The sequence below is a fragment of the Oncorhynchus gorbuscha genome, linkage group LG09 (genome assembly GCF_021184085.1).
Source record: "Oncorhynchus gorbuscha isolate QuinsamMale2020 ecotype Even-year linkage group LG09, OgorEven_v1.0, whole genome shotgun sequence".
In the NCBI taxonomy this organism is placed as follows: domain Eukaryota; kingdom Metazoa; phylum Chordata; class Actinopteri; order Salmoniformes; family Salmonidae; genus Oncorhynchus; species Oncorhynchus gorbuscha.
The window spans coordinates 38244077-38386592 of NC_060181.1; the positions used below are offsets into that span (position 1 = coordinate 38244077).

The window sequence follows — 142516 nt, forward strand, 5'->3', positions numbered from 1 at the left end:
GCAAGTGTGTTGCCTAATGTGAAACTGTGTAATGTACGGTCATTTACAGTACTGTAGCATACCACATTTAAAAGGCCATTTTGGAACATGTATCTTATATTTTTTGCCATTGGATTAACTCGTTGTTAAAATAACTCAATTGCAAAGATATCGTTGTGTTTTGGTGATTAAACCAATGTACTCATTATACAATGAAAGGTTTATGTGAGACAAGTGTTACCAGTATGGAGTTTTGTACTATGAGTTTTCAAAATTCACCACATACTTGTGAAAATAGTACATAAGCAATTACAAAAGCAAAAAAAGAAAGGATATTTGTCAGTATCAGTATTCACTTTAGAATTGCAAACAACATAACAACAACAAGCACCAAAGGTCATTAGGGATGTTCAGGCACACAAGTGTGCACGTCAGGACAAGTCAATATAACAACGCCAAACTGTCAGAGTGCTCCTGTCACCTCATATGAAGTGGAAGTAAGGGGCTGAAAGTATCGAATGAACTGGAAGGACATACGCCCCGTTCAGAAGAGTATAGGGCACAGGAGGGCCACATGGGAAGATTGTGAATATCCTCTGGATGGTGTGGGCAGGAGACAGGTAATGACGATTCTAATCCAACCATTCATTTATACATTGTTGTGCTCCTGGCCTGAGAGGATGGAAGTTCAATATGTATGTCACACCCTGATCTGTTTCACCTGTCTTGTGATTGTCTCCACCCCCCTCCAGGTGTCGTTTATTATCCCTGGTGTATATATCCCTGGGTTTCCTGTCTCTCTGTGCCAGTTCGTGTCATGTTTTGTCTTAGATTGTCTTGTCATTTTGCTTTTCCCTCCGTTCATTTTCCCCCTGCTGGTCTTTTAGGTTCGTTCCCTTTTTTCTCTCTCCCTCCCTCTCTCTCTTCTCTCTATCGTTCCGTTCCTGCTCCCAGCTGTTCCTATTCCCCTATCAATCATCTAATCTTTTCACACCTGTTCCGTATCTTGCCCTCTGATTAGAGTCCCTATTTCTCCCCTTGTCTTCCGTTTCTGTCCTGTCGGATCCTTGTATATTGTTCACCGTGCTGTGTCTTTGTCTCGCCCTATCGTGTCGTGTTCCCTTAGATGCTGCGTGTGAGCAGGTGTCTGAGTCTGCTACGGTCGGTGCCTTCCCGAGGCAACCTACAGTTTATGGTCGAGTCTCCAGTCTGTCCTCGTCACCACGAGTGGAATTAGTTTTTTATGCTTTGTTTACCGCTCCGATTTGTCTAGGAGTATTTTATATTTCCTTTACTGGAATAAAGACTCTGTTTTCGCCAAGTCGCTTTTGGGTCCTCATTCACCTGCATAACAAGAACATTCAGATTTTTCTGCCTGACTGTGGTGCTCTTTACCTGAAATATTAGGATTTCCTGGTGATCATGACGAAACTACTTATTTGGATCAAATAGAGATGAAGTGGTGTTTCCATATATATATGTCTGGCCAGAATATAACATTACGTTTTGTGCTGTTTACTGCAATTTTCTGGATTATTTTGTGACCAGAACAAAATGTAAATGTTTTACTCAACTAGAGATTGTTTCTTTAAAAATATTGTCCTGGCTGACATGAAAAATACATTAATGGGAAAGAATCCACAGACACAGAGGATGATTATGTTTCTGCACATCTCTACGTGCAATGCTGGCTGCCATGGTTAACAAAAGGCTATTGAATGTTACCTGAATTGACTGAGAGAGGTAACATAAGTAGTCCTACAGAATCACAGCAATGAAACAGGTGTGTGTTAGTCTGATTATCCAGTGTCCACAGCAACACCATTGATTATTTTCTACCCCCAGTGCATGTGGTGTACTGTGGTCTTAGCCATTGCTCTCACTAACCCCTCATCTTTTCTCTTTGTCTCCCCTTCCGGAGGGTCTGAGGCTCTAGGACTGCAACTGAGGACACCCTGGCCTTACACCTGGACATGCCTGGCCCAATCCCACCTGGACCCCTCTAACTGCTACCTGCCTCTTGCTGCCTCCACTGATTCTGCCCCCCCCCCTCCCCCAGGACGTCTACCAGGACGTCTTCATGAAAAGCCATCTGACCACAGGGTCTTGAAGTGTTGATATTTTCTTGATATTGTCAGAGCCTGCTGGTTATTTATACTGGTATTGCTGTTACCTTGTTGATATGGTGAATAAAGGAAGACAATGCTTTCATTTTCAATTAAGACACAATGAAGAGAAGGTTAGAGAGCTAATGTATGATTTTATACAGTCTGTATCTCTGTATTATAGCAAGTTAAATAACGATTAGTGCAAAATGGAAGTGTGACTTCTTTCCCTAACGATGTCCTAAGGCTGAGGTATTTTGTCAGTTACTGATTCATTCCATATCAAGGCTGGATAAATCTGAATGGCATCAACACCATACATAACTGCAATGCAACTAATTCATCTCATTAGTTCATGACTGTTCAGTTTACTGAATAGTCCATCAATTAAAATATGGATTTCTTGGCTGAATGAAGGTTTTATTAAACATCAGGCCCAAATTCTCTTCTTTCTTTTTTTGCACCACGATATTAGCTTGTATATCGTTTTTGAGCTGATGAGAATTTAGCTGGCTCAAGCATCAGTAGCATAAAATCCAGGTGGAACCAACCAGCAGAGATAGATTTTTTATTACATTTTTTTATGACAAAAATCAAAGTATGTTGTATGAATGTCAGTCAACCATTAGGCCCAAAACAGTGCTCTCTTTGGGTATGGAGCAGGGGGTCTAGCTATTTTCACTAACTTTGAGGGCTTAGTTGCAACTCTTGATAGTTTATGTCTCCAGATAGTGCATGTAGGTTCAAAGATAGTGAGAAACTAAAGGCCTATAAATTACCAATATCAATCATGTTAATTATTATTTATGTCAATATCTATGTCATTACCTCGCATGCCCCTTGAACGTCTACATTAGAGTATGCTGATTCATTTTCATGGTCATCAGCACCAGAGATCGAGGCTGTTGTTCATCTCTGTTCTATTCCTCCTTCTGTTACACTGAGATCATGTATCTAAACAGAGCAGAGTCCCAACCAGCATCACCCCAGAACGGATATGAGTTTGAGGCTGTTGTTCATCTCTGTTCTATTCCTCCTTCTGTTACACTGAGATCATGTATCTAAACAGAGCAGAGTCCCAACCAGCATCACCCCAGAACGGATATGAGTTTGAGGCTGTTGTTCATCTCTGTTCTATTCCCCCTTCTGTTACACTGAGATCATGTATCTAAACAGAGCAGAGTCCCAACCAGCATCACCCCAGAACGGATATGAGTTTGGAGGTTTCAGTATCAATACACCCCAGAACGGATGAGTTTGAGGCTGTTGTTCATCTCTGTTCTATTCCTCCTTCTGTTACACTGAGATCATGTATCTAAACAGAGCAGAGTCCCAACCAGCATCACCCCAGAACGGATATGAGTTTGGAGGTTTCAGTCATGAAAACACAGCACATGTTGCAGGGACAAATGAGGACGGACAGACAGACAGAAGATTGAGACACACAGACAAGCAAACTAATTGAAAACTGTATTTGATCTGAAACAGAAGAAAATGGTCTGTAACAGTCATACTGTAATTATACCAAGTCTATGATAGACACATGGTCTTAAAACAGAAACATACAGTAAGAGACCACCACCTCACTGAGAGGTCCTTACACCCTATAGAAAGACCCTGTACTATAACCAGACTTGTGAATGAGAAGCCATATCTTCATTTTTGCTGAGTACGTGTAATTGCAGTTTCCCCATCACTGAAATTCACCACCAAGTGTTGAAAGGTCATTGTTTGGCATATACCAGATTTATTGGGATAACGGAAACAAGCCAGTTTAGATAACCTGCAAGTGTATTGTGGTAGACCTAAATAGGTCTTTATTTATTTATACTTAACCAGGCAAGTAATAAGAACAAATTCTTATTTACAATGACAGCCTACCCTGGCCATACCCAGACAATACTGGGCCAATTGTGTGCTGCCCTATGGGACTCCCAATCACAGCCAGATGTGATTCAGCCTGGATTTATGATATAATGATATATGCCATTTAGCAGACGCTTTTATCCAAAGCGACTTACAGTCATATGTGCATACATTCTACGTATGGGTGGTCCCGGGGATCAAACCCACAACCCTGGCGTTACAAGCGCCATGCTCTACCAACTGAGCTACAGAAGGACCACACATTGAACCAGGGACTGTAGTATCACCTCTTATACTGAGATGCAGAGCCTTAGACCGCTGCACCACTCGGGAACCAACTAGGTCTTGTAGGCCTAGTTCTTACAATGGCCTCAGATGAATGTCTCAGATGACAACCAAAATGACATCATATTCATTAAGTACCACCGCATATGTTCAATTGGTCGGATTACCAGAATATAGTTCATTTCCCACCACCTTCTGATGTTCACAGAATCTCTATGTTAACCAAGGGTTTTGCAAATGTAACATCAGTAGGGTAGAGAGAGGAAAAGGGGGGAGGAGGTATTTATGACTGTCATACACCTACCCCCCAGGCCAACGTCATGACAGTGTATTATCCTATTTTACCTCATTCTCTCCCTCCTCTTTCTCCCTCTATCTCTTCCAGAGCCTCCTTCCCTCTCCATCTTCCCCTCCCTGCTCCCTCTCTCCATGCCCGGCCAGGTGGTGACAGTGCGTCAGGATTCTACCCCCTCTCCCTGGAGTTCCGCTCGGTGTTAACAGGGCCGGACGGTAAGGTCAGGCCCCTGGGTCAGGGCAGCGTGACAGGCCACAGACAGGGTCCAGACAGCACCTTCAGCCAGACCAGCCGTGTGGAGTTGGACTCAGTCAAGCTGGACCTGGGCGGGGAGGTCACCTGTGTGGCCGTCCACAATGGGGGCACCCGGCGGGCCAGGGTCACCCTCAATATCGCTGGTGAGAGAATTTAATAGAGCTGCATTAAGTTTATGGATGTTACCCCTATCCACTGATTCAGAGCCAGATATTTATATCCCTGTAAAGCCAAAGGTTATGATTGGGATAAGGTCATCTGATCCTAGATCTGTGGTTATGGTCAGTGTCTCTTGGCATATTAGTATAATTACTGATATGCAATTATTTTTATCTGAAAAGTCAAATACATTTGATTTAATACAACACTCATGCATATGTCTTCAATGTACTCCCTAACTCTTCACCCCAATCAGGTGTCAGTGCTCCCTCCATTGAGGACTATATGGCGATGGTTGCTGTGGCCCTGGGGATCTATGGTTTGATCCAGGTCGTCTCCTGGACTTTTAGCTCTGGTAACTACAATCAGTTTGAACTAAGATACACAAAAACTACACTAATGTAACGTACGATGTTGAAGCCGTAAAGCGACTGTGTCCATCCAAAGAATGCATTTGGATCTTGTTTGTCAATCTAATGCTTGTCCTTTTCTTGTCTTTATAGGGTCCGATGTTGCTAACACACAAGAAAAGGTCATTACACTTTAATAAATGTTGTCAGACATATTTTGTAGTTACATGTAACTACTATATACAGTGCCTTTGGGAAAGTATTCAGACACCTTGTCTTTTTCCACATTTTGTTATGTTACAGCCTTATTCTAAAATGGATTCGATTGTGTTTTCCCCCTCATCAATCTACATACAATACCCCATAATGGCAAAGCAAAAAATGTTGCTAATGTATAAAATTAAAAAACGGATATTATTTTTACATACTGTAACTAATTCAGACCCTTTACTCAGTACTTTGTTGAAGCACCTTTGGCAGTGATTACAGCCTTGAGTCTTCTGGGATAGGATGCTACAAGTTTGGCACACCTGCATTTGGGGAGTTCATCCCATTCTTCTCTGAAGATCCTCTCAAGCTCTGTCAGGTTGGATGGGGAGTGTCACTGTCAGGTCTCTCCAGAGATGTTCGAAGCCACTCCTGCATTGTCTTGGCTGTGTGCTTAGGGTTGTTGTCCTGTTGGAAGGTGAACCTTCGTCCCAGTTTGAGGTCCTGAGCACTCTGGAACAGGTTTTCATCAAGGATCTCTCTAAACTTTGCTCCGTTCATCTTTCTCTCGATCCTGACAAGTCTCCCAGTCCCTGCCACTGAAAAACATCCCCACCTCATGATGCTGCCACCACCGTGCTTAACCGTAAGGATGGTGCCAGGACGTGACGTGACGCTTGGCATTCAGGCCAAAGAGTTCAATCTTGGTTTCATCAGAACAGAGAATCTTGTTTCTTGTGGTCTGAGTCTTTTAGGTGCCTTTTGGCAAACTCCAAATGGTATGTCATGTGCCTTTTTCTGAGGAGTGGTTTCCGTCTGGCCACTCTACCATAAAGGGCTGATTGGTGGAGTGCTGCAGAGATGGTTGTCCTTCTGGAAGGTTCTCCCATCTCCACAGAGGAACTCGGATGCTCTGTAGGAGTTACCATCCGGTTCTTGGTCACCTCCCTGACCAAGGCCCTTCTCCCCCGATTGCTCAGTTTGGCCAGGGGGTCAGCTCTAGGAAGAGTCTTGGTGGTTCCAAACTTCTTCCATTTAAGAATGATGGAGACCACTTATGTAAATAAGGTATTTCTGTTTTTTTATTACATTTCTAAAAACCTGTTTTCACTTTGTCATTATGGGGTATTTTGTGTAGATTTATGAGGACAATGTTTATTTAATAACTTTTAGGATAAGTCTGTAAAGTAACAAAATGTGGAAAAGGGGAAGAGTGTCACGGTCGTCATATGGAGGAGACCAAGGCGCAGCTTGGTAAGCGTACATACTTCTTTATTGAAGAAAGAAAACTGAACGAACAAACTATACAAAACGAACCGTGACACTAATATGGCTAGTGCAGACAGGCAACTAAACATAGAATAACAACCCACAAGATACCCAAGGAATATGGCTACCTAAATTTGGACCCCAATCAGAGACAACGATAAACAGCTGCCTCTGATTGAGAACCAATCTCGGCAACCATAGACTTATAAACACCTAGACCCCTAAACCTACAAAAATCCCTAGACATACTTAAAACCCTAGACAAATAGGTCTGAATACTTTCCAAATACACTGTATCTATGTATATTTCCCAGCTTACACTGTCTTGCCCAAAACTGTTTTTATCTCAAGCTCTGTCCCTCTAGTTAAAACTCCAGCCCCTGGATTACTATATAATATGACGACATTATCTTTTGTGTATTAGTGAATTTTGAATGAGATCTTTGGATTTCTCCCATTGTCTGTTTTGTTAGTTTACACAGATTGGGGTCATCCTCATCCTCTCTCAATTACAGAAAGTGAAGTAAATGTGATAACACCTGGGACTTCCAGGTGAGTGTGTAATGGAACAAAGCTGGAATTTCAGGAATAAAAGTGTAAAGTTTGTGGAAGGATGTGGAAGGTGGTACATGGAAATAAGATATTTAGTTTCTGACAGCAGTTGACAATGAATTTACCTGACAAGAATATTGTAAAAAATATTTTAGTTGTAAAACGTATTTTAATAGATGACTGATTTAAATATTGACAAATTAAACTACTGTTTTATAACAGTATGAAAATTAATCTCTCAAAGAAGGGGAAAGGGAAATGGGGACTAGTCAGTTGTACAACTGAATGCATTCAACTGAAATGTGTCTTCCGCATTTAACCCAACCCCTCTGAATCAGAGAGGTGCGGGGGGGCTGCCTTAAACGACATCCACGTCTTCGGAGCCCGGGGAACTGTGGGTTAACTGCCTTGCTCAGGGGCAGAATGACAGATTTTGACCTTGTCAGCTCAGGGATTCGATCCAGCAACCTTTCGGTTACTGGCCCAACCCTCTAATCACTAGGAGACTAAGAGACTTGTGCATATGAGCGTGTGTACATGTGGATGCAGATAATTTTATGTTGTGTTATTAGTGGTTCTAATTGGTTAATGGACCCTGTATTTGAAGATTGAACCCTGTCATTATTTGCTTTCTATGGATTCTGAAGGTAATCTTTTCAATTAGAATATAGATTTGTTTTCATCATGGAAGTGCGTTTATATATTGTTTACATGTAGTTTGTTTTGGGTAATATTTAATGATATCTTGCCTTGTGTAGACAGTATAGGCTACTGTGAATCGTTTTTTTCTTATTGATGTTCCTACCATCACATCAGAGTTGTTAGATTAATGTGTCGTCAGGAATGAGCAACAACTTTGAGTAAATGAAGACTATTTGTGATGGGATGTAATAAAGCCTTTGTTCATCTTCAGAACAGTTTCGCCGGTTTAATTTGCGTTATTGGTCATGTGATAAGTAGATAAGAAGTACTTATCATATGAAAATCCTAGAATCTTTTGACTAGGGTGCTTCTGCTTCCACACAACTTGACTCAAGGATGTGAATACTTACAGTGGGGCAAAAAAGTATTTAGTCAGCCACCAATTGTGCAAGTTCTCCCACTTAAAAAGATGACAGAGACCTGTAATTTTCATCATAGGTACACTTCAACTATGACAGACAAAATGAGGAAAGAAAATCCAGAAAATAACATTGTAGGATTTTTAATGAATTTATTTGCAAATTATGGTGGAAAAGAAGTATTTGGTCAATAACAAAAGTTTATCTCAATACTTTGTTATATACCCTTTGTTGGCAATGACAGAGGTCAAACGTTTTCTGTAAGTCTTCACAAGGTTTTCACACACTGTTGCTGGTATTTTGGCCCATTTCTCCATGCAGATCTCCTCTCGAGCAGTGATGTTTTGGGGCTATTGCTGGGCAACACGGACTTTCAACTCCCTCCAAAGATTTTCTATGGGGTTGAGATCTGGAGACTCGCAAGGCCACTCCAGGACCTTGAAATGCTTCTTACGAAGCCACTCCTTCGTTGCCCAGGCGGTGTGTTTGGGATCATTGTCATGCTGAAAGACCCAGCCACGTTTCATCTTCAATGCCCTTACTGATGGAAGGAGGTTTTCCCTCAAAATCTCATGATACATGGCCCCATTCATTCTTTCCTTTACACGGATGAGTCGTCCTGGAAAAACAGCCCCAAAGCATGATGTTTCCACCGCCATGCTTCATAGTAGGTATGGTGATCTTTGGATGCAACTCAGCATTCTTTGTCCTCCAAACACGGCGAGTTGAGTTTTTACCAAAAAGTTATATTTTGGTTTCATCTGAACATATGACATTCTCCCAATATTATTCTGGATCATCCAAATGCTCTCTAGCAAACTTCAGACGGGCCTGGACATGTACTGGCTTAAGCAGGGGGACACGTCTGGCATAGCAGGATTTGAGTCCCTGGCGGCGTAGTGTGTTACTGATGGTAGCCTTTGTTTACTTTGGTCCCAGCTCTCTGCAGGTCATTCACTAGGTCCCCCCGTGTGGTTGTAGGATTTTTGCTCACCGTTCTTGTGATCATTTTGACCCCACGGAGTGAGATCTTGCGTGGAGCCCCAGATCGAGGAAGATTATCAGTGGTCTTGTATGTCTTCCATTTCCTAATTTCCTAATAATTGCTCCCACAGTTGATTTCTTCAAACCAAGCTGCTTACCTATTGCAGATTCAGTCTTCCCAGCCTGGTGCAGATCTACAATTTTGTTTCTGGTGTCCTTTGACAGCTCTTTGGTCTTGGCCATAGTGGAGTTTGGAGTATGACTGTTTGAGGTTGTGGACAGGTGTCTTTTATACTGATAACAAGTTCAAACAGGTGCCATTAATACAGGTAACAAGTGGAGGACAGAGGAGCCTCTTAAAGAAGAAGTTACAGGTCTGTGAGAGCCAGAAATCTTGCTTGTTTGTAGGTGACCAATACTTATTTTCCACCTTCTTGGTAAAAGAGCCCTTACACCGCCAGGAGATGTGTTGGGTCATTGTCCTGTTGAAAAACAAATGATAGTCCCACTAAGCCCAAACCAGATGGAATGGCATATCGCTGCAGAATGCTGTGGTTGCCATGCTGGTTAAGTTTGCCTTGCATTCTAAATAAATCACATACAGTGTTACCAGCAAAGCATCCTCACACCATAACACCTCCTTCTCCATGCTTTATGGTGGAAAATATACATGCAGAGATAATCTGTTCACCCACACCGTGTTTCACAAAGACAGTTGAATCCAAAAATCTCCAATTTGGACTCCAGACCAAAGGATCAAATTTCCACCGGTCTAATGTCCATTGCTCGTGTTTATTGGCCCAAGCAAGTCTCTTCTTCTTATTGGTGTCCTTTAGAAGTGGTTTCATTGCAGCAATTTGACCATGAAGGCCTGATTCACATAGTCTCCTCTGAATAGTTGCTGTTGAGATTTGCCTGTTACTTGAACGCTGTGAAGCATTTATTTGGGCTGCAATTTCTAAGGCTGGTAACTCTAATGAACTTGTTCTCTGCAGCAGAGGTAACTCTGGGTCTTCCATTCCAATGGTGGCGGTCATCACGAGAGCCAGTTTCCTCATAGCGTTTGAACAGGGCTCCGGGCAGCCGAGCGGAAATGGAGGAAAACTCGCCTCCCTGCGGACCTGGCATCCTTTCACTCCCTCCTCTCTACATTTTCCTCCTCTGTCTCTGCTGCTAAAGCCATTTTCTACCACTCTAAATTCCAAGCATCTGCCTCTAACCCTAGGAAGCTCTTTGCCACCTTCTCCTCCCTCCTGAATCCCCCCCCCCTCCCTCTCTGCAGATGACTTCGTCAACCATTTTGAAAAGAAGGTCGACGACATCCGATCCTCGTTTGCGAAGTCAAACGGCACCGCTGGTTCTGCTCACACTGCCCTACCCTGTGCTCTGACCTCTTTCTCCCCTCTCTCTCCAGATGAAATCTCGCGTCTTGTGATGGCCGGCCGCCCAACAACCTGCCCGCTTGTCACTATCCCCTCCTCTCTTCTCCAGACCATTTCCGGAGACCTTCTCCCTTACCTCACCTCGCTCATCAACTCAACCCTGACCGCTGGCTATGTCCCTTCCGTCTTCAAGAGAGCGAGAGTTGCACCCCTTCTGAAAAAACCTACACTCGATCCCTCCGATGTCAACAACTACAGACCAGTATCCCTTCTTTCTTTTCTCTCCAAAACTCTTGAACGTGCCGTCCTTGGCCAGCTCTCCCGCTATCTCTCTCTGAATGACCTTCTTGATCCAAATCAGTCAGGTTTCAAGACTAGTCATTCAACTGAGACTGCTCTTCTCTGTATCACGGAGGCGCTCCGCACTGCTAAAGCTAACTCTCTCTCCTCTGCTCTCATCCTTCTAGACCTATCGGCTGCCTTCGATACTGTGAACCATCAGATCCTCCTCTCCACCCTCTCCAAGTTGGGCATCTCCGGCGCGGCCCACGCTTGGATTGCGTCCTACCTGACAGGTCGCTCCTACCAGGTGGCGTGGCGAGAATCTGTCTCCTCACCACGCGCTCTCACCACTGGTGTCCCCCAGGGCTCTGTTCTAGGCCCTCTCCTATTCTCGCTATACACCAAGTCACTTGGCTCTGTCATAACCTCACATGGTCTCTCCTATCATTGCTATGCAGACGACACACAATTAATCTTCTCCTTTCCCCCTTCTGATGAACAGGTGGTGAATCGCATCTCTGCATGTCTGGCAGACATATCAGTGTGGATGACGGATCACCACCTCAAGCTGAACCTCGGCAAGACGGAGCTGCTCTTCCTCCCGGGGAAGGACTGCCCGTTCCATGATCTCGCCATCACGGTTGACAACTCCATTGTGTCCTCCTCCCAGAGCGCTAAGAACCATGGCGTGATCCTGGACAACACCCTGTCGTTCTCAACTAACATCAAGGCGGTGGCCCGTTCCTATAGGTTCATGCTCTACAACATCCGCAGAGTACGACCCTGCCTCACACAGGAAGCGGCGCAGGTCCTAATCCAGGCACTTGTCATCTCCCGTCTGGATTACTGCAACTCGCTGTTGGCTGGGCTCCCTGCCTGTGCCATTAAACCCCTACAACTCATCCAGAACGCCGCAGCCCGTCTGGTGTTCAACCTTCCCAAGTTCTCTCACGTCACCCCGCTCCTCCGCTCTCTCCACTGGCTTCCAGTTGAAGCTCGCATCCGCTACAAGACCATGGTGCTTGCCTACGGAGCTGTGAGGGGAACGGCACCTCAGTACCTCCAGGCTCTGATCAGGCCCTACACCCAAACAAGGGCACTGCGTTCATCCACCTCTGGCCTGCTCGCCTCCCTACCACTGAGGAAGTACAGTTCCCGCTCAGCCCAGTCAAAACTGTTCGCTGCTCTGGCCCCCCAATGGTGGAACAAACTCCCTCACGACGCCAGGACAGCGGAGTCAATCACCACCTTCCGGAGACACCTGAAACCCCACCTCTTTAAGGAATACCTAGGATAGGATAAGTAATCCTTCTCACCCCCCCCTTTAAGATTTAGATGCACTATTGTAAAGTGACTGCTCTACTGGATGTCATAAGGTGAATGCACTAATTTGTAAGTCGCTCTGGATAAGAGCGTCTGCTAAATGACTTAAATGTAAATGTAATGGTTTTTGCATCTGCACTTTAAGAAACTTTCAAAGTTCTTGAAATGTTCTGTTTTGACTGACCTTCATGTCTTAAAGGGATGATTGACTGTAGTTTCTCTTTGCTTATTTGAGCTGTTCTTGCCATAATATGGACTTGGTCTTTTACCAATCAGGGCTATCTTCTGTATACCCCCCATACCTTGACACAGCACAACTGAATGGCACAAAAGCATTAAGAAGGAAATAAATTCCACAATTCACTTTTAAAAAGGCACACCGTTAATTGAAATGCATTCCAGGTTTTCCTGTTTTGGTTACTACATGATTCCATATGTGTTATTTCATAGTTTTGATGTCTTCACTATTATTCTACAATGTAGAAAATAGTAAAAATAAAGAAAAACCCTTGAATTAGTAGGTGTTCTAAAACTTTTGACCGGTAGTTTATATATAATATATAGGAATATATATATATATGTTATTATAATATTTTATGTTAATGCTATTAATATGTATCTTGTCAGTCTCAGAAACATAAAAACCTGACCGGCAAATGGAGACACTTTGGACAAAACACAAGTGAATAGCCAATGATCGACGACGTTACTGAATGACAACCAACCAATGGTAGGCATGAATGTTCTCGCGCTGGGAGAAATTTCGGTGTCGAGCGCGTAAGTTGACTATCATTGTTTTGTCCATAGCTAACCGTCTAACCACTGTCTGAAAACAGTAGCTGTATTATATACATCCGCATTTCATACATAAAGATAGTCAAAGTATTTGTTTACATGTTGTATTTGTCACACCGATACCATTTTACCCAGAGATGTTGGCGCTTTCCTGACCAGCCAGCTAAAGTTAGCTTGTTGCTAACTAACGTTAGCACGCTAGCTAGCTAGTCAACAGCACACACAACAATGGTTTTTGGAGTGTTGCTGCAGTTGAGGTTGATAGTAAACAATCTGGTAAATTTGGTATTTTCCTGATAGGTTTCAATCAGCGCCTTCTCGTTTAATCACATAATACATCTCCACTTTAGCTGTTAACGTTACGCGCTAAGTAATTAAGTTAACTAGCAAGACTTCCTTACGTTTAGCTAGCGAAGTTAGCTAGTTAACGTTACTGACTGTCTAAGCTGATGGTCCGTGTCCAGTCTATTTTCGTTGTAGATAACGTAAGCGTACAAACAATGTTTGTTATATTTGTTGTGATTCGGGCGTGTGAAAAAAAGACAGGGGTGGAGATTGCATTGTAATCTATAATAATGTGTAGCAAGCCCTGGCCTAGCCAGAGCTATCCAGGGGTGTTTGTGACTGCGCCTGATCCTGTGTCATTCTCATATTGTAAAAATGGTTGACCATAAATGTAACAAAACGTTGAAGGGCGTAGGCCTTGCATTAGATAGACTCACTAAACCAACACCTTGTTTGAACTACAGTGGGAATAACTGAACAGAGCAGGATATAGGCCTAGGTTTCAGATTGCATGACAGTGATAACAGTGCTATGTTACTTTTGAATTTGCCTGAGGCATCATTTTAACAACATTGTTTTTGCCTTCAGCAAAGAATAGTCCCTATCTGATGGCGGTTGCCTCAGCAGCAGTTATGGACAGTATTGTAATCCTTGATGATGATGAAGAGGAGGAGAGGCCTCAGCCTTCTTCCTCCACCAGATCCTCTAAACTCTCAGCCAATCAGCGTACTCCCCCCAAAATCCAGCAGCCCGCTCCTACTCACATCACCCAATCTCCGTTCGCCATGGTGAAGAAAGAGAGCCATGTTCTTCAAGCAGAGAACCAGAAGCTCTTTACTGAGGTAAGAGGGTACATTAATGGATGGATAGTGGGGATGATTGGTACGGTCACACTACAAATACATGAGTTGCGCTGCAACACTGGCAAGCAACACTGCTAATGTGACTGAGTCTTTGCTGGCTATTAGTTCATCACAATGTTGTCAGATCACTGAAATCATAACGTGATTGTGCGTTATACTCTCAAATTTGGAACTTCTTAATCAGTGTTTTTCGAATCCCATAGTGTGTGCAAGCTTCTTTTCCAGCCCAGCACTAACACACCTGATTTATAACTAATCCACTAAACTTAAGCCCTTGTATTGAGCTGGAACAGAAGTCTGCACCCACTCTGTGGGTCCACCCTGGAGCCCCCCCGCTCTGGCCCCGCACCCCTGTCCCAACCAGTGCAAAGATTGAAGAACACTCCTCTAAACCTCTCTCCCTCATTCACTCCCCTGCCTCCATTTGTTCAGTTTGTAGATTACTGCTCGGCCCAAACGCAGGACTGCCCCGAGGTCATGACCTTCCTGCACGCAAAGCACTCCAAGGCGTCACCGGACTTTCTGTCCTCGGTGGAGTTCCGCAACACGCTGGGCCGCTGCCTGACGCGTGCCCAGGCCAGCCGCACCAAGACCTTCGTCTACATCAACGAGCTGTGTACCGTCCTCAAACAGCACTCGGACAAGAGGAGGCAGAGTGTTGTGAAGGTGGGGCCTACTGCTGGGGAGAAGGAGGAGGAGATGGAAGAGGAGGCACCGACAGATGAGCTACCGTCTACCTCAGGGCAGCAGGAAGAGAAGGAGGAGGAGGACGAGAAGGAGAAGAAGACTAAGAAGGCTTCCCGGAGACAGGTCAGCAGTACCATAGATGGACAGTGTCCATGAGTTCTCTATAGCTTTATCCCCATTCCTTTTCTTTTGAAAGTGTGCACTTGGTCACCCTCAAGGGTTTGAAAGCATTGTATTGGTCTAGATGAAATATACCAGGCATACCTCCATCACTCTCGGTCTCTCAGATTGCGTACCTGGAGAACCTGCTGAAGATGTACAATGATGAGATCCGGCGGCTGCAGGAGAAGGAGCTGAGTGTCAACGAGCTGGAGGAGGAGGACTCCAGCTATATCCAGGAGCACAAGCTAAAACGAAAGGTCAGATCACCAAGGCCAATCGCTCAGTTGGTTGGAGTGTGGTGCTTGTAAAACCTGAGGTTTGTTTGATTCCTGCATGAGCCACATAGTAATACATGTGTTAACTGTACGTGGCTTTGATAGAAGTATCTGCGAAACGACTGTTTTTTGAGTCAGTGAAAATCTCTCTCGTATAGATGATGAAGATCTATGATAAGCTCTGTGAGCTGAAGGGCTGCAGCAGTCTGACAGGCCGAGTGATCGAGCAGAGGATCCAATACAAAGGGACACGCTACCCTGAGGTCAACAGAAAGGTAACCAACACGTGACATAATCAACCGACTCATTGTTTGACAACCCAATGCTTTTTGACCACTGTTCATTTAGTTAAATAGACTGCGGGTGAAAATGAGCTTTATAACCAAGTAGGAGAGAAATCAAGGAAATAAGTATAACTAGGAAATAAATGCATGAAAACATAACGATATACTCTGACCCTTTCCCACCTCCAGATTGAGCGTTTCATCAATAGTCCCGAGGCTCAGCTGAATCCCCCCGACTACACGGACATCCTGCAGCATGTCCGTCGGGCCAACGAGCGCCACGGCCTCAACCTCAGCAGAAAGCAACTGACCCAGATCTCCCAGGATGCCTTCCGCGAGACTGGAAACCGACTGCAGGAGAGACGCCACCTCGACATGGTCTACAACTTCGGCTCACACCTCACAGACCTCTACAAACCCGGTAAGAGAATGTAGTATACACACATCTCTACATTCCTGGTTGGGTGTGTGTGTGTCTTATTCTGTCTTTCTGTGTCAAAGAATAAAGAGAAATACACACTAGGGCTAGGAATTGCCAGGGACCTCACGATACGATGTCAAATCAAAGTTTATTTGTCACGTGCGCCGAATACCACAGTGAAACGCTTACTTACAGGCTCTAACCAATAGTGCAAAAAATGTATTTGGTGAACAATAGGTAAGTAAATAAATAAAAACAACAGTAAAAAGACAGTGAAAAATAACAGTAGCTATGCATATATGATGAACAGAGTAGCAGTACTGTAAAAGAGGGGTTGGTGGGTGGCGGGACACAATGCAGATAGCCCGGTTAGCCAATGTGCGGGAGCACTTGTTGGTCGGGCCAATTGAGGTAGTATGTGTAGTTAAAGTGACTGTGCATATATGATAAACAGAGAGTAGCAGCAGCGTAAAAGAGGGGTTGGGGGGGCACACAATTCAAATAGTCCGGGTAGCCATTTGATTACCTGTTCAGGGGTCTTATGGCTTGGGGGTAAAAACTGTTGAGAAGCCTTTTTGTCCTAGACTTGGCACTCCGGTACCACGTGCCGTGCGTTAGTAGAGAGAACCGTCTGTGTCTGGGGTCCTTGACAATTTTTAGGGCCTTCCTCTGACACCGCCTGTAGAGGTCCTGGATGGCAGGCAGCTTAGCCCCAGTGATGTACTAGGCCGTACGCACTACCCTCTGTAGTGCCTTGTGGTCAGAGGCCGAGCAATTGCCATACCAGGCAGTGATGCAACCAGATGCTCTCGATGTTGCAGCTGTAGAACATTTTGAGGATCTCAGGAACCATACCAAATCTTTTTAGTTTCCTGAGGGGGAATAGGCTTTGTCGTGCCCTCTTCATGACTGTCTTGGTGTATTTGGACGATTCTAGATTGTTGGTGATGTGGACACCAAGGAACTTGAAGCTCTCAACCTGCTCCACTACAGCCCCATCGATGAGAATGGGGACGTGCTCGATCCTCCTTTTCCTGTAGTCCACAATCATCTCCTAAGTCTTGGTTACGTTGAGGTATAGGTTGTTATTCTGGCACCACCCGGCCAGGTCTCTGACCTCCCTATAGGCTGTCTCATCGTTGTCGGTGATCAGGCCTACCACTGTTGTCGTCTGCATACGTAATGATAGTGTTGGACTCGTGCCTGGCCATACAATCGTGGGTGAACAGTGAGTACAGGAGGGGACTGAGTACGCACCCATGGGGGGCTCCAGTGTTGAGGATCAGCATGGCATATGTGTTGTTACCTACCATCAGCACCTGGGGGTGGCCCGTCAGGAAGTCCAGGATCCAGTTGCAGAGGGAGGTGTTTAGTCCCAGGATCCTTAGCTTAGTGATGATTTTTGATGGTGTTGAACGCTGAGCTGTAGTCAATGATTAGCATTCTCACATAAGTGTTAGTTTTGTCCAGGTGTGAAAGGGCAGTGTGGAGTGCAATAGAGATTGCATCATCTGTGGATCTGTTTGGGCCTTATGCAAATTGGAGCGGGTCTAGGGTTTCTGGGATAATGGTGTTGATGTGAGCCGTTACCTGCCTTTCAAAGCACTTCATGGCTACGGACGTGAGCGCTACGGGTCTGTGGTCATTTAGGCAGGTTGCCTTTGTTCTTGGGCACAGGGGCCATGGTGGTCTGCTTGAAACATGTTGGTATTACAGACTCAATCAGGGACATGTTGTTAATATCAGTGAAGACAACTGCCAGTTGGTCAGCACATGCCCAGAGCACACGTCCTGGTAATTCATCTGGCCCTGCAGCCTTGTGTATGTTGACCTGTTTAAAGGTCTTACTCACTTTGGCTACAGAGAGTGTGATTGCACAGTCGTCCGGAACAGCTGATGCTCTCATGCATGCCTCAGTGCAGCTTGCCCCAAAGCGAGTATAGAAGTGATTTAGCTTGTCTGGTAGGCTCGTGTCATTGTGCAGCTAGCGGCTGTGCTTCCCTTTGTAGTCTGTAATAGTTTGCAAGCCCTGCCACATAAGACAAGCGTCGGAGCCGGTGTAGTATGATTCAATCTTTGCCCTACATTGACGCTTTGCCTGTTTGATAGTTTGATAGTTTGATAGTTCGTCGCAGGGCATATCAGGATTTCTTGCAAGCTTCCGGGTTAGAGTCCCGCACCCTTTAGCTCAGTGCGAATGTTGCCTGTAATCCATGGCTTCTGGTTGGGGTATGTACGTACAGTCACCGTGGGGTTGACGTCCTTGATGCACTTATTGATAAAGCCAGTGACTGATGTAGTGTATTCCTCAATGCCATCGGAAGAATCCCGGTACATGTTCCAGTCTGTGATAGCAAAACAGTCCTGTAGTTTTTAGCATCTGCTTCATCTGACCACTTTTTTATAGACCGAGTCACTGGTGCTTTAATATTTTATTTTAAGCAGGAATCAGGAGAATAGAGTTGTGGTCGGATTTACCAAATGGAGGGCGAGGGGGAGCTTTGTACGCGTCTCTGTGTGTGGAGTAGAGGTTATCTAGATTTTTTTTCCCCCTCTGGTTGCACATTTAACATGTTGATAGAAAATTGGTAGAACTGATTTAAATTTCCCTGCAATAAAGTCTCCGGCCACTAGGAGCGCCGCCTCTGCGAGTGGTTTCCTGTTTGTTTATTTCATTACACAGCTGACTGAGTGCGGTCTTAGTGCCAGCATATGTCTGTGGTGGTAAACAGCCACGAAAAGTATAGCTGAAAACTCTCTAGGCAAGTAGTGTGGCCTGCAATTTATCACAATACACTCTGCTTTAGGCGAGCAAAATCTAGAGACTTCCTTAGATTTTGTGCACCAGCTGCTGTTTACAAATATGCACAGACCCCCCACCCTCGTCTTACTGTGCTGTCCTATCTTGCCGGTGCAGCATATATCCCGCTAGCTGAATATCCATGCCATCATTCAGCCACAATTCCGTGAAACATAGGATATTACAGTTTTTGATGTCCCGTTGGTAGGATATTCGTGATCGTACCTCATCTAATTTATTGTCCAATGATTGCACGTTAGCGAGTAATATTGACGGTAATAGCAGCTTTCCCACTCGCCTCCTGCGGGTCCTCACGAGGCATCCCGCTCTGTGTCCCTCTACCTGCGTCTCCTCCTCTTGCAAATAACGGGGATGTTGGCCCTGTCGGGTGTTTGGAGAAGGTCCTGTGCTTCCTGCTTGTTGAAGAGAAAATCTTTGTCTAATCCGAGGTGAGTGATCGCTGTCTTGATATCCAGAAGCTGTTTTTTCCGTAATATACGGTTGCAGAAACATTATGTACAAAATAAGTTACAAATAACGTGATAAACTCCCACATAATAGCACAATTGGTTGGGCATAAAACTGTTGCCATTTCTTCCGGTGCCATTTATGTATTGCAATTAGATACTGTGATTTTATTACAATCTGATTTGCCAAACATAATGTTCACCATCTGTCTGCAGCAGAGGGACAAGAGAGAGCCATGAGAGAGTTTTGATCAGTCATGGAAATAAGTGCTGAAAACCAATTGGCTATTTAAAAATAAGATGGAGAACAAGCTAGGATGGAAAAATACTTGGGGTTTTGGTGCAGGTACAGCCAACTAGTGCAAAAATAATATTGTGATATTGTCAAAACTATACGATATAACGTTTTAAAAAATCGGTAATATCCCATTATGTTGCTGTATCGATTTTATTATTTAAAAATAGCTGTAACACACTTCATTCACCAAGCTGTGAAAACCTGGTAGTTGATACAGTGACAGCAGTATGCACCAGTACGTTGTCTCAACCTTCTTGCCCTTTGTGCTGTTGACTGTGCCCAATCATGTTTCTACCATGTTTTGTGCTGCTAACAGGCTGTTGTCATGTGTTGCTGCCTTGCTATGGTGTTGTCTTTAGGTCTCTCTTTATGTAGTGTTGTGATGCGTGTTTTGTCCTACATTTATTTTAATACAAAATAAATAAAGATCCCAGGCCCCCGTCCCTGCAGGAGGCCTTTTGGTTGGCCATTATTGTAAATAAGAATTTGTTCTTAACTGACTTGCCTAGTTAAATAAAAGTTTAAAAAAACAAAATGCATTTCGGGTCGAACTTGGGAAAACTATTTAGGAAGATTTGACTACAAAGTTACTAACTCCCACCATTTTTTTGTCCCTCTTTAATTTTGCCCACTCTTACCAGCTACTGACCCTGCCCTGTTGGACCACACGTTGGCCCGTAAGCTGCGCTCTAACCGGGAGGTGGCTCTCTCCAGCCTGGAGCAGGTCATCTCCAAATACGCCCTGAAGCAGGACGACACGGAGGAGGAGGAGAGGAGTAAACGGATAGAGAGAGACAGGCAGAAGAAAGAGGTAAGAGACGTAGAAGGAGAAACGTGGTGGCAATTCTGTAATTGTCACCTGTTATTATCAGCCAAAGCTTTTCCACATCTGCTTTAAAAATGATTTTCCCAACAATTGATTACAGACACATTGAGTTATAAGTGAAATAATCTATCACAATTCCAGTGGGTCAGAAGTTTACATACACTAAGTTGACTGTGCCTTTAAACAGCTTTGAAAATTCCAGAAATGTATGTCATGGCTTTAGAAGATTCTGTGGATGTATTTCAAGGCCTACCTTCAAACCCAGTGTCTCTTTGCTTGACATCATGGGAAAATCAAAAGAAATCAGCCAAGACTTCAAAAAAACAATTGTAGACCTCCACAAGTCTGGTTCATACTTGGGAGCAATTTCCGAAAGCCTGAAGGTACCACGTTCATCTATACAAACAATAGTACGCAAGTATAAACACCATGGGACCACGCAGCCGTCATACCGCTCAGGAAGGAGACGCGTTTTGTCTCCTAGAAATGAACGTACTTTGGTGCGAAAAGTGCAAATCAATCCCAGAACAACAGCAAAGGACCTTGTGAAGATGCTGGAGCAAACAGGTACAAAAGCACTGGGGTGGCAGCATCATGTTGTGTGGGTGCTTTGCTGCAGGAGGGACTGGTGCACTTCACAAAATAGATGGCTTCATGAGGGGGGAAGCTGATGTGGATATATTGAAGCAACATCTCAAGGCATCAGTCAGGAAGTTGAAGCTTGGTCGCAAATGGGTCTTCCAAATGGGCAATAACCCCAAGCAAAGTTGTGGTAAAATGGCTTAAGGACAACAAAGTCAAGGTATTGGAGAGGCAATCACAAAGCCCTGACCTCAATCCTGTAGAAAATTTGTGGGCAGAACTGAAAAAGTGTGAGCAAGCAGGCCTACAAACCTGACTCCGTTACACCAGCTCTGTCAGGAGGAGTGGGCCAAAATTCACCCAACTTATTGTGGGAAGCTTGTGGAAGGCTACCCAAAATGTTTGACCCAAGTTAAACAATTTAAAGGCAATGCTACCAAATACTAATTGAGTGTATGTAAACTTCTGACCCACGAATGTGATGAAAGAAATAAAAGCTGAAATAAATCATTCTCTACTATTATTCTGACATTTCACATTCTTAAAATAAAGTGGTGACACTAACTGACCTAAGACAGGGAATTTGTACTCGGGTTAAATGGCAGGAATTGTGAAACGCTGAGTTTTAATGTATTTGGCAAAGGAGTATGTAAACTTCCGACTTCAACTGTATATGAATGACTTATGTCACCACTCGGCACCACTCACTGTCTGTTGTGTATATCAGTCATTGGCGCAGGAGGCCACCACAGCCGATGACAATCCCTTGGCGAAGGGAGAGGATGATTGTGAGGAACAAGCTGAGGAAGAGGATGATGAAGACGATGAGTCGTCTGATCCAGACATCGAGGAGGAGATCCAGGCCAGCAAAGCACAAGCAGGGCCAGGTGACGATGATCATTTGCATTTACATAGCACCTTTCTCAAATTGTGTTTTAACACTGGTTGGCCTGGGTTTTGGCGACAACGTAGATAAAATAAAAATCTAGTTTCAACTGACTTGAGTTTTATTTTTTTCAGAGGAGGAGGAGGACAACGAGGTAGAGGCAGCAATCGAGAGTGAAACCGAGGTGGATGGGGGGAGTGACGGAGACCAGGATGGAGGAGAGAAAGAAGAGAACGCTGAGGAGGACACAGACTCTGTGACGAGAGGAATCAGCCCCGTCTCCCGGGGTGACACTCCGCGGATCTCCTCCTTAGTCGACCAATCCCCCACAGACAGCCCCAGCCAATCGGAGGCGATAGAGGCCGACAAGGGGAACGAATCATCCGATACCAACTTCAGAAAGGAAGACGTGGTTTCCTCCAATCACATTTCGGCTGTCTCTGTAAGCACTAGTGTGGAAACTAAGGACTCCTCAGCCTCCCCCATGGCGGCGAATCAGGTCTCTTTGCCTCCGTCACCAGTGCTGATTTCGACCAATGAGGACTCCTGCACGGTCATCACTGAGACGAGGTCAGCAAATTGCAGCCCCAGGCCACCCAGTCCCAAAGACACCTCCAGAGGCAGGAAGAGAAGGAGGAAAGAAGAGGTGGAATCCCGGAAGTTTCACAACGGGGATCTAAGGCACCACAATGGGAGGTGAGTCTAGCACCCACATTTAATTATGTTTAAATAAAGTCCATGGACGATATTTATCCATCTTCAACTGTAGAGACTTGAATGAATGAATTATCTCTCTCCATCTGCAGTCAGAGTGACATCCCTCTGGACATGGGCGTGGTGACCAGTAGCCTCCTGCAGGCAGACTCCACCAGGGCAGACACTCCCACCCAGGAGATGGTCACCAGCTCCCAGTCCACCCCGCCACCGAAGAAAAACAAGGTGGGAGTAAATGATATCACTACACATTTTTCCCCATGTATGCTCAGCACATCGTACCCTTGCGCTGAAACACGTCTCGCCCCTCTAAAAAAACAAAAACATCTGTCACCTCTGTGTGTCATACACATGCTCCGCAGCCATGACATGTCACTAAAAACCTTTGTTTGTACAGTATGCAGACCTCTTACCAACGTCCATTTTGTGTCATTTTCAGGTCAACGTGGCCACCCAGTGTGACCCGGACGAAGTGATCGTCCTATCGGACTCGGAATAACCTCTGCCCCCCACCGTTCTGGGTGTTCACGCTTCCCATTACTAGTCTGAAACCAGGTCTGTTTATGCTGCACAAACAGATCTGAGACCAGGCTATCCCACTTGACTTCCAAACTAGTGCCTGCTAATGTGAACTCTTGAAAATGTACGCATTTTCAGACGGGAGAGGGTAAACCTTTCACTACAGATTTAAACTGGCGACGGACGTGGTAGTTTACCGCCAATGTTTACATTCATATTTATATGCCAATTTTATTTCCCAGTGTCTGGATTGAGCAGGGAGGGAGCAGCATCACGTCAGGTTATTTTTTTATTTTAGCTGTAAAAATGAGTTCAATTAGATATTATTTGACCTGTTTTCTTAGAAATCTTTTTGCCTCTTATTTTAGATGGGTGAATGAATTGGGTGTCTGGGGTTAGTGTGCTGGCAATAGAAGATGAACACAGGAGTACTGTAACTTAGATTTATACAAGGCCAATACAGGATCTACATCAACTTTGTCATGGATCATTTGGTGTTGCTGTGTCCACATAGTGACACCTAGTGGCCTGAACGCCGCTATTTCACCCAAGTAATATGCAATCGCAATATGTTGTCAGACTGGCCGTCAGTTTAATTGTGTTCAAGATGCCAAACGAATACAATTAAGCAGATGCGTTGACCTAAATGACCAGGTACAGCTTTGCATTAGCATGAACTGTAGAGCAGTGTCCTACTTAATGCAGACATAACCCCCACATTGACTTTTCAGAAATAGTTGTGTTCAGGGTGATGGACTACACCTCCAATGCCCATCTCAGCATGTAGTAAGGTGGTGTTTGGGTTGGTTTGCATCAAAGGAGCGTTCAGAATCCCTCTTGCTTGAGACTGCAAACAGTGGTAATGATTTTTCAAATCTCCCTAAGATGCTTTGGTTGGATTCCCTTGTTTTTACCAATTCAATAAGATTACGGGGGAAGACCGCTTAATTGTTATCCATTTTTCCTTTTAGTACACTGAGAAGCAAAGGGCATATTTCCTTTTAAATAAACTTTGATAACGCTCACCAGGTGCTTTGTGGGTAAAGGCATAAGGTAAAGTAACATGAATTGTACATTTGGAGAAGAGTGACATGCTAATACAGATTACAGAAATGAACTTTGAAGACAATGTTTTTATTGAACTTTTATTTAACAAGGCAAGTCAATTAAGAACACATTCTTATTTACAGTGGCGGCCTACCAAGAGCCAAAAGGCCCCCTTGTGAGGACGGGGATAAAAAATGTAGGACACATCACGACAAAAGTGACACTACATAAAGAGAGGCCTAACACAACATGGTAGCAGCACAAACATTGTTAGGCACAGACGACAGCACGAAGGACAAAAAGGTAGAGAACGCATCACGGGAAGCAGTCACAAGTGTCAGTAAGTGTCCATGATTTGAATCTAGCAATGGAGATAACTGTCCAGTTTGAGGTTTTTTTTTGCAGCTCGTTCCAGTCGCTAGCTGCAGCGAACTGAAAAGAGGAGCGACCCAGGGATGTGTATGCTTTGAGGATCTTTAACAGAATGTCACTGTTGGAATAAGCATCAACCAGCGGGGTCTTGTGATGGGTATATGGAGATGGCCAGTTTACGGAGTACAGAGTGCAGTGATGTGTCCTATAAGGAGCATTGGTGGCAAATCTGATGGCTGAATGGTAAAGAACATTGCGTCTCTGTAATCTAGCATGGGTAGGATGGTCATCTGAATCGGGGTTGGTTTGTCAGCGAGTAAACAAAGTCTAGATTTAGCAGCTTTTGGTATTTTATTAGGATCCCCATTAGAGGTTGCAAAAGCTGCAGCATGACATAATACAAAACATTAATAGACAAGAACAGATTGGATATGTGCTGAGGGGACAGTATAGCCATACTCCCAAGTACTTGTCAAGCTTTACACCCTCAGAGGTAGTCATCACACCAGTGGGGAGAGGAGCATTCTGACCAAACCACATTACCTTTTGTTTTGGAGGTGTTTAGAACAAGGTTAAGGGCAGCGAAAACTTGCTGGAGACTAAGAAAGCTTTGCTGTAGAGCGTTCAATGCGAAATCTGAGGGACCAGCTGAGTATGACTATCAAGACAACTGAAGGGCTTTAAGAGGAGTTGAGAAGTTTTTTCTGAAATAGATCACACAAGCACAGCTTGCTAAATTACACCAGTTTTATTTTTGCCTTTTTGATACAGATTAGTAAAGATAACATTGATGTACTTAGACATTGTTACCGTAGGCCAAGAAAGACAACTCCGGCTCTATAAGCATGTGCAACAACAATCATGTGTTCAATATCAAATGAAATGTAACCCAAAATATGCACTATTCCGAAGATGCAAAGAACAGTAGCGTTGTGTCAGACCTAGTGTGCAGCAGCTACAAGCTTTCTACATTTTTCCCTTGATGAAAAAAAGGTATTTGTCCTGCCATAAAGATGACAACTGAATAACTGCTGCTAAGCCTCAAACAATGGTACGAACTTTGAGATTGGATGAAAAGGTGCTACAGTACATGAAGTTGAATTCATTATTATGTGGTGTAAATGTTATGAAATGCAGCCAGGCAAGTTATTGAACAGTCAATGGAATTCCCTTTCAGTCCCACACAAATAGCAGCCAACTTGACTATTAAGAGGGAGTCAAGACTTCTTTATTTTGAGCCTGTGACTCACACCTGTCAATACAATACTCACTATTGACCAGAAGCACTTTCTCTATATACAGTGAAGTCTGAAATTAGACAACCTTGATAAAGATCCGCAAAAATGACAATTCAAATACTGAGCTATATTGTATGTAACAAAAAAGGGAAATTATTTTATACTAATACAATTGCTCAGAGAAATTGCGTTTTGTTTAATACTTTTCAATACCTCACCTTGTGGGGATAATGGCACTGAGCTGTTATCAAAAAAATGCTATGAGTTGGAGAACACATTGGGAGGGATCTTAGACCATTCCACCATACAGGATCCTTCCAGATCCTTTGTCTGCATTTATGGACTGCCCTCTTCAATACAAACCACAGGTTTTCAATGGTTTAAGTCTGGAGACAGATGGCTGTTGAAATTTAAATAATTAACCCTTTGTGGATTTTGACGTGTGCTTGGGGTTATTGTTTTGCTGGAAGATCCACTTGTGGACACGTTTTATATTCCTGGCAGAGGCAACCAGTGGTGGAAAATGTCCCCAATACTCATACTTTAGTCAAATTAAAAATACCTTAAATATGAAAATGACTGTAGTGAAAGTCACCCAGTAAAATACTACTTGAGTAAAAGTATTTTGTTTTAAATATAAAGTAAATGTAATTGCAAAAAATATACTAAGTATCAAAAGTAAAAGCACAAATCATTTCAAATTCCTTATATTAAGCAAACCTGACAGCACCATTTTCTTAAAAAAAAAAAAGTATGAATAGCCCGGAGCACACCAACAATTTACAAATGAAGCATTTGTGTTTCGTGAGTCCGCCACATTGAGGCAGTAGGGATGTTCTCTTGATAAGTATGTGAATTTAACAATTTCTGTCCTGCTAAGCATTTCAAATGTAATGTACTTTTGGGTGTCAGGGAAACTTTATAGAGGTAAAAGTACATTATTCTCTTTAGGAATGTAGTGAAGTAAAAGTTGTCATATTAATAGTAAAGTACAGATATTCACAAAAAAAAAACTTTAAAAAAGAAGTACTTTACACCACTGGAGGTAACCAGGTTTTTGGCATACATTTCCTGGTTCTGGGTAAAGTTCATGATGCCGTGTTTACCTTAAAGTCCGTCTCCGGACTTGACATAAGCACAGACAGCGGATATCAAGGATCTGGATGGATTTCGTATGGAGGAATGGTCCAAGATCCCCCATAACGTGTTATCTAACTCATAAACCATTTTAGAGAAAGGTTCAGTGCTGTTATCCTTCAGTGCTGTTATCCTCACAAGGTACTGAAAACAGGGGTGTCAATAAGTTTGAGCCCTACCTTTTGAGAATGAATATTACTTGTTAAACAAAATCTCTGAGCAATTGTATCAGTATAAAATAATTTCCCAATTATTATTATTTGTTTTTTTTTGGGGGGGGAGGGGGATACAATATAGCTCAGTATTTCAATTACTTTACACAGTCATTTGTTGCTCATCTTTATCAAGGGTGTCAATTTCTAACCTTACACCCACCGTATGCTATAGTAAGGCAGTCAAATGACATAAATTAGAGTTAAATAGTTCTATATTCCCTATTTGATAAATCTATCTAAACATAAATATCTTTATATACACTTAGTTTAAGCTCACTTCAAATCAAATTTCATCCATCAAACTGCTGCAAACACGAGCTTACATCTTTCATACATTTGACCAATCCTGACCTAACAGATAATTATAAACTAAAAACACGTCTCTCTTAGATCCAGACCAGTTTTTTTCTCCTGCAGAAAAATACATCCAGAGCCTTCATAGAAGGTAAAACCTCGGTTAAAAACATACAGAATCACGGTGGATGCTGCTTTGTTTAGCCACCCTACTGTTAATAGTAGTCAATGTCTCAAGGCAGGCGTTGGAATTTGGCAGTTTGAGTGAGGAACGATCGGTAAGAAACCTAATCTCCAGACTAATGCTTTTGTCTACCATCAATACTTATGAGGATTACTTGTAAAAACACACTATACACTGTATAGTTTTGCACCTATCATAATGGTAACAGATTAGTAACTGATAATAGGATTATATTTACAGTAATACTGTACCATAACACTGCAATTGGATAGTGGACACATCACCAGTGTGAAACAAGATGGCAGTACTGCAAGTGTCTTCTTCAGACACTTACTTGAAATGCACATTCTCTGGCAGAAAAGGCATATAATATCATAGGACACATCACTTACAACAGCAACTTTCCTCTCAAACTCTAGTTAACATTTTGCCAAAGCTGTCATTGGTGAGTTATTGTCTCTTGATTTTTGGTTTTCTTGACATAGAATGTGCCACTAAACAGTCATACAGAGAATAAACTTGACATTTAAGAGTATACCGAACTGTACAATGGTCCCGAGCCATTTGCCAAAGGGGGGCACTTTCCAATGGTCATTGGAATGCCTTTTCAAAGCCTCTTGTCTTAACCAAACGGGTGAACAACACCAGTGTTTAAGTGACACTATCATTAGCACCAACCTCACACACTTCCTCCTCACACCCACCTCGGCTGACCCCCAGACCAAACACAGATGAACCTTGACCCTGCATCACGCTCTGAGAGTTGACCCCTAAGAGCACTCCAGAACTGGCCATGGTCAGGCAAGAGACAGCATTACTGCTGCTACCTGTACTGGAATGATGTGGGGACAAGACAGAGTTCCCATTCCTGCCACCAACGACACCGTGACCGGCCTCACTGGTCGAGAGAGGGAGATGAGGGAGATGCTGTGGGGAGATCCCATCAGCGAGGTCGGACCCTCCCCCATCCTCGCTCCTGCCAGCCGCTCCGCTCCGTCCCTCGCAGTGGGAGCGGTGCCGCATGAAACTGTCGCGCCACATGAACTTCTTGCCACAGCCGTGGCAGTCGTAGGGCTTGAGCCCCGTGTGGGTCTTCATGTGCTCCGTCAGGTGGTGCTTCATCTTGAACTTCTTGGCGCAAACCGGGCAGTTGAAAGGCCGCAGGTCCAGGTGCATGTTGATGTGACGGTCGCGCATGCTCTTGTGAGTGAAGGTCTTTCCACAGTGGCACATGAACACCTTCCCTGAACTCCCGCCACCACCCCCGTCCAGTCCATCTAAGCCACCGCCCAAACCCCCCTGTGCTGACAAATGGACTGCTCCATGCTCCAGGTTTGGCCCTTTAAATGGTGCCCCGGCCATACCACCTCCCATTCCTATGGGTTGAGAGGAATCTAGAGAGGATTGTCTGTACATGAGGATCTGGTTGCCTTGCATGTCTATGGGAAAGAGCTGAGCTCTAGCAGCAGCAGCAGACTGGACTTGGCCTAGTAGGGCTGAGACGGTTCTGCCACCACCCTGACCAGCGCTGTCATGAAGGTGCTGTGGGGGAGTCTGGTCCATCAAACCACTGTCAAACTTGAGGTAGTCTTCAGAAGACTGGCAGTAATCCATCTATGAGAGAAAGGGATTCAGTTTGTTAACGATCCAAAAATACAGAAACTGACACTCATTCCAAATGCACCAATCAAATACAGTTGTCCTCCTGATAAGTTAGAATGGTAATTAGCCACGTCCACTGACAAACATATTTCGCATCAAAGGCTTGACTAACCTGTGTCTCCATCTCATGGTCCGCTTTGCTGCTCAACTCTCCAGACAGAGTCCTAATGTTGGATATGTTGAACGTCCTCTCCCTCTCCCTCAGCATCTCCAACTCTCTCTCCTCTTCCTCATCTGGTCCTTCCTCACCCGACACCACGATCAGGTCATCGTCCTGGGGCCTCTCTGTTTTTACCACCACCCACTGCTTCCGGGGCATGATGCTGGGCTGGCTGTATGTGGGCCGCTTCTGGAGAGGGGAGGCATCCCCGTCTTGGTAGGACGACACCCCGAAGCTGTCGCTGACTCCAACCTCTTGGTCTGAGACAGAGGCTGTCGGCTTCCTCCTGCTGCTCCCTCGCTTCCTATGGTATAGGAGCTCTTCTTCCTCTTCATCCTCTTCTTCGATGAGGAAAGCCTCTTCGCCCCCAGAAGGGGTGCAGTAGCTGGGGGTGGAGTTCACGCCTCCCTCCCCTGCAGCTCCAGCGGCCGCCGCTCCCCCTCCGAAGTTAGTGTCTCTGGGGCTGAAGTAGTTGGTGCTGCTGGGAGACTGGCTCTCACTCAGGGACGGGCGGCTGGGAGGGGGAGGGGCTGGCTGGGTGTTGCTTCCCCCAGCTTGGGCACTCCCAGCCCCTAGGGAGCTTTCACTGCTACTGCATCCAGGGTTCCCCTGCGCTCCCCCAATGACACCCTGGGTTGCACTACCACTCCCCGTCACCCGCCCCTCTTTGAGGAGCTCTGTGCACTTGTCCACGATGTGCCACATCTGCAGCACGCTGCCCACGGTGAGGTAGTTGACGATGTCTTCGCGGAGCATGCGCAGCTGGCCCGTGTAGGCGCAGCTCAGGACACTCTCGAACGCCAGTGGGTCCATGACGGCAGGGATGGAGACGGTGGACATGTTCTTCAAGAGCACCTGAGGGGGGAGGGGGTTGATGAGACTGTTAATGATGGTTGGCAACATCAGTGCACAAGATCAAAGTTATTGATGTAAACTCGTCAGTATAGCAAGTTGCAATCGGCCTTGGATGAAAACCATCTAGATGAGACACAATCAGTGGCTGTTAGAGTTAAACTATACTGAACAAAAATATATATGCAATATGCAACAATTTTACTGAGTTACAGTTCATATAAGGAAATCAGTCAATTGAAAGCCTGGCTCCCAAGTGGGTGGGCCTGGGAGGGTATATCAGAGTTTGGCACCCCTCCTCAGCTCATGAAACATGGGACCAGCACTTTACATCTTGCATTTATATTTTTGTTCAGTCCGGCTATGCAACGCCCTAGCAAACAAAACGACACACACCTGGTCGTGAAAGTAGGGTGAGGATGCAGCTAGCACACAGCGGTGGGCCTTGAACACCTGCCCCTGGACCTGGATGGAGAGGTCACAGAGCTGGCCCTCCTCGCGCTGCCTGTTCAGGCTGTCCAGTACAGACGCCTGGGAGCTGGGGAAGCACACCTGTACCACCGAGCCAGAGGGGGCACCTGAGCTGCTGCTGCTACAGCCCTGCCCCATGGACAGAGAATGCATCTAGGCTTTTGAAGAGATGGAAAAATGTAGTTTGTGAAGGAATAATTCATTACATGACGTGGTGGATGAAGTGTATATCCTTTCATTTACTGACAAATAGTTAACTGTTTTCCTAAAATTAACCCTTTATTAGTGCTTATTACTGCCTACAAAACAAAAAAAATTCAACCACGTTCCCAAAACAGTCATTTGAAATTGCTCTAGGTGGTCAATCAACCAATCAACACCCCTTTAATGTAAGCTTTAAAAATCACTACTGATGCTTTCTTATAATGCACTGACTCAAATGTATCTGAATGACAGACACCACCTTGCTTGAGACTCAAAAACATTTACGAACACTGTGGGGGGGAAAAAACAATATTGTTGATAAATAATGCAACAGCCTACAGCAACTGGCAGTAGACCATTAAAACGTGATGCGTAGTAGTCTTTATTTTGCCACATGCATAGCATATTGTAATGCAATTAGTTAACGTTAGGTAGCTTAGCACATGTTTGGAGTCAATCAATCCTGCTAACCAGCCAGCATTTGTAGCTAAATATAGCGAATAACAAAGCAAGCTGGTTTGTCAGCAGTCTGCGACGGTGGACATGCGTTGAAAAGGCAGTGTTGTGAGTTTCTCTCATGACAAAGCATAGATAAGTAGCTTCAAGCTCTCAACCATGAGAGCATAATTTAGCTACAACTAAAAACTGCCTTAAATGTCTCTCCAGCTAGCTAACGTTAGCCTGCTAAAATGTATCTAGCTAGCAAGCTAAACACCACTTACCGTTTTAGAATGTACACCTTTGAAACAATTACATAAAGCCAGACTCTCTCTATCCCGACAAGCTATAGTCTCTCCGATTACATATACATTTCCAATGATATGATTTGTTTCCCATCATATTTGGCAGACAACCCGTCATGCACCGCCTTTGACGAAATGTCAGACATACTAAAACAGCCGACTAAAACCAAGCTATGACAAATACGACCTCTTGTGGCGTTTAGTCAAATTGGTAAAATGTTTATTAAACCAGAGGTGTATATAATGACGAGATGCTCATGTCTCCACCATAGACGGGGAGGCAGGAGACAAATGTAGGACTGCATATTAAGCCCAAAGAAACGTATTGGGCTTATTCTAGACATAATTTGGCGAGAGTGAGCGCTCTCGCTTCGACTTTTCCACTAGGGCGGCGCACAATTTGCCCAGCGTCGTCAGGGTTTGGCCGGAGAAGGCGGTCATTAAAATAAGCATTTGGGATCGGCGTTCTGCTTGACGGGACGCATAACCTAACATAGGCTACTGTGATTAGCATGAGGTTGTAAATAACAAGAACATTTCCCAAACTTATTTGGTATGGGCAGAAAATGTTAATTATTGTTAAACTACACTGTCCAATTTACAGTCACTATTACAGTGATAGATTACCATGCTATTGTTTGAGGAGCATGCAAATGTATGAATTTGAAAATATATCAATAAACCAATTAGGCACATTTGGGCAGACTTGATACAACATTTTGAACAGAAATGCAGTGGTTCATTGGATCAGTCTAAAACGCTGCATATAGTAGATGGCAGCAGTGTACAAAATCTAAATTGCACCAAAAATACTATTGATTTAAATGGCCTTTCTCTTGCATTTCAAAAATGAAAAAAAGGTGTGCTTTTTTTCTTTGTATATTTTACCAGATCTAATGTGTTATATTCTCCTACATTAATTTCAGTTAATTAATTTTAGTGGTTAGAGCGTTGGATTAGTAACCGGAAGTTGGCAAGTTAAAACTCCCGAGCTGACATGGTACAAATCTGTTGTTCTGCCCCTGAACAGGCAGTTAACCCATTACATAGGCTGTCATTGAAAAAATGTCAAAGGACACCAGAAACAAAATTGTAGACCTGCACCAGGCTGGGAAGACTGAATTTGCAATAGGTAAGCAGCTTGGTTTGAAGAAATCAACTGTGGGAGCAATTATTAGGGAATGGAAGACATACAAGACCACTGATAATCTCCCTCGATCTGGGGCTCCACGCAAGATCTCACCCCGTGGGGTCAAAATGATCACAAGATCCCAGAACCACACAGAGGGACCTAGTGAATGACCTGCAGAGAGCTGGGACCAAAGTAACAAAGCCTACCATCAGTAACACACTACGCCGCCAGGGACTCAAAATCCTGCAGTGCCAGACGTGTCCCCCTGCTTAAGCCAGTACATGTCCAGGCCCGTCTGAAGTTCGCTAAAGAGCATTTGGATGATCCAGAAGAAGATTGGGAGAATGTCAGATGAAACCAAAATATAACTTTTTGGTAAACACTCAACTCGTCGTGTTTGGAGGACAAAGAATGCTGAGTTGCATCCAAAGAACACCATACCTACTGTGAAGCATGGGGGTGGAAACATCATGCTTTGGGGCTGTTTTTCTGCAAAGGGACCAGGACGACTCATCCGTGTAAAGGAAAGAATGAATGGGGCCCATGAGATTTTGAGTGAAAATCTCCTTCCATCAGCAAGGGCATTGAAGATGAAACGTGGCTGGGTCTTTCAGAATGACAATGATCCCAAACACACCGCCCGGGCAACAAAGGAGTGGCTTCGTAAGAAGCATTTCAAGGTCCTGGGTGGCCTAGCCAGTCTCCAGATCTCAACCCCATAGAAAATCTTTGGAGGGAGTTGAAAGTCCGTGTTGCCCAGCAACAGCCCCAAAACATCACTGCTCTAGAGGAGATCTGCATGGAGGAATGGGCCAAAATACCAGCAACAGTGTTTGAAAACCTTGTGAAGACTTACAGAAAACGTTTGACCTCTGTCATTGCCAACAAAGGGTATCTAACAAAGTAATGAGATAAACTTTTGTTATTGACCAAATACTTATTTTCCACCATAATTTGCAAATAAATTCATTAAAAAATCCTACAATGTGATTTTCTGGATTTTTTCCCCCTCATTTTGTCTGTCATAGTTGAAGTGTACCTATGATTAAAATAACAGGCCTCTCATCATTTTAAGTGGGAGAACTTGCACAATTGGTGGCTGACTAAATACTTTTTTGCCCCACTGTGTGTATATATATATATATATATATATATATATAAATAAATTACCTCAATAGTGGTTAAAGTGTCCTACATGTCGAACACGGGAGGTAGAGCAGTTCTCTGATAAACCTGTAGTGGAGGTTCAAATCACTTTGCAATATATGTTTTCTTGTCCCATACACCAGATACATGCAGTGAAATGTATGGTATATAGTACAGCACCCCTACAGCAATACTGGTATGCATTTGTACACACTAGTGATTTGCAGTTTTAACTACTTTTCACAGACTTGAGTCATGATTCATTTTTTCTGACTGACTCATTCATTTTAGTCGTTCGTTTGACCTGCTATTGCTGGCCGCAGCGACTCCAACAGCAGGGTTGATTACACCCTCCCCCAGCTCAGAGGCTCAAGACGTGCTCCGACCACCAACTAACAGTCTGTCATATGCACGCAGGAAAATAAATCATGAGCGTAGAGAATAAAAAAATACATGTTTAGAACTGGTAATGGACCGAATGGTGTAAGGATGACTGCAATTAATTGATTATTGAATGTTATAATGGACACAACTCTGTTCAACAAACTCAAAACAAATCCCTGGAGGGGCTGCCGTTCGCAAATGACTGTGTCCGTCACCTTGCCTGGCTGCCCAGACTCCTTGAGCCAGCCAAATGCTACGCCACGCCCAGAGACGCTAGATCCTTTTCGGCATCATGAGATGCATGTTGAGAACGACAGAGCGAAAGGATAATTTAGTGCGAGTCGTGAGATTACTTTTCACAAGCAATGCATTCTGCCAAGAGTGGTTTACAATATAGTCCGGCTGCGGCCAAAACTAGACCTCGTTTCAAATGTACCAAGAAATAATCATATGTGTATGCCTAGCAATCAAAAAATATACATTGTTTAAAGCACAAATGTATAAGTCAGTCACAAATGACAGCTCCAATAAGCTCCCTATGGTGAAAGACATATTGAACGAGAAGCTCGTGGAATCATGACTCTCATGTTCAGGTCATCATTCGCCATTCGTTATTTTTACGGAACATTTCGAAATGATCCAGTCGTGAAAACAAGAGGCCAACTTCCCCATCACTAGTACATATCTATACATTAATTCTAGACAAGTCTTCATGTCTCTCTGGATAAGTGCCATCTAAATGAGGTAGACTCAGCAAAATTACATTGCCACAAGCAGCACCGCAGATATTGTGATGAGTGAGATGCACAACTTCGCTTTCACACAGCATCTGCGCATGTGCATGGGCTCGCTTCACGCTTTTACATGGTAGCCACAAGACCAAAACAATTGACCCACTATGAGGTTTTTTTTCTGCATCTACATAATATTGTAGAGTCGTGAGATTACTTTATTACACATAGCCTGGTTCCTCTCTTGGTTTCTTCCTAGGTTTTGGCCTTTCTAGGGAGTTTTTCCTAGCCACGGTGCTTCTACACCTGCATTGCTTGCTGTTTGGGGTTTTAGGCTGGGTTTCTGTACAGCACTTTGAGATATCACCTGATGTACGAGGGGCTATATAAATAAATTTGATTTGATGATATTGCTGAGTCTACCTTTAAGTCTAAAATGTACAAATACAATACATCGAACAGTCAAATTTAGGCTAATATGAGTGTTGAAATGACCACATGTTCAGAGTTGACCTTCTGGTAGGTCAGATTGGTGACGGTGACCTCGTTGTAGGCACTTTTGCGAATCTCGTGCTCCGGTCTCTTGTCGGCCTTGCCAGTGTAGAGATCACGCAGAGTTCTATTGAAGATCAACGAAACTGGCACTAAATGTAAACTGGGAAAAATTAACATGAATGCAGTGAAAAAAGTGAAATGTTGCAAGTACCATGCATTTACACCAGCTTCAACTCATTCCACTTCAATGGGAAATACATGATCTGAAAAGCAGAAATGCATTGATACAGTAAATGTCAAATGAACAAGTTCAAATTCCATGCTCAGTGTAATAGAACTGTTTCAGCTGAAGAGACAGCTACCACGCATACTGATGAAAACCAATGGTATCATCACTACCTGCCATCCCTGCTCCCGTAATTTCTTGGAGGCCTGGAAGATCTGCTGCACGGCCCGGGGGATGACCTAACGCATGTCCTCCATGGTGTGGGTTTTGTCACTGCCCGTCTGGCCGTAGGCGAAGCAGCAGACGTAGCCGTCCAGGGCTGACTGCACCAGGATTTAAATCTCCTCAAATACATCCTGTTGCTGTGTGGAGGGCCCAAACACCCGGTGTGAAGTTGTCGCTCTTCTGGGTGTCTCCAGAGCGCCCTATGTGAGACTACATGGAAATGGGGAGTGATAAGGAAAATAAATTCTGCCGTCTTTGACACTTGCAAAGTAAGATTAGAGGATCACACTGAAAAACATACAATTACCAAAAAACTATATTATATGGTGACTTATTTCAAGATTGTGCTTCAGGAGTGTCATTGTTACCTCCACAGTCTTTGCCAGTGTGAGAGCCTTGTTGTCGTGGGACGGGAGCTGAATATGGTCAATCTGCCCACCGGTCTGCAGGGGGCGCACTCTGCAGAACACTGATGTTTCCCTATAGAAATAATAGAGCGGTCAGAGTTATTATTTTGAGAAGAGCATTGCAACGTTTTGTTCCTATTATGAGCTGAAATGGACAGGGGCCTATCCAACGAGAACATACAGTATGTTTGAAGCAGAAATACAAGAGAAAAAAAACTAATTCAATAGGCTCGGGAGATTTACAATTTCATTGTATGCAATCCTATATTCAGGGCATTGAGCATTCACCCTACTGTATGACCCACTTGCCTTGAGCTCTTGGATTGAGTTGTGGAGCTCCCTGCGATCCATCTCTCCACAGTGAATCACCCCTGTCTGGCGGGTCACAGTCTCCTCCAAGTTGCAGACCGTGTCCTGGGTCTCCCTCAGGGTTGTCTAGCAACGAGAAAGAGTGGAGCCCTGCAGAGAGCTGGGTCTGGTACGAAGAGAGAAGTCAGACATTGATCCAACAGATGCACATAAAATATATATATATATATTGGGCTGCAAAGGGGGTTCTGGCAAAGAGACATAATGGCAGTGGGTTTGAATGAGGCTGGACAAAATGATTATGCCAGACTTCCTATTTCTGACCAAGGAGCAGAGGCAAGACTGCCTTATTCAATACAGCTATACACCATTCATCTCATGTCACAGCAGTCAAGGTGATCAGTTGTCACAATGAGTAGGCCTGCGTGCCATTTCCCTTCTTGTGTGGGAGAACAAGTTCTGTCAATGTGTTTTTTGATAGCTTTATTTTGGCTGGATTAAGTATGTTTATCCTGTCACGTACGGGATTTATAAATATATTTTTTCCCCCCCTTGTCCAGTTGGTCAGGGCATTACACCTTTTTGGGTTGCAGTCTGCCAAAATAATCCACCGAAGAAGATGTTCTACCTGCACATTGTGAAGCTCGGCCTTCAGGCTCTTTCTCAAGCCCAGAAGAACATAGTGCTCCTCAGTGAGGTTGTTTAAGGGTCTTCTCCAGGGAGGCCTTCTCACTGGCTACAATGGTCAGCTGCTCTTTGACACCAGACAGGGTAGCCAGCTCCTGCTCATAGTGGCTGCAACACAGACCAAAACTGGCAAAGATTGGCAAACACACCAAAGGGACCAAAAGAGTAACATGTAGTGATGCTATCATGTTATTATTACTGCACTACTGGCTAAACGTATGCATAAAGTTATGACTGGTATAGGACTCAAGAAAGGTGAGAAATCATGTCAGTGGATACAAGATACAGAAAATGTTAAGGACCATGTGGACAAAACAGAGACTAGGGTAGTTACCTGTTATAGTGGCGGATGCAATGGGCGGCTTATGAAAACCTTTTCATGGTATAGGAAGAAAAATAAATAAATATATATTTAAAAATATAAATAAGACACACACACACAAACAAAATGATAGCAAATACGTAGGGCTGTCCCAGACTAAAATAATCTTGGTCGACCTAGAGTCGTCTGTTATTTCCACCAATCATGTGGTGTATTTTTCCATATATAGACATCCTATGCGTTTTAATCAAGTCAACTATATTCACTGAGTTTGTCTGATGCTTTAAGCAAACAGGTTGATTGAATAATTCAAAAAGACACACAAATGACTAAGCTGGAGTCCGGCCTGCAATTTATTTGATTGTGCTGGGCCAGGCATAGACTTGCTGCGCTGTATTGATATTTAAAAAGTCACAGCGAGTGACAGTGACTAGCACCTGTTGTCTCGCTCTGTGCTGCAGCGACCACCACAGACCATCAAAATGTTTCTCTCGCTGTCCATTTTGTGAAGCTGCAACATAATTGCAGCCATTTCTGTCTGGAAAGTTTTTGTTTCCTAAATCCCTCATTTGTTTAGAAAAAAACATTCCCTATTCCCTCAACACTTGCTCTCTTTATGTGACACCTGTATGCATCGTATGCACCAGACCAAAGCCCTAGTCACACGGGACTAGTGTTAATAGAGAACGTTGGTTGTCATTATTACTTTCCGTTATTCCAGAGGACAATTGACAGGATTAGTATTTTTTTTCCTTCTCCAAAACTGACCAATGTAATCCTTTATTTTCCCCCAATAAATTGACAGTTATGACGGAAGCCTGGAGGTTTTTATTCTAGGCGTGAAGATACAGTATTTCAACATTTTCAGGTGATGGGGCCACACTGATAACTCCAGCTTGGATCCCAAGTGTCTAATCTAAACCATACCAAACCATCTTTCCTATAGTGTCGCCAGAATATTTGAATTGAGGAAGTGTGATCATAATCATTAGGATATTGTAGCGATCTACAGTACGTCCTAAATGTCCCCCCCCAGCCTTCAGATGTGAGCTAAACAGTGTAATTACACTTGTGATGAGCCATAATAAAAAATAAAAACAACTTTAAAAAATATATATATTTTTGTTAAATCGACCAATTAATCGGTATCAGCTTTTTTTTGGTCCTCCAATAAATCGGCATTGAAAAATCATAATCGGTCGAACTCTACCAGATACTGACTGTTACTTTGATTTTGAACCCCCCCCTTTATTCAGGGACACATTATTCCATTTCTGTTAGTCACATCTGTGGAACTTGTTCAGTTTATGTCTCAGTGGTTGAATCTTGTTATGTTCATGTTATGTTCAAATATTTACACACGTTAAGTTTGCTGAAAATAAACACAGTTGACAGTGAGAGGACGTTTATTTTTTTTGCTGAGTTTACAATTTCAGTAACACGTCTTAGACTGATGGCCTGTGCCACCCCCACAGCGATTTTTTCCCCCTACTGCTCGACTAAAGAAATCTCAGTCGACCAACAGCCTATCGACCAAACAATGAGTCGACAAACAAGACAGTAGACTGGTACGGTTAGCTATAAATATATGTATATCTTTCTCAATACACAGCACCTCACATCTAGACGGAGCAGCAGCTATAGTGGCTGCTCTTGTGGGCTGAATCAGTTTGACTGCTAAGAGAGGAAGGGAAGGAGCAAGAGACCTAATGTTTTTTTATATTTTTTATTAAACCACATACAGGAATTACAGACTGTGCTAAAACTATACGAAAACTATAAAACTATAAGAAACAAGAGGTGATGACATTGACCAAGCCAGTCAATTAAGTGTTTGAGAGGACCAGTCACTAACAGCTCGCTTGGATGGAGGGGGCCTCTTTGTTCCCATCAAATGAACTGCCTGTCTCATCTTTGGGTCAGAATCAACCCTTCACATCTTTTTCTAAAGGAGGCTTTTTTTTACTGGTAAATAAGGACACATTGGAAACCGGACACATCTAACTGTTTGTGCTGTATAAAGGAACTTAACATGTTTGTCATCAGTGCCTGTATTACAGTTTTGCAGAAGATCGCCACACCTGAACAGGTTGTTGGTCAGAGTTCATGCTTTCACTGCTGTTGCTAGAGGACTCTTACCAGACATGACTGGTAGGCGGCAGAGGGAGGAATATTTGTTAGTGAAATATAAAAATAAATAAAAATCTAATGTTACAATGTGATAACAGATTGCAGAAGGCACTCCATTTAGCTACATGTTTTTCTGTAGTTGTCAATAGAGAAAGAGAGAGTAAACTGACTAGTTCCTGGCCTAAGCTTGATGATATCCAAAATCACCCAATTCAGACTGACAGCTAACGTTAGGTTGATAGTTAGCTAGTTATATCAGAGTCCCACTCACCTCTTTATTCATATGACTTGCATTTGTATGTACCTAAACAGAGGGGTCAACATGTAACGTTAACCATAATGCAATCAATGGCATGACATAGGGCTAGTTAAAAAAGAAACCATTGGCTCGTTAACGTTAGCAAGCCAAGTAGAATGGTGGGTTGAATTACGAACTGCCACTTCGTATAGATTCATGTAGCTAGAGATCCATGTTTTAGTCGTGTGAAAATAGCAAGCTAGCAGGAGTGTAGTTTACTATAATAATATGTGGTTAGAGTAACTCAAATTAACTGGCTTACTTTACAGTAGCTAACTAAATAGCCAACCTTAGTTGGCTAACTTTACACACCCAGCAAGTCGTGATAAAGCTGAGGGAACGGCAAAGCCATAACAGACATACAAAATTCAACAGCCTTACAAACATATAAACAAGACATTTCACAAATTTGAATTGAGAAATATTTACTTACCAATCCGCGCGTTCACCCTGGTTTCGCTACAGACACCACACCCGTTTGAATTTACACCGTCCAATGTAATTGGTTGACTTTATAACATCCCGTTACAGGAAACACAATCCCGCCTTCATTTTGCTTTACTACCCAATCCAATGTAAATGATAGTCGTTCAAGGGATGGACAATTTTTCGCCAATTCCATTCCCAATACAGAAAATCCATTGATCAGATCAGTCGTTGGATCAATAAAATAGAAATATAGCTCTGAATCATCAGCTTGGCTCTATAAAATTACAATATTCAATTAAATATGAGCAAAATGAATATGGAACTTCGGTCAGATACAGTCAAGAAGGAATTGAGAGAAAACAAAAACAAAGATGGATTCACACAATCACTTTCTAGTCTACATTTGAATTATTACGTAAACCAGTTTTCATTATCTGTTTGAACTCATTAAAATCTATTTTTTTACCCACAATATTTCCACAACACATTGGCAAACTTTTTTGGGGGGGAATGAATTATTATGATTATTATGTTATGGATATAAAATACTAGAAATTTTCACCATGATCAAAACCTACTGGACCTAAAAATACATTGTTCTCTCATCATATACTGTTCCCTAGCAAATACTGTTCACCCATTATGTTCCCCCATCAGATAGGCTACTATTGTTTAAGATACCTGTATGCCCAATAACAACTTTTCACTTCCTATCACATTCTGTTAGAGCTGTTGTTAGGGAGCTATAACAGGGATCAAAGACCAGCTGGGGCTGCATATGTACTGTTTGGGTTGCATATGCACTGTGTCGGGTGGATGCACCCAGAGTAGTATTGGTGAGATCCTCCCTGGAAACTCCTAGTCTTTTGAGCCATCAGAGGAAAAAATGTTTGGAGTTGGTTTCCTATAGATTGCCAGCAGCCATGCCATCCCACCCGCTGGGTTGCCCCTGAAGCTAAGCAGGGTTGCTCCTCTGGTGGGTGACTTGGGGCACGTATTCTATACACAGTAAGGTTATTATGGGTTGAGGTCTTTTGGTGAAGGTGGTTTTGCATTTGGATGGGTTTAGTGATATTTTGCTGACTTGGACCCATGTATCCCAGGCTATTTGGGGTTGCGTGGTAATGTCTCAGCAGGAATTAAGCAGGTTAAGGCCATCATGTTCAGCTGTTGTTCATTTCACATGCAGCAATGTCAATTATGGCCATGATGGGGGAACAACAGTAGGTCTTTATGATGGGAAAGCAGTATCTGATAGAGAACAGTATATTGTAGCGATCCTCGTTATATGAGCCATGGTACAATTTACACCAAGTGGGTTAACCATATTGGGGCGATGCTTAGGGTGTTTGACTTTCATGCCAGAGACCAGGATTTGTTTCCTGCTCTTTGCGTTCGCTACATTGGTGTCAGAAGTGGGATGGTGGCCGTTAGGTCATCGTAACACACAGTCCGGGACATGAGGGGGCTGAGTCTAGTCGGATTAAGGGGACGTGGCTTCCTGTTCAGAGAGGGCAGTGTAGCAATCCTCGCTATATGAGCCACATTACATTTCCCACCAAGTGGGTTAAACCTATAGACTCGATGCGGAGACCAGGGTATTCACGCCGGAGACCAGGGTGCACTTCCCGCTCCCTCTGTTCGCTGCAATATAGTGGGGGAACAATATCTGATGGGGAAGGATTTTTTTTTTCTTGCACCTTGTTGGAAACTGGACCAGGATTCCAGTTTGGGAACCAGTGTCTTTGCCTGTACTGTGGCATACCTGTATTAGCCATCATTGATAGTGGAAGGCTACCAACAGTAAATTCCATATAGTCAGAAATTAAACTAAATATTCATATAATATATGATTATATAAATTTTAAGAGTTCTGTACAGGACTCCAAGGACCGGAAATCAATGTATCGGCACCGGAAGTGTAGAGCGGAGCAGACCCACAAGAGGGAAAAAGAAAAAAATCTAGTGGAAAAAAATCGGCGAATCTGAGGGTTCGGGCGGATTTGGACTGAGTTTCCGAACTGTCCCGACCCGCGGGACCCCCGGGGTTGAGAGGGAATCGACAACACCGGTAATTAACATCGAGTTATTACTCTATCGTTAATTATTTCTGTATGACAGAGCAGCTCACAGGAGCTGCTGCTTTCCTCTATCTGGACAGCCGGAAGTCTGCATGAAGCTGCGTCTCGCACAGGGGCATTGGCGTCGACGTTTTTTTCTGTGTTTTTTTTATTCGTGAGGTTTTTTTTGTTTTTTTATTTTCTCAGTGTGACGAACAGGGAGAGGGATGGAGGCTTAAGGGGTTGTGGCATTGTTGTTTTCAAGCGGGAGTTTATTTGTTTATTGTCGACTTTAAAAATAGGCCGCATAGTAGCAAGCTAGCTAACAAAAGCTGAAATTAATGGAGGCAAGTTAGCTAGCCAGCTAACCTCAAGGAGCTAGCTAGCTTCTACGTTAACTAACTAGCTCAGATTTCACTCCTCTGTTGTTGCTAGATAATTAACTCGCTAGATAACATCAATAGCAGTCTATCAAGCTTGCCACCAGACATTTAGCTGAAAGAAAGGGTAGGCGAGTGTTTTATTGTAACGTTAGGTGACGGTCGGCGGCTATCCCGTTGGCTGGCAAGCTGTCTTGTGTGTGTGTGTCCTGGCCTGGGATAGGACATACTATAACTTGACAGAACTTAATGTTCCACTTCAGAATGGTTAGCAGACACCTTTCTGTTGCTGGTGTATTGAGTTACAAATCTACAATAAATAACTTCCACTGTTCTACACCTACTACCTGGATGATTTTCAATGACAGACTTGACATTCATTGTTCCTTAATTTATAGTGCCCACTCCATGCATGGCATATTTAAATATTTCTGTTAAATATTCTATTATGTATGCAATATAATGTATCCCTCATTTTTTGTTATCTCATCTGTAGACTGTTATAAGTTTAAGTAGCCATTGATCTGCGCTCTGCATGCATTTACTTGTATGTGAACAATAACATGCCATTTACAATCCTGACCAACAGCAACACTCTCTGTCCGGGGGCCACGGACTCTTACATACAATATGGCTCACACTTTTTAAAAATCTTTGTTAAATTATAGGCAGTGGGAAAAATGCATACCAGTGAAGAAAAAACATTTGTATCATTCAACGTTCCCCATTCCCTTGCGGAAAAATCTTTCTTTTACTCAACTTCTTGGATAAGCTTAGCAGTTGCAAGAGACCAAGAACTTTTGCCAGACATCAGTTTTGATGGGCATGGTCTCATTTGAGCGAGCAGGTGTTTATAAGTCATGTTGCTTTTCAATTACAGAAATAATGGAAGATTCCCATTTCAACTCATCATACTTTTGGTCTCCCGTTCCTACAGTACAAGGACAGGTAGAAACCTTATTACTGGACCTTATTTTGAATTGTACATAATACATTTTAGTTGGCACTATTAATGAGCTTACACCTTAGGTGAGGATGGAAAAACATAAAATTTACTGTAATTCATGTGTAAGTAACAAAACAATGAGCCTCTCTAAATGATAATTTCTACCCCTCTCCCACTTCACTTATCAACATCTATCACCTCTACTTATTTCCTTTTGGCATCTCACCCATTCTCTCTATTGCCTGTCTTTCTCTTTCCCTCCTCTACTTTCCTATCCACCTTCCCCCTCCACTATAGATTGAAAACGCCATGTTCCTGAACAAGATGAAGGAGCAGTTGAGTCCAGACAATAAGGGTTCTCCATCGTTCCCTCACTCCTCGCACTATCCCACCGCCGTGCTCACCATGGACGCTGGAGGCCGGGTGGTGCCCAAACAGGAAGGTGGAGGCGTCCAATTGAACGCCATAGGTGGGCACCTGCACCAGCCGCACACCTCACAGAATATCACGGTGGTGCCCGTCCAGTCCACGGGCATCATGACGGCAGGTGAGAAGACGAAACACCAGTGTCCGTTTGTCTGGCGATCCTCTGTGGTTGTTCTATGTGTATCTCTTCCCTGTTTCTGTCTGGCTTAATCATGTTATAGTGATGTCTGTCAAACGTTCTCTGTATTTCATTGGGTGTCTAGTGTGTGCCTCAGCTCTCTCTTGGAGGGGCGTGGTGCAGTCAGGTCACAGTCTCTCTCTCCCTCTTAGCGGGGCTAGTGATAACCACTCCTCAAGGCACCCTGGTCTCTCAACCCACCTCCACACAATCTTTTGTGTCCGGACCCCCTGCCACCACCATGATAGTGTCCTCACTGCACCCCACAAACACAGGTAAAATCTCCACCCGTTCCCCCAAACCTGTTTACCTTTCCCCTCCACATTGTGATAGGTTGTGTGCCTGAGCAGCTTGCAAACCTGTCCTGGCTTATCAACAACCGTAGCAGACTCACTGGCACACACTCACATACACACATACTGTACATTCATTGGATCATTAAAAAAATATGGTTGATATGGGCTTGCCCAGCAAGGGGGGCACCACGTTCTAAAGTCTTTTAGACTCAACACTCACAGAGATGCACTTACACACACACACACACATGGTAACACACTCATTGCTGCTTGAGCTAACCCCTGCAACGCCAGCAGCCAACCACTAACCCATGACCTGATCCAGCCCCCCCCACCCCCACCCTCTGCGGTGTGAGCGAGAGGGATCGAGCCGGGTAGTGGGCTCCGTGTGTTGAGTGTGTTCTCTTCTCTCGGTTTCTGTCAGAGAGCAGCCAGCACTCCTCTCTCTACTTCTACAGCCACAGTGAGTACCCACCTCCATCTCCCCTCCACCCTGCCCCACCTAGCTGACTACTCCCTCCCCAAATGCCATCAACCATCCCTACTGCTTAGCAGCAAAGCCCTGCAACATTAGCCCATGTTCAGTCTTGTGGTTGTGTTTACTTGCACTCTGAACTGTTTGATTGCTGGTTTGGATGTGCAGTTGAGTTGCTTTCTAGATGACTTGTCTGTGTGGAGATACTGTAAGGCAGGGGTTCCCATTAAAAATGGTGATGTAATCAACAGCCAATGTTTACTTTTTAAAATTGGTGTTATGACCGTTTCTTACAAATCAGTCTGACAGTACTTTTGACAGTATGTTTGAAGTGACTGAAATGCATATAAAAACACGGCATCTTGTTTACGTTCTTTATTGTAACCACAATGTCACAAATAATTTGTATCTACCTTTACAATTACTTTTAGAGTTTGGGATTAATTTGATTAATATTATGGTGTTTCTATTCCAAGGAAAACTAAAAACCCTCTGGGTTTCCGTTAGGATTGAAGGAAAATATGGCGCTGTACAACGTGACGGTCGGGAGTACAGTACTGGGCTATTTAGCTAAAGAATCCAGTGTCCTGCGGCACGCGGGAGACTGGGGTTTAAATCCCCGACGGGGAGGAAGGAGTAGGCTGTCCTTGTAAAGAATAATTTGTTCTTAACTGACTTGCCTAATTAAATAAGGTTACACTAAGAGCATAACATGTCTACACCCTAATTTTCTAATTCTAGTCTAACCAATACTCAAACGGAGATTCAGTGAAAATAAAAATCTAATCGATTTATCAAGACCAGTCCCCATGCTTGTCTCAGAGCAGCGTGGAACGGTGCTAAAATAGTTGTAGGCTATTGCTTCTAACTTCAATATGCTCTTTAAATAAATAAGACCTACACTAGTGAGACTCATGTCGCCTACAGTAGGCCTACAGTATATTGAAAAATATGACGGGACTCTCCACCAATAATTACATATAGAGGATTGGGGGATATTTCTGTAATTCAGTGATATTTATTCCCATAGTAATTCATTATGGATCCAAAACTAAATAAACATTGGCATTTTGAAAGAGGTTTTTATCGTTATTTTTATTAACGAAAGCATTAAGATGCCATTATTAGTTACATTGTTTTAGTTTGAACGTGCAGACTGGCACTAAGAACAGAACAGCGGGAACACTTCCCTAGTCAGCTCCATTATTAGTGCAATGCCACTTAAATATTTCGGAGATGATTTCGTTTTCAAATAACGTGAAATGAGTGAGTAAGAAGGCCATTCTTGAACATGGGGTGAGACATTGTTACTAATTGGCTTTATTTACAAGTTTGTTATTTAGAATAATTAATTTCTGTTTTTGAAGAAAAAACTAAAACCTACTGTCATCTCATGGGACTCCCAGTCGAGGCCAGCATGGATATTGAACCAGCATCTGTAGCAACACAGCTTGCACTCCTATGAAGTGTCTTAGACTGTTGCGCCACTCAGGTACTGTACAACGTGACTGGTCAGGAGTGGCCTACAGTACTACTTTAAGAGCAAAATAATCATAATAAAATAATAAAAACCTTAGTGTACCAACCGTTTTAGTAAGTAATACTGAAGTCGTGCTCAATTATCAGTTTCTATTTAGGCTTATGTCGCCCTTGCACTGGTCAGGAGCAATGAAGTGGTGACGCAGTGTACTGTACTAAACCACAAATTACCTTTACGTCCCGCGGTGTAAGCTCGCAACTTTTAATGGAGGAACCACGGTACGTCTTGTGTTTCAGTGATGGGGTCCTATGTTGTAGCTTAAATCATTCAAAAGATAGAGCCACAATTGTAGGAAGAAAACAGAAACCACTGTTTATTACAACCGCATCTAGCGGCTATCGGAGGTTACTGAAGTAACTCCAGTTCTATGAACCAATTGCAGTTGTTTATTTCAGAGGTTCTTTCGCCACACCATTTTCAAATCAGGCAAACGCTGCTGAAAGGCCTGTTATAAGCTGCAAAGAAAACGTCTTGGATGTAATGTTTTACTGGACTTAAGCTCACACTATAAATCTCACTCACACTATAAATCTCACAACATATTATGAAGATGATCAGATCTGCGACCTATTGATGGTCTAGTAGAGGTATCTGAGTGTGTAACTCCAAAAATGATATCTGAAAGTCTAGGAATATGATCTCATGCACATCCACTAATGGTCCACTAATGGTCCAAGCAAGTTATCTGGAGGACCAATGGAGTGATCTGGAGTACGCCGCCATGTTCTCTGGTGGTGCTATTCCATTCATGAATGTGATCATCCAAAGATTGATGAAAACCATTGTCCTGGATTAATGTCCAAAATATATCAACTACAGTATCTGGCCCATTCAAAAAGCAAAATCCATTTTGTTTAGTTGTGTAACTGTGCAATGCTGTCAAAATAGGCAGTTGACTGTAAACTATTATTTTTGCAGCGATGAAGTCTATCAGGTATTTCAGTATATGGGTGTTGTGACTTTACTTTCATTAATCTGATGACTGTTATTTATTGAATCAACTAACTATGTTTAATTGTTACCCGATTTTAAATTAATCATGTAACAATTAACTCATTAGGAATTTGGGGAACCACGAGAGCGGTTGTTTAGAGTTACCATCTCCCGAATTAAACTCTAAAGGTCTTTACCTATCAAAACCATAGAACAGTCAACGTATTAATCATAACCTCATATCATATCATCATTCTTCTTTGAAGACAAGCTAGCCAGGGGTGGCAGGTAGCCTAGGGGTTAGAGTGTTGGGACAGTAAGGTTGCTGGATCGAATCTCCGAGCTGACAAGGTAAGAATCGGTTATTCGGCCCCTGAACAAGGCAGTTAACCCACTCTTCCCGGCAGGCCATCATTGTAAATAAGTATTTGTTCTTAACCTCTTGATTCTAGCCATCCCGGATCCGGGATCATGAATAAAGCCTCAAGCTCATTACCATAACGCAATGTTAAATATTCATGAAAATCGCAAATGAAATGAAATAAATATGCTAGCTCTCAAGCTTAGCCTTTTGTTAACAACACTGTCATCTCAGATTTTCAAAATATGCTTTTCAACCATAGCAAAACAAGCATTTGTGTAAGATTATTGATAGCTAGCGTAGCATTTAGCGTAGCATTCAGCGGGCAACATTTTCACAAAAACAAGAAAAGCATTCAAATAAAAATAATTTACCTCTGAAGAACTTCGGATCTTTTCAATGAGGAGACTCTCAGTTAGATAGCAAATGTTCAGTTTTTCCTGAAAGATTCTTTGTGTTGGAGAAATCGCTCCGTTTTTTTCGTCACGTTTGGCTACCAAAAAAAAACAAATTCAGTCATCAAAACGCCAAACTTTTTTCCAAATTAACTCCATAATATCGACAGAAACATGGTAAACGTTGATTAGAATCAATCCTCAAGGTGTTTTTCACATATCTCATCGATGATTTATCGTTCGTGGAAGTCTCCTCTCTCCTCTGAATCACATGGAAGAATGCTTGCAGCTGGAGATTACGCACCAATTTCGACAAATGACACCGGGTGGACACCTGGTAAATGTAGTCTCTTATGGCCAATCTTCCAATGATATGCCTACAAACACGTCACAATGCTGCAGACACCTTGGGGAAACGGCAGAACGTGTAGGTTCGTTCAGGGCGCATTCACAGCCATATAAGGAGACGATGGAAAACAGCGCCTCAAACTTTGCTCATTTCCTGTTTGAATTTTCATCTTGGTTTCGCCTGTAGCATCAGTTCTGTGGCACTCACAGATAATATCTTTGCAGTTTTGGAAACGTCAGTGTTTTCTTTCCAAAGCTGTCCATTATATGCATAGTCGAGCATCTTTTCGTGACAAAATATCTTGTTTAAAACGGGAACGTTTTTTCATCCAAAAATGAAATACTGCCCCTAGTGTTCCAAGAGGTTAACTGACTTGCCTAGTTAAATAAAGGTTAAATAAGAAAGTAATTCTGAACGGTCGTAACCTCCTGCATCTGCAAAACCCCAGCCTTCCTTATGATTCGGTACTACACAAATTGTTTTAATTATCATTAAGTTAGCTGGTAAATAAATAACACAGGATAAACATACACACTTACTACATGAGGAAAGGTCCCTAGTGGACTGACACAACCTATGGTGGCTTGTTACAAAGGAGATGGAAGGGAGGGGGAGAGAGAGAAACAGACACTTATCGTTAATACATTTTTAGGAACTACTCTCACAGTAATCATATACTTTGCACACGAACTGCGGCCCGTTTGGTGTAAGAAATCATGAATGTATTTACATGTGAATGCCTTCGTTTGTCGTTTATCTCTCTGTCTGAACCAGGCCTCCTTAGGAAGGGTGTTGGGCTTTTCCTCTGCACGCTTGTAAGGCTCTGATTGCCCAAAAGGTGTTTCTCTGTTCTCTCATTTTCTCCTGAAGCTTCTTTGAAGATAGGCTAGCCAGCCGTGCTGTGATGAGAGTAGCGCACTATGGTGATTTGACAGAATAGTCCCACTTAAATTCACTTTCGAAGAGATTTTACTTCGGACAGCTAATCAGCCGTACCAGTGATTGTCTAGAAGGTGACGTTATTGTTTCAACCTCGTGTTGAGATTCAGTGTTCAAACCACTTTAGATGTGGGTTGCAACACCTGGTCTTTCCTGGACTAAATGTTAATTTCTTTACCAATCCTTTTATGAACTCATGTCGAAAGGGATGGTTCTGTCAAGCTGACATGCTATCTGACCTCACTCGGGGCGTGGCTACTTACTGTGCTAAGTTTATTCGAGATAAATTATCTCTTATGGCTCCTAAAATCACATTCCTATCTTAACAAAAATACATGAATCGTTTTTCATATTTCATATACAAAGTAGAGGATGGAGACTTCGTACATGTAGTGTACCGTAATTTCCGGACTATAAGCCGCTACTTTATTCCCACACTTTGAACCTCGCGGTTTATACAATGACGCGGCTAATTTATGGATTTATCCCGCTTTCACAAGATTCACGCCGCCAAAAAACTGAGCACAGTCACATAATGTGACGTAAATCGAGCGTGCTCAAACTTCCCATCATTCTGATTACAGTAGTAATTTTGTCACCCTCATCATGGCAAAGACGCGGAGAAAGGCATATGATGCAGCTTTCAAGTTGAAGGCGATAAATCTGGCTGTTGGAAAAGGAAATAGAGCTGCTGCATAGAGCTGCTGCATGGGAGCTTGGCCGTAATGAGTCGATGATAAGACGTTGGAAACAGCAGCGTGAGGAACTGACTCAGTGCAGAAAGACAACAAAAGCTTTCAGAGGGAAGAAAAGCAGATGGCCCAAAGTATTTGCAGCCACTCGACATCAGTGTAAATCGTGCATTTAAGGTGGCGCTCCTTGTTCAGTGGGAGGCTTGAATGACAAGTGGGGAGAAATCCTTCACTAAAATGGGCCGCAGGCGAAGAGCATCTTATGGTCAAGTCTGCCAGTGGGTCCTGACAGCGTGGAGCATTGTCAAAAAATCCACTATCATCAACGGGTTTCGAAAGGCTGGACTGCTGCGTGTTGAAGGGGTAGCATGAGCTCAGCGGGGTATTTGCCTCCGGATGAAAGTGACGAGAGCGACAATGAAAACGATCCAATATCGGATGAAGCAATTCTGAGGCTATTCAACTCCGACACCGAAGGAGATGACTTCAGTGGTTTCAGTGCACAGGAGGAGGAAGATGGTGACCAATGACTTTGTTGGTAGGCTACTGTTTGAATTTTTGTTACAAGCCGTGTTTCGTTTAAAGGCTGTGTAAAGTTTATTTGTTTCAATGTACCGGCAGGCACCTGCGGCTTATTTATGTACAAAATACATATGTTTTAATAATTCAGTGGGTGCGGTTTATATTCAGGTGCGCTTAATAGTCCAGCAATTACGGTATATACTTTTCAAGTTACAGTATTTCCTTTATAACCTTTTTAATGACATCACAAAATAACAACCCATATAACATTATTATTCTTTAGATTATCTCTGACCCTTCCACACGTTCTGTGTTAGAAATATTGTTCCAGTATTCGCTTTAGAACGTGTTAAGAGTTTCAGCGGGAAAACAGTCTCTGGAGACAAATTAACATTCCTGTGTGAATTTTGGAGAGAGAGACTCTAGATCTCCTTTAATTTACAACAGGGTGTGAGGTGTCAACCATCCACCAGCTCCCTTCTCCCCCCTCTGTGGTTACTGTCATCCCTTGCCAAGCTGATATGACCCATTCGGATCCTCACAGGACAGTCATGACATGGGTGAAGAGATTAAAATGCCTCAGTGTATGGGGTTATATACCACTCACACGTTGTTGCTTTCACCATTGCATACCAGGAGACACCGTTTTGGATGATACTCACCAAGAAGAGGCCCAAGGGATATGTAGTTTGTTGGTGTCTTTTAATCAAAGCTGTATCCCCCCCGTTCTCTCCCCTTCCCTCTATCCTTCCTTTCCCCACCCTATTTTTTTGTACCCGTTTCAGGCAAGAAAGAGGATTTGGTCATCCCTCCTGCTGTCATGCCAACGCCCGGGAAGCGGGGCAGGAAGAAGAAGTCAATGATGCCGAGGGCGGGCGCCACCCTCCCCCCAGGAAGTGATGCGTTGATTCTGGCACACCTGGCTGCTGGGGGACAGGTGATTGAGAGTCTAAGGGATGTCACATAAGAACTAAGCCTCTACAGAAGTTATGTTGAGTATTATGTTGTGTTTAGATCAACTCCCCAGTCAATCCAATCCATAGTGATAAAATATGTTAAGTCTACGTATGTAGTGTCATTATTTCAGGATTAGTGAAGCAAAGTGTTGTTTATAAAAACAAATATTGTTTGTTTACAGCACCACACTGCCGACCATTATGACTTATCAAATGATGAGGATGAGCATGGGAACAAAGATGGGACCAAATCATACAGGTAGATTAGAGGCTTTGTGCTTACATACTTTTTACCCCTTAACTCTCACAATTTGTTACCCAAGTTGTCCCTGTAATGTATTCCCCATTCAACGTATCCCTGTGTCTATACAGTATCTCTGTTCTTCTTGTTTTCTCTCCATTTCCACCACCTGCCACTCTCTCATACCCATATTCCAGGTGCCGGATGTGTGCGGTGACGTTCTTCAGCAAGTCGGACATGCAAATCCACGCCAAGTCTCACACGGAAGCCAAGCCGCACAAGTGCCCCCACTGCTCCAAGTCGTTCGCCAACTCCAGCTACCTGTCCCAGCACATTCGCATCCACAGCGGGGCCAAGCCCTACACCTGCTCCTACTGCCAGAAAACATTCAGGCAGCTCAGTCACTTACAGCAGCACACACGGTACTGCTGCCTCCCTGGCGTGTGTGAGTGTGTGTGTGATGATTGATTTCAGGGAATAGGTGTGTGACTGCAGAGTATAGACTGTCACACAAGAATGAAGGGCTGGTAGTAAAGACTATCACTACAAATTCTGGGATATTGATACCAATGTACCTTTCCACATTTGGCTTTGGATTTGACCATTACAATATGAGTAACTACTCTGCATTAGATACATGGGTTTTTATTTTGACAATGCAAATAATACATTATCCCCAAGAATACTGATTTTAAAACCGTCTTATTGTACTTCATCTATGACTGCAGATTTAGAATAAACAAGCCCAATAGTGATATTTCTGGTGACGTGTGACAAAGCAGCTCCACCTTTTTCCTCTCTTGTCGAAATGTCACCACTTTTCTAAGCAGAGTGTGTGCTTTTTGACTTGTTTTTTCTTGCCAAATTGCTTTTTGTGAAATTTGATGAATTTGTTCAGTTATGTTCTGTTGATTTCTTTGCGTGTGCCCTCTTCATTTTGTGGTATCCATCTTTTCTTCCTATCTCATCCTTATCCCTCATTTGACTTTTCTGACTGTCTGCTTCCCCGCTCTCGGTTCCACATGTTCACTTACAGTACCAGTCAAAAGTTTGTATACACCTCATTCCAGGGGTTTTCTTTATTTTTACTATTTTCTACATTGTAGAATAATAGTGAAGATATCAAAATGATGAAATAACACATATGGATTCATTTAGCAACCAAATAAGTGTTAAACAAGTTCTTCAAAGTAGCTTAACTTTGCCTTGATGACAGCTTTGCACACTCTTGGCATTCTCTAAACCAACTTGAGGTAGGGGTGGTATACATAAGATATTTGGTAAAAGACCAAGTCTATATTATGGCAAGAACAGCTCAAATAAGCAAAGAGAAATGACAGTCCATCATTACTTTAAGACCAGGAGATCAGTCAATCTGGAAAATGTCGAGAACTTTGAACGTTTCTTCAAGTGCAGTCGCAAAAACCATCGCTATGTTGAAACTGACTCTCATGAGGACCACCACAGGAAAGGAAGACCCAGAGTTACCTCTGTTGCAGAGGATAAATTCATTAGTGTTAACTGCACCTCAGATTGTAGTCCAAATAAATGTTTCACAGAGTTCAAGTAACAAGCACATCTCAACATCACCTATTCAGAGAGACTGTGTGAATCAGGTCCTCATGGTCAAACTGCTGCAAAGAAACCACTACTAAAGGACACCAATAAGTAGAAGAGACTTGCTTGGGCCAAGAAATGGGAGCAATGGACATTAGACCGGTGGAAATTTGGTCTGGAGTCCAAATTGGAGAATTTTGGTTCCAACCGCTGTGTCTTTGTGAAACGCGGTGTGGGTGAACAGATGATCTCTGCATGTGTATTTTCCACCATAAAGCATGGAGGAGGTGTTATGGTATGGAGATGCTTTGCTGGTAACACTGTCTGTGATTTATTTAGAATTCAAGGCACACTTAACCAGCATGGCAACCACAGCATTCTGCAGCGATATGCCATCCCATCTGGTTTGGGCTTAGTGGGACTATGATTTGTTTTTCAACAGGACAATGACCCAACACACCTCCAGGCTGTGTAAGGGCTATTTTACCAAGAAGGAGAGTGGTGGAGTGCTGCATCAGATGACCTGGCCTCCACAATCCCCCGACCTCAACCAAATTGTGATGGTTTGGGATGAGTCGGACCGCAGAGTGAAGGAAAAGCAGCCAACAAGTGCTTAGCATATGTGGGAACTCCTTCAAGACTGTTGGAAAAGCATTCCAGGTGAAGCTGGTTGAGAGAATGCCAAGAGTGTGCAAAGCAGTCATCATTGCAAAATATTTTTTGATTCATTTAACACTTTTTTGATTACTACATGATTCCATATGTGTTATTTCATAGTTTTGATGTCTTCACTATTATTTTACCATGTAGGAAATAGTCAAAATAAATAAAACCCTAGATTGAGTAGGTGTGACCAAATTTTTGACTGGTACTGTACATACAAGCAGGAACATATGGAAGACAGTGATACCGTATATAACCATTACCAGAGACGTAGACAAAGATTTTTGACACAACATTCAGTGCTAGGTTAAAAACAAAATGTGTAGGGGAGGTCAAAAAGCACAGTTCAGGCTTCAAGTGTAGTACAGATTGAGTGCCGTGATTGTATTCAAGAGAGATCACAATAAGTGTATGCGTTGTTTGCTATCTTTGAGGCTATAGTTTTTATGTGTAGGTTGCAGATTTTGGGGGGAATTAAAGTTGCTTATGTTATTGACAAACACAATCTGAAAAAGTTGTTTTTATGCGTTTGGTAAACTAGAAATAATAGAGGTCCAAGCATCGATCCCTGTGGAACACCACATTTGATCTGAAGAGGGGTTAACTTCTTTGAAAGTGACAGATTGCATTCTTCCTTTTTGATGGCTGGAGAACCATAGCAAAGACAAATAAGTCACGTCCATCTTTGGGGAAAGGATGTCATTTTGGGTAAACTGTCCCTGAAAGAGCGTCATAACGTAAATGTTTTTATTTCAGACAAATAATATGGCTCGATCTGTACATTTAGATATCCAAAGACTACATCTTTCCATATTGAGTTCTTAATTTTATTTGGACGCCTTTCCCTGACTCTTTCAGTTCTATCTGTGCACCATCTCTTCAACCAGTCTTTGGTTTCTTGAATGTTTGAGGAATTAAATAAATTGATTTTCCCTTTCTCCCACCCTCACTGTTCTGTTAGCATTTCCTCCCTCACATGCCCCTCACAGTTTTTTGCCTTATGTTTCAAGAGAAAGGCGAGCACATGCCTTCACTCAAATGTCTAAGTTGTAGGCCTCTGTAGAATTACCACACAATATCGTTAGCACACCATAGGTGGAGAGAGAGAGAGAAAGGAAAGGGGGACTGCCTGCTGTCTGTTTTCGTACTGTGTTTTGCAACTCAGACACAGCAACAACAAAAAAGTGCACACTGTCAATCAAACTGCTCTAAACTTGATTTGGGGTGATTTGATTATGATTTGATCTCAGGATAATTTGTCGCTGATTTGATACATTATAAATCTCTCTCTTCTTCTCTCTCCATCTCCCCATCCCCTTGTTAGAAACCACACTGAGGGCAAACCGCACAAGTGTCCCCACTGCTCCAAATCGTTCTCCAACTCCAGCTACCTTGCCCAGCACATCCGCATCCACAGCGGGTCCAAGCCCTACACCTGCTCCTTCTGCCAGAAAACATTCAGGCAGCTCAGTCACTTACAGCAACACCACAGGTAAACACTACTAAACAGGGACAGTGGGCAGTCACGTCATCACACACCCTCTCTAGTTCCATCTACTCCTCTTTTTTTTTCTCTCTCTCTTTCCTTCTCAATCGTCTCTCATTCTTTTATCTTCTTGCTCAATTTCAAAACAGCCCACAGAGTTATTTAATAAAGTGTTTAGGATAAATTGATGTGATTACAAGTCTCATTAAAGTTTGCTACATTTTCTAGCTCCTCCCTCATGTCAGCATCAGTTTGGACATGAGACTGTTGCCAATATACGTATCCCTTACACTTTGACATCTGAATGGACTGGTTGGATTTACCAGTAAGTATTATGGTGGAAACTCTATCTATGAGGGGCCGTCAAGAAAGACCATTAGTTAGTGTGGTTGATTTGGGATTGGATCTCTCTCTTTCCATCTTTCCTGTCAGTTCCTTGGAGTGAGTGACACTGTAATGAAAGTAGTCAGGCTACTGGGGTTTTCGGGGAGCTGTAGTTCATTACAGACTGTGTTTCACTTCCATAGGATCCACACGGGGGATCGACCTTACAAGTGTATCCATCCTGGCTGTGAGAAAGCATTCACTCAGCTGTCCAACTTACAGGTAGGCAGGACTTCTACATCCAATTCACAAGTCCAATAGATCTCAAATTTGGACAATAATCATCTCAAGTTCAATTTATTTGGTTGTAAGTTTCTCATAGCAAAAATACACGTATTTTTAAATGAATTATGTACAGTTAATAACATAAGCATAATGATATGATGTAGGCATGATAAAGTTATAGTCACAATAATCATAATGTATTAACTCTTACATTGCTGCTTACCCCAGTCTCACCGCCGCCAGCACAACAAAGACAAGCCGTATAAGTGCCACAACTGTAACCGCGGTTACACAGATGCGGCCAGTCTGGAGGTGCACCTGACCACTCACACGGTCAAACACGCCAAGCTTTACTCCTGTGGCCTGTGCAACCGCGCCTACACCTCGGTACGCCTGCTAATCACATGAAGTCCCACCCCTTTTAAAAGAGTCACACCCACTTTTGCTTTCTAGATGCGGGGCCTCCCACTTGTGAGGGGCCTGGTGAATGAAAGTGGTGTTCAGCAATGTCATATTTTAGGGGAGGGGCTAGAGCATTGTGAGGGTGGAGATTAATTCATTGTATGTACTTCTTTCAGTAACTGCAATATTAGATTACTTGAAGGACTACAGTACTTCAGGTTACTGTAAGTTGGTTGGTAGTGAAAACAGTGGAACAACCAGTAGAAGAGTAGATGAACAAGTACACGCAGTAGTTTGGCTTGATGGTAACCTATAGTGTTGTATAGTACTGTACAGATAGGCGTTTGGCTATGTAGTTAAAAACACTGCTCCCCCCCTCTACTGTAGTTTATATACGCTTGGCCCATATTTCCTTCCAGTAATTTGCATAGACTACAAATGACTGAGTTTGTATGTACAGTTGAAGTCGAAGTTTACATATACCTTAGCCAAATGCATTTAAACTCAGTTTTCACAATTCCTGACATTTAATCCTAGTTGGGATCACCACTTTATTTTAAGAATGTGAAATATTAGAATAATAGTAGAGAGAATTATTTATTTCAGCTTTTATTTCTTTCATCACATTCCCAGTGTGTCAGAAGTTTACATACACTCAATTATGTATTTGGTAGCATTGCCTTTAAATTGTTTAACTTGGGTCAAATGTTTTGGGTAGCCTTCCACAAGCTTCGCACATTAGGTTGGGTGAGTTTTGTCCCATTCCTCCTGACAGAACTGGTGTAATGGAGTCAGGTTTGTAGGCCTCCTTGCTCGCACAAGCTTTTTCAGTTTTGCCCACACATTTTCTATAGGGAGCTGTATGACGGCTGCGTGGTCCCATGGTGTTTATACTTGCGTGTTATTGCTTATACAGATGAATGTGGTAAGTTTAGGTGTTTGGAAATTGCTACCAAGGATGAACCAGATTTGTGGAGGTCACAATTTTCTTTCTGAGGTCTTGGCTGTTTTCTTTTGATTTTCCCATGATGTCAAGCAAAGAGGCACTGAGTTTGAAGGTAGGCCTTGAAATACATCCACAGGTACACCTCCAATTGACTCAAATTATGTCAATTAGCCTATTAGAAGCTTCTAAAGCCATGACATCATTTTCTGGAATATTCCAAGCTGTTTAAAGGCACAGTCAACTTCGTGTATGTAAACTTCTGACCCACTGGAATTGTGAATTATAATTGAAGTAATGTCTGTAAACAATTTCTGGAAAAATGACTTGTCATGCACAAAGTAGATGTCCTAACCGACTTGACAAACTATAGTTTGTTAACAAGAAATTTGTGCAGTGGTTGAGAAACAAGTTTTAATGACTCCAACCTAAGTGTATGTAAACTTCTGACTTCAGCTGTAGGTGCTGCCAATCCCTTGCATTTTGTCCCCAAGACCCGCTGCTTAGTAAGAGTTCACTGCACTGTCCACCTCCCTCACCATCTTTCTCCCCACTCCTCTTCTCCAGGAGACCTACCTGATGAAACACATGCGGAAGCACAACCCTGACCCCCTCACGGTGGCGGCAGCCATCGCCGCCCAGCAGGCTCAGGGCCACACCCCCGGAGGAGGGGGCAGGGGGAGGGGCCGTGGGAGAGGAGGAGGCGGGGCAAATGCTGTGGGTGGTCCTGGAGGGGCGGGCCAGAACCCGGGGCAGAACCAGTCCCAGAACCCCAACAACCCCCAGCAGGGCAGCTACCCACAGACGGAGGGCGTGCCATGCTCCTTCGACCTGCACCAGTACAAGACGGTGTCGGCCGGCGAGATCCAGTACAAGCCAGTCAGCGTGGCTGATCTATCGGCCCATAAGGACCTCTGCTTGACCGTGTCCACCTCAGCCATCCAGGTGGAGCACATGAACTCATAGAGCAGGAGGATGGACAGAGGGGGGAGGGGAGGAGAGGAGTTTGGACAGAGCAGAAGATAGACAGAATGGAAAGGGAGGGAGGGAGGGAGGGAGGAGGCTGTGTCACTTTAACTGGGAGGATAGGCTCATTGTGATGGCTGGAATGGAATAAATGGAACTGTGTCAAACACAATCAATGTGTTTGATTCCAGCTATTTCAATGAGGCCGTTCTCCGATTTCTCCTCCCACCAGCCTACACTGACAGGGAGAAAGGACTAAGTAAAAGTGACACTGCCTTGGGGTTGGCGAAGGAATGGATGGAAGAATGAGGTTTGGCGATGCAAGACCCAATCAGAGAAGGAAAGGAGGGCGTGAAGAGGAAACCTGAGATGAAGAGGAAGTATGGGATATGTAGTCCAGTATTGAATGAAGAGATAATCTATGAATGGTTCAAAGAAGGCACTTAAAGGAGAAGACATCGAAAAGAGATGAGGGGGGGGGGGGCTGATATAAAGAAGGCACTTGATCAATCTTGTATTTTTACCCTCATGGTTTCTCATTGTTTCACTTATTAGTTGTATGTATATTATCATATGTATGTATTTTTCTACCAACATTGGAATGTGTTAACGAACTACGTGGGAAAGTAAAAAGATTGTGCAAGGAAAGTGAGTGAAAAGAAACATCAAGAAACAGAGCAGATTTTGTATTTAAGAATGATCATTTTCTATATTCCCAACTCATTCTTGCAAAGCAAGGGGTATGGGGGAGAAAGGCGGATTGTGTTGAAACAATGAGGTACTTTTAACAGTTTTTTTTTTTTTTTACCTTTCATACAGAGTATTAGTACCATCGTTATTCTTATTGTACGCAACTATCAATGTTATCCTCATTATTATCCATTGGAAGATACTGTAATCTATGTAGATATGCAGTACCACTCAAAAGTTTGGACACGCCTACTCATTCCGGGGTTTTTCTTTATTTTGACTATTTTTTACATTGTAGAATAATAGTGAAGACATCAAAACTATGAAATAACACATATGGAATCATGTAGTAACCTAAAAAGTGGTAAACAAATCAAAATATATTTAATATTTTAGATTCTTCAAAGTAGCCACCCTTTGCCTTGATGACAGATTTGCACACTCTTGGCATTCTCTCAACCAGCTTCATGAGGTAGTCACCTGAAATGCATTTCAATTAACAGGTGTGCCTTGATAAAAGTTCATTTGTGGAATTTATTTTTTCCTTAATGTGTTTGAGCCAATCAAGGTATGGTTGGAATACAGAATGGTGGTCCTATATACAGATGGTCCTATTTGATAAAAGACCAAGTCCATAATATGGCAAGAACAGCTCAAATAAGCAAAGAGAAATGACAGATAATCATTACTTTTATTAAGACATGGTCAGTCAAGTGCAGTCGCCAAAAACCATCAAGCGCTATGATAAAACTGGCTCCCATTAGGACCGCCTCAGGAAAGGAAGACCCAGAGTTATCTCTACTGCAGAGGATAAGTTCATTAGTTACTAGCCTCAGAAATTGCAGCCCAAATAAATGTTTCACAGAGTTAAGTAACAGTCAAATTGCTGCACAGAAACCACTACTAAAGGACATCAATAAGAAGAAGAGACTTGTTTGGGCCAAGAAACACGAGCAATTGACATTAGACCGGTGGAAATGTGCCCATTGGTCTGGAGTCCAAATTGGAGATTTTTGGTTCCAACCGCCGTGTTTTTGTGAGACGAGGTGTGGGTGAACGGATAATCTCTGCCTGTGTATTTCCCACCATGAAGCATGGAGGAGGAGGTGTTATGGTGTGGGGATGCTTTGCTGGTGACACTGTCAGTGATTTATTTAGAATTCAAGGCAAACCAGAATAGCTACCACAGCATTCTGCAGTGATACGCCTTCCCATCTGGTTTGCGCTTAGTGGGACTATGATTTGTTTTTCGACAGGACAATGACCCAACACTTCCAGGCTGTGTAAGGGCTATTTGACCAAGAAGGAGAGTGATAGAGTGCTGCATCAGATGACCTGGCCTCCACAATCGCCTGACCTCAACCCAATTTGAGATGGTTTGGGATGAGTTGTTGTTTAACACTTTTTGGGGTACTACATGAGTCCATGTGTATTATTTCATAGTGTTGATGTCTTCACTATTATTCTACAATATAGAAAATAGTCAAAATAAAGAAAAACCCTGGAATGAGTATGTGTCCAAACTTTTGACTGGTACTGTATATAGAAGTGACTTTTTTTTCATTCAAAAAAAGGGAATGATGTACTGCCTCTGTAAAGAAAAAACAGAGATCTAAATACATATGAAAAAGAAAACAAAATAACTTCAAAAGTATGAATCGTTGACATGTATTTGTAACCCATCCAATCACAGAGCTCTATTCTGCTCTGTATTTATTGAGCTGGCTTGTGATTGGCTGGTGATCTTACGTATACTCCTTGTACTTCATTATGTGTCTTTTGAAATAACACAGTTCTCATTATTCTTATTGTTAACGCTCCTAATGCCGTTATTAACTACCCTTATGCTACACTCGCTGTATATGCACAGTACACATTCATATGAACAGACTGTTTCTCCTTGTAAGGACAATAAAGTGAGACAGTCGGAGAGGACGATCTTTCTGTCCGATTCACCTTTTCCTGCATGCCGTGGCCAGTCAGTTTGAAGGTATTGTATTGTACAGTACACAGGTAAATTATACATTGAAATAGTGTAGAATATTGTGTATGCTAGGTTATTGTGTTAGGGACACTAATTTGCCATTAGTGTCCCCTGTGCCATGCCCATTTCACAACCTTCCTACACACAAGCACCAAAGAAGACGAGGGTTGTGGTTAATAGAATCAAAGGAATTCTGTATTTGATATCATTTAAGGATATATGTTTCCTATAAAATACAAATGTCTAAGGTTCTTCATGACACAAGTGCACAGCCATTTGAAAAAAATACAGAGACACATTACAATTTTGGCAAGTCTTCAAAAACAAAGTAAACAACACACTATTCTAATATAACTCAAAGAAAACGACATGAAACCAGTCCTGGATACAATCTGCTTGCCATGGAATTCATCTCATTATTTTCATTAAATGTATAGTATGTAACTTTTTCCCAAGCTTGGTTTGGTTTTCACTGAAACATGCCATTTAAGAATATATAATACAGCAACTGTTGGTATTATTTCTTGATAAAACAAGAGACAACCATGAAAGTAGATTATGTCCTGGTTATAGTAAGATGCAACACAGAAACAGGGTAACATTGTGTTAGTCAGGATAAGGAGGTTTGATTACTCTTGTCTTGTGATGCAACTGAAGGTAAACCCTTTTTGACAAGCCAGGCCAAGACGCTGAGCTCAGAAGCTTTAAGAAAGTATGATAAATGTGACAACTTGACATAAACAGCTGATTTTAGATATGATTTTCTTATCTTTGAGTACAGTACAACATGTTTTAAGCTAAATTGAACACACATTTTAAAATACTTCACTAAAACAGGTACTGTAGATGCATTTCTACAGTAATTACAACATCCAAAATATCCCTTATTTTGATGCTTTGGACATAATTTGAACCTCTGGTTCAGTCCCTGGTTTGGTTACTTATCCGTAGCAGGAGTACCTGTTATGGGTCATGCCTTCAGGCTCCTGACAAATTTCATACAACAAAAAATCAATTAAATTAAATATACAATTCAATACATTACAGACTATTCTGTGTAACATCATCAGTACATAAGACGCAATCTTGTGTGGTGACGATGAGGTCAAGGGTGACAGTGTGTGGGGGATAAGGCAAGTCAGCCTAACTTCCTATACTGAATCAGTCATCTCACTAGACCCGACAATGCCATGAGACACACAGGGCTAGCACGCTATGCTATCTGGATGATTTCCATTGAACATACTGATCTGAGACATTGATTGGACGATAAGATAAGATAGTACTTTATTAATCCCCCAGAGGGGAAACTTGATTGCACCAGCCAATGCATACGGGGATGAGGAATGACCACTTGCCTTCCCTCTGGTGAAATGCAGTGTCATGAAATACAGTGAGTATACAAAACATTAGGAACACCTGCTCTTTCCATGACATAAACTGACCAGGTGAATCCAGGTGAAAGCTATGATCCCTTATTGATGTCACTCGTTAAATCCACTTCAATCAGTGTAGATAAAGGGTAGGAGACAGGTTGAAGAAGGATTTTTAAGCCTTGAGACAATTGAGACATGGATTGTGTGTGTGTGCCACTCAGAGAATGAATGGGCAAGACATAAAATGTAAGTGCATTTGAACGAGGTATGGTAGTAGGTGCCAGGTGCACCGTTTTGTGTCAAGAACTGCAACGCTGCTGGGTTTTTCACACTCAACAGTTTCCCGTGTGTATCAAGAATGGTCCACCAGCCAACTTGACACAACTGTGGTAAACACTGGAGTCAACATGGGCCAGCATCCCTGTGGAACGCTTTCAACAACTTGTGGAGTTCATGCCCCAATGAAATTAGGCTGTTCTGAGGGCAACAATGGATGTATATTCTGTATGTGCCATGTACTAAATGCTTGTATATCATGCTGTTATGTCCATTAGTAGTTATTTCTATTAGTAGTACAATACGACACAGCTAGCTTTAGTTTGGGCTTCAAAAGGTTCCCAAAAAGAGATGCTTTCTTCTTCTTACATGACACCTCCTCTCTTTCTACTTCTGACGACAATCAACATTTTTCTAACTGAAAATCACTCCCTTTATTATTCATTTATCACAGCTACTATTTCCGTTGATCTGAGGACCACATTAAGAATAATGTAGCTTCAATGCTAACAGTACATATCAATTAACATAAATAGTACAGCTTGACATTACAGTACGTAGCGTTAGGCAGAAGTGCAATAATTCCAAGAGTATAAGGTCATATTACTTTTTGACAGCTATAACAGAGCAGTAAACCAGTCCCCTAGCACTCTGGACAAAAGTAATGCAAGTCACATTTGTGAGAACTGCTACATAATCTGCTTGACTAGAAGGTCCTTTCTAACGAATATTGATTAAATAGGATAATTCAGTGTGAGAAAGTACAGCGAAAACAACATCAAAAAACACGCACGTTACGTGTCGTAACAGTGACTGTAGACACACATCAATGGGAAAGCACACATTTCACAGATAGAAATCCATAGAAAATAATAATATATTGAGAAACAAGTTGACTGGCCTATTCAGACTACTTTTCCCACCAAAGAGCCTTTGCAGGTATAGATTAGAATATTGGATACTTTGAATGGTGAACATTTTTTACATTCATTGTTACTCAAACTTAGTGCCCACAGAGCCATGACATTTTCTCTTAACCAATTACATTTTGTCAGACTAAAACGACAACCAGTAACATTAAAAACAATGAAAGACTGAAACATGGATTTGGTCAGGTCCCCTTTTCTTCTGATGAGTAAGACCGAGCGCTGAGAATGACAATACTGGATGGACGAGTTGATTGCGCGCTTGCATTGAACTCGCCAGTTAAGATGCACTTAGGGCTTGGCAGCAAGGCAGTGGACACAGGCAGTTAGGAGGAGGAATCCAGGGCCAAATAGAAAACGGGTTAGAGGTGAAAGGTGAGACAGGCAGAGAAAAGGGGCACTAAGACACATGGAAAGAAGAGGGGATCGATAGAAAGGGTTGATCATAGAAACAGATAGGTCGTTGGCATAACGTACTTGAGGAGAGAAGGTAAGGCTGTGACAGTAGACACATACGCAGACACTACAGCCAGGCAGGGGTATGATGATAGGTCTACCTGAGCACCCGGAGCCTCTCCTCAGCCCACACGAGTCGCCACCTAGAAGATGGAGGGACAGGTTGAGAGGGAGGGAGATGGAGAGACAGAGAGCGGGGGGGGTTTGGAGAGAGAGAGAAAATGAAGGAGTAAGGACTCACAAAATAGGATCAGTGAGCTAGCCAACTAGGTTTACCAACAATACAAACATTACTAACCTGCAGTCGGCATGCTATGCTATCTTGTACATGGTACTTACGATGACACATACTAACCTTTAGCATTCTTCATAAACCGTCAAATGAAGAGTTATACATGTACATGCGTGTTTGTCACAGTTATCTGGCAAGTTATTCATATATCCTATCCTGTGAAATATAACTCTAGAGCGTTGGGCTAGTAGCTGAAAGGTCGCTAGTTCGAATACCCGATCTGTTGATATATCCTTGAGTTAGCCACTTAACCCTAATTTGCTCCGAGGGCGCTGTACTACCATGACTGACCTTGTAAAACAACACATTTCTCTGCACCTCTCCGGTGTATGTGACAATAAAACATCATTATTATCATTTTGGGGGGTAACAACTGGTATAATTAATTGGAGACCGACTGAGAATGTTGTTACGCAGACAAATAGAAGTCATCTTGTAATATAATACATCACGCACATCGTTGGTTAGGCCGTCTCACCTGCGAGATGTTGATTCCGGTCAGTTTCTCCACCGCCGCTGGTAGGCGGGTCATGATGTCTAGCACCTCCCCTGTGAGCTGGGCCGCGCCCACCTCGCCGCCACCGCTGGATATCATGGTGATCTTGTGAGCCTGCGCCAGAGGCCTGCTGATCTCTTCCGCCATCTAGAGGAGGACACAGGCACATACGAGAGGCGTCCGTCCAGTTTCTATGCCCGGTGATCCGATTTGGGGCTCTACAACTATGTGTACGAACTAACTTTCTATCAGTGTTGTGACTTTTTCATGCAAATCTTCGATTCCATGCAGGATTTTACGCGATCGTTAAACGTCCACATCTCATATGTGTATTTGAGCTCTGTCTCTTCAAAGGTTTGTTTCTCACGAGTGGTAGTTGCTCCAGCAGCATGTCCACCATGGCTCCCTCCTTGTACTGCTGGAAGGCTTCGGCCTTCTTGGCCATCTGCTCCGCCTCGGCTCTCCCCTTCGCCTCCACAGCAAAGGCCTCCGCATCTCCCTTAATCTGTGAGAGAGAGAGAAAAAGAGAAGAACATTCTGTTATGACGGTCAATCTATGTTGTTCCAGCCTCCTTGAGTGTAACTTATCGTAAGTTGACTGCAATATTTAGTAGTATTGATTTGAGCAAGCAAAATGGTTTGAGTGTGGTGAACGTGGACTTCTCCTATTACCATCAAAGTTCTCTCTGCTTATACGAGTCACAGACACAAGAATGAGCTGCTTTTAGGGGTAAAACAAGCTTGGAACAGTAACAATGTCGTTTTCAGAATCTATCTCGAACAATGTGATGCTCACTCACCCTAATGGACTCTGCTTCAGCCTCTGCCTCCATGATGAGCTGTGCACTGTGGGAAGAGAAACATTTATTTGATCTCATACACCTTGGTTGGCCAGTGAGGTATACAGTACGGATATAGTACATTGTACATATTCAGTATAGTTTGTATCTGTGTTTTTTGTTGTTGTCTGTCTCATATGCCATAGAACACATGAATTATCTAGTATACTTTCATTGTCTACGCAATACATCTTTCACAAACTACAATATATAATTTGTGAAAGGTCATTTGGAGACCCTGTGGCCGTGACTCACCGCTGGGCCTCGGCAAGCTTCTCCAGGCGGTATCTCTCGGCCTCAGCGGGCTTCTTGACCTTGGCCTCCAGCTCCTTCTCCCTGCGGGTGATCTCCTGCTCCTGGAGCATGATCTGCTGAGAGCGCTCCACCACCTTCACCTGCATCTTCTCCTCCTCGATGCGCTGCTTGGTCTTGGCCACCTGACAGGGAGGGTTCAAACGGTAAGACCAAGATCTCAGTGGCGATCTTTGTGACCATTTTTAAGAGGTTATGTTTGATCTCTATGTGTTTTTTTTTTTTTTGTATTCCGTGTTTTACTTTTGTGTTTTTTTGTTTCAATTGGTTTGGTGAGCTGCTTTCCATTTTGAGAACAAACAAATAACGAGATTGGGTGTGCAGTACAATACATCCGTGTCTTAGCGTAATATCATGGACATACCTGCAGCTGGTAGGCCATCTCGGACTCCGCCTTCTTGGTGTTGACTTCGATGTCATAGGATGCTTTCTTCAGCTCATAGTCCCTCTGAGCCTTGGCCATCTGGATCTCATTTACATACTGGGCTGAGATCTTCTCCTGCATGGCATGGGCCTCCTACAGCGAGAGACACAGAGAGGGGAAAAAGAAACAAGAGGAGTTTGGACAAGGAAAGGTTGAGATGGAGTACCAGGAAAGAGAAAAGTAATGTATCTATTTATTTAACCTTTATTTAACCAGGTAGGCTAGTTGAGAACAAGTTCTCATTTACAACTGCGACCTGGCCAAGATAAAGCAAAGCAGTGTGACACATACAACAACACAGAATTACACATGGGATAAACAATCGTACAGTAAATAATAAAATAGAAAAAGTCTATATACAGTGTGTGCAAATGAGGTAAGGAAATAAATAGGCTATAGTGGTAAAATAATTACAATTTATCAATTAAACACTGGAGTGATAGATGTGCAGAAGATGAGTGTGCAAGTAGAGATACTGTGGTGCAAAGGAGCAAAATAAATCAAATAAATAACAGTATGGGGATGAGGTAGTTGGATGAGCTGTTTACAGATTGGCTATGTAAAGGTGCAGTGATCTGTGAGCTGCTCTGACAGCTGTTGCTTAAAGCTAGTGAGGGAGGTATGAGTCTCCAGCTTCATTGATTTTTGCAGTTCTTCCAGTCATTGGCAGCAGAGAACTGGAAGGAAAGGCGGCCAAGGTAGGAATTGGCTTTGGGTGTGACCAGTGAAATATACCTGCTGGAGTGCGTGATATGGGTGGGTGCTGCTATGGTGACCAGTGAGCTGAGATGAGTCGGGGCTTTACCTAGCAAAGACTTATAGATGACCTGGAGCCAGTGGGTTTGGCGACGAATATGAAGCGAGGGCCAGCCAACGAGAGCATACAGGTCGCAGTGGTGGATAGTATATGGGGCTTTGCTGAGTAGAGTGTAGGAGGCTATTTCATAAATGACATCGCCGAAGTCGAGGATAGGTACGATAGTCAGTTTTACGAGAGTATGTTTGGCAGCATGAGTGAAGGATGCTTTGTTGCGAAAAAGTAAGCCGTTTCTAGATGTAATTTTAGATTGGAGATGCTTAATGTGAGTCTGGAAGGAGATATATATATATATATGGGGGATTGTAAATGATGCAGACAATTACATTGATGGAAACTACAATCTATCTGCAATATTCAAGTTGGTCTACCCCACCAAAAAATCAAGTAAGAATGGATAAGGAAAACCAAGCAAAAGAAAATATCAAATCAAATCAAATGTTATTTGTCACATACACATGGTTAGCAGATGTTAATGCGAGTGTGGCGAAATGCTTGTGCTTCTAGTTCCGACAATGCAGTAATAACCAACAAGTAATCTAGCTAACAATTCCAAAACTATTACCTTATAGACACAAGTGTAAGGGGATAAATAATATGTACATAAAGATATATGAATGAGTGATGGTACAGAGCGGCATAGGCAAGATACAGTAGATGGTATTGAGTACAGTATATACATATGAGATGAGTATGTAAACAAAGTGGCATAGTTAAAGTGGCTAGTGATACATGTATTACATAAAGATGCAGTAGATGATATAGAGTACAGTATATACGTATACATATGAGATGATTAATGTAGGGTATGTAAACATTATATTAGGTAGCATTGTTTAAAGTGGCTAGTGATATATTTTACATCATTTCCCATCAATTCCCATTATTAAAGTGGCTGGAGTTGAGTCAGTGTGTTGGCAGCAGCCACTCCATGTTAGTGGTGGCTGTTTAACAGTCTGATGGCCTTGAGATAAAAGCTGTTTTTCAGTCTCTCAATACCAGCTTTAATGCACCTGTACTGACCTCGCCTTCTGGATGTTAGCGGGGTGAACAGGCAGTGGCTCGGGTGGTTGTTGTCCTTGATGATCTTTATGGCCTTCCTGTGACATCGGGTGGTGTAGGTATCCTGGAAGGCAGGTAGTTTGCCCCCGGTGATGCGTTGTGCAGACCTCACTACCCTCTGGAGAGCCTTACGGTTGTGGGCGGAGCAGTTGCCGTACCAGGCGGTGATACAGCCCGACAGGATGCTCTCGATTGTGCATCTGTAGAAGTTTGTGAGTGCTTTTGGTGACAAGCTGAATTTCTTCAGCCTCCTGAGGTTGAAGAGGCTGCGCCTTCTTCACGATTCTGTCTGTGTGGGTGGACCAATTCAGTTTGTCTGTGTTGTGTACGCCGAGGAACTTAAAACTTACTACCCTCTCCACTACTGTTCCATCGATGTGGATAGGGGGGTGTACCCTCTGCTGTTTCCTGAAGTCCACAATCATCTCCTTAGTTTTGTTGACGTTGAGTGTGAGGTTATTTTCCTGACACCACACTCCGAGGGCCCTCACCTCCTCCCTGTAGGCCGTCTCGTCGTTGTTGATAATCAAGCCTACGACTGTTGTGTCGTCCGCGAACTTGATGATTGAGTTGGAGGCGTGCGTGGCCACGCAGTGAACAGGGAGTACAGGAGAGAGCTCAGAACGCACCCTTGTGGGGCCCAAGTGTTGAGGATCAGCGAGGTGGAGATGTTGTTGCCTACCCTCACCACCTGGGGGCGGCCCATCAGGAAGTCCAGTACGCAGTTGCACAGGGCGGGGTCGAGACCCAGGTCTTGATGACGAGCTTGGAGGGTACTATGGTGTTAAATGCCGAGCTGTAGTCGATGAACAGCATTCTCACATAGGTATTCCTCTTGTCCAGATGGGTTAGGGCAGTGTGCAGTGTGGTTGAGATTGCATCGTCTGTGGACCTATTTGAGCGGTAAGCAAATTGGAGTGGGACTAGGCTGTCAGGTAGGGTGGAGGTGATATGGTCCTTGACTAGTCTCTCAAAGCACTTCATGATGACAGAAGTGAGTGCTACGGGGCGGTAGTCGTTTAGCTCAGTTACCTTAGCTTTCTTGGGAACAGGAACAATGGTGGCCCGCTTGAAGCATGTGGGAACAACAGACTGGGATAGGGATTGATTGAATATGTCCGTAAACACACCAGCCAGCTGGTCTGCGCATGCTCTGAGGGCGCGGCTGGGGATGCCGTCTGGGCCTGCAGCCTTACGAGGGTTGACATGTTTAAATGTTTTCCTCACGTCGGCTGCAGTGAAGGAGAGTCCGCATGTTTTGGTTGCGGGCCGTGTCAGTGGCACTGTATTGTCATCAAAGCGGGCAAAAAAGTTATTTAGTCTGCCTGGGAGCAAGACATCCTGGTCCGTGACGGGGCTGGTATTCTTTTTGTAATCCGTGATTGACTGTAGACCCTGCCACATACCTCTTGTGTCTGAGCCGTTGAATTGAGATTCTACTTTGTCTCTATACTGACGCTTAGCTTGTTTGATTGCCTTGCTGAGGGAATAGCTACACTGTTTGTATTCGGTCATGTTTCCGGTCACCTTGCCCTGATTAAAAGCAGTGGTTCGCGCTTTCAGTTTCACGAGATTGCTGCCATCAATCCACGGTTTCTGGTTTGGGAATGTTTTAATCGTTGCTATGGGAACGACATCTTCAACGCACATTCTAATGAACTCGCTCACCGAATCAGCGTATTCGTCAATGTTGTTGTTTGATGCAATACGAAACATATCCCAGTCCACGTGATGGAAGCAGTCTTGGAGTGTGGAATCAGATTGGACGGACCAGCGTTGAACAGACTTCTCAGCGCGGGAGCTTCTTGTTTTAGTTTCTGTCTGTAGGCAGGGATCAACTAAATGGAGTCGTGGTCAGCTTTTCCGAAAGGAGAGTGGGGCAGGGCCTCATATGCGTCGCGGAAGTTAGAATAGCAATGATCCAAGGTTTTTCCAGCCCTGGTTGCGCAATCGATATGCTGATACACAATTTAGGGAGTCTTTTTTTCAGATTAGCCTTGTTAAAATCCCCAGCTACAATGAATGCAGCATCAGGATATATGGATTCCAGTTTGCAAAGAGTCAAATAAAGTTCGTTCAGAGCCATCGATGTGTCTGCTTGGGGGGAAATATATACGGCTGTGATTATAATCGAAGATAATTCCCTTGGTAGATAATGCGGTCGACATTTGATTGTGAGGAATTCTAAATCAGGTGAACAGAATATGATGGTGAATTCCGAAATAAACAAGAGCAAGGTAAAGGATAACGGGTTGAGGAAGAGAAGGTAGAAAGAATGAGAGACTAGAGAGAAAGGAGAGGTGGCTCACCCTGATCACAGCATCCCTCTTGAACTGGGCCTCTCCGATGCGGGCGTCTTTCTGCACCTGGGCGGTCCTGGACTTCCCCAGGGAGTGGAGGTAGTCCTGAACCACAGAGAGGAAGACGACAACATGCTTTTAGTTTAGGGTCGATTATTTACCTGGCATCCATCTAGTGTCCATTATTTACCTTTTATTGGAGCATCTGCGGAAAAATGGAGTCTCCATTGAAAGTAGAGAGAGAAAGCACACCTGGTCATCGTGAACGTCTTTGAGCGTGTAGCTGACCACGCTGATGCCCATGTTGACCAGGTCAGACGAGGCCACCTTGAACACCTCCTCCGAGAACTTCTTGCGGTCCCTATAGATCTCCTGATGGGGGAAATAACAGAGTTAGAGCCTATGTTGATATACCTTCGTTTGACAATGAAAATATGCAGTGCTCCCTCTCCATCATCCTACTATGTAGTTGGACACATAGCCAGAAATAGATTTCACTATGACTATGGTTCGACTGTAAATATATAATACGGTTTGATTTGTTGTTTGTTATGGTCTGTTTGTTATGGTCTGTTTGTTATGGTCTGTTTATGGTCTGTTTCTTATGTTCTGTTTATGGTCTGTTTCTTATGTTCTGTTTATGGTCTGTTTGTTATGGTCTTTTTGTTATGGTCTGTTTGTGTTCTGTTTGATATGGTCTGTTTATGTTCTGTTTGTTATGGTCTGTTTGTTATGGTCTGTTTGTTATGGTCTGTTTATGGTCTGTTTGTTATGGTCTGTTTGTTATGGTCTTTTTCTTATGGTCTGTTTGTTATGGTCTGTTTGTTATGGTCTGTTTATGGTCTGTTTGTTATGGTCTGTTTGTTATGGTCTTTTTGTTATGGTCTGTTTGTGTTCTGTTTGATATGGTCTGTTTATGTTCTGTTTGTTATGGTCTGTTTGTTATGGTCTGTTTGTTATGGTCTGTTTATGTTCTGTTTGTTATGGTCTGTTTGTGTTCTGTTTGATATGGTCTGTTTATGTTCTGTTTGTTATGGTCTGTTTGTTATGGTCTGTTTGTGTTCTGTTTGTTATGATCTGTTTGTTTTGGTCTGTTTGTTATGGTCTGTCACAAGCCATTTCTAGTATGCAATGTGCTGTTTTGCATATGGTACAAATACTACGGTTCAAAAGTTTGGGGTCACTTAGAAATGTCCTTATTTTTTAAAGAAAATCACATTTTCTGTCCATTAAAATAACATCAAATTGATCAGAAATACAATGTAGACATTGTTAATGTTGTAATTGACTATTGTAGCTGGAAACTGATGATTTCTTATGGAATATCTACGTAGGTGTCCAGAGGCCCTTTATCAGCAACCATCACTTCTGTGTTCCAATGGCACGTTGTGTTAGCTAATCCAAGGTTATCATTTTAAAAGGCTAATTGACCATTAGAAAACCTGTTTGCAATTATGTTAGCACAGCTGCAAACTGTTGTTCTCTGATTAAAGAAGCAATAAAACTGGCCTTCTTTAGACTAGTTGAGTATCTGGAGCATCAGCATTTGTGTGTTCGATTACAGGCTCAAAATGGCTAGAAACAAATAACTTTCTTCTGAAACTCATCGGTCTATTCTTGTTCTGAGAAATGAAGGTTGTTCCAAGCGAGAAATTGCCAAGAAACTGAAGATCTCATACAGCGCTGTGTACTACTCCCTTCACAGAACAGCACAAACTGGCCCTAACCAGAATAGAAAGAGGAGTGGGAGGCCCCGGTGCACAACTGAGCAAGAGGACAAGTACATTAGAGTGTCTAGTTTGAGAAACAGACTCCTCACAAGTCCTAAACTGGCAGCTTCATTAAATAGTACACGTAAAACACAGGTCTCATTGTCAAAAGTGAAGAGGCGACTCCGGGATGCTGGCCTTCGATGATGCCACAGATACTCAACTAGTCTAAAGAATTCCAGTTTTATTGCTTCTTTAATCAGAGAACAACAGTTTTCAGCTGTGCTAACATAATTGCAAAAGGGTTTTCTAATGATCAATTAGCCTTTTAAAATGATAAACTTGGATTAGCTAACACAACGTGATGGATGCTGAAAATGGGCCTCTGTACGTCTATGTAAATATTCCATTAGAAATCAGCTGTTTCCAGCTACAATGGTCATTTACAACATTAACAATGTCTACACTGTATTTCTGAACAATTTGATGTTATTTTAATGGACAAAAAATGTGCTTTTCTTTCAAAAACAAGGACGTTTCTAAGTGACCCCAAACTTTTGAACGGTGGTGTACATAGAAAAATACCCTCGAATAAAAGGTGACATTATGTACAGTCGCCTCATATTAAACAATTGATCTCAAATCCAAAATGCTGGAGTATGGGGCCAAATTAAAAGTTTTAGCTTCACTGTCCAAATAAATGGGTAGGGGAGTGTATCTCTGGCCATAGCTCTTGGGTTTGGTCATGGCTATAAAGCATCGAAATCAGTGATATGCTATAATGTGCTGTTTGTTTATCTGTAACTGTGGATGTGGCCAGTAAGAATGCTATCCAGTTAACCTCATGCAACCGTGAAGAAGGCAAATGGTGCCAAAATGTTTCTATATTGCACTAAAATGAGTGAGCTGCTATAATGTAGCCTGATCCCAGATCTGTTTGTGACATCTTGCAAAACAGATGTTCTACAACAGGTTGGTCAAAACAAGCATTGTGATTGGGTACTCGGCAGGTACTCGACTTCGCCTTGGACCAACGACCGCAGCACGGCTGTGCTAAAAAGGTCAAGTTTACCTCCACAGTCAGGTGGGCAATAATGGCCCTCTGGTGACCCTCCAGCGTCTCCAGGGCGATTTGGGCGATCTCGCCCTCCGACTTCCCCATGAACATCTGACAGGCTGCGGCCAGCATCTGCTTGTTCTGCCCCTGGATCTTCATCTGGAGGGAGGAGAGCACACAGGTTAATAGTTCATTAGGGCATGCAACCGAAAACATTTTTAAATGTTTTGAAACAGACAATGTGCATTTTATGAGCAAGTTCAGGTAGTCCCTCCCTGTTTTAGTCTGTTGTTGGTGATTAATGAGCATGACTCAGGTGTGCACATTGCTAAACAAACAGAAGCATCTGCTGTATACTACCCGACTACACAGCAGTAGTAGTAGTACTAACACTCCCAACAGGCAAGGTTACTCAGTTCTGTCCAAAGCACAAGCGAGTGAGGTATTTAATAATTTAAGACCCGTGTGTCATGTTTGTCATTCATTGTCATGTCTTGTCCCTGTGCTCCCCATGCTATTCGTTTCCCTCTGCTGGTCTTGTTTGGTTCTATCCTTCTCTCTCCCCCTCCCTCTCTCACTCTCTCGCTCTCTCTTCTCTCTGTCGTTCCGTTCCTGCTCCCAGCTGTTCCTATTCCCCTAATCATCATTTAGTCTTTCCACACCTGTTCCCGATCCTTTCCCCTGATTAGACTCCCTATTTATTCCTTTGTGATCCGTTCCTGTTCCGTCGGTTCCTTGTTTTGTATTCCATGCTGTAATTGCGTTTCGCCCTGTCCTGTCGTGTTTTTTGCCGTGATTGTGTATCACCCTGTCCTGTCGTGTTTTGTGCCTTCTTCAGACGCTGCGTGTGAGCAGGTGTCTCAGTTGACTACGGCCTGCGCCTACCCGGCGACCTGCAGTCTGTGGCCGCTTCTCCAGTTGTTTTCCCCTCTACTATCTAGAGGATTTCAGTTATTCGGTTTTGAGCATTAATAAACTCTGTTTCTGTTAAGTCGCGTTTGGGTCCTCCTTCACCTGCATGACAGAAGGAACCGACCAAAGAATGGACCCAGCGACTTCAGACGCTCGTTACACTGCCGTCGAGATCCAAGGAGCCATGCTCGGCAGACACGAGCAGGAATTGTCTGCTGCTCGCCATGCCGTGGAGAACCTGGCCGCTCAGGTTTCCGACCTCTCTGGACAGTTCCAGAGTCTACGTCTCGTGCCACCTGTTACTCCCTGGCCTGCCGAGCCTCCTGAACCCAGGGTTAATAACCCACCTTGCTACTCCGGGCAGCCCACTGAGTGCCGCTCCTTTCTCACGCAGTGTGAGATTGTGTTCTCTCTCCAACCCCACACATACTCTAGAGAGAGAGCTCGGGTTGCTTTCGTCATTTCACTCCTTACTGGCCGGGCTCGAGAATGGGGCACAGCTATCTGGGAGGCAAGGGCTGATTGCTCTAACAGATTCCAGAACTTTAAAGAGGAGATGATTCGGGTTTTTGACCGTTCAGTTTTTGGTGAGGAGGCTTCCAGGGCCCTGGCTTCCTTATGCCAAGGTGAACGGTCCATAACGGATTATTCCATTGAGTTTCGCACTCTTGCTGCCTCTAGTGAGTGGAACGAGCCGGCGCTGCTCGCTCGTTTTCTGGAGGGACTCCACGCAGTGGTTAAGGATGAGATTCTCTCCCGGGAGGTTCCTTCAGATGTGGACTCCTTGATTGCTCTCGCCATCCGCATAGAACGACGGGTAGATCTTCGTCACCGGGCTCGTGGAAGAGAGCTCGCATCAACGGTGTTTCCCTGCTCCGCATCGCAACCATCTCCCTCTGGCTTTGAGACTGAGCCCACGCAGCTGGGAGGGATTCGCATCTCGAATAAGGAGAGGGAACAGAGGATCACCAACCGCCTGTGCCTCTATTGCGGAGTTGCTGGACATTTTGTTATTTCATGTCCAGTAAGAGGCCAGAGCCCATCAGTAAGCGGAGGGCTACTGGTGAGCGCTACTACTCAGGTCCCTTCATCTAGATCTTGTACTACTATGTCGGTCCATCTACGCTGGACCGGTTCGGGTGCTACATGCAGTGCTTTGATTGACTCTGGGGCTGAGGGTTGTTTCATGGACGAAGCATGGGCTCGGAAACATAACATTCCTTTCAGACCGTTAGACAGGCCTACGCCCATGTTTGCCTTAGATGGTAGTCATCTTCCCAGTATCAAATTTGAGACACTACCTTTAACTCTCACAGTATCTGGTAACCACAGTGAGACTATGTCTTTTTTGATTTTCCGTTCACCGTTTACACCTGTTGTTTTGGGTCACCCCTGGCTTGTATGTCATAATCCTTCTATTAATTGGTCTAGTAATTCTATCCTATCCTGGAACGTTTCTTGTCATGTGAAGTGTTTAATGTCTGCCATCCCTCCCATTTCTTCTGTCCCTACTTCTCAGGAGGAACCTGGCGATTTGACAGGAGTGCCGGAGGAATATCATGATCTGCGCACGGTCTTCAGTCGGTCCCGAGCCAACTCCCTTCCTCCTCACCGGTCGTATGATTGTAGTATTGATCTCCTTCCGGGGACCACTCCTCCTCGAGGTAGACTATACTCTCTGTCGGCTCCCGAACGTAAGGCTCTCGAGGATTATTTGTCTGTGTCTCTTGACGCCGGTACCATAGTGCCTTCTTCCTCTCCGGCCGGGGCGGGGTTCTTTTTGTTAAGAAGAAGGAAGGTACTCTGCGCCCCTGCGTGGATTATCGAGGGCTGAATGACATAACGGTTAAGAATCGTTATCCGCTTCCCCTTATGTCATCAGCCTTCGAGATTCTGCAGGGAGCCAGGTGCTTTACTAAGTTGGACCTTCGTAACGCTTACCATCTCGTGCGCATCAGAGAGGGGGACGAGTGGAAAACGGCGTTTAATACTCCGTTAGGGCATTTTGAGTACCGGGTTCTGCCGTTCGGTCTCGCCAATGCGCCAGCTGTTTTTCAGGCATTAGTTAATGATGTTCTGAGAGACATGCTGAACATTTTTGTTTTTGTCTATCTTGACGATATCCTGATTTTTTCTCCGTCACTCGAGATTCATGTTCAGCACGTTCGACGTGTTCTACAGCGCCTTTTAGAGAATTGTCTCTACGTAAAGGCTGAGAAGTGCTCTTTTCATGTCTCCTCCGTTACTTTTCTCGGTTCCGTTATTTCCGCTGAAGGCATTCAGATGGATTCCGCTAAGGTCCAAGCTGTCAGTGATTGGCCCGTTCCAAGGTCACGTGTCGAGTTGCAGCGCTTCTTAGGTTTCGCTAATTTCTATCGGCGTTTCATTCGTAATTTCGGTCAAGTTGCTGCCCCTCTCACAGCTCTTACTTCTGTCAAGACGTGTTTTAAGTGGTCCGGTTCCGCCCAGGGAGCTTTTGATCTTCTAAAAGAACGTTTTACGTCCGCTCCTATCCTCGTTACTCCTGACGTCACTAGACAATTCATTGTCGAGGTTGACGCTTCAGAGGTAGGCGTGGGAGCCATTCTATCCCAGCGCTCCCAGTCTGACGATAAGGTTCATCCTTGCGCTTATTTTTCTCATCGCCTGTCGCCATCTGAGCGCAACTATGATGTGGGTAACCGTGAACTGCTCGCCATCCGCTTAGCCCTAGGCGAATGGCGACAGTGGTTGGAGGGGGCGACCGTTCCTTTTGTCGTTTGGACAGACCATAAGAACCTTGAGTACATCCGTTCTGCCAAACGACTTAATGCCCGTCAAGCTCGTTGGGCGTTGTTTTTCGCTCGTTTCGAGTTTGTGATTTCTTACCGTCCGGGTAGCAAGAACACCAAGCCTGATGCCTTATCCCGTCTGTTTAGTTCTTCTGTGGCTTCTACTGATCCCGAGGGGATTCTTCCTTATGGGCGTGTTGTCGGGTTAACAGTCTGGGGAATTGAAAGACAGGTTAAGCAAGCACTCACGCACACTGCGTCGCCGCGCGCTTGTCCTAGTAACCTCCTTTTCGTCCCTGTTTCCACTCGTCTGGCTGTTCTTCAGTGGGCTCACTCTGCCAAGTTAGCGGGTCATCCCGGTGTTCGAGGCACTCTTGCGTCTATTCGCCAGCGCTTTTGGTGGCCGACTCAGGAGCGTGACACGCGCCGTTTCGTGGCTGCCTGTTCGGACTGCGCGCAGACTAAGTCGGGTAACTCTCCTCCTGCCGGTCGTCTCAGACCGCTCCCCATTCCTTCTCGACCATGGTCTCACATTGCCTTAGACTTCATTACCGGTCTGCCTTTGTCTGCGGGGAAGACTGTGATTCTGACGGTTGTCGATAGGTTCTCTAAGGCGGCACATTTCATTCCCTCGCTAAACTTCCTTCCGCTAAGGAGACGGCACAAATCATTATTGAGAATGTATTCAGAATTCATGGCCTCCCGTTAGACGCCGTTTCAGACAGAGGTCCGCAATTCACGTCACAGTTTTGGAGGGAGTTCTGTCGTTTGATTGGTGCGTCCGTCAGTCTCTCTTCCGGGTTTCATCCCCAGTCTAACGGTCAAGCAGAGAGGGCCAATCAGACGATTGGTCGCATACTACGCAGCCTTTCTTTCAGGAACCCTGCGTCTTGGGCAGAACAGCTCCCCTGGGCAGAATACGCTCACAATTCGCTTCCTTCGTCTGCTACCGGGTTATCTCCGTTTCAGAGTAGTCTGGGTTACCAGCCTCCTCTGTTCTCATCCCAGCTTGCCGAGTCCAGCGTTCCCTCCGCTCAAGCGTTTGTCCAACGTTGTGAGCGCACCTGGAGGAGGGTGAGGTCTGCACTTTGCCGTTACAGGGCACAGACGGTGAGAGCCGCCAATAAACGCAGGATTAAGAGTCCAAGGTATTGTTGCGGCCAGAGAGTGTGGCTTTCCACTCGCAACCTTCCTCTTACGACAGCTTCTCGTAAGTTGACTCCGCGGTTCATTGGTCCGTTCCGTGTCTCCCAGGTCGTCAATCCTGTCGCTGTGCGACTGCTTCTTCCGCGACATCTTCGTCGCGTCCATCCTGTCTTCCATGTCTCCTGTGTTAAGCCCTTTCTTCGCACCCCCGTTCGTCTTCCCTCCCCCCCCTCCCGTCCTTGTCGAGAGCGCACCTATTTACAAGGTACATAAGATTATGGACATGCGTTCTCGGGGACGGGGTCACCAATACCTAGTGGATTGGGAGGGTTACGGTCCTGAGGAGAGGAGTTGGGTTCCGTCTCGGGACGTGCTGGACCGTTCGCTCATCGATGATTTCCTCCGTTGCCGCCAGGATTCCTCCTCGAGTGCGCCAGGAGGCGCTCGGTGAGTGGGGGGGGTACTGTCATGTTTGTCATTCATTGTCATGTCTTGTCCCTGTGCTCCCCATGCTATTCGTTTCCCTCTGCTGGTCTTGTTTGGTTCTATCCTTCTCTCTCCCCCTCCCTCTCTCACTCTCTCGCTCTCTCTTCTCTCTGTCGTTCCGTTCCTGCTCCCAGCTGTTCCTATTCCCCTAATCATCATTTAGTCTTTCCACACCTGTTCCCGATCCTTTCCCCTGATTAGACTCCCTATTTATTCCTTTGTGATCCGTTCCTGTTCCGTCGGTTCCTTGTTTTGTATTCCATGCTGTAATTGCGTTTCGCCCTGTCCTGTCGTGTTTTTTGCCGTGATTGTGTATCACCCTGTCCTGTCGTGTTTTGTGCCTTCTTCAGACGCTGCGTGTGAGCAGGTGTCTCAGTTGACTACGGCCTGCGCCTACCCGAAGCGACCTGCAGTCTGTGGCCGCTTCTCCAGTTGTTTTCCCCTCTACTATCTAGAGGATTTCAGTTATTCGGTTTTGAGCATTAATAAACTCTGTTTCTGTTAAGTCGCGTTTGGGTCCTCCTTCACCTGCATGACACCGTGTATAAATGAATGATATAAGCAAAACAGTTGGCATGTTTTAATTAGCTACTTGATACCTACTTACCTAAAGAGAGCCTTTGTATTTGTGTTCAAAACTAGGGCCATTATTGCCCACCTGACTGTGGAGGTAAACTTTTGAGCACAGCTGTGCTGCGGTCGTTGATACAAGGCTTAAAGGTGATGTAACAGAATAGTGCCGTTACACTGGCTCAGGAAGAAATGGAGACAGAGAAAGATGGAGAGACAAACCTGGGCAATACCAGTGACCGAGATGGGAACCCCATGCCGGGTGTAGACTTTATCACTCTTCACGTTCAGCGTCAGAGTGTTCAGGGAGATCCTGGGAGAGAGGAGAGGAAATAAGGGAGAGATATAGTCATTCCACAATGCTGTAGTATGATATCCCAAAACAATGGCAAATGGTAACGCACGGCCAATATATGTGTTTGCAGACGTGAACAGGAAAAGAGACCACACCTCTGGATCTTCTGAACACAGGGAAGCACAAACACTCTGCCTCCAGAAATCATTACTGGAGGAGAACGGCAGAGCCCTGAGAAACAGAGAGCGAGAGAGGGAGAGGAAGAGAGCGAGAGAGGGAGAGGGAGAGCGAGAGGGAGAGCGAGAGAGAGAGCGAGAGCGAGAGAGGGAGAGGGAGAGCGAGAGAGAGAGCGAGAGGGAGAGCGAGAGAGCGAGAGAGGGAGAGAGAGAGCGAGAGAGGGAGAGAGGGAGAGAGAGAGTGAGAGAGGGAGAGCGAGAGGGAGAGCGAGAGAGAGCGAAAGAGCAAGAGAAGGAGAGCGAGAGGATGGTGAGATACGCATGCGAGTATTACTACCATCTTACAGCTCTTTAATGTAATATGTTTATAAATGGAGAATAGAATTGTATTGATTAGAGAATGGACCTGACACCACCATAGCCTCATTTGGACCACATGTGTAGAACATGTTTTTTTCTCCCTCAGATTCTAGAAAGACAAAAAACAACACACACAATTGAATTAAACAATTTCATATACCAAGCTTCAATGCTTGGCAATGGGCCTGACAGTGGGCTACTTAAGAGTCCTACATTGGCCTATTGCTCAAACATTTCTAGCTTCATTCATCAGTCATGCTTGACAGCTTTGACTGGAATCTATATAGTAGGCCTAATAATAATTTCATATAGCTACATGTAACATGTGACGAAACGTTTTCTATATTTCAATTCAGATTGAATCCGAATTTGAGCTGGTAGTCAGTATTAGAACTATTGTGATATTCTCCATGTAAATCCAAGGGGGCAGGAGCCTTGAGAAAGTTCTCGAGACAACACTGATAGCTAATTTAATTTGCGTAAATGTTGCGCATCATCACACAGGACATTTTGCTGATAAAGAACATAGAAAAACAAGCTAATAAATGTATCAACAAATGTATCAACACACATGCAAATAGGATATAAATAAAACATGCAAGGGTGTAGCAACACGTTACAAAATGATACAAATGTGTCCAATTCCACTATCCTTTTTGCCAGACCCCACTGCTGTTTACATACATTGCAATCCGAGATGCATCAAATCAATCGAATGATTAGGCGAAGTATGTCCAATCACTTACCAATTTGACAGAATGAACTAATGCAGAATGCAAATGTATAGATACTTGTTTTGCTCTCAAAATACAGCAGCGTTATTCTTGCTATCGTCTGTCCAATGACTGTATGTATATATGAAGCGTTTGTACCGTTATAGCCCTTCCCGTCAAAAGAGTCTATCCATAGTCTCACGCCCATTACAAAATGTGCTGTCGCCATCTGGTGTTGCGGTGGTGAATTTAATTTCATTCAATGATCAGTGTGAAATAGTTCAGTATTTAGGATACAATATCGAAGTACTTAGCTAGGTCAACAAAAGTATTGCATTTCTGCTCTTTAGTTGCACTTTTTTATTTGTTGTTTATTTGATGTGACCCCGCCCCTCTCTCTCTACCGCACCTGCTGTCTCAACCTCTGACTGCTCTGCAATGAAAGGCCAACTGACATTTACTCCTGAGGTAAATGTTGCACCCTCTATAACCACTGTGATTATTATTTGACCCTGCTGGTCGTCTATGAGCATTTTAACATCTTGAAGAGCGATCTGGCCTTAAGGACCATGCACTCTTATAATCTTCACCGCCACAGCCAGAAGAGGACTGACAACACCTCAGAGCCTGGTTCCTCTCTAGGTTTCCTCCTAGGTTCCTGCCTTTCTAGGGATTTTTTTTTACATTTACATTTACATTTACATTTAAGTCATTTAGCAGACGCTCTTATCCAGAGCGACTTACAAATTGGTGCATTCACCTTATGACATCCAGTGGGACAGTCACTTAACAATAGTGCATCTAAAACTTAGGGGGGGGGTGGGGTGAGAGGGATTACTTAACCTATCCTAGGTATTCCTTAAAGAGGTGGGGTTTCAGGTGTCTCCGGAAGGTGGTGATTGACTCCGCTGTCCTGGCGTTGTGAGGGAGTTTGTTCCACCATTGGGGGGGCCAGGGCAGCGAACAGTTTTGACTGGGCTGAGCGGGAGCTGTATTTCCTCAGTGGTAGGGAGGCGAGCAGGCCAGAGGTGGATGAACGCAGTGCCCTTGTTTGGGTGTAGGGCCTGATCAGAGCCTGGAGGTACTGAGGTGCCGTTCCCCTCACAGCTCCGGTAGGCAAGCACCATGGTCTTGTAGCGGATGCGAGCTTCAACTGGAAGCCAGTGGAGAGAACGGAGGAGCGGGGTGACGTGAGAGAACTTGGGAAGGTTGAACACCAGACGGGCTGCGGCGTTCTGGATGAGTTGAAGGGGTTTAATGGCACAGGCAGGGAGCCCAGCCAACAGCGAGTTGCAGTAATCCAGACGGGAGATGACAAGTGCCTGGATTAGGACCTGCGCCGCTTCCTGTGTGAGGCAGGGTCGTACTCTGCGGATGTTGTAGAGCATGAACCTACAGGAACGGGCCACCGCCTTGATGTTAGTAGAGAACGACAGGGTGTTGTCCAGGATCACGCCAAGGTTCTTGGCGCTCTGGGAGGAGGACACAATGGAGTTGTCGACCGTGATGGCGAGATCATGGAACGGGCAGTCCTTCCCCGGGAGGAAGAGCAGCTCCGTCTTGCCGAGGTTCAGCTTGAGGTGGTGATCCGTCATCCACACTGATATGTCTGCCAGACATGCAGAGATGCGATTCGCCACCTGGTCATCAGAAGGGGGAAAGGAGAAGATTAATTGTGTGTCGTCTGCATAGCAATGATAAGAGAGACCATGTGAGGTTATGACAGAGCCAAGTGACTTGGTGTATAGCGAGAATAGGAGAGGGCCAAGAACAGAGCCCTGGGGGACACCAGTGGTGAGAGCGCGTGGTGAGGAGACAGATTCTCGCCACGCCACCTGGTAGGAGCGACCTGTCAGGTAGGACGCAATCCAAGCGTGGGCCGCGCCGGAGATGCCCAACTCGGAGAGGGTGGAGAGGAGGATCTGATGGTTCACAGTATCGAAGGCAGCCGATAGATCTAGAAGGATGAGAGCAGAGGAGAGAGAGTTAGCTTTAGCAGTGCGGAGCGCCTCCGTGATACAGAGGAGAGCAGTCTCAGTTGAATGACTAGTCTTGAAACCTGACTGATTTGGATCAAGAAGGTCATTCAGAGAGAGATAGCGGGAGAGCTGGCCAAGGACGGCACGTTCAAGAGTTTTGGAGAGAAAAGAAAGAAGGGATACTGGTCTGTAATTGTTGACATCGGAGGGATCGAGTGTAGGTTTTTTCAGAAGGGGTGCAACTCTCGCTCTCTTGAAGACGGAAGGGACGTAGCCAACGGTCAGGGATGAGTTGATGAGCGAGGTGAGGTAAGGGAGAAGGTCTCCGGAAATGGTCTGGAGAAGAGAGGAGGGGATAGGGTCAAGCGGGCAGGTTGTTGGGCGGCCGGCCGTCACAAGACGCGAGATTTCATCTGGAGAGAGAGGGGAGAAAGAGGTCAGAGCACAGGGTAGGGCAGTGTGAGCAGAACCAGCGGTGTCGTTTGACTTAGCAAACGAGGATCGGATGTCGTCGACCTTCTTTTCAAAATGGTTGACGAAGTCATCTGCAGAGAGGGAGGAGGGGGGGAGGGGGCGGAGGATTCAGGAGGGAGGAGAAGGTGGCAAAGAGCTTCCTAGGGTTAGAGGCAGATGCTTGGAATTTAGCGTGGTAGAAAGTGGCTTTAGCAGCAGAGACAGAGGAGGAAAATGTAGAGAGGAGGGAGTGAAAGGATGCCAGGTCCGCAGGGAGGCGAGTTTTCCTCCATTTCCGCTCGGCTGCCCGGAGCCCTGTTCTGTGAGCTCGCAATGAGTCATCGAGCCACGGAGCGGGAGGGGAGGACCGAGCCGGCCTGGAGGATAGGGGACATAGAGAGTCAAGGGATGCAGAGAGGGAGGAGAGGAGGGTTGAGGAGGCAGAATCAGGAGATAGGTGGGAGAAGGTTTGAGCGGAGGGAAGAGATGATAGGATGGAAGAGGAGAGAGTAGCGGGGGAGAGAGAGCGAAGGTTGGGACGGCGCGATACCATCCGAGTAGGGGCAGTGTGGGAGGTGTTGGATGAGAGCGAGAGGGAAAAGGATACAAGGCAGTGGTCGGAGACTTGGAGGGGAGTTGCAGTGAGGTTTTTCTAACCACCGCGTTTCTACATCTGCATTGCTTGCTGTTTGGGGTTTTAGGCGTGGTTTCTGTATATGCCCTTTATGACATCTGCTTATGTAAAAAAAAAAGTTTTTATATATACATTTGATTGGTGTGGAGCTTAAATGTGTTGCTTCATACAACCACCCCGTTGAATATTTGTCTTATTACGGCCTTAGACGCAGTGACCGGGGTAGCATGGTTACATATATAGCATGGTAGCATGGTTACATATATACGTAGCATGGTTACATATATATATTTGGCCATTGGATGTTATAACCAAACAGCAGAAGATAGTATTCTGCATAATCATTATATCTGTTTTCAACTCAAAATGTAGGATAATAATGAACAACATTTTGGATTTATTGTAGTAAGGTTATCAATATGTACGTCATTTGTCTTGGCTGATCTGATTTAAGGGAATCAATTGCTGTACATAATATCACTGTTTTATTGTTTTATTCTAGGAACTATTTCCACATCTAATAGGGGGGGGGGGTATTTTCCAACAATACCTTTTTGTATTAATAGACAATTTTATATGAGTCTTACAGGATTCGAGGCAAGTCATACAGTTCACGATCATTTAGATTAGAAAATATGTGATAGCGAGTGCGCTGGCTCCATGTCCTGCCAGCTCCAACAGGGCAGTGTAACAGGACGGGACGCGGCACTCCCTCTCGACTTCCGGCCCCTTTCTTTACGGTAGAGAAACCCCGTTGATTTTCTTTCCTCAGCCAATCAAGATTGGGTTTCCAAAGTCCTTGACCAATCATTAGCGCAAACTTCGGGTTGGCCACTGTCCAGACTTTTACATTTGTTGTCCCGCCTTACTCAAAGGTGGCATCCACATATTTCACAGTGGTGAGTGTGTCAACAGCGTCCACATAACAGCACTTCAATTTATTATCTTGTATTTTCTATTACTACACGCTTACAGAATGAGGGAAATTGTACACATTCAGGCCGGGCAGTGCGGTAACCAGATTGGGGCCAAGGTAAGAATCTTAAAAACTTAAACGAACAATGTCTAGGCTTACATTTGGGAATTAATTTAAAAAATGCATTGTAAAGACTATTTGTTGCTTCTCAAAAAGTTGTATTCTAGGCTATGGGTATTTTAAGTTTTTAAAAATCCACTTAGCCTAAATGTTGAACATTCAATGCAGTATATTCCGTTATGGTCTCTTTTTCTAACATGAGGCCATTTAAAGTTCTCAATGGATGAAGAGTGCCGGAATTAATATGCCTTTTGTTGTCTTCTTTTCAGTCCAGTTGTTAAGCTTCTACGTCGTTTTTGTTTCTTTATGGGATATACATTTATCTTTTGCCAATGTAAACTAGTCTTAGAAGAAAGCATAACTGGAAAAACGCTGACAGTTATTTTATTATGGTAAGATATCCCCGGGACCATTGAGACGTGATTTCGCTGGGCGTCTGTCTGCTTTTTCTGCCACGCTCATTGTTTCGTGTCTGGAATAGCCTTTTCTTCAATAGACTACGAAAAAGAGATGTCTAAAATGAAGACTTTAAAACACAGATGAAAAAACAACTAGACATTTATACACAAGACACTTAGTCCTAAAGTTATGACACGGTAGAAAAACTATAGCTTCACAAAGGCTAGTTCACCCTCCACGGTTTACAGATGTTGACGCGCAAAGATGGCATTTTCGAGACTTTTTTTTTGGTGGTTTGACAAGTTTACATTTCCTATACTTTTAGTCTCAGTAGACTATGTGTATTCCCTTGCATTACACATTTAGTTAAGTAGGCTATGTCTCTAGATAGCCTCCTATAATAATATTGAGTCATCTTTAGGCTGTGGCACGAGTCAAACTTTAAACATAACTTGTAAAAGAGTAATGGGCTTTTTACAACAAAAACGCATGCCCTTTTGCGCATTGACACGTCGCATCTTGGCTGAGTACGCATAATAGACCAGTAAAATAAACCATTATTAACGCGATGGTGATTTAAAGAGAATAGCGGGGACACTACATCTGTCTTATTGGGGCTGAATCAACGTCCTTTAATTTAAGGGGAAAAGGGGGAAAGTTGCTGAACCAGGCAAGGGAGAGATTAATGATCGGGCTCCCGAGTGGCGCAGCGGTCTAAGGCACAACATCTCAGTGCAAGAGGCGTCACTACAGTCCCTAGTTCGAATCCAGTCTGTATCACATCCGGCTGAGATTGTAAGTTCCATAGGGCGGCGCACAATTGGTCCAGCGTCGTTCAGGTTTGGCCGGGATAGGCCGTGATTGTAAATACGATTTTTTTTTTTTGTAACTGACTTGCCTCGTTAAATAATAAATATAAAACGCCAACAACTGTGAAGGGGACTTCTGTGGAGGGATATGAGCAGGCTGTGGACTATGAGAGCACATGACATCGTTTAAATGACTCGTGATAAGGAGTCGAGTACACACTTAAGTGTAGCCTATATGTTTTTATCCACAACTTTAGTTATTTTTACACAACACCATTTGGCAACACAAGCCATGACCAGTGGGCCAGTGAAACGTCATCAACATAATGTAATATCCACAAGGCCTCAATAACTCTCTTTAAATATGCTGTCTATAGCAAATAGCTACATAAGTCTATTCAGGCCTACCCTTTGTGGTGAATGGAATTCTGATGGGAAACGGAGTGTGTCAATAGGCTAACTTGGTAGCCCTAACTTGTTGATGTGTTAAATGCGAATGTGTATTACCAGACAGCACGGTGAACAAGAATGGGCCATTTCACTAATATTTCTTGATATTCAGAGGGGTTCAAGAATAGATGGTAAAGTGGGTTGAAAGCTCAAAGAGGTGTTTCATATAAAACAAGGTTCTCGCTCTCTCTATTTCAGATTAGGGTCAATTGAGTTCGCATCAATCTGTCCCAGTGGGCTAATTCCTCTGGGATGGTTCCACTTTGCCCGCTCACGTGGTAGCCTACAGAGTATTGCTTCTCTCTCTCTTTCTCTTGTTCAGCCATTTATAACACGTCTTCATGGACGGTAGATATTCTATATAGAGTATAGAGTTGTTTTAAGCAGCTCTTTACGCCCATCTCTTGAGCTGGTCTTCCACTCCAAGGCTAGATGTTTCTCCACATTACTCCAATCCCTTGATTGGCTCTCCCAGGTCATAAAAGTGACATCAGTAGTAGTGACACGACCATGCGCGCATGGAGGTGTGCAGGCATCACATGAACACTCATGCATCTACACACACTTCTCAGACTTCGCAATACCACACACACACCATAGGTTTGCAGTGTGACTGCGAAGCTGAACTAACGAATACAACGAGCACACCACAACTGTCATTGCGCTGTGCGTTGCACAAGGGGGCGGGGGGACGACGACTCTGTAGCCTAGCTTGAAAAGCACCAATTCAGCTATAGAAATGTGATTTTGAACGTGCTGCTCAATGCCTTGTGACTACGAAGGCAATTATTTCTTGGATTTGCCTCTATACTCCCTGAGAGAATTCTCAGGGAGTGTTTTTCTCCACCTGTGGTAGTTGGGATGTCAGGAGCACACATCTGTGCCAGGATAGACAACCCAACTGGATAACATTTAGAATAGTTTGGGAATTATGTTGTGTATTGAATATCCATATGGTATATGATTCAACTTAACATAATAGAGTGTATTGCATGATGTTTTGTATGTTATGTGTTGTAGAGGATACCTTGTATGGTATAGGGTCTTGTTCCCCTTTACAGCAATAGTCATTTTTTCATGACATTTCTAATGTAATAATATAGTAACAACAATAACCAAATGTACTACCACTTGCTCAGCTTCCCAACCACTTGACCTCACACCACCCCACATTCTGTTGGTAGTTCAGCCACTGAGCGCAACCTGCATTTTAGCAGCGCTGGCCTGTGTCAATTCAAGCCTCTCGGTTGACATGTCTCGACCTCTTTAGTTCTGGGAGGTGATCAGCGATGAACATGGCATCGACCCCACAGGCACCTACCATGGAGACAGTGACCTGCAGCTGGACAGGATCAGTGTCTACTACAACGAGGCTTCAGGTATCACATCTCTGCCCTCTACAGTTAAATCACTTTTCAACAGAAGAACATCTTTTGGTGCAAACATACATGTGCATATATGCATTTATTCTATTGAAATTGAGATTAATTTCAATTCTATCCATAATGTAACATACCCTGGGTGAACATCTCAATGTGGCAGGGGATACTGGATAGGGTCACACAATTCGTGGACTAGTGGTGGTGTACAGGACGTGGTGTATTTTGTCCTCCCCCTGGTGGACAGACAGGAGCTCCTCTCCCCTTGACATCAAATAACCCATTGTTCCCTGCAGTATTGAGCTGGTGTGTGTCTCTCTATCGTTGTCTCTCATGGAGGTGGCAAGTATGTACCCAGAGCGGTCTTAGTGGACCTGGAGCCCGGCACCATGGACTCTGTCAGATCCGGACCGTTCGGGCAGATCTTCAGACCAGACAACTTTGTGTTTGGTAAGGAACTAGAGGGGTTTGGGTTTAGCACTGCTTGGACATTGAAGGGACATATCACTTTTAGTTGGCACATAGGATAATGAAACACGAGGAAAAAAGTCATTATGAAACAGTCCTGTCATTTCAGGTGTTTGAGGTCTTTATGTCCCTCCTTTCCTCTGATGTTTCTAGGTCAGAGCGGTGCAGGAAACAACTGGGCAAAGGGCCACTACACTGAGGGAGCAGAGCTGGTGGACTCAGTCCTGGATGTGGTGAGGAAAGAAGCTGAGAGCTGTGACTGCCTCCAGGGCTTCCAGCTCACCCACTCCCTGGGTGGGGGCACTGGCTCGGGCATGGGCACCCTGCTCATCAGCAAGATCCGTGAAGAGTACCCCGACCGCATCATGAACACCTTCAGCGTGGTGCCCTCCCCTAAAGTGTCAGACACCGTGGTGGAGCCCTACAATGCCACCCTGTCAGTCCACCAGCTAGTGGAGAACACAGACGAGACCTTCTGCATTGACAACGAGGCTCTCTACGACATCTGCTTCCGGACCCTCAAACTCACCACGCCGACTTACGGAGACCTCAACCACCTGGTGTCGGCCACCATGAGCGGAGTCACCACTTGCCTGCGTTTCCCCGGTCAGCTCAACGCCGACCTCCGTAAACTGGCCGTCAACATGGTGCCTTTCCCCCGTCTCCACTTCTTCATCCCCGGCTTCGCACCCCTCACCAGCAGGGGGAGCCAGCAGTACCGTGCCCTCACCGTGCCTGAGCTCACTCAGCAAGTGTTCGACGCCAAGAACATGATGGCCGCATGTGACCCGCGCCACGGTCGCTACCTCACTGTCGCCGCTGTCTTCCGTGGCCGCATGTCCATGAAGGAGGTGGACGAGCAGATGCTCAACGTCCAGAACAAGAACAGCAGCTACTTCGTTGAATGGATCCCCAACAACGTCAAGACCGCCGTCTGCGACATTCCTCCAAGAGGCCTCAAAATGGCCGTCACCTTCATCGGCAACAGCACGGCCATCCAGGAGCTGTTCAAGCGTATCTCTGAGCAGTTCACCGCCATGTTCCGCCGCAAGGCCTTCCTCCATTGGTACACCGGAGAGGGCATGGACGAGATGGAGTTCACTGAGGCAGAGAGCAACATGAACGACCTGGTGTCTGAGTACCAGCAGTACCAGGACGCCACCGCCGAGGAGGAAGGTGAGTTTGAGGAAGAGGCTGAGGAGGACGCTTAAAGACGGAGTGAAGCAACACGACCGAGGAGGAAGAATGACGAAAAGTCCTACAAAAAGTCTGAAAAATGTCAAAATACCACAAAAAGTGAAAAACAAGAAAAGTACGAAATGAAAACCTGAGGAATAGTATACGTAGCTGAGAAGAGGAGGAGCCCAATTGCACACCCATAAATGGAGGATCATATCTGAAAATGACCTGGAACACAATATGGAGAGGTCTAGGAATTGAATTCCATTAGACAATAGCAAGGTTTTGAAACAAGATTTTCTGAAAGAACCTCAGCAAATGTGTGTGTGTGTGTACAGAACATTTTAGTAAATGTTTACACATTGAACTAATTTTCAAATAGAAACCATTGTTATTTTAGGTCAAGCCAGTTCGTCTATATGTCCAAACCCTGCTATAGTGTCAGGTATTGTTGACATCTGTACTGCACTATGAAGGACTGAAACTGCAACCTTCTTGCATGTTTAAAAACAAAAAAAAAGTATTATAATTGTTTTGATCCTTGAGAAAGTGAAAATCAAGGTGCCTCCGGGGAGAAATAAAAAGGCATTTTTAGAAAACCTCTCTCTGTTGTTATTATTGGAAGGAAAATATTGCTATTAGTGTGGTATAATGAAGCAAAAATACACTCACAAAGGAATCTATAAGAAACACTGTAACACCGTTGCATTGGAACATTTTGAAAATCAGGTTAATAGAAACAAATAATAAATCAATAAACTGTTGGGTGTGAATATGAATAAGCACTTGAAAACAACAAACAACCCCAAATGCTCTTCCAAAAACATTGCTACCTTGTCCATCACTAGATTAGAATATGTGGATTCCCCCTGCCTGGATCTGTGATGGAGCCCAAAAAAGGCATACGCAGTGACAGACGAATCAGATTGCATTTGTCACGTCATACTTCTTAAACAACAGGTATGGAATTGGAGTATCCCTTGGCTCCAATGATGCTAGTACAAACAGTTCACCACCAGCAGGGAAAGAACTTAGGGGGGGGAGAGTCAAAGCAGATAAAAGAAAAACTAATTAGGTTGTGAATGGAAGGCCATTTTGAATTTGTTTAATTCGTCAGTCACCACTGTAACTAACCTACCTATGCGTGAGATATTGTAGCCTACAGGATATCTAAAGTTGTAAAATTATATTTATATATATATATAATATTCAATGTGTTGGTACTTTCCTGGAATAAATGTGTTATATTTGTTATTTCATCAAACATCAAGGCAAACAAAATGTGAAGTCATAATATGATATCATAATCCCACATGAATATGAGTGGCGGCATTCCAGAGCCGACCTTCCGGATTCTAACGAAATGGCACGAGCTCCACCGATCATTAACAGACCACAAACCGACAGCTACCGAAACTCTCCAGATAATCCCGATTCGTAACACCATTGAAGTCCCGTTCTTTGACGGGTTGGGGTGAGGGAGAGGGGGAAGATATTAAGAAGAAAAAAACAACATTTTGTAGAAAACCTTACTTTCTGTACTCCGTAAATCGCATTTGCTGTTTTCGGATCCAAGCCTGTCTGAAAGGTAATTACCAGCAATTATGATGCATCTATATCTACTCAGTTCTACTGGTTTTTTTATTTCACCGAGAAATGTATGGGTTAAATTTTGCAGTTTTTTCGTTTGCTGGCAGGTTATCTGGTTGTTTTTTATGCATGTCTAACAGCTATATCTAATATGGGTCATTTAGGGCGTGATACCGGTAATGCAGCAGAGACGGGTAGGAGGACAGTAATTACCGTCATCTTCACCTACAAAACATAAAATCTCATGATTATTTTACATGTAAAGTATAGCACTTCCCATAAACAAAGGCTAATAATAGAACATTTGAAACGGGGACAATGGCACCAGGCAGCATTTCATAGGCTATTTATGCTATTTCGAAAGCTTAAACGGCGTCTCTGCACCTTCAGATTCTAGCCTATATCCTTACAATAAACACCAGAACAGACAATATGAGGAGGGTTCGTTTTTTCTAGGCTATTCTTCTCCCCATCAAAGGTGCAGTTTATTATAGGTCTGGGAATAAAAAAGACAAATCATAAGCCTATTACATTTGATCCACCCTCCCCCTCAATCGTTTATGTAATTGATGAACGAATGGTAAGTAGTTGAATGTGAAATTGGTTATTCTTCAATATTTGTTTGACGTCCTGCCCAATGCGTTCATGCGTGGACACCCTGCCAAGACACCCAATCGTTAGGCTACGTAATTAATGGGAACGACAGATGGCACATTTTGCATAGTCGCTAAGTAAGTGTTTGGTCTGGTCACATACTCAATGTACTGAAGAGAGAATACAGGTTTTTCAATGGCACTTGGTCTCGTGCGAACGGGTGAACGGGGGACGCGAGAAAGGGAGCCTTAGTGCGCGTGTGATGCGCGCAAAAAAGAGAGTGCGAGCGTAGCCAAAATCCACATGGATGACAGAAATCGTAGCTGGAACGAGAAGGGGTCTCCCCAGGCCTTCCAAATTCCTCAGTGCAGTATATTCCTCATCGTTACCAAAGCTGTGTTTTATCATGTTGGGACAACCCATGCAGCGAAGCGTGACACGCCCTTGTCGCACCACGGGTGTACAGACTGCACAATGTTTTACCGCCGAGCGATAGAAGAAGAAGAGAAAAAGATGCCGCGCGCGCGGGTATGTGCGGAAGAGCGACACGGGATGTCAAACTGAAGAGATACAGTTGAAGTCGGAAGTTTACATACACTTTGGTTGGAGTCATTAAAACTAGTCTTTCAACCAATCCACACATTTCTTGTAAACAAACTATAGTTTTGGCAAGTCGGTTAGAACATCTACTTTGTGCACGACACAAGTCATTTTTCCAACAATTGTTTACAGACAGATTATTTCACTTATAATTCACCATATCACAGTTCCAGTGGGTCAGAAGTTTACATACACGAAGTTGACTGTGCCTTTAAACAGCTTCGAAAATTCCAGAAAATGATGTCATGGCTTTAGAAGCTTCTGATAGGCTAATTGACATAATTTGAGTCAATTGGAGGTGTACCTGTAGATGTATTTCAAGGCCTACCTTCAATCTCAGTGCCTCTTTGCTTGACATCATGGGAAAATCAAAAGAACTCAGCCAAGACCTCAGAAAGAAAATTGTAGACTTCCACAAGTCTGGTTCATCCTTGGGAGCTATTTCCAAACATCTGAAGGTACCACTTTCATCTGTACAAACAATAGTACGCAAGTATAAACACCAAGGGACCAGGCAGCCGTCATACTGCTCAGGAAGGAGAAGTGTTCTGTCTCCTAGAGATTAACATACTTTAGTGCAAAAAGTGCAAATCAATCCCAGAACAACAGCAAAAGACCTTGTGAAGATGCTGGAGGTAACAGGTACAAAAGTATCTATATCCACAGTAAAATGAGTCCTATATCAACATAACATGAAAGGCCGCTCAGCAAGGAAGAAGCCACTGCTCCAAAAGCGCCATAAAAAAGCCAGACTACGGTTCGCAACTGCACATGGGGACAAATATTGTACTTTTTTAAAGAAATGTCCACTGGTCTGATGAAACAAAATAGAACTGTTTGGCCATAATGACCATCGTTATGTTTGGAGGAAAAAGGGGGAGGCTTGCAAGCCGAAGAACACTATCCCAACCGTGAAGCACGGGTGTGGCAGCATCATGCTGTGGAGGTGCTTTGCTGCAGGAGGGACTGGTGCACTTCACAAAATAGATGGCATCATGAGGGGGGGGAAAATTATGTGGATATATTGAAGCAACATCTCAAGACATCAGTCAGGAAGTTAAAGCTTGGTCGCAAATGGGTCTTCCAAATGGACAATGACCCCAAGCATACTTCCAAAGTTGTGGCAAAATGGCTTAAGGACAACAAAGTCAAGGTATTGGAGTGGCCATCACAAAGCCCTGACCTCAATCCCATAGAACATTTGTGGGCAGAACTGAAAAAACGTGTGTGAGCAAGGAGGCCTACAAACCTGACTCAGTTACACCAGCTCTGTCAGGAGGAATGGGCCAAAATTCACCCAACTTATTGTGGGAAGCTTGTGGAAGGCTACCCGAAAAGTTTGAAAGGGTTCTTTTGAGAACCATTTGAGAACCTTTTGGGGTTCATTTCATTTCTGAACTACTTCCCCTCACCTATTATTATTATTATTAACAATAATAATATGCATAACAATAACAACAATAACACAATATTTGAATTGTCAGTGTTAATTATGATTTTAGAGTTAAGGGAGAGACCCAAGTCCAATGGGTATATCCTCTGGCGTGTTGATGTTAATGTGTTGATGTTCTCCGTATCCATATCCAGAATGATTTTGCAGTGCATGGGGATCGAACATGTTTCCTGTTATATTCATCAGAGTTGTAGGGAGGGTGAAGTCTGTGAATCCAAAAAAAGAGTAATTATACAGGTGATTAACAAAACATGCATACGACAGTATTCATACCTTGGTTTTTGTGGTAGATGGATGTGAATGAAAAAACTTTTTGATAATGGTTTGCAAACATATACCATGTCCATAATGTAGAGGCCTATGGGATATTTAATGAAGAGGTAAGGGAGGAAGCTGGTGCATGTGATCTGCATAACATACCAATACCAAATTACATACCTTTATGTGCCTCCTCCTCTATATACCCGAAGACACAGACACAAAAGTGAGCAGTTCAGTCATCTGCACCCAATACAGCTAGCAGTCAACATATTGTTATAGCCCACATATTCTTACCTCTTTGTTGATTGATATCCATTGAATTGTGTCCTTTTTCTGTTTTAGAAAGATTTGCACAAATATGAAAAGATAGATGGTATTATCATAAAACAATATGAATTTAGATCATACAGACCGTACCTTAAATTGAGTACGTGTGCCTGCTGTCCTTTCAACCTTGAATCCAAATGTTTCATCTGGGCTGTTAGGTTCCTGCAATAACCCCCACCAACTAAGGAGGTTCCTCAATGAACCCCACCTCCTCATTTGGGCCATTTTTAATCCCAAGAACCCTAAGGTTCTTCAAAGAACTTTGAGGATCTTAGAAGAACCCTTGCTGAACCCCTAGTTTTTAGTGTACTAAATACAACCCATTGGAAACCCATTGCCTTTTCAGCCTGTGTCCCGAATATGAGATGCAAATAGACAGTTCTGTAATTTCTTAATTTATGCCACTGAAAGAGGCAATGATTATTAAACAGCACTCTGTGTTCTTTCATGGTTGTACACCAGGATCCTTGGAGCCACTTAGATCCTCCCCCTCTCCTACTCCCCATCTCCTGTCGCTGTAGGCAGAATGGTGGCTCAAGCCTAGGCTCATGTCCACTCTAGTCTAATAGTGGTCAGCCTCATCACACAAAAGAGCTGACTAATGCCCTGAGGAACTACACACCACTCCTGTTAATTAACCTCAGGAAATTATGTCATTACCATGGCAGACTCCCAGTTACAGTAGAATTGACTAGGAGTAGATTATTACATTTGAGCTCTGCATGTCCAGATTTAAACTATTCCCTATTATGTTTTGTTAATCTTCATACTGTATCTCTACAATTTAGTTTGAAATGTATTTGTATACAGTGCATGCATGTACAATAATTAAATCCATATTAAGATAAGGAATATCCTGCTGTAAAAAAATTAATGTATTATGTGTTTTCAGAGATTCAATCAAGATGAAAACAATTGGTGTTGCCGTGTTTGGAGCCGTGTTCTGCACTGGTAAGCATATTGGCGGATTAGTCACTAGTGATTTAGGTTGAGAGGCTGAAAGAGCATAAAGAATGTTTGACACAGTCACATGATTATATCAGATTTGATTCAAATGAGTACAAAATGGTTCGTTCGAGTCATTTATTATCTGCTCCTTGTTTTATTTTTTTCCCCTCACTAATTTATGGAGGGTTTGATGTTGACAGCAGTTCTAATTTTGCAGTGAGAATGTAGGCCGTTTACATTGCAAACGTTTTGTGATATTTGCCAGGTTTAGTAGTTTCTCATCCAGTAGTACAAATGATTTCTAACTTCTTGAAGGATCTTTGTAAACATTGACAAAGAACGTAAAGAAATGCTCAAATAAACCTATCTTTTACTTTACAGTTCTGACTGCATCCCTGAAAGGTAAAGTCACGCGTGATCTACTGATTCTTTTCAGGGACTGTCAAAACCTGAAGATGAAGTATGAATACCATCAGTAACTTTACCCTGATTCTGACATATTGTTCCTTAAACTCTGCACACCCTTGTCAATCTCTACCTCTTTTACATTCTCTCTCTTCAGTCAAAGAAGAACACAAGATTGCTTTTTTCGGCGAGGATGTGCACATCCCACTCCCCTCCCTAGTCAGCACTGATGTTCTGTTCAAGCCCGCCTCCAACCGCACCGCCGAGGTGGTCCTGATGAGGGACGGGCGGGTGGTGGGCCACCGGGCCCAGCTCAACTCCCTCAAGCACCTCATCCTGGAGGATGTGGGGGAGGAGAACGAGGGCATGTACGTGATCAAGAACACAGAGGCCCCTGCCGATGTCAAACACATCATCCTCATCGTCAGGGGTACTGTTCTTCTTCTTGCTGCACAGTTCATTCATCTTCAGCTCTTCTAATTCTTCAAAATTTTCTTCTCAACGTTGCAAATCGACTTGCTTCTATACTTCTTAAAACCACTATTTATCTAACACACTCACTATCTAAGGTTGTATCCTAACTCTGCGCCAACTGTGTAACCCTCAGAGGCAGCCGTCAATCGAAATTAATGTTTCTTTGTATTATTGACGTAGTTGCATTTGGTCTGCAATCGATTACGATCATTGTTCTGATCCGAATGCAAATGTATAGGAAGAAAATACTCCCAAAGAGCCCTGAGTGATAGTGCTGTTGTGTGCTCTCTGGCAGATTGCGCGCTGGAGCAGGTGGTCAAGTACGGTGAGACATACCACATCCCACTCAGTGACATCTTGGGCCCTATCACCCTGGAGTTCAGGTCCAGTCAAGCTCAGGCCAATCAGACCACGGAGCCCCCTGCAGTGGTATTGCTCAACCAGACTTCCACCCCCCCAGAGGAGTACAAGGGTCGTCTGAGTGTGTCCGAGAAAAGGGTGACTCTAGGCATGGTGCGGGGGACAGACGAGGGAAGCTTCACCGTACTGGACCGCGATGGGAAAGTCAGGAGGAGGTCATGCCTGAACGTGAAAGGTGAGATGAGGAAGACCGTAGTCCGAGAGGCAGTGGTCAATGTCAGAGGGAGATAATGCTTGATCTAGGGGGTTTGAAATTGTGGTTAGTGGTGTGGGTAAAATAGGATTGACAAAGCTTGAAGACACAAGTCAAAATAAGAGCAACCAGAATTATTTGACAACCTTTTCTCTTTCCACTTTGTTCCAAAGAGCACCAGAACTTCGTCCCCCTATCATATGGCAGTACTTTGAAGATCAACCTGTTTGTGGACCACACCAAAGTCAACCTCATGTACACTCCAGACTGGGACCGGAAGGACCGGGTCATACTAGAGCAAGGAGAGCTGGTGGTGCCGTTGGACCCTTCACTGGACGGCAGGCTGACTGTAGAAGGCTCCGTGTGCATTCTGGAGAGGGTCCGGGTTAGTGACATGGGGCTCTTCAGAGTGACAGACCTGTTGGGGTTCCCTGTGACCAACATCTACCTGGAGGTGGAAGGTAAACCGTGGGTCAGGGAGGAGACTAGGGCTTTAACATATAGATCCATCTATCACCTCTATTAATGGTCCTTCCTTTCCCTTTCTTCTTCTTGTCATCAAATCAAATCAAATCAAATGTATTTATATAGCCCTTCGTACATCAGCTGATATCTCAAAGTGCTGTACAGAAACCCAGCCTAAAACCCCAAACAGCAAACAATGCAGGTGTAAAAGCACGGTGGCTAGGAAAAACTCCCTAGAAAGGCCAAAACCTAGGAAGAAACCTAGAGAGGAACAGGGCTATGTGGGGTGGCCAGTCCTCTTCTGGCTGTGCCGGGTAGAGATTATAACAGAACATGACCAAGATGTTCAAATGTTCATAAATTACCAGCATGGTCAAATAATAATAAGGCAGAACAGTTGAAACTGGAGCAGCAGCACAGTCAGGTGGACTGGGGACAGCAAGGAGCCATCATGTCAGGTAGTCCTGGGGCACGGTCCTAGGGCTCAGGTCCTCCGAGAGAGAGAAAGAAAGAGAGAATTAGAGAGAGCATATGTGGGGTGGCCAGTCCTCTTCTGGCTGTGCCGGGTGGAGATTATAACAGAACGTGGCCAAGATGTTCAAATGTTCATAAATGACCAGCATGGTTGAATAATAGTAAGGCAGAACAGTTGAAACTGGAGCAGGAGCATGGCCAGGTGGACTGGGGACAGCAAGGAGTCCTCATGTCAGGTAGTCCTGGGACATGGTCCTAGGGCCCAGGCCAGTTGAAACTGGAGCAGCAGCATGGCCAGGTGGACTGGGGACAGCAAGGAGTCATCATGTCAGGTAGTCCTGGGGCATGGTCCTAGGGCTCAGGTCCTCCGAGAGAGAGAAAGAAAGAGAGAAGGAGAGAATTAGAGAACGCACACTTAGATTCACACAGGACACCTGAATAGGACAGGAGAAGTACTCCAGATAAACAAACTGACCCTAGCCCCCCGACACATAAACTACTGCAGCATAAATACTGGAGGCTGAGACAGGAGGGGTCAGGAGACACTGTGGCCCCATCCGAGGACACCCCGGACAGGGCCAAACAGGAAGGATATAACCCCACCCACTTTGCCAAAGCACAGCCCCCACACCACTAGAGGGAAATCTTCAACCACCAACTTACCATCCTGAGACAAGGCCGAGTATAGCCCACAAAGATCTCCGACACGGTACAACCTAAGGGGGGAACCCAGACAGGCCGACCACAACAGTGAATCAACCCACCCAGGTGACGCACCCCCCAGGGACGGCACGAGAGAGCCCCAGCAAGCCAGTGACTCAGCCCCGTAACAGGGTTAGAGGCAAAGAATCCCAGTGAAAAGAGGGGAACCGGCCAGGCAGAGACAGCAAGGGCGGTTCGTTGCTCCAGAGCCTTTCCGTTCACCTTCCCACTCCTGGGCCAGACTACACTCAATCATATGACCCACTGAAGAGATGAGTCTTCAGTAAAGACTTAAAGGTTGAGACCGAGTTTGCGTCTCTGACATGGGTAGGCAGACCGTTCCATAAAAATTGAGCTCTATAGGAGAAAGCCCTGCCTCCAGCTGTTTGCTTAGAAATTCTAGGGACAATTAGGAGGCCTGCGTCTTGTGACCGTAGCGTACGTGTAGGTATGTACGGCAGGACCAAATCAGAGAGGTAGGTAGGAGCAAGCCCATGTAATGCTTTGTAGGTTAGCAGTAAAACCTTGAAATCAGCCCTTGCTTTGACAGGAAGCCAGTGTAGAGAGGCTAGCACTGGAGTAATATGATCAAATTTTTTGGTTCTAGTCAGGATTCTAGCAGCCGTATTTAGCACTAACTGAAGTTTATTTAGTGCTTTATCCGGGTAGCCGGAAAATAGAGCATTGCAGTAGTCTAACCTAGAAGTGACAAAAGCATGGATTAATTTTTCTGCATCATTTTTGGACAGAAAGTTTCTGATTTTTGCAATGTTACGTAGATGGAAAAAGCTGTCCTCGAAATGGTCTTGATATGTTCTTCAAAAGAGAGATCAGGGTCCAGAGTAACGCCGAGGTCCTTCACAGTTTTATTTGAGACGACTGTACAACCATTAAGATTAATTGTCAGATTCAACAGAAGATCTCTTTGTTTCTTGGGACCTAGAACAAGCATCTCTGTTTTGTCCGAGTTTAATAGTAGAAAGTTTGCAGCCATCCACTTCCTTATGTCTGAAACACATGCTTCTAGCGAGGGCAATTTTGGGGCTTCACCATGTTTCATTGAAATGTACAGCTGTGTGTCATCCGCATAGCAGTGAAAGTTTACATTATGTTTTCGAATAACATCCCCAAGAGGTAAAATATATAGTGAAAACAATAGTGGTCCTAAAACAGAACCTTGAGGAACACCGAAATGTACAGTTGATTTGTCAGAGGACAAACCATTCACAGAGACAAACTGATATCTTTCCGACAGATAAGACCTAAACCAGGCCAGAACATGTCCGTGTAGACCAATTTGGGTTTCCAATCTCTCCAAAAGAATGTGGTGATCGATGGTATCAAAAGCAGCACTAAGGTCTAGGAGCACGAGGACAGATGCAGAGCCTCGGTCCGATGCCATCAAAATGTCATTTACCACCTTCACAAGTGCCGTCTCAGTGCTATGATGGGGTCTAAAACCAGACTGAAGCATTTCGTATACATTGTTTGTCTTCAGGAAGGCAGTGAGTTGCTGCGCAACAGCCTTCTCTAAAATCTTTGAGAGGAATGGAAGATTCGATATAGGCCGATAGTTTTTTATATTTTCTGGGTCAAGGTTTGGCTTTTTCAAGAGAGGCTTTATTACTGCCACTTTTAGTGAGTTTGGTACACATCCAGTGGATAGAGAGCCGTTTATTATGTTCAACATAGGAGGGCCAAGCACAGGAAGCAGCTCTTTCAGTAGTTTAGTTGGAATAGGGTCCAGTATACAGCTTGAAGGTTTAGAGGCCATGATTATTTTCATCATTGTGTCAAGAGATATAGTACTAAAACACTTGAGCGTCTCTCTTGATCCTAGGTCCTGGCAGAGTTGTGCAGACTCAGGACAACTGAGGTTTGGAGGAATACGCAGGTTTAAAGAGGAGTCCGTAATTTGCTTTCTAATAATCATAATCTTTTCCTCAAAGAAGTTCATGAATTTATCACTGCTAAAGTGCAAGTCATCCTCTCTTGGGGAATGCTGCTTTTTAGTTAGCTTTGCCACAGTATCAAAAAGGAATTTCGGATTGTTCTTATTTTCCTCAATTAAGTTAGAAAAATAGGACGATCGAGCAGCAGTAAGGGCTCTTCGGTACTGCACGGTACCGTCCTTCCAAGCTAGTCGGAAGACTTCCAGTTTGGTGTGGCGCCATTTCCGTTCCAATTTTCTGGAAGCTTGCTTCAGAGCTCGGGTATTTTCTGTGTACCAGGGAGCTAGTTTCTTATGAGACATTTTTTTAGTTTTTAGGGGTGCAACTGCATCTAGGGTATTGCGCAAGGTTAAATTGAGATCCTCAGTTAGGTGGTTAACGGATTTTTGTCCTCTGGCGTCCTTGGGTAGGCAGAGGGAGTCTGGAAGGGCATCAAGGAATCTTTGTGTTGTCTGTGAATTTATAGCACGACTTTTGATGTTCCTTGGTTGGGGTCTGAGCAGATTATTTGTTGCAATTGCAAACGTAATAAAATGGTGGTCCGATAGTCCAGGATTATGAGGAAAAACATTAAGATCCACAACATTTATTCCATGGGACAAAACTAGGTCCAGCGTATGACTGTGAGAGTGAGTGGGTCCAGAGACATGTTGGACAAAACCCACTGAGTCGATGATGGCTCCAAAAGCCTTTTGGAGTGGGTCTGTGGACTTTTCCATGTGAATATTAAAGTCACCAAAGATTAGAATATTATCTGCAATGACTACAAGGTCTGATAGGAATTCAGGGAACTCAGCGATGGCACTGTATATTTCACTCTCTTGTTTTGATGTTGTAACGCTCCACATTCGCCTCTTATCCATCTTTCCTCTTTTCTTTGTGTTCCTTTCTGCCTGCTTGTCTTTCTCCTATCTTCCTTATCATATTCCTGTCCATCCTCTACCCTTATGTCTTTCCTTTCTCCATCCTCTCTCTCTCTTCTTTCCTCTCTCTTTTAGCCTATAAGTTACCCACGCTGTATGTTGCAATCCTCTCCTTACTGGGCTTCCTGGTCCTCCTCTTGCTGGTGTGTCTGCTCTCCTGCCTGATAAATGTGCGCCGTCGGGCGGAGAAGGCGCGGCAAATTGCCCTCATCGCCCAGCAGGCGGGCAAGGGGGATGGAGATGCATTCGTCAAGGTAACTCACCCTAACGCCTCCTCAACGGGGGGGGGGGAAACATTAAGACACCATGATCCAACCCCTGTACTATAGTTAAACAGCATCTGCTTTATCATATATGTATGCTATTCTCACGTCGAAACACTTAATTTACTAACAATTATCGGCCGTTTTTATGTATTTTGGAACCCTGTTACTATGATTCCAGGCCTAATATACTCGTAGACCATCACACACTGCGACAATGGCTTAATATGATGCCAAAATGATAATGCCATATTCCTATTACACAAGTCACAGATTGCAAAGTGATTGTAAGATAAATAATGGTGATGGTAAGACCTCTTAAAGGGATAGTGAGACATTTTACAGAATGACCTATTGGCTTCCTTACCCTGTATGCAGTCTATGGACAAGGTATGACAGCAATGCATGCTTTTGTTTTGTTTACCTGGCCACTGTTTCAACTGCCAAACCTTTAGCATCAGTGGCACAAACCCAATGCAGGTCAATGGGAACAACATGAGTATTTTCCGCTCTCCATGTCCAATCCATCCTAAAGTATCTTAAAATTGGTTTTGAAAATGAATGTAGTTACTGAGAGATGATTTGGACATGAAATGGGAAAATTGTAACGTTGTACCCATTGACTTGCATTGGATTTGTGCCACAAATGCTAAAAAGTTCAATCAAACCAAAGCATGGGTTGCTGTCATACCTTGTCCATAGACTGCTTACAGGGCAAAGTAACCCGTACGGAATTTTGTCAAATGTTGCACTATCCTTTTAAGTATGGTCAACGAAAGATGCCAGTGTACATCTAACTTTATTTATGTGTGTTTGTGTGTACCTTTGCCTGTCCCGCTCTCTTTTCCTCCAGCAGTGTGCGTTCCTGTGTTCGTCCTTAGTCCTGACCTATAAACCTCAGATAATTAGCTTTAATTAGACTTCAGGTCCTAATTTACTTTGATTAATTTGCCGGAATTCACCAAGGAACGAAACCGGTCTGTCGGCTTCCTGCATGTGTGGTGCTTTGAATCACACAAAATGAGATCACCCATATATCATCAGTCATCCCTCTCTCCATATGGCAGATTCCATCATAGTTGTAATTTCAAGTGTTTTGTCTGCAGCCCACAATGTTGCCATTGTCCACCAGTCATCTTAATCTCAATCTCAATTGGTCCACACAATAGATGTCGGCCTAATTACAAATTGGGGGGAAAATCTAGTTAACGTTTTGCCTTTGCGTTACGTTTCTCCCTCTTAAAGGAGCCTCCGACGGAGCCTCTGCTTGGTGAGAGAACTGTGTTCTGGCTTCATTCCGTAGTGTTAAGTGGATGAATCTGTATTGGTGTTTGTACTAACGCTCAGGGGATGGTCATAGCGTCACTATGCTGTGTGGGCCTCCTACCACCGTCAGTGATTATTTGTCTGTGCCATCCATTCCTCACCCCTCCCTCCTTTCGCTAATCTCCAAACGGACAAATAACTGCAGCAGTTACTTATTCATGATAACTGCAGTCCTAGCCTCAGTGCAAATAAGCATACAGATGCAGCCGTCCAATACGATTCAGCTATTTTCAAGCACACATGCACATATATTGTTGTTGGAGGCGGAGTTACAAGGTAAACATGTATTTATGTGTATGTGTGAGTATGTGCTGATGTGTGTGTGTGTGTGTGTGTGTATTTGCTGTGCGTTTGTCTAAAATCGGGGCAGTAGCGATTAACATATTAATTGGGATGGTGATACTGGACTAGATCTACCACTTGTTTTCTTGATTATATGCTGTGGTACGTTGTGAATTGCAGGATTTTTACACGTAGTTAGTAGCACACATACAGTACATGCAGAGTACACAGACATAATGTGGGATTAGGCTGTATAGTACACTGGATTAAGTTGCCACCTGGACTAAGATTATCACAGCCGTACACTCTGGTATAATAGCAATTAGTGTTCTCTAGTATTGGAATACTGTGGAGTGAGTGTATAGACCTACACATTAATTACTGCATCAAGAGAATTGTGCATTGGATGGGTTTCCTGGACACAGATTACTCCTGGTCTAAAATGTATGCTCAATGGAGAATCTCTGTTGAGGGTGATTTTTAGTCCAGTTACTGTCTTAATCTGGGTTTGGGAAGCCGGGCCAATTCAAGCACTGTAGTAATTATTCAATGTTCGAGGCACTGTACATCCATGTAAGATCTTATTCTTGATTACAATTATTATTATTTAAATATTTTTTTTTTGGGGGGGGGGGGTATATTGCTTAATCAGCTACTAGCCCAACAGAATTTGTGTCAAAGGTGTGCCGTTTCTATGTTTGTTCGTCTTTGTCTGTGTCTATGTGTGTGTCGGTGTCATTTCTGTACACCTGATGTTATACATTTTTGTGTTTGAGCGTGGTGTACCGTATATAATTGACATGTGTTGAATATATTGTGACATGATGCGAGGGGCCTCTACTGTTCTAATCCCCCTGTAAGGTGTTCCCTCTGGAGTTTCAGACAAAACTATTCAAATGCAGCGAGGCTTCATGTCCCACTTCATTATGGATTTAGCCAGAGATTTCTGGAGACTAAGCGACAAACCTGGACAGCTTGTCTGATTGGCTTTGTGGTCGCAACAGCAGTTTCCGGCGTGTTCCGACATGTAAATCGATTGATCTACCTCGATCTCTCTCCTGACACACTCTAGTATGCGATTCCCTGTCCCTCAAGAATGATGGTTCCCTGAAGCCTTTTCCTCTAAACTTCCAGGGTGTTATTTCCGAGCCAACAACTCCAGTCTCTCAATGTGTCACTATATATACACCCGATGATCTTATAAATCCATATAAGAGCTTCGCGTGCAGTACATGTGCTTTTTGTGTGCCAACTCCTATTTACCCGTATGTATTCGTTATGACTCACAGCGTACATGGTGAAGTGAACCTGTGATTGCTACTGTAATGTGCTTTGCCGCGGCTTCCTGCTAAAATACTACCCTCGTGTGTTGTCATCGGTAGGTTGTTCAAGAGGCCTATACACGGTTCGCTGAGGAATCCACTTTGACGTCTACGTGGGACAACAGCAATGCTACAGAGAGCACGGAGGTCACCATTAAGGTAAGCAGGGCTCGGGGACACATAATGTGGTGGGAAGTGGTCTACCGGTGAGCATGTTAAAGTGCAAGAGGAAAACACATCCCACAATTATAATTGCAAATGTTTTAACTGTAGATGAACAAACAGAAATGCTGGGGTAATGTTTCTATAAGAGGCTGAAAATAACCCGTCTCCACGCCAAGCAGTACCTAGACTACATTTGCAGACACACACGAAATGAATTATTCATGTTCCACGTTACTTTCCTCCCACAGGGTCTGGAGGTAGGCAAAGCAGGTCGCTACCACACTCTCTCCTCGGACAAGAACTTCCTGGAGATGAGCGACTCGGGGGTAGAGTTCAACTCCTCCACCCTCCCGTTGGACAGCGAATGTGAGACGGACGTGCCCCAGACCTTCACCTCCCACAAGCTGCTCCTCAACAACTCTGACAGTGTGGCCGCCACCATCATCCCCGAGGGAGACCAGAGTGCCAACCAGACCCCCGACTCGGCCATGAGCCCCAGCTACGTGACCCAGGCCCGGTCTGAGGCCGACGCCGATGAAGAAGACCTGATGGGTGTCACCACGCCAGAAAGGGCATCCAGTGGCGCCGAGCTGTCTGCAGCACTTGAGGCAGCCGATAAAGCTATCAGCCCGTCAGTTCCCAATGCCACTGCAGAGAGCACCACCACCTGAGCGCAAACCACCGGACACCCTGACAATCTTTACTCTTCAGCCTCAATTACCCCCCACCCCCCCACGCAGACATAACCCAAATCCTGATCACTGCTTTTATAAACTAAAACTACACAAAAATGCTTGGTGTAAAAATTGCCAGTCTAAATGCACTCGACTTAATCCCTAAAGAAAAAATACAAGACCCTCGCTCATTAGAATACATTAATTCTGTGCATACAGGAAATGCATGTGTAACGGAGTTAAGAACGTACCGTAAGCTCACTCCACAGCTAGCTTGAAATGTCGAGGATGGAGCGTTCCAATTGATACCTTTTGGGAGGCTCAGCACTTTGGAATGTTGTCACGCAGGGCTGTCAGGTGTGTTGCGAAGCAGATGATCACTGGTTCGAGCCCAGTATGGGGCAGTCGGACAGTGGGGGAAGCTAAGCTGTTAGCAGCAGACTGACCCCTGTTACACATGCATTTAAATTAGACTTAAAAGCCAGGATTTAGCCTTAGCTGGCCCAAGAGGCAATTTATATTATTGATGACTGCATAGTGCATGCATGCCTCTTTGGCCTAAGACCAGAGACAGAGATAATATCTAAGATAACTTGGTGGACTAAGGGAAAAGGCATTATGATGATTCATGAAAATACATTAAGATTACCATGCCCAAAAGGAATGAGCGCACACTGATATCTGAGTAACTTTTTTATACCCCTGTAAAAATGAATCCCAGAATTCTTCTAATGACAAAAATGTAAACATTTTTGACAGAGCGAAAATATATTTGATCTATATTTCTTATTAGCATTGAATGCTCTTACCACCAGTACTGTATGTGGGGACATAGACATAGCAGCTGTATGTGGGGACATAGACATAGCAGCTGTATGTGGGGACAGAGACATAGCAGCTGTATGTGGGGACAGAGACATAGCAGCTGTATGTGGGGACATAGACATAGCAGCTGTATGTGGGGACAGAGACATAGCAGCTGTATGTGGGGACAGAGACATAGCAGCTGTATGTGGGGACAGAGACATAGCAGCTGTATGTGGGGACAGAGACATAGCAGCTGTATGTGGGGACATAGACATAGCAACTGTATGTGGGGACAAAGACATAGCAGCTGTATGTGGGGACATAGACATAGCAGCTGTATGTGGGGACAGAGACATAGCAGCTGTATGTGGGGACAGAGACATAGCAACTGTATGTGGGGACATAGACATAGCAGCTGTATGTGGGGACAGAGACATAGCAGCTGTATGTGGGGACAGAGACATATCAGCTGTATGTGGGGACAGAGACATAGCAGCTGTATGTGGGGACATAGACATAGCAGCTGTATGTGGGGACAGAGACATAGCAGCTGTATGTGGGGACAGAGACATAGCAGCTGTATGTGGGGACAGAGACATAGCAGCTGTATGTGGGGACAGAGACATAGCAGCTGTATGTGGGGACAGAGACATAGCAGCTGTATGTGGGGACAGAGACATAGCAGCTGTATGTGGGGACAGAGACATAGCAGCTGTATGTGGGGACAGAGACATAGCAGCTGTATGTGGGGAAATAGACATAGCAGCTGTATGTGGGGACATAGACATAGCAGCTGTATGTGGGGACATAGACATAGCAGCTGTATGTGGGGACATAGACATAGCAGCAAAATATATGACATATGGTAATAGACCAAATTCATTCTACAAATAACATTGTAATACTAGATTAACAAGACCAATAAAGACAACTTTATTTTTTAATAAATCTCGGTAAAATAAATGCTTCTGACAAACATAAACCCAGAGTATCTGACATAGGCCTATACCGCTACAATTTCATTACATCCAGAGAGACACTATTAACAGAAAGTACAGGCATGGCATTAGGCTTTGGCACCAACTCAGAGAAAGCGCTTGTCTCAGCATATAGCCTCTATAGAATAGCAGAGTTGGAGAGCTAAAACCCCCAAGATCTTCTTACAACATTCTTGCTAACCGACACAAGCTAGTAGATTGAATAACACCATGCTATGCAAGAAAGCTAGTAGTGTCCCTGAGCATGTAACAAGGTGTCCAATCTCTGCCACTTTTGATGACATAATCCCAGCACAGTAAATGTTTACTACATCCCTCATCTTGCAAAACAAATGACCTGGAACTAATACAACAGGAACTTCACATCAGGTCATTCTAAACCCCTCCACATCACGTTTCTCATTAGAACCCCAGCCACTGCAGAACAAGCCTTGGAACAGAGACTTCTAGAACTTCTCTGACAGATGGGACATGACAATGATCCCTTTGGAAGGGACCTGAACGTTTGGATCGCTGCCCTTTAATAAAGGCAAGTAAGTAAGGCAGACCTATGGAGAAGGAATTACATGCATGATGTCCTTTTTCATTCCTATTTTCCCTGACCCCATGGCCCTGTTCGGCAAAAGGAACTGAATGCTGAATTCATAAATGCTAACAATTAAGCCAACTTACTTTCCTGACAGACTGAAAACACTGCTTAGTGAGTGAGACTGGAGCGCCAACAAAGCCAGCAAGTTATTAAGATTCAATGTATTTTGCTGCTGCATTCATCACTGTCTTTATGGGGGAAGGTTTTTACGCATTCTCTTTTAACACAATATACATTGCCAGAGTCACTTATTTGAACCACACATCCCACCCAGAACCTCTAAACGAATAACAGTAGCTGCCTCATCTCAATTCAGTGCAGCATCTTTTGCAAACGCGTCGTATTCCGGATAGGCGAGGATGAATGACTAGACTACAACGAAGAGGCAAAGTCACAATGCAAACATAGAACATCATTCTTATCCAGCACCGTGATTGCTGAACTTCTTCAATTTCGTGATGATTGTATTGTCTTAAGTTCTATTCGAGTTGTAACCCAGATCTATATCAATCTGTTCGGTCTGAAGAGGAAAAACACAGAACCGTTCACTGACCATTCAGATAACACCAGTCCATTTGCTGCAAATATACATTACAAAGACATCCACCCTCAGTCCATTTGCTTCAGAAACAGTATATTATTACATCCATTACAACATCTGACGAACCATTCCACTAAGGCCTCCCATTGTTTTCAACTCTAGTCCAATCAGGTACTGCATATTATTAACGAAGGCATTCTGTATGTCGATAATAGGTGGGTGTATAGCTGACCATGTTAAAAATGTCAAAGCAGAGGTAATGAAGGGGTGTAACAGTCCCAGGCATTCTGGGACATGGCGTAGTTGTTGGTGGGGGACAGCATCTGCTAGCAATATCGCTGCCTCGTGTTGTAACCGATTTAGGATGTCCGTGAGAGGAACTCAAGAGAGTAAGTCAAATATGATTGGTGTCAGAAAGAAAAAGCACAAATATAATTACATGAGAAAAAGTCCCTGTGTAACAAAAATGTTTTGAAATGTTTTTGTTTTTTATTGCAGCTGTTGTAAATAATAATACCTGCAAAATACAAGTATAATTCTACTTTGCTTTTTTGTTTAAAATGAAGGTTTAATTGTTTTTAATGCAACATAAGAATACTGGACAGCATAAATATCTTATGTATAAATGAATCATATATGATGTAGCTACTTGATCGTTGATATTCTATCGGCTATTATCTTGGTTTTGTGGAGTATTACAATTTTATAGATGTGTGTTAAATTGGTGCTGAATTTGCACTGATTAGATTAGGATGGATAACAACGTTGACTAAAGACAATGTAAAAGCCACCTAATCTTTAAAGCTATCCCTTCCATATCAGGTAACAAGCTACTGAATCCATTGTCTGGGGAGGTATATTTGACCCATTCCTATTTTAGCTAATTGATTTCTGATTGAATCTTGAGCAATATCCGTGCTGTAGCACCAAAATTATTATTATATTTTATAACTGTGTAAAAAAAAGTACATCTACAATTCATACACACATATACTATACCTTACAAACATTACCCAAAGCTCACTTTCAAGCACCCTTGTATATAGCCTAGATATATTGCATGTGCATCGCCAATACTGTTTCTTACTGCAAAGTTATGCAACATGTTATATCCCTGAATTGCGTCTTTTATCCTTTCACTAAGTTCACAGTAGATAGATACTGATACGCATAATATATGAGATGCCTTAGACTGAGAAGACGTAATAGCAGTAAAATGCTCCCTTTCTCTTCCGCTCTCTGTTGCATCACATATCATCTACCTATCACGCGATAGTATCAGCACCTGAGAATGTTTTTGGAAAAATGCTTGACGCGCTTGAACATTTCGTCAGAACTCGTAGTGTCACGACTATAACTAATATTTTTGTTCTTCTTATGCAGATAACTGCTGTCATAGCTGTAGTATTCCCAAGAGCTACTGCTGCATGCTGACCTGTATATTGCCTGTGAGACAGCAGGAATACTGCACTATTTAAATTGCACTGTAGGCCCTATCCTGTTGGTGTCCGTTCATGCAGTCAATGAGGTATTCTCAAATGTCAATATTACTATGGCTAAGACTGGAATAATGTACACCTCGACCCGCAAAAGCCATGACAAAATCAGCTCTGCAATTTTCAAGTGTACCAGTTTCTTTCTTTCTTTTTAGGTTCATTGGAATGGGTAGTGTATTACTATGATGTGACAACGTAGGAAAGGTTTGTCTTGAGAAAACATAAAGAATAAAGGGAGAAAACGTGCCGGAATGCTAGAAAGAGAGGTCAAGTTTTTTGTAGACCTGCATTAAATTCTATTTTCTTAATATTGATGTCAGCCTACATGGTATGCAAGCAAATGGTCACCCAGGGGGGAGAGTAAGTCTTGGGGTGACTTTATGCTATATACAGGAAAAGAATGTGTGATTTTGGTGACAAAGTTTGACCATTCATTATTGAGCCTACCATGTATGTGCATCCTTTAAACAAGACTCAGTAGTATTTAGTATTCAGCAATATATGTCCAGTTTACCTACTTCAGGGTTGAGTTCACTAGCCCGAAGTACATAGTTGAAATCAGCTGAATGTTTTTTATCTACCTGGCAGGTTTATTTCAGATCCCTTGGTGGGAAAATGTCAGATATATTCAGGAAAACTGCTTCTGCAAATTAAACGATGCGTGCTAACCTTGGTTGTTATTATTGCATTTGATTGTTTTGTTTCATTTAAAATGAATGACTTTCCAAACTTGTCTGTTAGGTTTAAGTCCAGAATTCTTACTGTTGGTTCCCTAGCTATATTATCATTGACTTTTATAATACTTCGCTATCATGTAGAAACAACTATGCCCTTGTATGCTATAATTAACAATTTATCAAATGTAATACTTTTGGCATCATGCACAGAATTTTTTTTCTATGTTGTTTTTTTCTGTAATGAATGAGCAATGTCCATTAAAGGATTTTGAAGAGATAGCGATGGAAAAGGATGCCATTATTGTGTCTTGTGTCAGTGCCTTGTCTGCAATATATTCTTCCAATATAAGAAACAAAAATATTAAGCTGAGGTAAACTCACTAGGGAACCTTCTTGGTGTAGCAGGATTGGGAAAGTAATTTCCATAATGAAGTCAAATTCTGGAAGTGAATCGAGTGTCCTCCTGTAATGTGCAGACATATGGCTTCCTCCTGTAATGTGCAGACATATGGCTTCCTCCTGTAATGTGCAGACATATGGCCTTACTGCAGGTGTAGCTACAGATTGTTACACCAGATGATGTGATATAAGCAAATATTTTTGTTGTCCATTATTGGACGTTACAGGTTTGCCTACATACAAAACTATACCAACAATTTTTCGATTAACCTGCATTTGGCGATACTGTCTTCATTTTCGATGCAGGAAAACAGGTATCTTATAAATGTCAGTGTCCAGTTGCAGGTGGTTCTGCAAACACCAGAGAAAACTCAAATAGTAAATCCCTGATTTGTATCGAGTGAGATATGCCTCTTGCATGTATCTTTATTTTACGTGCAGTGTTGCCTAGAAACGACTAGTTCCGGCAAAGATGCTCGGCAGCTAAGATGGTGAAGAACCTTTCTTAGTTTTCTGTTTTTTTTTGTAGAACCACCTGCAACTGGACAGGGACATTTATTTTTTCCAGAATAGAGAACGAAGAGAGTAGGCCTATCGCCAAATGCAGGTTCGTTGAAAGATCTATGGAGCAGTTTTGTATAGGAAAACCGGTAACATTTAGTAATGGTTATATAACAGTATCTGGTGTAGTAGGCCTACAATCTGTAGTTACAGCAGGTGCTGCAGTGCACTGTTCTAACTAACTAAACTAACTAACTAAAAGTTTAATATGAAGTAGCAGCTAGCTACCTCTGTGCAGTGACTGAGTTTCATAAAACTGTGCCATAGCTGTGAGTGACAGCACGGAGGCGGGCGGAAGTGGCGTGGAATTTCGCGCAAGAAAGCACGGCTGGCGCGCCAAATTTCAAAGGACTTCCTGGGGAAAAGAACGCGAAAACCTCTGTTTAGCAAAGAACGACGATTAAATTGGACATAAGTCAAAAGTGATCAAAATACTAAAGTATATCCACAGTTTTAGACAATCGGCACCGTTAGCATCATATTTAGGCAGTGGAAGAGAATTCAAGTGCACCAGATTCGACCCACGTTTGTGGAGGTAACGTTATGACTTTCAATGTGGATTACAGGAACTATCCAGCTGTCTACGCCTCGATTGTGAAATAATTTTTCCTCGTTGTGTATTTTGAGTTCCTAATGATATGCGCCTCTTAATCGGTGTAACGATATATTACAGTTTGTTGACATTTGTAGAGTCATCTTTGCAAAAATAGTCGCTGTAATTTAGCTAGCTAACAAAAGTGATTCACTTGCTGTCCCCTGCTTTGTCCCTGTGCCATAGCATGGCACGAGCTTTGGGCTACACGAGCAAATCACGAGCACTGTCTGTCAGGCATCCAGTAACGTTAGCTATTTAGCTACCTACATGCAATTTTAGTTTTTCATATAACAATGTGCATCATATTTGTGAGTGATCATAACGCCAAGGTAGCACCTATTACTGTTCAACTACATGTAAAAGTCTATTTTGATGCATATTTTAAATTTATGTGACTTCTCTCAGATCCAGATGAATACACTAGATGGGGCAGGGATGGGCAACTTTGATGGGGGTTGGGGCCACAATCTGAACTCCTCATGAGGGGGCCACAGTGGCTCATACCCACCTCGATACCAATCCATGCAGTCAGAGCTGGCCCTAGCCTTTTGGGGTCCCTAAGTGACATTTTGTTGTAGACCTGGAGTTGCCATCCAGACCTGGAGTTTTCCCGGACTTAAAGGCTTTAATTGCGTCAATAAGTTCACATGAGTCTTTCTGTACAACTGTTAACTTTCCATTATTAATAGAAAAAGGATCCTTACAAATAACTTCGGTTAGGAGAGATGGAGGAGACTGAAATGAACAAATATGCTTAAATTACTTTGCTTCCGCTTTTAAATGTATAGTTTGGTGAGAATCATGGGCATGCTGTCTTAGAATTTCCCTTTTCTTTTCAGATTGAACTACCTCAAGCTGCCATTTCTAGCCCCCAGCCTTTTAGTGTCCATTTCTGAACTAGTTAGCTTAGTCAACTGTAACCATTAGCATTTACAACTGATATTTAGATGATGTTACTCAGCAACTAACCGTGCAGGTTATAGATTGTATACAATATAGGTTTTAACTTTAACTTTTAAAACAAGAGTTTTAATGTTTACTCTGTTCAAATTCATTCAACACCACATACTAAGAACAAAGCCTTTACCAGCATTACAGACAGCTTTTTATCACATTTACTGACTTAAGTGCTATTTAAGCCATGGAAAGCTCTATGTAAGAAAGTAGCTGTTACTGACTGGGGTGGGGATCGGTGAGTCGTGGCCATGCTGTCCGGAGTCCAGCCGTGTTTCCAGCTGCTGAGAATCGGCTCGTCCTCCACAGATTTGGCCCAGGACCTGTACACGTTCCGGCCGGCGCTGACCCAATCAGTGTTTCGGCTGGGCCGTGCGGCAGAGCTGTGCGATGTCACCCTGGACTCGACGTCCGTGTCCCGGATCCACGCCGAGCTGTATGCTGAGAGGGAGGTGGAGGGGGCGGCCGAGGGGGGCTGGAAGGTGCAGCTAAAGGACCGGAGCAGCCATGGTGAGTTCCACACCATCCCACATGATTACAGTGCACTTTTTTAAACATTTATTTATCAAGAAATATCTACATGTTCTAGAACTACACACACTTGTGTTTAGTTTCCTTAGGTCTCATTAATCTCTATTCTACAAGCCTTTCATCTAATGAGCTTTCTCCCCCACCTTCCCATGCCAGGTACCTGGGTGAATGAGGTCCGTCTGCAGCCCAGTGTCCAATGGGAGCTCTCAGACGGTGACACACTCACCTTCGGCTGCCAATCAGAGCGAGGGAGCCCAGAGTTCTACTTTCTCTTCCAGAAGGTTAGTGTGCGGCCGTTGGACTTTGACGCCATCACCATCCCCAAGGCCGGCACCTTCTCCTCCGACCTGAAGAACCGAATCAGAACGAGCCTGGACCGCAAGGCGGTGGCCAACTTGGATCTCTCCACTTGGTCAATCAACAGGGCGACTGTCATTTTGAATTCCATTGGAAGCCTGAGCAAGATCAATGGGAGTCCTTGGACATTTAAGAGGAGTGATGGCAGTATCACAGACCCAAACTCCACCTCCCCGCCTTTCACATCCTTGGTCCCGCCCTCCACCCCTCCTCCTTTCCCGCCCACTACCTCTGTGGTCTCATCCAAGTCACTCCCGGCGTCGTCCAAGAGCAGGCGCAAGTCAGCCCACACTGTACTTCTGGAGGATGACAGCTCGGATGAGGCCAGGAACCACCAAAGCGTGAAGGACAGCCAGAGAGGGACGAAGAGAAGACGCCTCTACAAGTCTGAGTCTGAGGGTTTCCACGCTTCTTTAGCCAAAACGGACCAGGATGTACCACGCCAGTTCGAACTGAAGCCTGTGCCTAAACCGATTGCAAACGGTCACGCAATCGTCGCTAACGGCAAACTCAACCACGTATCCTTCAACATCAATCAGAGGCGGGAGATCGACCCGAACCATCAAAGGACTGGCCCAAATATGAACGTCTCTGTGTTTCGCCAGCAGAATATTTTTCCGCCGCCATCTTCTGGGAGGGGAAGGCGACGGGCTCACAGCTCCCCAGTGTACTCCCCTATGGTGGTGGGAGGAGAGAGCTACTCGCTGGTGTCCCCGTCCCTTAGGATCTGCAAAGAGGAGAGAGCACGGCCAGGGCAGTTTGCCAGATTTCATGTCAACACTGGGTGAGAATGCCCTCATGTGACAGCATCCAAACTACAGTGATATTTCTCTATCGTATCATAGTCATTTTTTTTCATTTGACATTTTCCTTCCCTGTAAATATATATGCTCTGTTCTGTCTTCACATTCTCAAATTAAATATTTTTATGTGAAATCCAGTTAATATATTGAAAGTCAACTGTGACACTCACACCTTGCTTTTCTCCTCTCTCCAGCAAGCGGCGGGGCCGACCAAGGAAGCACCCTCCTCCGCGGCCCTCCCTTCCCCCTCCTTCCTCTTCCTCCTCTTCCTCCACATCCTCCTCGTCCTCCTCTTCGAGCTCCTCCTCGTCCTCCTCAGAAGACGAAGAGGAGGGGGTGGTATCCCAGGGGGTGGAGCCCTGTGCCGCGCCTCGCTGCCGCCTGCCCCAGCAGGATACGGTGCAGTGGGTCCAGTGTGACGACTGCGACGCCTGGTACCACCTGGACTGTCTGCACTGCGACCGCAAGAACCTCCTGCTGGACCCCAACGCAGACTTCCACTGTGGCTGCTGCTGATACAGCGGGAGTGGGCCACAGCCCCTAAACTAGAACCCACTTAAATGCCTTAATCATACAACAGGGAATTTGGGGCTTGTTTATGGAGAGAGGGAAAAAAGACTATTGTTGTATAATGGGGATTGTATGAATTTTTAAAAAGTAGATGTTGTACAGTGTTTGTAGAGGTTTTTAGCTGTGACTGAGGCTGTCATGGACAGTGGGGTGGATCTCATCTACGTGATAGTTAAGAGGCGGTCCTAAACTTGACATTTTTCAAAGTGTTCATCCACGTTCGCTCTGTTTGCGCAACTGTTTGACAAATAGAGTGACAGCTAAGACTCGGGTTAGCAGTGGAGACCCTGGGGACTGATATGAACTGTGTTGGAACTATTTCAGCTACACAAGGGCTACTCTCTGGTGTACAGTATAAGTCTGGGAAACAAGTAGATGCACAGTGACAGAGAGCAGGTTTATAACTTCATGTGCTAAGTACTTCGATATCGGGTTGTGAATAACCCGCTGTTGATTGGGGCTAATGGAGGTGGTATTGGAGAATTCGCCGAATTCGTATCTGCAGTTACACAATATGCATTGCAATACTCTCATCACACACCAAAAAGAATCGCGCAAGGATATGCTTAGCTTGGTTCTATCCCGTTGGGTAGAGATGTTTACGCAAAGAGGAGCATGTGTTTTCTGTGTTCCTACCGTCTAGTAGTTGTTTTAATCTTCTCTAAAAGACTGTTTTGATATGGGAATTCAGATCTATAACACGCAGACTTGTTTTTTTTGTCTTCTAATTAACGTAAGCTTTCTGATGACTTTGACTTACGTCTCTTAACAGTGTACCGTATACATATCTGTCCATGACACACGTCGATTTAGAGAAACTCCACCCAGAAACTAGTTGAGTATTTGTCCATTGTTGACATAGTCTCAAAACGATTTTGCTCATCAGCAATCACGTTTTCAAGATATGTCACTTCTAAATGACAGATCATCCCCTTCATAAGCTTTTTTTCCAAGATGAATCATACAGGGATGATTTCTCTATTTTGAAAGTTACATATCTCAGAATCTTTATTCAACTAGGTAAGTCAGTTAAGAACAAATTCTTATTTACAACGACAGCCTACCGGGGAACAGTGGGTGAACTGCCTTGTTCAGGTGCAGAATAACAGATCTTCACTGTGTCAGCTTGGAGATTTGATCCAGAAACCTTTCAGTTACTGGCCCAACACTCTAACCACTAGGCTACCTGCCACCCCTTGATTTCTGGTCAGGAAAACGTGTCAACAATGGACTAATGAAACAAGTACCAGAAGATTTGTGGGTGGCGTTTTCCTTCATCGAGTTGTAGAGCAGGCATGACCAACACTCTTGAGGAGCTACCCTTGTGCAGGGTTTTGTTCAAGCCCTATAACTCACCTGATTGTAGTAATCAGCTGCTCCTTAGGCCCTTGATCGGCTGAAACAGGTGAGATATAATAGGGCTGGAGCAAAAGCCTGCTCACCCATTTCGTCTCCGGGAGTAGGGTTTGTTCAGTTGGATGCCTCTCCGATTATTGGTATTTGTCTTGAAAGTTAACCAGGGAAGAAATAAAAGGTATTTCACAAATGTATTGATGGAATATATTTTTCGACCTGTAGTTCTCAAGTCCGTTCCGTTCACCATGATGCTTATTTGTGAAGCTATAACACATCTATTGGCTATTGAGTTACCAAGTGCCTGGATAAAAACTACTATATTGAAAAGAAACTAGCACAGCGGGGATCTCGACGCAACAGCTTCACAGATTTCATGGAGCATCCAGATCGCCCGTGTGTGCTGAAGCTTCTTTTCAATTCACCATGATATTACCATGACTCAGACTTCGGCCCTCTGGGGGTACATATCCATCTATGGCTCTGGGTCGTGATAACATTCTCTGGTCTTTTATAATAAGTTTTCATCCAGATTTTTTTCTCTCCAATTGGAGCATGTCTGCTCTCAGGTTAGTGAGGTGTGCCCTAGAGCCCTGGTTAAACATGATACGAAGTCCGATATGTGCAGACAGACTCACAGACGGCCAAGGAAACAGATTACAGAGGGGGGGGGGAAACGCCGCCAGACCCTCATGGGCGAAAATTACATTGTCCGTGTTTCCATGGCAACACTTTTTTGGGGCCAGTCACAGCGACAGACAAGTGTTACTTCTGGTACCTTGGAGGGGATTGGAAATGGGACAGTAGTGAGAAGAAAATCTATTTGGCTCAAATAATTGTAGTCTGAGGGAAAATACCATACAGTTATTGGGAGGGTGTTAATGAGAATATTGAGCTAAAAAGCTATTTTGCGTTTTTATTTTTCACCAGCAGAAGGCAGTGTTGTTCCGTTATATGGCTGTTGACATCACTTATAAGTGCCTGGTATAAAAAATACCCAAGTCTGGATAAATTTATGAAGTCATTCCCAATTATTCTCACTGAAAATCATATGTTTTCATTACACAATTCAAAGAGAATTCAATATTGATACAAGTTACTGCGAGGGACAAAATTAGGCTTTGGATGGATGGATTACAGTACACTTATTGGCACAGAATATTATCAGACACCCCAGCCAAACAGGTCCAGATGCGAGAGTTTGACCCATACGTGCTCTGGTGCCTGAGAGGTGTGGTGTGACTGACACACAGGCTTACTGAGGCCTAATGGGATCACTCTGGAGCAGCTGCCATTTCCCCCAAGATCCTGTCTGCTTACTATTTCCTCCTGACCCCATCCTGACCCTGATTCGGTGGGCCTCCAGCACCAGTCAGAAGAGGAGGGAAAGCCCTATTACGCAATAGTACAGCCTGAGAGGTAAGTGCCTGGAACACAATGAGCCCACCATTCGTAAGCCTTGTGTTCAATTTAATGAGTGTATCAATTACAGTCAAACAATATTAATGGGCCATGAAAATAAATGTCTGATAGCATTATAGAACTCTGCGCTATAATGCTTCCAGTTAAAAGTTGTAACTCTTTCTCAATAATTAATCAAACACGGCCAGTAAAAACAGGTTCTAAGAGTACGATTCTAAAAAGTTTAAATAAATGACGTTTAGCAGAACCGAGGGGAGAATAATTGTTTTACTTATCACCACAGGCGGGCAATGGGATAGAGATAGCCCATTCATACATTCATGGCCATGTTTCGTGGTCACAAAATTGTTGTCAAATTCTTAACTTGGGTTAAGATCAACCTGAAACACCTATTACACGTTTTTAATTGGCCCGTTGTAGAGGGATGATCATTCCACATGACCAGGCTTTATGTCACAGATAACCAACTTTGATGGACGGCCCTGATGTCAGAGGGAGGGGAGAGTAAATGTGGCAGTAATTGGACATGACATTTTAATGGCGGCCAATCTGTCGTTCGGCTCATCAGAGAGGCTTTAACATGCTGCCTGAGCATACAACACATACTGTACTGGTATCACAACATGCAATGAAATGACCAGTCACACACACACACACACACACACACACAAAGGCCATCACTCACACAGCAGCATCTCACAGTGGGTGGCATGCTTCATTCTCTGAACTCAGTCCACAGGTGGTGAACAGAACAGCCATCAGTCTCCAGTCCACCCGAATCTCAAAGCAAGTGGGCTTGTGTCTGCACTGTAACATCTTGAGTGATCTAGGGGTCGTGAGGTTAACATCACAAAGAGTAGGCCTCCCGGATGGAGCAGTGGTCTAGAGCACTGCATCGCAGCGCTAGCTGTGCCACCAGAGACTCACTGCCGGCCGCGACCGGGAGGTCCGTGAGGCGACGCACAATTGGCCTAGCGTCGTCCGTCTCTCCCGAGCCCCTACGGGAGTTGTAGCGATGAGACAAGATAGTAACTACTAACAATTGGACACCACGAAATTGGGGAGAAAAGGGGGTAAAAAAAAACATCACAAAGAGCAGTGGATTATAATTCAAAACAATTTGGCTGTATCAAACCTCTAGCGTTTGAGTGATCTGGGGTCGTGAGGTTAACGCCCCTAGAATAGTCATTATCGTGAATCTTAATATGAAAACAAGATTGTATTTAACTGCACCTATGGGGTCCATGCCAAAAAAATGTATGTTTGTTGTCATCAACAGGCTCCCATCTCACTTTCCCCACATGGCTATTTCTGAGTCATAACAAGTGAGTTGAGACTCCGTGGATAAAAGTAAATGGTAGCAATGCTTTATTGCAGGCTGTGAAGGAGTGCCCACTTAGTCTTCTTCCACAAGGGTAAACCGCTGTTGAACTGCCAATTATGTGATACACTTTCTCAGCATCCGCTCTGCTGCTTACATAAATGAGTATTTGTGTCTCAATCCCTTCTCAGTAATTGTTTTAGCTAAGTCTATATGTGATGGGAGTAAAATGCCTACTATTTAAAATGGCAGAGGGGCCAAGCAGCGGACATGTGTCAAGTACAAGGGATGTAAAACCCACAGGCTCTCTCACACTGGGAGAGAATGTGAGGAAATTAAACCGGACTGGCAATCTCGCCAGACTCACACATCTAGCCAGCCAGCCCCTGCCTCAATGAGCTCCCTCCCCCCCCTTTAATCTGTCCTCCAAACATTGTTTTCTTCCCCTGGGGAGCAGTCTTTCTATTTATGGAGGAGTGTTGAGCGGATGTGAGACGATCAGAGCGCCTGCCTGCCATTGTGTTTGCGTGTGAGCTGTGCATTGTGGATGAGGAGTGGATGAGCGGACACGCAAACAGGGGCCAGCGACACCGTACGGGGAACAGAATAGATGCAAATTAAACGTGTAAAAAAAAGGCAAAACGTGGAGAAACAAGACGCACCAGATGCCACAACGACTTCTAGGAGAGGCTCTCTCAGCACGAGGACAAAAGCCTCTCTGTGTGTGTCACATGAATGTATACAATTCAGGTGAGACAAATGACACACACACACACACACACACACACACACACACACACACACACACACACACACACACACACACACACACACACACACACACACACACACACACACACACACACACACACACACACACACACAAGGGCCTCAGTATATATTCACAAAAACACAGCTACCACCCTTGTGCCTGAAACTCAAACCCACACAACGTCTTAAATCCGGCAACAAGCGTACTGGAAATAAAAGAGCAGGGAAAACACTAATTAACTGTAAACAAAGTCCACGGTACTAAACTAATGAAGGTATTCATGAGTCGGAGAACACCAGGGATGAGGTGGCGGAGACACCGAGAGAGAAACAGATAGCAGAAGAAGACTAGAAAAGAGTGGGAGAGAGAGAGAGAGAGAGAGAGAGAGAGAGAGACGGGAGAGAATGAAAGATAGAATGAGAGCGGGAGGGGAGGAAAGAGAGAGTACTTCAGGAGGGGTGAGAACCCTTCCTCCCCTGGGCTCCATGTCTCTCCAGCCCTTTAATGTCTTTAATTAAAGCGAACAGAACTATCTGCTGCTCCTTTGGAGTACCATTACTGAAGCAACACTTAGCTACAGCTCAGCTAATAGGGGAGGGGAAAGGGAGAGGGTTCAACTCTAATGATGGCACGAAAAGAAAAGGGGACGAAGGAAGTCATCGCGGGGAGGGAAAAGATGGCGGGAGGAGGAGGGAGATGTGAGATCAACACTTCAACAAAATTAAGCAGGCCGCCACGGCTAAGACGTACGGCGGGCAAACGTGTCGCTCCGCCTGACACACGATCGCATTAAGCGGCAGCTTGTTTAATCAATCGGGTTCCTCTGAGCCAATCTCTGGCCACAGGGGCAATTTCTCAAATGGCACGGACATGGTCGGGCCGAGGGAGGGGGAGAAGGAAGAGGCTACCAAACATCAGGTGCATTTACTGTAGTCTCTTTTGATGACATGGTTTTACCAAATGAGATTTTTGATAGGCAGTTTGTTTTCCAGAGATACTATAAGCATAGTCTTTCTGTTGGTCTGCATGTCACAGTGGAAGGACCAGTCTTCAATTGAAGCCTTCTTCCAGAATGTTGGGTTGAGCCATCAGTGGTGCCATTCAGACAATTGGCAGAGTTTTGGGGACAGAAAGGAATTACAGTGCATTACTTCAGTGTTTAAAGTTCACCAGCACATCTAAGACAATATCTAGCGGTAGTTGGAGGTAATAACTTTGTTGCTCCCCCCACTTGGTCTCTACGGAGATGACCTTAACACACACCCTAATAAAGCCCCAATAAACCCCAGGGGTTAAGTTAAGAATCGTTTTTGACTAAGACCCTTTAAACCTACATTTGTGCCGGCTAGATGTTGCAGATGACACGACCAGCCCGATCGACCCTTGGTTGAGTGATGGTGGACATTGCCTCCATTTTGCCCAGGCACAATGATGGCATCCAGCTCAGCTCTGGTCTCCTGCTGTTTGTTGTGTTCAACCTCCAATCTCAGCCATGTCAGCAGGCTCCTTATCGTGATGGACAGCCACCTCTCGCCCACCGCTCCACGTGTTTTGTAGATTGAAAGATTATCTGGCAACCTGCGGGTTCCCTTCCCTCTTAGAAAAACATACAAATCTATATCCACACAAATCAGATGGCAACCATATGGGCCTTGGGGCTTCTTGGAATGGGAGTGAAAACAGAGGACCACATATACAATTCATGGACTCCTGTACAACGGAAACAATGAGGGAGAGAGCACGTTGCTAGCTTGCCTAGCTCCAGCGGTGGAACAAAGCATCTTGGGTAAATAACACAATAGGTGTCTGAGCTGACAGCCAGATAGCGGGTGGTAGTTGATTTATATTCCTGCCTGGAAGGAGATTGAGGAACCAAGGCCAGGACGACCTGAACGCAAGGCGATGGATGTGGCCGCAATTGCATCAAATTGACAACAGATGGCACACTGTAGTTGGTGATTTGTATGCTGTGTACACCCACACACGGGGTGGTCACTAGTTTAGAGGACAGAAGGTTTTCGATGCTCCACCACTATTAATTATTTGATTGAGAGTATTGCTAAGACAGTGAGTCAGCTGGTGAACACTATGATAATGAGCTGCTAATAGCAACGTATCTCACAGCTTGTGGCCGTACCAATCACAGGGCCATATTCTGAGGCAACATTCTCCTCTGAGCGACATGTATACATACATACATACATACATAAGGAGGTTATGACGGTGTGTTTATGCGTAGATATTTAAATAGGTGACATCTCGGATACAAGTTGAGAAATTACGTTAGGACGAACAACACCAGTCTACAATCATCAATAGACTGAATACCACATTTTGTGCAGCTTGTTGATGATGAAAATCAAGCAACTAATTGTCAACTGCTCCTTATTTTTTTTGATTAGTTGCCCTTATTGATATTATTGGTGAGTGCCTTTGATCAACAGAGGATTTAAATGAATATACGTATGCACTCAATTCTGTAAATCGCTCTGGATAAGAACGCCTGCTAAATGACTAAAATTGTTTACTTTTATGTTATTTTAATGAAAGACAAAATCTTATGAAACAGCTGGTCAACTTAATATTTGTTCTGCAAATGTTATTTTGAGGACGTTCCTGAATTGCATGCTTCATAGTAATGAGTGTTGGTGGTGATCAATTTAACGGAAGCATTTTGATATCTATCTATGCTGCCTTTCAACCTGTGGTCTCAGCATAATACAGTACATATTAATCGTTTGTTGCCGCTCACTCAAAATAGCCCAATTATCCACTGTGTAGCCCACTACTGTGATATCATTCATCCCATATCATACAGGGAAAAATGTATATAAAAGACAGCGAAAATGGATCTCCATGGAGACCTATATTTATCCACAAACCATATAGGTCAGTGGAATAAGAAAGAATGTTCTCTATTGGAATAATACAAAAAAATAGTTGATATGCTTTCCTATGTTGAAGTTTTAGAGACACATTTATTTTCTTAACTTCTCAGATCGCTTTGGTGGTTTATTGTGTTTATTGTGACGATTTTGTGACATCACAATCAATCTCCCAGAATGCGTGGGAATGCTGAGTGGAACACTATTGTGACTTTCTTCCCGTTCAACAGTAACAAACACCGTAGACCTCTACCTGTACGCACCACACAGGGAGGGGTTTTGAATGCTGTTGTGCGACTGTCAAGAGGCACTGGAATTTGAAATCGAGGAAATAAGACGTCGGACTGAAGAGCAAACGGTCCGTAACCCATAACTTACCGACTCCGGTCTGTTTTGCGGTTTATTCCTATTAGATTTCCCCCCTGAGAAATCAGTCAAGGAATATTCATTGCGTTCTGGTGTGGTGGTGGGGATTTCATGTCCACCCCGTCTTTTTAGAATGGCGAGAGAATACGCTAAACATTGCCCCGCATCACCAATGAAAAACAGTTTGTTGGTGACAGCAGCGATCCTTCTGATTATTCAAGGTAAGAAACATGAACATTTACTTATATTCTGTCATCTCAGGTTATTTTCTTAGCCTAGCGCTCTCTGCGTGTTCTTTCTCTGTTACTATGGGTCACGTTCATTCAAAGGTTCGGTATCGGCAACCGACATGTGCCATACAGAGCCATCCACCGTCCCATGTGAAAAGCATGCACATTGTGTGGTTCACCCACACGGTCATACACGATTTCAGGGGTGACAGTGGTGAATTTCTCAAGACCTGTTGTGGAAGTTGACTTGTACACTATACCGCCTGGTTCCTTTTGTCCAGAGTTTTGGTACACCATGTTATGCGTGCAAGGTGTGGCCTCCCGGGGTATTTATTTCTCAGAGCGCTTAGACAGCAGGTGTGATTGTTCTGAATCACCTTGCCGGTGTGCATGTTCCGTTTCTATCCCCCCGGTTGATTTCTTCTGGTCTGTTTTGGTTTCCTCAGATCTGTTCAAGTAACACGTTTGATTTAGACAATCGTGATCTGGCTGATCATTTACACGAGCAGAAATGAAGTCCGAAAATGAGAAACAGGGTGTTGCTGTACAACAACAGTCAGCCAATACGAATGGTTGATGGTCGTGTTGTGTGGTGTCCTCTATCGTAGCCCCAAATCTTCAATGTCAAAACTGTACAATTTAAGATGGCAACTGACTGAAATACAAAGGAAGATGGCAACTACATATACCCTCAACACTTCTTTATTTTAGCCTTATAACAATGGCAATTGTCATGTATCCAAGAACTCACCTGCATACAGCACAATTAAAGAGTGCATTGACTGCAAGCCTAACTATCAAAACATGAGCATGGATATGAAGAAGAAAAAAGCATGAGGTCACATACGGTTGGACTGGTGTTTCACCTGTTAGGGTTTAGGGCTATTTTGACTTTTGAGGGATTTGATGGTTGATCACACAGCGCATGCACGGTGTTGCGTAGCCCTAGTCTATTTGTGTTTACATTTACTGCATTATGTTATTATGAGTTTCTGGGTAGAGGTTTGCATGGGTTTACAGGTCAAATATATTTGATTGATACTCCTTTACTGGCAGGCATGAATTTGGGGGTTTGAGGTGTCCCATCGTGTCTGTTGCTCGTGTTCTATTTGATAAGTGTTGAATTCAGGCCAGGGTTGTGAGAAGAAAAAAAAAAACGTTGTGTGCTGTCATGTATTTTTTTTGGAACCCAAAGCATATTCCAGCTCTCTAGGAATTCTACTTGCTCTTTTTATGTCCATACAAATCCTTACAGTCAGGTGTCAGTTTGGTAAGACCTGACGGTATGAATTGAAGCGAAACCATTTCTGAATGTTTACGATTTCAACATTTTAAAGCATCACGAATAGACTTAATATAACAAACACTCCCCCATCCTATACCCACACCCACATAAAACAATTCCAGCCCTTTCACAGCATGCCCATTCTCTCCCTCTAGCCTATTTTCAGACTGTGCTCCAGCTCCCGTCCGGGCCCTTTGTTGGAGCGGCTTTAGTCATTGGTGAATTAAAAGGCCCAATACCCCCTCCATCTCCCCCCTGAGTTCTGGGCCCCATTGTTTATAGATGTCTGGTTTGTCAGAGACTCTGGCAGAGGGGGTGGGGAACTCAAACTGCGAAAAAGTCCCTGCACGTCCTCAGCTCAACCAAATCAGGCCTCTCGCTGTAGGGGAATTGTATCCACCGTTTCCTTCTTGCATGTAGAGGTTTTCAGGTGTGTTCAAAGACAATAACAAACTCTATTATAACAGCATTATCAAAAGAAAATCATTTTAATTTTTTTTTTATTAACAGTAAACCGTCTCCAAGGATTACTGTGGAATAACCCAGATAATCTTACAGGGAAATGGAATAGAACTGCACCCGCATAAATGGGTGAAGAAATGCCGTGACTTAACGAATGCAAATAGAATCATACACGAGTAGTCTTACGGAGAAGTAATGAGATGTGTACGCCATAAATAAATACCCTCTCCACCATTGAGTAACTTCTAAATCGTTTGCAGAAAGTTGGTTAGGTCAATACCTCTTGCAGATGGTGGCGGATAAACTAGATTTTTTTTTCCAGTCTTCAAAAACCTCTCCACCCACCTGCAGTTTGAGATAAAACGGAGGCTAAAGAGATGGATTTCTGAGTGGGCTAGGAAAACAACTCTTCTCTCGCCCGTCCATGTGCCCTCTGCCTAAATCAGAATGTATGACTTGGCTCCATGCGACTCTCCTGCGTTAAACGTCATTCTCATTCTGCACACCAACATCTCTCTCAGCCAGGGTCGGGGTGAAAATGTATTTTCTCTATTTAAAACAGACACAGAGTATAATTATTATTTTTTTCTTTCCGCTGGGCCAGTGCAAGCCTTATTAATTACTTTTATATCCCTCAGCAGTTCCGGGGGTTGATTTGAAAATTGTGCCTGACAGCTGCAGCACAATGCTTGTCCTCGCCACTTCAGTGTGCTTTCCTTCGAGCACTTCATCACGACATTTGGTCTCTGCAGACCTGGGAACCGCTCTGTTTGGCTGTTGAAAGGCATAACAAAAACACATGCTGATTTTGTCTTCACGGTCGAGTTCGTAACCCCTCTATGATGTGGAATAGACGGTCTATGGTCTCTGGTCCGGGTCAAACAGGAGCTAAAGCACCGTCACGTTTCCTCACCGCTTTTGAATCAGTTCACTTTTGTTGAGTCTATAGGCAACTTGGAACTTGAGGACTAAACACAAATGGATCTAGTTGCTTCCTGTCGAGAGATCTTATTACCACTTCCTTCGCCTTCTGATTTTCATTTGTGCAGCTCCCTCAACCCCAGGCATTCAAGCAAAAAATGGAATGGAATAAAATGGAATGGAAAAATGAAAATATGCATTTTTTTGCCAGGATGCATTTTTATGACTGAGCGAAAAAAATATATATATATTCTTTTTTTTCCCCTTAACTAGTGGCAAATGCCCCATGTTGTTTTTGGTAACAAACAAAAACATATAAAATGTTGCTTCCATTTTCCAGTGGGTTTGGCAAATGAAACTGACATGCATGTCTAGGCCCGGCAGCCTTAACCCTTGAGTCTATTTCCAGTGCAGACAGAGGCTTTTAGAAATGTGACGATAGCTTAATAGCGCGGGAGGTTTCTATGGTGATCACTTTCGGGTGGGGGTGTGTGATTTATATTCGCCCAGTTTTCACACTGGGTGAGTGATTGCCGCAGAGGTTGCTAATAAGATTCATTCTCTTTTCAAGTATGCTCCTGTTAAAAAAATGTGCATGCCATTTCTAGTAGGCCCAATCCGATGTACCTGGCGTATAAAATCCAGGCCTACACAAATGTTTAAGCAGTTAAGACCGTTTAAACGGGTGGGAAATGTGAGCACATGCTAAGGTGACTTACTGTTTGCAGCATCACACATTCGTACACAGGAGGCTGGCAGAACCATCCAAGCACATGGCACTGAACACAGTTAATCAGACACGGGCATGATCTGATACAACTGTAACACAGAATGATCGGAGTAACACCATCTAGCCTCCATGTTGAACTCGACACGTTTGGGGGAATTGCCAACCTCTCACTATTCCTGGAACTTTTGTTATAGCTTCTGGGTTTATTGCGCTGTGAACACTGCCACTCCCCGTTGAGTGTCAGAATGCTTCTGGTTTCCTCGGAATTAGCCGCCCCGAGCGTGGCAGAGGGAGCTGGAGGCCTCCTCCTTGGACTGTGTCCACTGGAGACTATGGAGGAAGACGCGGGTCCCGAGGCTTATGACGGCACGGGAGAGGGAAAACGGTTAAGGCCTTTTAGTGTGTACCATTTCACCGACCTAGAACACGTGGTAATGGCAGCGACCCTCCACTGACTGTGGTTGTTTTCACCCACTGATATGCAGTACACAACCCACCGCCAGTGGCGTATTCTGGGGAGCGCCACAGCAAGCCAAGGTGACTGCGTGCTATGTAAGGTATGGCAGTAACGCCGTCGTTGGCTTTCTCACGGCGCGTTATGCCTCCTTGTCCAAGCCCCCCCCCCCCCCCCCGGCCAGCTTGTTTGTTTGGGTGGATTACAGAAGGGGATGGCATGGATTCCTCCGCTCAGGTTTTTGTCTGTCTGTGACTCACGGATGATTCAGGCTGGACTCTGCCAAAGGGAAGACATGGCAGGCCTCCCACCTCCATCATCATCATCAGTCGCTATCGCTCAGTCGGTGTGTGTCACATGGTGTGGCGCTCATCGCATCGCACCTGGTGATCAGAATGCAAGCTTTGCCACTGCTGGGGGTCATCTGCCTTTCTGGCTGAATTTGAAGAATTTCCAGATTAGCTTCGCAGCAAGGTTCACAAGTTCATTGGCAACTGTTTGTGTGTGTTTGTGTATGCGGTGGTTTCCGTCCACAGCAAATATATTGTTTGTCTGGAAAGCACTGTAGCAAGGGTTTTGAATCAATGCAGGTTAAGGTTACCCATTCGCTCACTCATCCCATTGCCTTATATGGCCAGTGGAGCGAGACGGCACAATTACGGTGGTTCACGGGGTTGTTGAACATAATCGCTCTCTCAGCCTCTCTCCTCACTGTTGTCTTTCTCCACTCTTGCATTTATGCTCATCATCCCTCCCTTCCTTCCTCTTTGTCTTCCATCTTCTCTCTCTCTCTCAAAATCAAATTGTATTTGTCACATGCGCCGATACAACAGGTGTCGTAGACCTTACAGCGGAATGCTTACTTACAAGCCCTTAACAACAATGAGGTTTTTAAGAACACCCCCCCCCCCCAAAAAAAAAATATATATTATACTTTTATTATTTATATATATATATAAATATATAAATAAATAAATAAAATAAAATAAAGAGCAGCAGTAAATAACAATAGCGTGTGCTCAATCTTTTCTCTTTCACGTCTCCTACTCTCTGTTCAAAGTGCGACCAGGTAATCAGTGAGTAACAGGAAGGTGTTAACTTGTGCCTTTCAGGCTTGCAACAGATTCCTTGGCCCGCTCAAAGGTGAATGATAAAGGTTTCATCCAACATTTTCCCAGGAATTTATGCTCCAGCCAGGCATAATGTGCCTCGATAGCAGGAATTGGTTTCTATTGATTGTTTTATTGTTGATGTTCAGCAAGCCCCACAGTCTGCTGATTGTCTGCTCAGTGCTGAGAAATGCTGTCTGGAATGACACTGTCCTAAAAAAAAAAACTTTAAAAAAAACGTCTCGCTCTCTTTTCCTGTAAAAGGCTTACAGTGTGATTACTTGTGAAAAGCGAAATTGGCTTTCTGCCCTCTGTCTTTCTCCAACTCCCATTCTGTCTCTCACTCACACATTAAAGCCCGTCCTCTAAGATGAAACCCTGGCACCCTCCATGGCTCTCTCTGTTGCGTTGATCCTTTCTCTCTTTCATATTTTCCCCCTGAAATCCCTCCATCTCTCGCTGACTCGGTGGCTGAGCGGGTCAGGCATGGTCATGTTTATTTGAGTGCTTATCTGTAATGGTGACCCTCAGACCGAGGCCACAAGCCTCCATTTTTGCCGTCTCTCTCTCGCCACGTCAAATCTTTCTCTCTTTGTGCTCGGCCTCTCCAGCCACCATTTCCTTATCCATCCCTGCTCTTTCTTTCTCTCTCTCTCCTATCTTTTCACGCCATTCCTCTGCACCCCCCCCCCCCCCCCCCCCGAGTCCAGACACAGCAGAGCAGATTGGATGGACCATCTCACTTCCTCTTCCTCTCCCCCCCCTGCTCAATTCAATTGAGTTTACAGTCTTGTCTTGATCAATATGCCGTGATTTTGCCAAACTATGTACATAGTGAGATAATATCTAAGAGAAGGCGCCACTCGCCCTCCATATCTCGTTCTCCAATTTCCCAGTTCTGCCATAGATTATTTGACTGCTCCTGTCATTCTTGACACATGATTTTCAGCCTGAGTTGTTGAACCCAGATATCATAGTACAAATGGCTGGAAGAAGTGCTTATTTCAACTAAGGACTTTCCTGTGCCCCCCCTCCCCACCCCTCCCCACCCGTGATGTTGCAGCTGTCTCGCTCTTACATTGTCCTCGCTGTTCCCTCTCAATGCTGTGTTTGTGTGTGCTCAGGGAGAGAGAGAGTTCACTGAGAAAAGGCCCCATGCAGTTGACACCCCATAACGACCAAAGATGATTACAGTTAGTATTGTTTGTTCATTCGCCGTTCTCGCTGGTCTGTGTTTGCTAATCTAATCTATTTCCTCGTACAATTAATATTTATTTTAAACAACACAAAAAAAGGATTTTCAAAAGCGTGCCTCTTTCCAGCACTTAGACCCGTAGCCAAGATGACTCGTCTCCCCATTCATAATGAATGAAGATATATAAAAAAAGTATTTCTTCTGCCTGAAAACGTATGCCAGCTCAAACATTGTCTTTGCACCATAAATCAGAACAATGTAGCACAGACTAATTGCAGTGTCGCGTTTGATGATTAATTAACGTGGCGTGTCAGAGCTTCTCAGAACCCCTACTGCTGCCTGACTCAGACTGCAGACTTTAGTTGGGGGGAGGGCTATATTGCACACTGTGTATATAGGGTGTGTCTGCACTGAGCGAACATTTTTAAAAGATGACCCGGAGGACGTAGACTGACCTGTCCTGCAGGTACGACTTCCTACCTGGTGCCCTTTGCCCCCCCTGCCTTCAGAAGTCCACAAAGCCCTGCGCCGTGGACTGTGTGACAGGTCATCTGCTGTCCTATTCATCATGTAGTCTATCTGGAAAAATGGAGCCCTGGCGTCTCCAGACGGAATAGATTGCGAATGTTCTCCCTCCCACCATCACTGTGACAGAGCATTGAGAGAGAGAGAGAGAGAGAGAGAGTCCCTTTTGAAGCCTGAGTGTCGAACCTGTACGAGACGAGCTCTCCTGCTGTTCTGGGATCTGTTCTCCCCTGCCCCGAACTGTAGCCCTTGGGATTCATTGATGATACATTAAAAAAAAAAAATCTGGATCCAGATCAACCTTTAAGTGGCTCTCTTTTGTGTTTTATCCTTTATTTTTGTTGCCACTCATGAATGGAGGTGAATAGCTACTTTGCTGGGGTTTTGATCCCATTAGACAGTCGCTGTTTGTTGCATGCCCCCCCCAGCCGCGATCATTAGACCTTGTGTAAATGTTCTTCCATTATGGCGTGAAAGACAAGTGGGCTTCACTCCGATGAGATTCAGTTTCCAACAATGGTCCTTGTGGCACGGAACGTCTATATCTAGAATGTACTGTAGCGACAGGAACTCGGGCTGGACCTGGTTTAGTAGAAACCATGTTTGTGAAGCGGTATCGTCAATAGGTAAGAGAGACTTAGTAGTACTTCACTTTCTTTTCACAATGACAGTTCTGTAAGAGCAACGGAGCACTAATTGAACTCTCAAGGCCAGCACGACTGTGGAGAATGAAATGTTATTCATGTGGGTGGGAGAAAAAAAACATATTTAAGCCTCCCTGTTAATGTATGGAAAAAACAATGCTGCTAATGACGAAGTCGAGGCCGACAACGCAATCCCAAGGGACTTCCCAAATCCGCGCAGTCGTCCAACAATCGTTGGTTTTATTTCCTTGCGTCTGGTAAAAGGCCCTGAATTTCGTGACCTTTTCCACTCAGTTGCTAATTACATACCCAGGATGAGAATTGCCACCAGATTAGAAGAGCCGACCATGTTTTTTTTCTCTCCTCTCAGTGAGGAACCTGGTGCTAAATCCGAATGGTTTCCAGTCTTAATGGAGCCTTGACAGTATTGAGCTGTGGGGTCGAATCAGACCGCTCTCCGTGTGTGGGAAGAGAAGACTGTGACACATACCAGATAGAGGTCAACGGAGGTCAGACAGGATAAGGTAACGGTGGAGTGGGCGCCGGTATCTCCCTTGGACAGAGAAAGGACAATGACAGGAGAAACCTGAGGAGAATGTGATGCAGAAGACTCTGAGGGGGTTTGTGCCTTGGAGTTGTCGCTGAAGAAATCGGATGAGTGAAGACTTATGGAGGAAAAAATAATAATAATAATAATAATTCTGTCCAGCTTTGCTATTTGCCGTATCGCTGCACATTCTGCCTGTGGAGAGCATTAGTGTGTGTTGCTGAAGACCTCCCCTGAACTAAAAACCACCCCGTGGGCCCCCGAGGGCCTTTTTCCTTCCCCGGTCCCCCCCTTTATTGGGGCCTCGCGGTGCAACCGAGCTGTGTTTATGATTACTCTGTGTGCATGGGCGCAGCGCGTGCCAGTATTTTGGGGAGCTGAAGGGGGGGTATTCTGGGCATGCGTCCACGTTCTGCCTCTGGAATCATCTCCCCGGAGTATCCCCCAAACCCCCTCAGGCGCCGCCCGGTTGGCTGCGGCCCAACTCTATTCATTCCTTTATCCAGACGCAATGCTTTTTGCTTTTTTTGCCCTTTGTCACGTCCCCTCTGCGTGTGCTTACACTCGTTTGCAGCCCAAGAGTTTGTCAGCGATTTTCATTAATTCATCATCATCACTAGGCCCGACGCTCCGGGGCAGAGGGACTACTTTATTCCCACTCTGTTCTCCCTCTCTTTTCTCCTGCCCTCTCCCAGAGACGGGCTAAACATGCTTCAGGCTGTGAGCAGACAGAGGGATGAGGAGAGTGAGGGGAAGAGGAGACTGTGACGCCAGCCGCGATTTAGAGCTATGACACTCCCCGATTTAAATAGACACCGCCTTGGGGGGGAGCAGAAGAGTAAAGGAGGAGGGGCACGGTGCCTGCATGTCATGCCCACAGGAACGTTTTCGCCCTCAAATGAAATACTTAAGCCGGCATAGATTAATGTACTTTGTGGAAATGTGGCCCTTCTGTACCCCCTGTCTTCATGTCGAAACGCTCCCTTTCCGCTTTGTCTCTCTCTCTCACCCCCCCCCACATCCCCTGTTCTCTCTCTCGCCCCCCACCTCCCCAGTTCTCTCTTTCTCTACACCTCCCCTGTTCTCTCTCTCGCCCCCCCACCTCTCCACTTCCCTTGACTCAGTGACTGTCAGTTTACCTCTTAAACCCAGCCCTCCATCTACTGTTAGTTTACCTCTTAAACCCAGCCCTCCATCTACTGTTAGTTTACCTCTTAAACCCAGCCCTCCATCTACTGTTAGTTTACCTCTTAAACCCAGCCCTCCATCTACTGTTAGTTTACCTCTTAAACCCAGCCCTCCATGTCTTATGTTGTATTCTTTAGCTCACTCTGGCACAGACTGCCTGATTATTTGCCTTTTCAAACCATTCCCCTCTTTAGGGGCGGCAGGGTAGCCTAGTGGTTAGAGTGTTGGACTAGTAACCGAAAGGTTGCAAGTTCAAATCCCTGAGCTGACAAGGTACAAATCTGGCGTTCTGCCCCTGAACAGGCAGTTAACCCACTGTTCCCAGGCCGTCATTGAAAATAAGAATTTGTTCTTAACTGACATGCCTAGTAAAATAAAGGTAACATTAAAAAAAATTAGCAGACATGCTCTCAATCTCTCCTTCCCCCTGTGTTGAAGCCTCTCCTGCACCTCAGTAGGTAATTAGTGTTCACATAGTTGCTCCAATTCGCAGTAACACCTCTGTCTTTCTCTCTCTCTCTGTCTCTCTCTCTCTCTGTCTCTCTCTGTGTGTACGTGCACTGTCTTTCCTTGTCCTCTCTCTGCAAATGAGAGCGGCTGGTACATCACATCCAGGTTGAAGTGCCCTACTTTCCCACACCTCCACCCCATGTTTATTTATTCAGATGTGAACGGGAGGGAAGTGAATGTGAGGGAGGGTATGCAATGGGCCCTCCATCAGCGCGACCAACATGAAGTGACCATTTCTGGCATTCCATTCTTCGTTAGTGCATTCAGCCTGCAGATAAAATGGTTAAGAGATTACAGATTAAGTTCAACGTAAAGTCAACAATGAGTTAAACCTCAGTGAATGGCACACTGCCTCCGCCAAGCTCGTTGCCATTGGGGTAGTAGTGGAACAAGAGAGCCAATTTGGCGTCTCGGGGCAGACACTTTGAATGACTGTGAATGGAACAGTCACTCTATCCTGGGCCACCGTCTCAGTGCTAGTGTAGTATCGCTCAGTGGACACTCCTTCCTTCCAGAACAAATGTGGGCTAATGTGTCATCATATCGCTACGAATCTCCTGTGACACCGCTGCCATTGACCCCGACAGACACACTCGCACACAGACTGTCACTCTGGATCTTTGTCACTCTAGTCGTCTGCCAGATAAGCTGTGCCGCGGTGCCGCCTCCCATCAGCTAAGGCAGCGAATGCTGGAGAGGGTCCATGCTCCGGCACTGTTGGAATAAGCATTGTGACGGCTCCATTAGCCGTGATGGCTACAGGACTTCATTAGACAGTACCTACACTCCGGGGACACTGTAGGGGGGGACCGTGCTGGAGTTAACAGGAACAGGAACAGGCTGGCGTGCGCCTCATTAGCGATCACACCGGGAGCCCGAGCGGAGGCCTTGTTTCGCCACGCAGGCTTCCTCCTGACGAGGTGTCCATAACAGCTGACCCGGAATCAGAAGTACGGCGTTTCATACTGTGGTGTAAGTTTGGATCGGAGGATGCTCTGCTGAATTCGAAACTGTGCATAGGAAAAACAGTCGGGCAATCTGCCTCTATTTACCCACTGGGATAACGACACACAGGTGTTGATGAATAGGGAGATCTGACAGGAAGAAATCAGAGGAGAGGAAATGGAGGGAAAAGAAAGAGGTGGAGGGAGCTGCGTGAAGAACCAGAATGGGGTGAATGCTAACAGCGAATGAAGAACAGCCGGAAAGAGCGAAACGACCGCAGCAGACGAAAGGAAGGAGTCGGAGAAGGGAGAGATAATGGAGGGAATTTAACTGCCTTAACAGAGGAGATGATCTGTCACTGAGACGGAGGGCGGAACAGAAGGCAGAGAGGTGGGGTGGCCTCATAAGTAATGTAATCGAAGACCGGGGGAGGGGGGAGTGCTAAGCTGACAGGGAAGGTGTCTTCGGTTCTCCTTAATGAGCTGAAGTGATGAAGGTCTGTACTCTGGGAGAGCACATCAGAGAGGGGCGAGACTGGGGTGATGATGAATGGGGAGGCCTGGCGTGGGAGATTTCCACAGAAGCCAGTGGGGAGAGTCGGAGGCTGTTTCGCATCGTCGGAACTGAGTGACAATCTGTTCAGATGTACAGATCTGACACTGAAATGGATGGACTCAAAACGCCCTGTGAATCGACATCAGTAAATTCAAATGATGCAAGGGTTCTTCTACCGCCCTCATTGGTTAGAATTTAATTGAGCTGTATCTGTGCCGAGCTACTGATCCAGCTGACAGTGAAATGGATAGACTCCACACACCCTGTGCATCTCTATCCGTGAGTCAGGTGACGCAAGGATTCTGTGCAGCTGCCCATTGAGTTAGGGTAGAGTGCTGAGTGGGTAGAGGGACAGCTCAGTTGTTCGGCGTGGACCTCGGTTACCAAATAAACATACCAAGATAAAACCGGGAGAATAACAAAACACCATTTTTCGCATCATGGGTATTTCCTCTGGTGAAGACCTCACCGCGGCGTGCAGCCATTTGCTCAGCTCACAGACCTTGGCCAGACTAGCATGTTAGACCACACAGAAATTAGACCCGCCTGAGTTTCCTGACCAGTTTGTTTTAGCGTTCTTTTTCTTTCTGCCCTGATTTTTGATTAATGTGAGAAATCAGTCCCACGGTCATAGTGGTGAAACATGCTGCTACATGAAAAGGGGTCAAGTTCCATTGACTCTGTAAACTGATACCCATTTACCCCAAAAAAGGTGGGTGAATGTGGAGAGCACTGCTTCACTGATATTTTTATATGAGGATGTTTATGTTAAAATCAGACAGGGTAAAGACCTTGGTAGACCACAGTAGTCTGTGTACACTCACCGGCCAGTTTATTAGGTACACCCATCTAGTGCCGGGTCCGGGGAATGTATTATAGGTCGGAAAACGATCCACAGGGATGTTGGTCCATGCTGACGTGATGGCATCACGCAGTTGCTGCAGATTGGACGGCGCTACACCACCGCCGACCGCCTGTACCGTTGACACCAGGCAGGATGGGGCCATGGACTCATGCTGCTTACGCCAAATCCTGACTCTGCCATCAGCATGACGCAACATGGACCGGGATTTGTTGGACCAGGCAACGTTTTCCTACTCCTCAGTTGTCCAGTGTTGGTGATTGCGTGCCCACTGGAGCCGCTTCTTCTTGTTTTGTAGCTGATTGGAGTGGAACCCGGTGTTGTCTGCTGCAATAGCCTATCCGTGACAAGGACCGACGAGTTGTGCTTTCTGAGATGCCGTTCTGCACACCACTGTTGTACTGTGCCGTGATTTGTCTGCCTGTGGCCTGCCTCTTATCTAGCACGATTCTTGCCATTCTCCTTCGACCTCTCATCAACGAGCTGTTTTCGCCCACAGGACTGCCATTGACTGGATGTTCTGTTTGTCCCATCATTCTCTGTAAACCCTAGACACTGCCGTGCGTAAAAAGCCCAGGAGGGTTGTCCGTTTCGGAGGCACTGGATCCTGCACGCCTGGCACCAACGATCATACCACACCTGGTCGTTTAGGTCACTTGTTTTGCCCATTCTAACGTTCAAGTTGAACAGTAAACAGGCCTGTCTGCCTGCTTTATATAGCAAGCCACGGCCACGTGACTCACTGCCTGTAGGAGTGATTCATTTTCGTTGAACAGGGTGGTGTACCTAATAAACTGTCCGGTGGGTATATGGTTTGAGCAACCATAACCTTGTTATTCTGTTTCTGCGTGCGTCTGTCACGTTTATGATCGCTTTGCATGCCTTATCTGTGCTGTGACAGAGGCTTGGCAAGGTGTTCAAAGAAATGCAGATGGATGGATATTCTCCAGACTTGGCGGGGTATTTCCTGTTTTGTCTTTTGAGGTGGAGACTGATGTGGTGTAGAGAGAGGGGAAACACGAAAGCAAGTGACCGAGAGGAAGGACAGACTGAAAGACGCAGTGGATGGGACTGAAGAGAGACTGGGGCTTAGCAAGTGATAAGGTTTCCTGGGGAGAAGCCTGTTTGGAATTAGAATGTTCTGGAAGCATACCTACCAGCTCTCCATTCAAACCTGTTGTCTTGTACATTAAGAGTCGTTCTTCATCCTCGTCCGCTAGTTTCACTGCTCGGCATATCGACACTGTCAAACTGCCCTACCTCAGATTCTGTACTCACACGTGATCATCTGTATGTGAAGGCAAATATGTTAAATTTAATATGTGATTATCCATCCTTGTATAGGCCTACATGCCTAGAGTCTGTCCCCCATCCATCCATCCATCCATCCATCCATCCATCCATCCATCCATCCATCCATCCATCCATCCATCCATCCATCCATCCATCCATCCATCCATCCATCCATGGCAGTTTGTCTGCTCTGTGATGAGCGGGCTGTCACCAGATGTGTGACTGAGAAAGAACAGCTGTTGTTCAGCTTCACAGCTGCTTCGCCTCGTCCACACTGACTCCATCACATCTCCCTGACGACCACGCGTTCCTGGAAATCAGGATCTGGGTTGGGGATCCAATTACCTTCTGTTTACGACTTGTTTACGGTTGGCTTGATTGAGTCATGAAAATATTGATATTGTTGCCGAGAGAGGGGAGGGATTTGTACAGTCTCTCGTCCAGACTAATCTCCCCCAAGGACATTTTGATATGTTTTCATTGAAGGGCACTGGTACAATATCTCATCTGTGTGTGTGTGTGTGTGTGTGTGTGTGTGTGTGAGAGAGTTTAGGATTGCTATACAGATGGAACTGAGACGAAAGTTAAGACGTTTGTTGTGGCCAGAGAGTCACCAGAAACCAAAACTGAATTTGTGGACTCTTGACGCCCCACCTCATTTAGGTGCATAGTGTGATCAGCTGCACTGTGACATCCAGGGACCTTGGCCACGGTGATCTAAGCAATCGGATCTGTCCTTTTTATTGAGGAAGAAGTGACTGCAGCTTTATGACCTGCCAGTCGCGTCTGTTTTATTGGAGTCGAGGTGAAAAGGACACTTCTACCGTCTCGTTCACAGGTGCTCGACACGAGGAGTGTATTTTAGCGCAAGGAACTGATGCTATTTAATTAGATTTCTCCCGTTATGTTTTCTTCTTCCCAACCTGACAGATTGTCCCCCTGATCCGGGAAATCCGGGGATCAGAGCATAGCCAGATATGATTGTAATCAATGGGAGAGGGAGCAGCCCGGCCCCAGCCCAGGAGCCAGAGATTTTTTTTTTTAAATCGGTGTGAATCGCCAAATAGGGCTAAAAGCAGCAAGACCCCTAATTTGAGGACTTAAATCACAAAGCCGGCATTATTTCACGAACCGAGTGTTTGTGATTTACCGGCCCAGAGTGAAAACTCTTGACACACGGCCGAGAGAAACCTCTACCAGGTTGGCTCTGACGCAACTGAACTCCTGAACCGCAGTTTTACCCTCACGACAATGTCCTTGCTGCGGTTCTAAATATCGAACGTCACCAAATCTATACCGAAGGCGTGTCGATGAAAACACTGTGCAGTGCATGTCAGGTTTGCTGTATTGGCAGAAAATGGTGTGCAGCCGTTGACTGCCGTCTGGAGTTGAAACAGAGGTTGTTTCCGCTGAGTAGTGCACTCGCTGCATGTTGCCTCCCATTCAGGGTCGTAGTGTGCCAATACAGTAGTTTCCTGGTGTTCAGCTAGCTAACCGATGGTATCATCATCATTTCAAGCAGTTGAGGGTTGACTGGAGCAAAACAGGGAAAGTAACTTCATTAAGGCTTAGCCCAGTGCCTGGAGTGAATCAGCTGCTATTTGAATCCACATCGTTTACAAGCCGTTGATGGCCTCCCACCCACTACTATGCTAGTTTGTGGGGGGGGGAGAGAAGGCAATTGCGCAATATTTGAGCTGCATTTTGTGCCCGCTTACTTAAAAGAAAACGCAACCGACATAGGCCAACATCTGCGGTGCGGGGTATTCTGTCCTCGGTGGTTCACTGTTATTCCTCGCTGTTATTGGTGTGGCAGGGTAGCCTAGTGGTTAGTGTTGGACTAGCAACCGGAAGGTTGCAAGTTCAACCCCCCCGCACTGACAAGGTACAAATCTGTCGTTCTGCCCCTGAACAGGCAGTTAACCCACTGTTCCTAGGCCAAATAAGAATTTGTTCTTAACTGACTTGCCTAGTTAAATAAAGGTAAAATAAGACCCCCCCCCCCCCCCCCTGATGGAGTACTACAGTTTACCGATAAGACCACTGTACAAAATCAATAACCAGGCAATTGAGCAGATGAGTCTAGAACAACCCGCAGTATGTTAATCACCTGTTTTTAATAGCTTGCTGGCTGAATTGTAACAATGCAGTATGAAATAAACCCAGTCTGAGCAGGACTAATTATTCCTCCAAGGACCTTCCTCAAACATGAACCTTTCCCAGAATCTTTTAATCTGTGTTCAGAAGAGTGATCGGTCTGTAATATATACAGTTGAAGTCAGAAGTTTACATGCATTTAGGTTTGAGTCATTAAAACTCGTTTTTCAACCACTCCACAAATTTCTTGTTAACAAATTATAGTTTGGCAAGTCGGTTAGGACATCTACTTTGTGCATGAAGCAAGTAATTGTTCCAATAATTGTTTACAAACAGATTATTTCACTTATAATTCACTGTATCACAATTTCAGTGGGTCAGAAGTTTACATACATAAGTTGACTGTGCCTTTAAACAGCTTGGAAAATTACAGAAAATTATGTCATGGCTTTAGAAGCTTCTGATAGGCTAATTGACATAATTTGAGTCAATTGGAGGTGTACCTGTGGATGTATTTCAAGGCCTACATTCAATCTCAGTGCCTCTTTGCTTCATGGGAAAATCTAAAGAAATAAGGCAAAACCTCAGAAAAAAAATTGTAGACCTCCACAAGACTGGTTCATTCTTGGGAGCAATTTCCAAATGCCCGAAGGTACCACGTTCATCTGTACAAACACCATGGGACCACACTGCCGTCATACTGCTCAGGAAGGAGATGCGTTCTGTTTCCTAGAGATGATCGAAATTGGTGCGAAAGGTGCAAATCAATCCCAGCAAAGAACAACGGCAAACTTTTTGGAGAAATGTCCTCTGGTCTGATGAAATAAAAATAGAACTGTTTGACCATAATGACCATCGTTATGTTTGGAGGAAAAAGGGAGAGGCTTGCCATCCGAAGAACACCACCATCCCAATCGTGAAGCATGGGGGTGGCAGCATCATGTTGTTGGGCTGCTTTGCTGCAGAAGGGACTGGTGCACATCACAAAATAGATGGCATCACGAGGCAGGAAAATTGTGGATATATTGAAGCAACTCCTCAAAACTGGAAGATACATTTGCGATCAAGTTTTATCTTCCAAATGGACAATGACCCCAAGCATAGTTCCAAAATTGTGCCAAAATGGCTTAAGGACAACAAAGTCAAGGTATTGGAGTGGCCATCACAAAGCCCTGACCTCAATCCTATAGAAAATGTGTTGGCAGAACTGAAAAAGCATGCGTGAGCAAGGAGGCCTTCAAGCCTGACTCCGTTACACCAGCTCTGTCAGGAATAATGGGCCAAAATTCACCCAGCTTATTGTGGAAGGCTACCTGAAACATTTGACCCAAGTTAAACAATTTTTAAAGGCAATGCTACCAAATACTAATTGAGTGTATTTAAACTTCTGATTCACTGGGAACGTGATGAAAGAAATAAAAGCTGAAATAAATCATCTCTACTATTATTATTCTGACATTTCACTTTCTTACAATAAAATGGTGATCCTAACTGACCTAAAACAGGGAATTTTTACCTGGATTAAATGTCAGGAATTGTGGAAAAACTGAGTTTTTAAATGTATTTGGCTAAGGTGTATGTAAACTTCCAACTTCAACTGTACTTGGTTTATTTAAGCTGCCTATTTTCATTCTAGTGGATAAGTCTCTTGCCCTTAATGTAGTTCTACGTTTCTCCTCCTGGGTGGTTTTCTTAATGTGATGATTGACTGTAAATGGCGTCCAACCCCCACCCAACCTTCCCCTACCCTGTTCTGTTTCTCACCCTCGCAAAGCGAGTTTATTATTCCCCATATTTCTAGTTATAAAATTAAATGTAGATTCAGGAATAAATACCCTTCTAAAACGCTGACTTTAATCCCTATCCAGATAGTTATTTTCTCCGGCACGTGACAGATATACATTTCACGGCAGCCCGTAGAGCAGCATGTCGCAAACTCGGTCCCCAAGGGGTGCACGTTTTTGTTTTTGCCCTAGAGCGACACGGCTGATTTTCAAATCATCAAAGCTTGATGAGAACCCAAAACGTGCACCCCTTGGGGTCCCCAGGACTGAGTTTGGGAAACACTGCCATAGTTGACAAACACTCATTAAAACAACACATTTCACTTAACCTATCCAGTGTATGTGACAATACAATGTCTTTGTTTTCTCTTCTTTTTCTTAATTGAAAATCATGTAAAGCCAAGGTGGAATTCTGGGAAGTGTCATTTTTTGGATGGATTGTGGGACTTGGAACCCATAGTCTGGGATTTCTGGCAAAGGAACCGGTGTGGGTGCCCTGTAATTGTGGTGGTGTGGCTTTTCTTTATGGCTTTGACATGTGGTAATAGGGAATATCTGGGTTCATCCCCACCACAGGAAAAAAAAGGCATTGTCCAAACAATGTCAAATCTGCACAAAGGACCTTCTCCCTTCCCATTTCTCCAGCTCCTACATATATTTTCCCTTCCGTATTTGTTGCAAGGACGTAAGGAAGGCGTGGCGTCCATTCTTTCAACAGACCTCGATCAAAGACATTTACGTGGGCGGGGTCGGGCTTGTCGTTGACCACTCTTAATAGAGACGATCGTTGACGTGTGACAAAGTCACCTGGCGCAACGCTGTGCAACTGGACTTAATTCGCCTTAAGTGCTTTTCTCTGTCAGCTGACGTTCACCCTGCGCTGCCTCTGTTCCGTGCACCCATTAACTTCCTGTGTGCTGTGTGCCGGCAGACAAGCGACTGACTCTAATGGCTCTCAAATGAATATTGCGGCCTCCGGTGACCGAAGCAGTGGAGTCCGTGGCAACAAGGCATCGACGAGGCTTTGAAATAATGGGGAAACTCGGCATACTCCCCCAATCCACCTATACCCCCCCCCCCTCTCTCATTTCATTCCTGCCGCACCC

The 142516-nt window shown here is 44.2% G+C and overlaps 8 protein-coding genes and 1 long non-coding RNA gene across 17 annotated transcripts in view; 6 read left to right on the forward strand and 3 right to left on the reverse strand.

Moving 5' to 3' along the window:
• The first annotated feature begins 13035 nt into the window (after nucleotides 1–13035).
• On the forward strand, nucleotides 13036–24243 carry LOC124043540 (death domain-associated protein 6-like). Its single transcript, XM_046362224.1, has 11 exons — nucleotides 13036–13131; nucleotides 14023–14276; nucleotides 14730–15107; nucleotides 15272–15403; nucleotides 15580–15696; nucleotides 15895–16126; nucleotides 20333–20502; nucleotides 21827–21986; nucleotides 22120–22681; nucleotides 22792–22924; nucleotides 23139–24243. Exons 1-11 carry the CDS (start codon nucleotides 13095–13097, stop codon nucleotides 23196–23198), a joined length of 2235 nt encoding a protein of 744 aa, XP_046218180.1. The 5' UTR covers nucleotides 13036–13094; the 3' UTR covers nucleotides 23199–24243.
• A 1123-nt stretch (nucleotides 24244–25366) lies between these two features.
• Nucleotides 25367–36618, reverse strand: LOC124043539 (zinc finger and BTB domain-containing protein 22-like). 2 transcript variants are annotated; one of them, XM_046362222.1, is made up of 6 exons: nucleotides 36505–36618; nucleotides 36085–36346; nucleotides 35704–35845; nucleotides 30776–31003; nucleotides 29480–30382; nucleotides 25367–29319 (listed from the first exon to the last, which is right to left on the reverse strand). In XM_046362222.1, the coding sequence occupies exons 2-6, from the start codon at nucleotides 36264–36266 to the stop codon at nucleotides 28357–28359; spliced, it is 2418 nt and encodes an 805-aa protein (XP_046218178.1). In that variant the 5' UTR covers nucleotides 36267–36346; nucleotides 36505–36618; the 3' UTR covers nucleotides 25367–28356. The 2 variants fall into 2 exon arrangements, with proteins under 2 accessions (XP_046218178.1, XP_046218179.1); XM_046362223.1 differs by lacking the exons at nucleotides 35704–35845; nucleotides 36085–36346; nucleotides 36505–36618 and adding an exon at nucleotides 31777–32745 and having other exon boundaries at nucleotides 30776–31008.
• A 240-nt stretch (nucleotides 36619–36858) lies between these two features.
• LOC124043548 lies at nucleotides 36859–40863 on the reverse strand. The gene is made up of 5 exons (XR_006840345.1): nucleotides 40723–40863; nucleotides 40263–40295; nucleotides 37874–37912; nucleotides 37481–37647; nucleotides 36859–37018 (listed from the first exon to the last, which is right to left on the reverse strand). It is a non-coding gene; the product is annotated as an uncharacterized LOC124043548 (long non-coding RNA).
• Nucleotides 40864–42639: 1776 nt separating this feature from the next.
• On the forward strand, nucleotides 42640–60046 carry LOC124043542 (zinc finger protein 384-like). Of its 6 annotated transcripts, none has more exons than XM_046362225.1 (12): nucleotides 42640–42789; nucleotides 44039–44106; nucleotides 44402–44651; nucleotides 44861–44983; nucleotides 45429–45467; nucleotides 51996–52147; nucleotides 52349–52425; nucleotides 52605–52829; nucleotides 55952–56119; nucleotides 56641–56719; nucleotides 56951–57109; nucleotides 58635–60046. In XM_046362225.1, the coding sequence occupies exons 2-12, from the start codon at nucleotides 44044–44046 to the stop codon at nucleotides 59031–59033; spliced, it is 1734 nt and encodes a 577-aa protein (XP_046218181.1). In that variant the 5' UTR covers nucleotides 42640–42789; nucleotides 44039–44043; the 3' UTR covers nucleotides 59034–60046. The 6 variants fall into 6 exon arrangements, with proteins under 6 accessions (XP_046218181.1, XP_046218184.1, XP_046218186.1 ...); XM_046362228.1 differs by having other exon boundaries at nucleotides 44402–44573; XM_046362226.1 differs by lacking the exon at nucleotides 42640–42789 and adding an exon at nucleotides 42927–43425.
• Nucleotides 60047–63395: 3349 nt separating this feature from the next.
• LOC124043545 (flotillin-1) lies at nucleotides 63396–81648 on the reverse strand. The gene is made up of 13 exons (XM_046362234.1): nucleotides 81512–81648; nucleotides 80812–80874; nucleotides 80385–80460; nucleotides 80157–80247; nucleotides 74065–74208; nucleotides 71536–71655; nucleotides 71293–71388; nucleotides 67045–67197; nucleotides 66624–66805; nucleotides 66330–66375; nucleotides 65897–66034; nucleotides 65512–65676; nucleotides 63396–64884 (listed from the first exon to the last, which is right to left on the reverse strand). The coding sequence occupies exons 2-13, from the start codon at nucleotides 80852–80854 to the stop codon at nucleotides 64864–64866; spliced, it is 1275 nt and encodes a 424-aa protein (XP_046218190.1). The 5' UTR covers nucleotides 80855–80874; nucleotides 81512–81648; the 3' UTR covers nucleotides 63396–64863.
• A 3752-nt stretch (nucleotides 81649–85400) lies between these two features.
• Nucleotides 85401–90867, forward strand: LOC124043544 (tubulin beta chain). Of its 2 annotated transcripts, none has more exons than XM_046362232.1 (4): nucleotides 85401–85577; nucleotides 88509–88617; nucleotides 88954–89067; nucleotides 89239–90867. In XM_046362232.1, exons 1-4 carry the CDS (start codon nucleotides 85521–85523, stop codon nucleotides 90294–90296), a joined length of 1338 nt encoding a protein of 445 aa, XP_046218188.1. In that variant the 5' UTR covers nucleotides 85401–85520; the 3' UTR covers nucleotides 90297–90867. The 2 variants fall into 2 exon arrangements, with proteins under 2 accessions (XP_046218188.1, XP_046218189.1); XM_046362233.1 differs by having other exon boundaries at nucleotides 85402–85577; nucleotides 88957–89067.
• Nucleotides 90868–91715: 848 nt separating this feature from the next.
• LOC124043543 lies at nucleotides 91716–111458 on the forward strand. Its single transcript, XM_046362231.1, has 9 exons — nucleotides 91716–91852; nucleotides 95982–96040; nucleotides 96419–96439; nucleotides 96600–96872; nucleotides 97212–97511; nucleotides 97703–97990; nucleotides 102121–102299; nucleotides 105299–105397; nucleotides 105652–111458. The coding sequence occupies exons 2-9, from the start codon at nucleotides 95995–95997 to the stop codon at nucleotides 106072–106074; spliced, it is 1629 nt and encodes a 542-aa protein (XP_046218187.1). The 5' UTR covers nucleotides 91716–91852; nucleotides 95982–95994; the 3' UTR covers nucleotides 106075–111458.
• A 991-nt stretch (nucleotides 111459–112449) lies between these two features.
• On the forward strand, nucleotides 112450–117842 carry LOC124043549 (transcription factor 19-like). Its single transcript, XM_046362242.1, has 4 exons — nucleotides 112450–112680; nucleotides 113580–114204; nucleotides 114382–115366; nucleotides 115580–117842. Exons 2-4 carry the CDS (start codon nucleotides 113946–113948, stop codon nucleotides 115899–115901), a joined length of 1566 nt encoding a protein of 521 aa, XP_046218198.1. The 5' UTR covers nucleotides 112450–112680; nucleotides 113580–113945; the 3' UTR covers nucleotides 115902–117842.
• A 6068-nt stretch (nucleotides 117843–123910) lies between these two features.
• The window catches only part of LOC124043550 (poliovirus receptor-like), an 80992-nt gene continuing 62386 nt past the window's right edge, over nucleotides 123911–142516 (forward strand). The window contains exon 1 of one of the 2 annotated variants that reach the window (XM_046362245.1): nucleotides 123911–124295. In XM_046362245.1, the coding sequence (XP_046218201.1) occupies nucleotides 124208–124295 (88 nt within the window). In that variant the 5' untranslated portion in view covers nucleotides 123911–124207. The remainder of the gene's footprint in view (nucleotides 124296–142516) is intronic. The other variant, XM_046362246.1, reaches the window with a different exon arrangement.

Bases quoted from the DNA above. Each gene is read 5' to 3' on its own strand.
- LOC124043540 (XM_046362224.1), top strand. From the start codon at position 13,095: ATGTTCTCGCGCTGGGAGAAATTTCGGTGTCGAGCGC. The intron at 13,132-14,022 runs GTAAGTTGACTA...TTTTGCCTTCAG, and splicing joins GAAATTTCGGTGTCGAGCGC to CAAAGAATAGTCCCTATCTG. The intron at 14,277-14,729 runs GTAAGAGGGTAC...CCATTTGTTCAG, and splicing joins ACCAGAAGCTCTTTACTGAG to TTTGTAGATTACTGCTCGGC.
- LOC124043539 (XM_046362222.1), bottom strand. From the start codon at position 36,266: ATGTATTTGAGGAGATTTAAATCCTGGTGCAGTCAGCCCTGGACGGCT. The intron at 35,846-36,084 runs GTAGTGATGATA...AATTTTTCCCAG, and splicing joins TACGGGAGCAGGGATGGCAG to TTTACATTTAGTGCCAGTTT. The intron at 29,320-29,479 runs GTTAGTCAAGCC...TTTCTCTCATAG, and splicing joins ACCATGAGATGGAGACACAG to ATGGATTACTGCCAGTCTTC.
- LOC124043542 (XM_046362225.1), top strand. From the start codon at position 44,044: ATGGAAGATTCCCATTTCAACTCATCATACTTTTGGTCTCCCGTTCCT. The intron at 44,107-44,401 runs GTAGAAACCTTA...CCTCCACTATAG, and splicing joins TTCCTACAGTACAAGGACAG to ATTGAAAACGCCATGTTCCT. The intron at 44,652-44,860 runs GTGAGAAGACGA...TCTCCCTCTTAG, and splicing joins CACGGGCATCATGACGGCAG to CGGGGCTAGTGATAACCACT.
- LOC124043545 (XM_046362234.1), bottom strand. From the start codon at position 80,854: ATGTTCTACACATGTGGTCCAAATGAGGCTATGGTGGTGTCAG. The intron at 67,198-71,292 runs GTGAGCCACCTC...CTCTCGCTGTAG, and splicing joins AGAGGGATGCTGTGATCAGG to GAGGCCCATGCCATGCAGGA. The intron at 66,035-66,329 runs GTGAGTGAGCAT...TCTCTCTCACAG, and splicing joins CTGAAGCAGAGTCCATTAGG to ATTAAGGGAGATGCGGAGGC.
- LOC124043544 (XM_046362232.1), top strand. From the start codon at position 85,521: ATGAGGGAAATTGTACACATTCAGGCCGGGCAGTGCGGTAACCAGATT. The intron at 88,618-88,953 runs GTATCACATCTC...TTGTCTCTCATG, and splicing joins CTACTACAACGAGGCTTCAG to GAGGTGGCAAGTATGTACCC. The intron at 89,068-89,238 runs GTAAGGAACTAG...TGATGTTTCTAG, and splicing joins ACCAGACAACTTTGTGTTTG to GTCAGAGCGGTGCAGGAAAC.
- LOC124043543 (XM_046362231.1), top strand. From the start codon at position 95,995: ATGAAAACAATTGGTGTTGCCGTGTTTGGAGCCGTGTTCTGCACTG. The intron at 97,512-97,702 runs GTGAGATGAGGA...TTTGTTCCAAAG, and splicing joins GTCATGCCTGAACGTGAAAG to AGCACCAGAACTTCGTCCCC. The intron at 102,300-105,298 runs GTAACTCACCCT...TGTCATCGGTAG, and splicing joins ATGGAGATGCATTCGTCAAG to GTTGTTCAAGAGGCCTATAC.
- LOC124043549 (XM_046362242.1), top strand. From the start codon at position 113,946: ATGCTGTCCGGAGTCCAGCCGTGTTTCCAGCTGCTGAGAATCGGCTCG. The intron at 114,205-114,381 runs GTGAGTTCCACA...TTCCCATGCCAG, and splicing joins AAAGGACCGGAGCAGCCATG to GTACCTGGGTGAATGAGGTC. The intron at 115,367-115,579 runs GTGAGAATGCCC...TCCTCTCTCCAG, and splicing joins AGATTTCATGTCAACACTGG to CAAGCGGCGGGGCCGACCAA.